The 136577-nt window shown below is 38.9% G+C and overlaps 1 protein-coding gene across 2 annotated transcripts; it reads right to left on the bottom strand.

Annotated features, from left to right (window-relative positions):
- Positions 1-25761: 25761 nt before the first annotated feature.
- On the bottom strand, positions 25762-102121 carry METTL15 (methyltransferase like 15). Of its 2 annotated transcripts, none has more exons than XM_041485112.1 (6): positions 101972-102121; positions 100772-101051; positions 70903-71039; positions 35647-35838; positions 32957-33135; positions 25762-26318 (listed from the first exon to the last, which is right to left on the bottom strand). In XM_041485112.1, exons 2-6 carry the CDS (start codon positions 101033-101035, stop codon positions 25873-25875), a joined length of 1218 nt encoding a protein of 405 aa, XP_041341046.1. In that variant the 5' UTR covers positions 101036-101051; positions 101972-102121; the 3' UTR covers positions 25762-25872. The 2 variants fall into 2 exon arrangements, with proteins under 2 accessions (XP_041341046.1, XP_041341037.1); XM_041485103.1 differs by lacking the exon at positions 101972-102121 and adding an exon at positions 101773-101960.
- Between the last annotated feature and the right edge of the window lie 34456 nt (positions 102122-136577).

Below are 136577 nucleotides of genomic sequence, written 5' to 3'. Positions count from 1 at the left end.
CCCCCCAATTTTTAAAATGTGTGTTTTTTGGTTTTTTTTTTGTGTTTTTTTTTTTTTTTTTTGTTTTGTTTTGTTTTTAATTATTGCAATTAAACCAATGGGCCCAGATGAAAATCAACACCCAGGAGACAGACACCACAGCTGTGACACCTCTGACTAACAGAACAGCCCAGGCAAAGAAACACATCCTGAAGGACACCAGGAGAAGTGAGCCCCCAAAACAGAGGGCTTAAGCTGCATTTTCCATAATCCTTCCTAACGAAACTAAAGGAGGAGAGATTTGCATTGGGTGTTAGGAAGAATTCCTTCACTGTGGGGGTGGTGGGGCTCTGGCCCAGGGTGCCCAGAGAAGCTGTGGCTGTCCCATCTCTGGAACAGCAAGCTGCTGTCCTGGGTGGCATCCCTGGCTCATCTTAAGGCTGCTTCTAACACAAACCTTTCTATGATTCTGTGATTTCTGGGCAGCAGAAGAGACTTCTGGTCAAAAGGAGTCCATTCTCTGCTCAGGCATTTTTCCCAGTGCAGAGCAGCAAGAGGTCAGGGAGAGGTGTTAAGATCCAGATGTTAAAATTGTCTCTGCCCAAATGAAGGTGCAAACAAAACCGATATGCTGAAGTCAATACTAAAGATTTATATCTAACAGTAAATGTGGGGTGGGGAGGGAGAGATAGAAAAAAAAAAGAGGGGGGAAGAGAAAGAAAGTGACAGAGGGATAGCCAGTGGGTGCTGACAGCATCCCACTGGAGCTTCCAGTCCTCTCAGTGTGAGGGTGGAGGGGATGGCCACAGTGATCCACCTGGGGTCAGGGAAGCCTGAAAACACAGAGTACCCCGGGTTTACACTCTCACAGGTTCCCATGGGAATGCCCAGCCACCTCCCCTGGAGAAGCAAGTTTTACCCTGGATGATTGAATACTTTGGATCAGGGGACTCTTGGGGAGCCTCTGATGGGATATGACACCATGTAAAACACTGCAGTTGCCTCTTACAGAAGAGGTAAAATAATCCAGTTTGCACACAAAATATTCCAAAGCCCTTAGCTGCCTTCCCCCTTTGTAGATCTTTTGGCTTTCATCTTTAGTTTCTTCCTCTTTCCATTTCTAGTTTTTCCTTCCTGCTTACAGTTTCTTTCCTTGCTTCTTACTACCAAACACTGTTCTCTCTCCAAGCCAACAGTTACCAAACTGTCACATTCATAGAAGAATTAACATTAAAGTTGGACTCCAAATTCTTGAGTTACCCCAGAAATTACTGCAAAGAACATCGAAGGAAGTACAGTCACATAACATACCCTAAAGACCTGAAGCAATCTGGCCTGGAGGAGACCCACTAAAGAATACTTGTTGGACCTTACTAAGCCTTGGCACAGCCCCTCTAGAGAGGTTGTTCTGACATGAATAGCACACATATATATGGACATACATATCAAGACCAAGTTGCAGCTGCAGGCAAGAAGGGTAACAGTGAGATCATTCTGCATTTCTGAAGGAGCAAAGACACCAGGGTTCACTTTGCTCACCAGCAACCGAAACAAGTATTCTGTGAAATGTGAAAGAATTTAAGGGCATTGAAGTGTGAAATGTGAAAGAACTTAAGGGCTATCTAGTGCATAGATGCACCTCCCTACTTACAATTTTGTTTGTCATTTCTCAGGACCAAGAAATCCTCAGAAGGGTAGGTACTCTGATGATTTCCTGTTGTGTAAGAAATAAGAATAACCATTTACAGAGGATGGCCATCGGAATGACTTTTTAGACTCCCTTGGCTCAGACAATGATATTTTAAAAATTTTCAGATCTTATTGCCCCAATGAGTCAGAAAAAGCGTTTGTGGGGTGGGTTAAGTTACTTTGTGTGTGTTGCAACTCAAGCACATCAACACCGGGACCTAGCTTAGAAAATTCTGGTGAGCTGCCATGTGCCTTTACCTCAGGTTCCTTGATTTCTACCTATTCCTTTGGGTTTTCTTTCTCAGCATTACACATATTATTCCCTTACACTACTTAAACTTGCTTACAAATTTAAACTCATGTCAGCAAAGTCCTTCCTTACAGTTTGCCAGAAGCTTTCCAGCTTTGTGTACTTACTATATTCACACCAATGATGTCCACTTGAACTGTCCATGGATCATGATTGCAGAGATCACTGGTTTGAATTTTCTAGAAAAATGAACACTACCCTCATCATAGCCCTTTAGTAAGTGATGTTCCATGGGTGTTTTCAGCAGTATACACATCCCAGAAAAATACTAGAACACAAAAGATGCCTATTTCTTTCTCACCTTGCATTCTACTTCTTTTTCATGGCATTTCCACAGTGCTGTAGAAAACAATATGCATTTTCCAGATTAAAAACTGTCTCTCAATTTTTGTCCCCAATGAATGTTCCACTGTGCCACATACAATCTTACAAGTGTCCCGAGAGAGAGAGTACGAGTGGGGAAATTCCACAGTACCTTTGTCTAGATTAGATTATTTGTAATGGTGACATCTGCATGCAAACTACCTTAGGAAATAATAAAAATTGATCCACTTTGTTAAATTACTAATAATGCTTTCATCTACATTTAATTAAAGAAAACTCTCATACATTGCTTGCCTGATAGGCAAGTAATAACCCCAACATCCTGACTTGGTTGTCATCTCCATTTTTCAGTTGCTGTAACCACTCCATTCTAAATGAATACAAATGCAAAAAGAACAAGGATTAGCCTGCCCTACAGTGCTTTGATTTACCCCTGCTTTGCCTTATTCTCCATTGCTGCCTAAACTACATAAAGCTCCTTAAACTGAAGGAAGAGCAGGTTCCTTTCCCTCCCTCTCCAGAAGGACAGCACAGAACTGTGATGAGGAAAGGACCATCATCATCACCACACAGGTCACCTGTAACTTCCTGTGAACCAGCTGAAGTGCCTGTGGAAGTTCCCTTGTATTTTTAAACAACTGGCTCTGGTATTTAACACTGTGGAAATTATTCACTAATAAATTTTTAAATTTATATATTTCTCAGAAAAAAAAAGTTAAACTGAAAACACTTCTTCCCACAGAAATTTTTTGGTAGACATTGTCATTGGTTCCTGGTTTTGTAGAAAATCGTGGTGCCAAAATAAATATATTAAATCTGCTATTAAGGAACTTTCACTAGGAATGCTGTGAATCTGTCAGTCCATAAGCTGTAAAGAACAAGCTCTAACAAAGATTTCCTAGAGCTGACCAGCAAAGAGGGATGTAATAACTCTGTGACAACACAAATTGTCTCCATCAGCATAAGTGCACCAACATATTAAAGATGCCTGAAACATCCCTGGTTTGCATCCATATTGACAAAATCTACGTGAAGTTATCAAGTTTTTACTTTTTCCCCTCAAAAGTATATTCCTAATTTTTTTTTTTTTTTTTTACATAGGAATAACATTTTAAAGAAATCAGATAGCAATATTTAAAACTGTAGGCTTCAGAAATCGGTATTACAAAACCAGCTCACAATGTGAATGGAGTTTTTAAGCACCTGATGAAAATTTCATAACTTGATTCTCTTTTGGAGGTGTTCCTACTATGTGCACAAATGAATATTCACAGTTTGATTAAAAAAATCAGAAAAACCTTTTCCAAAGCTTTCTGATCTTAGCAACAGTGAATATATTCCTTGGGAAGATGGTCAAAAAGCCACCTTCTTCCTTCCTTTCCACCCAAAATAAATGCAGCTTGTCCATTCGGAGTTTATTTTACTAATACACTGAACAAGAACACTGGTGTGGGGAGCAGAGGCAAGTTACTAGTGCTATTTCACACCAAGATACTACTGGTGGCTCTTTCAGATGGCCCCGTTGAGAGCTCCACACATCAGAGCATCTTTATCTGCTTGGCCTGCTAGAACAATGCTATTTTGGGGGGGAAGGTGGGGGGAGGAAGAAATCTATTTTTCAAGTAACAGATGGATAAACAGATGGGTGGAAAAGTCCACTGAATAGTGTGTTGGCTGCCTGTCACTGCCTGTAGGCCAGCCAATAAATATCATATGGATTAAACCTGTAAACGAACATGTCCCTGTTTAATGAGTTCTTGCAGAACAGTAGGTGTTTTCTTGCCAATACCCATAGAAATGAAATGCCACCCTGGATAAGGTGAATTTTTCCAAGGAGACCAAACACCTAGGCACAGTTTGTTCTAAGATGAATAATCAAAAGCAAACAGGGAAGGGAAGCCACGTGGTGAAGTGTGTGCATCTTTAGAGACTGGCTGTGAGGTGGCCCTTTTGCACATCTGGAATTTGCAGATTCCTGCAAATAACTTCACTTTCAGGATACAGTTTACACTTTGGATAATATTTTCATACTCCTTACACCTCTTGTGAGAATTTCACATTTTTTTTCTCAGGCTTGCATAAAGTGCTTAGTACAGCACCCAGCCACAGAGGCACCACCCCAGACCAACAACAGAACAGATCCTCTTCGGAGAGATTCTCTCTATTTTGGGCTAACACAAAATTAATGGAAAAAAATGCTGACATGACATGAAATTCCACATTTTCCGGCACTCAGGCTCCCCAGTGCCACTAGCACCTTGCATTGCAGATGATGACAATTTGCCTTTCTGCCAAGGACACCGTGGCTGTGAGGAAAGGGTGGCTCCCACTCACCTTAGAACGTTCCTCAGCACATGGATCATTACGTGTAAGAGCAGTGCCTTTGCTTTTCTTCCAGCCCACTGCTTAATATTCACTCAGTCATTTCTAGGTCCTCTAGAGAGAGAGTTGATATTTTTTTTTCCTCATTCAACAAACCATCACTGATTTTACCAAGAGAGGTAAAACTCTCCCAGGCTCAGCTCCACGGGCTGCAAAATGAGACTGAGAAGAAAACGCTGCACTGGAAAATCTGCCTGGAGAAGGAGTTCAGCTCTCCTGAGCAATGCTCCAGTGCCTCCCCCACACGGAAATCTGCTTCCTGAAGTTATTCAGAAAATACAAAACAAACATTCAGGTACAATAATTACATGTGGATTTAAGCGTTAACATCACTCTCAATAATTTTTCACAGGTAGTAGAAATCCATTTGCTGATTTTCAAAAAATTCCTTGGAGACAGTATTCCTGAAGGGAGACTGCAGGACTTGTTGATGCCACAAAACATAAAAATATTTATTTGTGCCTAGATGGAAAAATATAGAAAAAGAAAATGCAAAATATTCTTGTTATGAAAATACAATCTGTAAACTCACTACCAAGAGGTGGGGTGAATTTCATTAAAAATTTCTAAAAATGTGTAGACAGCTACAAAAAAGTTATTGTTGAGAACAATATTTTGCACCACTATCAGACATAAAACTCTGGATGCACCCAACAGAATGTTGCATGATAACAGGAAACTGATTATTACTGGAAAAGGGAATAAAAAATCCTGAATTGGTGAGAAAAAAGATTTGACCTAAGGTAGACATGGTGAATATTATCTTTGAAACTCAGTAGTACATTTTGCCATATGAAAGTGTCAACATGAAGGCTTCTTTGCCTTTACACATCACCTTTTCCTTGAGGAGCTCCAAATCCTGTGAAGAGGTTAACAGCTTCACAACATTAATTAGTTTACTATTACTCTATTTGTGTGAAATGTAATTAATGTGACATAAGGGGAAAGAAACCACCAGCACATTAAGACAATCATTTAAAAAACTTAAATTTTAAATTTTACTAAGATCTAAGAAAAATTATATTAAAATTTAATAATTTTTTAAAAAGCATAAAAGGACCTGATCAGTTTAGTGCCCTAAAGAGCTTGGAAAGCAGAACTGTGAAGAGCTCAGAGAAAGATTTGGGCTGCAGTGTTTGTCCTGCACCATCTGTTGGTGAGCCCAGAAAGTCAGGGGCTCAGGGGTGCAGCAGAAGACTAAAGACAAAACTGCTCCAAGGACAGCAGGTTCCTGTTGCCTACAGAACCTCAGGAGCACTGCCACAGGGTGCCCTGGACCCCTGCAAGGGTTAAAGGCCAGGCTGGATGGGGCTCTGAGCAACCTGGGGCTGTGGAACATGTCCCTGCCCATGGAGGGCTGGAACGAGGTGAGTTCTCAGCCAAGCCAGGCCATTCCATGGTTCTGTGTAAGAGAACACAAGGCACTGGAGTGATGCCGTGAGCAGGGATGCCAAGAAAAGTGATGCCGTGCCCGGGGATGCCGTGCCCAAGGGTGCTGTGAGAAAACACATGCGAGAGATTTCTGATCAGAATTTCCTGATTATTTCTTCTCTGCCACAGGAGCAGAGGCAGGGGACAGAAGAGGATTTGGCAGGCCGCTGGTGCAAGATGACACTCCCAGTGGTGCTGGGTCCTCAGCGTAACACAGGCAGCTGATGCCTGCTCTAAGAGGCTCAGAGAAGCCTGTGAATATCCCTTTTTAGCTCCAGAGCCTTGACAAGGCTCCAGCACAGCCAGCAAGGCCACAGCGCTGAGCAGCCCTCACTCCATCCACGAGGAGTGGAGGCACTGCTCCAGTGCACCCACAAACAGGCAACTCCAGCTTTTTAAAAAGCAGCTCTCATTTTTCTTGCCTCTTTGGCATGCACTCGTGCAGACATTCTTGGATCCAGTCTTGCCTAGGGCTGGACAGCTCCTGAGTAGCTGGTTAGATTTTCTTAGGCAATACAGCAGCCCTTAGAGTGACTGCACACCTTTAGGTCTGATTGAAGGGGTGAATTAAAAGTAGAATATTCTCTTTTAGTGTAATGTAGCACGTAACCATGCATCTTGCTGTACACTTAGTCATCCCTCTATGTGTGAATAAGCCCTCCTGTGAAAGAGCTGCTCTACTCTGGGCATTTTATTATGATTGACAGAATCTGTCAGAAACCATAGTGAGGTTTTTGGCCTCTTTTCGTTAACTTACATGTAGCAGAAAATGGTATTTTTTTTTTTTTAAGTAGTAGAAAAGTTAATAAAACCACTAGAAAGACAGCTGACATAAAGAAACACAGGCACTATATTTCTACCTCTCAGGACTGGAGAGTTTCAAATTTTGCCAAGCAAATCTTCGTCCAACTGTTTCTTTTTTAAACACAGAAGCCTTAGACACCTGAGATAACGAAATAATTCCATAGAAGCTTAGATTAAAATTAAATGAGGTTTAGATGTGTTTCTGAGCTAATTTTTTCTCCTTATCTGGTTAGTCTCTGGAGTCTTAGAAATGCCTATGTCCCAGCTCCTTAAGGCAATTCCAAGTCCTCAGAGCTTGACAGTGTCCAAGATTTCACAACACAATTATAGAGTGGGAATTTATTCTACTGAATAAGAGCAACATGAAACAATCCAGTGTTCTCAGCCTGCTGGATGCATACAGATTCAAAGCTATTTCTCTCTTGGTATCTTTGTGTCCCAGCAAGGATGGGTTATTCCAGAGAACACCAGCCAAATCAGGGCATGAAGTAATTGATCACACAAAAGTACACACAGTGAAGATTATTGCTAGCCTTTCCAGAGTCTCCTCTTTCTTTTTGATTGATTTTTTTTCCTCAAGATCTATGTCACAGGCAGACTTTGTTTTCTCAGCTATCAAGACAATTTTTGTCACTTGGCTACTTCAGGCTTACCTTTTCAGCACACGGTGCAGTTAGGTGCATCCAGCTTCTCCCCTCTGCAGCTTTCAGCCCAATGCCCAGCAACTCAGCTAACAGGTGATTAGATTGCTGTACAGGCTGATGCCATCTGCAGCTGAGCTCACCTGGGACATTATTTCACCAGTCATGTAAGGAGTCCCCAAAAATCTCAGCCATAGGACACACAGCTGCAGCACAATCCACAGAATATTCTGAGTTGGAAGGGACTCAAAGGGAGCCCAGCTCTGGGCCCTAGGCAGGACACTCCAGGAGTCACATCACGTGCCCAAACACTTTGCATTGTCCAAACACCTCCTGAGCTCTGCCAGGCTGGTGCTGAGCACTGCCCTGGGGAGCTGTTCAGTGCCCAGCCACCCTCTGGGTGAGGAACCTTTTCCTGATATCCAGCCTGAACCTCCCCTGACCCAGCTCCAGGCCATTCCCTGAGTCCTGTCCCTGTCACACAGAGCAGAGATCAGTGCCTGCCCCTCCACTGCCCCTGGTGAGGATGTTGAAGGCCACCTTGAGGTCTGACCTCAGTCTCCTCTTCTCCAGGCTGAACAGAGCCAGTGCCCTCAGCCACTCCTCACACGCCTTCCCCTCAGGGCCCTTCACCTTCCTCGTGGCCTCCTTGGATGTTCTCTAATGGCCTCATCTCTTTTTTACATGGTGGCACCCAGAACTGCCCCAGCACTCGAGGTGAGGCCACCCCAGCTCAGAGCAGAGCAGGACAATCCCTGCCTTGCCCAGCTGGCCGTGCTGTCCCTGATGTCCCCAGGGCAGGGCTGGCCCTCCTGGCTGCAGGGCACTGCTGGCCCAGCCAGCTTGCCATGGACCAGAGCCCCCAGGTCCCTTTCCACGAGCTGCACATCCAGCCAGGGCTGCCCCAGAGGTGCAGAAATTGGCACTGCCCTTGCTGAACTCCACATGGTTTGTGACTGCTCATCCCTTTAACACGCTGAGGTCTCTCTGCAGGGCCTCCCTGCTTTTGGGGGAGTCAGCAGCTCCTTCCCATTGCGTATCACCTGCAAACTTACCTGGTATCCCTCCAAGTCCCGTGTGCAGCTCTCCCCAACACTGCCAAGAGAGGGTCATGGCCAGGGCTTCCACACACACCATCAGTGCCCACGTGGATCCTCTTCCCACACACCTATCAACACCAGCCTAGAGCTGACTAGCTCTGGAAGTGGTCTGGAGGACTCCCAGCAGGATTTGTGTGTCTGTGGTCACCCAGCTGTCACACACAGCTCCAACCTGAGCCTGCCAGTAGTGTCCAGGAAGGACCTGGGCCAGCTCCTGTGCGGACACATCCAGGGAGGTTCCAAAGCAGCAGCTTGATCGGGCACAGCCCCATCACAGACGTGCTCCTGAAGTCAAAATACAGTCTGTTCACGTGTGTGACCCTGAAACATCAAAGCTGCATTGCTGCAGAGACCATCTGGACCAGAATCCATGTTGCCATACCTGGAATATTTGGTTTTTAAGGCCTACTTTAAACACAATATATGCTAGTGCTATCAGTGCCTTGCAAAGGTATGCAAGAGAGGCTTATAATTTGAATGATCATAACAAATACTTTCACAAGTGTGTGTTATCATTTAGGAAAATTTAAAAAAACCCAATAAAACAAGAAAGCCACAGAAGAATGTGGTTGTATGTATATTATTACTAAAGTTGCAACATTAATGTTGGGTTTAGACCCTGAACCTCTGAATCTCTTACCACTGGATAAAATAAAAAAACTGATCAGTATTCTTTGAAAAACACTTTGCTAAAAACTTTGGCATTTAAGTGACAGTAACCCCCAACATGGCTGGTTTTATTTCCTCCATGGTTTTTTTTGGGTTTTTCCCCTCTCCTTATGTTAAAGCCATTGCAAATTTGTAGGACAAGATGGGAAGAACCTGCAGGAAAATAGTTAGTAACATATGAGCAATGCAGGCAATGTAGGCTGATACACATTTCATGTATCTTATTTAAAAGTCTTAGTGATTCACATTAGATTACTTTCTAAATTTATTTGTTGATAGAAGAAAAGCTAAAAAATCTCCAGAAAACAGCCTGCCATTCAAAAACCTAAAAACGAAGATAACAGCAAGTGTGGATTATCAGGGTATTTAATTCTTAGTTTTTACCAAATTTTAGCCAATAAAATGTTCCAGCTCTTCCTTTATTTCACTTATTTCAGGTTATTTAATGCTGAAAAGTCATGAAGGGAAGGTTTCATATATAGTGTTGCTGAATTCAATCAAATCAGCTAATGAGGAAAACATCTCTTCTAATTCTAAAACTTATTTTTGGGTTACAAGAGGTTCAACAGAAGTGTTGAACTTCTGTGGTTCCTGAACCCCTGAACATTTCCAGATTATGTTTTTAATGCATCAATGACAAACATGTTTAAAGAAAAGTGCCAATTTAAGAATTTCACCTGAGATTACAAGTACAGTGTGGTCTCCTCAAGCATTGCCCCTGACACGTCCTTCCCTTTCCCACACCTTTTCTGAGTCCAAGCTGTGATTCAGAAAGAGAAGAGTTCAGGGGCAAAGGCAAGCCCTGAGTCATGCAGGCTCTGTGGAAAGAGTTGGTGTATCATTAAGCAACAGAGGAGGAAAGAATAATTGATACAGCCACGGAAGGACAGAGCCCACATCTGTGCTCTGTGACTCAGCAGCACTGCAGACAAACAGCTCCAAAAGAAGTGGGGTCTTTGCAGAGGAGAACACAGAACTTTGGCAATTTGATGCAGCCCAGGACATCTCTGCAGCATCACTCACATGTCAGTGGGAGTGATGCACTACATGAGAGAGTTTGGGAATACATAGGGCCTCCTTGTGACTTCTGCTGTGCCACACAGATGACAAACTTAGCACTCCATAAACGAAAATCGCCTCACAAAGGGGAAAGAAACATCTGAAGCACCACAGACGAAGAATCTGGAACTTAGCAATCATTTGCCACCTCAGTTCTGCCATTTTAGTTGCATTAGTTCCATTATTTTCTCCACACCCCTGTTCATACACAGCTCTTTCAAACCATGGCCCCATCACACTGTGCAGAAACACAGACATTGACTCACCTTGTTTTTAACTAAACATTAGCTGAACATGGACAGGAAACATAAGATAAACTCCTTGGCTCTCTGAGAAGAGCAGGTGACTCTACCAATATTTCCCATTTCCAGCTGCTGAGGTATCAAACATAAATACCGGGTCAGCGCAATCTAGTGACCTAAAATGAGAAATGGTGGTCTTTTATTTCATTCCCCTGTAGTTCAGAATAAATCTTTACATGATAGTTGCCATTTCTTCATCACATATGATTGGGAAAACCACCTATGCATCACCTTTGGAAAAACATGGGCAGTAACAAAGTTTTTCATAAAATTCACCCTTACATCTAGTTATTCTATTTTTTTGTTTTGTTTTGTTTTGCCTTCAAACCACCCCAGATTTTATTCCATCTCTCTCTTTTCACATTTTATTTATATCCCAACACCACAATTGGTGTCTGCAATGGCCATTTGTGAGCCAGCCTCTCAGCTGTCACACGGGTACAGGTGCAATATTGCAATAAACGCATTTACAAGTGCAGTTCATTACTGTTGGTCACATCTAAGGGCTTCAAGCCACTAACATAGGAACTTTCCTTCATTAGCCTGGCTTCTTCCTCTTGAACTAAGAGGCTTTATCTTCTCAAATACCCTCAGGATGGCCATGCTAATTAATGACAAAATATTTCTTTATGGTGTGTGTATATGTCTGTATGCATACCACACCTGCATACATGCCATTAGTTTGGTGAAAACATCACAGATACATGAACTCTGTGCTCAGGTAAACAAAAAGTGCAGAATTCGTCAAGAATCCTCCTCTCCTGTGAGATCTCTGATGCAAACAAATTCACAGGCTTCAGAAAGTACTTGCCATTGCAGCACTCTTTACAGTGCCACAATTACCTCTGTAAAATGGAAATTTGATATAAAGCACCTTCAGAGCTTCTCTGAAACTTAAAGAAAAACAGAGATGGAGGAATGCCCAAAACCTCCTCCACTTATTTTTCCTGTATATTCATTTTGGGCTACAGAAAAAGAGCAGAATTTTCTTTGCTTCTACTTGAACTCTGAAAAAACCCCTATGCTTGTTTTCAGATACACAGATAACTCTATTTCCTTCAGCATTCTGACTGAAAGTATTTTGCATTTTCCAATGGTCATCATTTGGAAGAGATGCAATATTTTCATTAGCAACAAGCTAAGATTTTCCAACAAGCTCTGCCTTATTTCAGTAACATGAAGAGAAGAAATAGGATTTATGCAGGGAAAAGGGAGAATTTGAGGAAAAAATGCCCTGGCTCTTGGGAAGCAGCAACTAAATGGTACCACCACGTGAAAGCTGCTCTGTGTAAGACAAAGTGTTTATCCCCTCAGTTTGCACCTAGACTTTAGCATCAATGAAGACTTGAAGAGTGGCAATTTGCTAATTTCAAACAAGTTACTTGAGCTTGCATTTCATTGCCTAAGCGATGCTTTACTCAACAGAAGGTGTTTGATACACACCGAAACCAGAATTTTATTAGAAATGTGGTGGATGTTTTATTTCATAGACAAAGTAACAAGCTAATAAAGCTAGAGTTGGAGCTATAATATGATTTTGAGACTGTGCTGGTGCCACGACACCCTTGCAGCAGAAACTATATTGTAACTACATTAATAACAGCCTTGCTGTCAGTTAGTTCTCTATATGCATGCCATTTGTAAATAGCTATAGAAATGTGTAAGCCTACCCATATTTATGATCACTATATATTTCTGCTATTTACCCTTTTTCCTCATCAGAAATGACTAAAAAGTTAAGGAGATAAAGTGAACCAGAAGTTTCCTCATCCCCTAACAAACACTGGAGGGTGAAGGAATTTAAAAATACTCTATTTGCTATTTCAGATAACTCCAGCCCTGTGCAATAATCAGCACCACTTTTAGCGATGCCTCTCCACAGATTTTTTTCCTCAATCTGACAACTTTACTTCCCCTGTGAGAGGAGGACGAGCCCCATTACAGAGCACTGGAAATATCTGCAGCAGATGGGTTGTTATTAATGGGAAGACCAGAATTTGTTTATACAGGCAGAGGTGCCACAACTCTATTTTTAAATACAAATTTAATTAATTTAAAATGAATACCTGAAAGTTTAAAGAACGTAGACTGCTGAAACAGGTGATAACACTGTTAGTTCTAAGACCTGGAAAAGTTTAAATAAAGAAAGATATAATTACTGAAACTCTGCCAAGATTATAAAAGAAAACAATAATAAATTTCTGCAAGAACATATTAAACCCACACATGAATTATATTTCAAGGAAAGGAATCTTTCCCAAACAACCACTTAGGTTAAATAGGAGGAAATTATGAAACTGAATCACAAAGCTGTTGGCCTCACGTTCATATTAAAAAGAAAAATAATAGGAACCAATCACCCACTCTTTGCCTTCCGTGATTGCTACTGCTTATTTATTTTTTTTTAAACCTAAGCAGGCAAAATTAAATTTTTCTGCTAATGAGTATGTATTGACTCCTGTGAAACACTGCTGAGGACTTCTCCACAAGTGTTCACCACAGCTATTTTTAATTTATTGCGTAGGCTCAAACATCCTGAATGACCCCTTGAATGACCAATGAAAACACTCATTCCAAAGATCCTTTTTAACAGTTTCAGCTTCTGTGCACCTTTAACTCTCAGATAAGTGAAGCTTGCTAATAAACCTCTTTTTTTTTCCAGTTTGCTCTTCACAAAATGCCTTGCTGTGGCTTGAGTGAATTACTGCCACATTAAAGCCACCTGCAGTGCTGGGCTGTACTTGAACAGCAGCACCTACTTACCCTGGCTGTTAATACCACTGAATATAATAATAATAACAACAACCATAATAATAATAATCTTGGAAATATCACTATTTAACATAATTGATCAATTTGTGCAGAGATAGAGATGAGGACCTTTTCACAAGTCCCTTTCAAAGACCCGTGCTCATCCCAGTGAAGTTTTTTAATTGATTCCCTGCAGATAATCCAAGTAAGGAACAGCCACAGAAGAAGCATTCAACAGGGTTCAACTTGCATTTTGTAAGCAGAACTGGTTACTTCTAGTAGAAAAGTTGGGTCAGCAAAGGTCCTGATGGACAAGGAGAAGCAGAGGATGCCTGGGTGAGCAAAACAGCCACAGGCAGCCTGCAGCCCAGAAAAGAGAGGTCATAAAAAGAAAACCTGGCAAAATGCATTAAATAATGTGTTAAAATATTAAGTAATATGCTTATTTCTGCATGCAGACACACATTTCAAAAACTGCTGGTTGAGTATCAGACAGAAACTCCCATGGGCATTGAATTAGATTCTGAATATTTTTTCCTACACATCCTGGTGATCTGGAACATTTCCAAAATATTTGGATTATTATTAAGTAGATATATGGATATTTGGATATTTTTGCAAACAGGATTTTCATCTCATGTTTTCTGCATGCTGGGCCTTGCCATGGGCCCACTGGTGGAGAGATATTCCCTCCATTTATTATTGCAACTTATGCAGCTCATTGTGACAATAAAAACCAGTAAAACAATAAAAACCAATAAAAACCTCAGCACAGCTGAGGGCTTTCCTCCCCCCATAACCCTGGGTGGAGCTCTCCAGGCCACTGGTTAATTTTTTTACTGAGACTTTGATACATCTTAAGGATCCGTACTTGTCCCTTAGAAACAGCTTTTTAATTAACTTGTTTATTTATTGATGAGTGCAGATGAGAGGAAAGGAGCAAGGGTAATAAGGGAAGCACACACTCCCAGCCTATTCTGCTGTTCAAAAATGCTCCAAAAGTCCCTTAACTTTCATCTTTTCTCTCTCTAGATAGAAAAAACCAATGTTTTACATTCAGTATGGAGGAGAACTAACATCTTTGCCAGCTAACATCTGCATAAAACGAACCCTAGATCAATAGGGTTTTCTGTTTACAGACATCTGCCCCACGTGACCGATCCTCCAGCAGATTCAACTCAGGAGAGATGAGAAATAGTTGCTGAGATGCTGGAGATGGGCTCCATTGCCATTTCACATGAAAAACTACAGGCTTCCAACAGTCTTTAACCTCCTTGGACCAAACAACCCACTACTGGACCAAAGCCCAAACAATTGCATCTGCCCAAACTGCCTGTCAACCTCTTTCTGATTTATTGTAACATGGTGTGCTCCTCCTCACACACTACTTTACTACTTTTAATCATTCTAAACAGAGGGATAGCTGCCATAATTGCTACAAAAAGACAATTGCAGGCATTGCAAAGAAAGCAGTTGAAGATAGAACATGAATTGGTATTTAATGACAGTTTGACATACTTGCAAATCAGCTCAGGAGCTATTTAATTAGAATATCACTGATGGAAACCCAAGCTGCCCCAGACAGGTTAGCCTGTTCAGGAAAAAAGTTGTGAGAGAGACATGGCTTCTTCGCCTCAATTGCAACATAGCCAAGCTAATAAATTTTTGTTGAACAAGGATTAATAGCTCTGCTTTACTAAATTGCTTTCATTTCCAGGAGTAACATTCATCTGCACAGTTTTTGCTAAATGACCTATTAAAACAAATTCACATCAAGTAATTACAGATTGTGTGTATTTAAGATCATTATTTTAAGTGAAATCACAGCTTTTTGTGTCACATTCAGGCATCTCAAAACCCTTCAGGCCTGCCTAAGCTTTACCTCTGCATTTTGCTACAATAAGGAAAATGTTATTTCTGTGCCATTGCCCCTTTCTGCCACGAAAAGCTGTCAGGGCTTTTCGTAGCAGAAAAGGGGCTGCAACTCCCTTCTCCTGGGATTTTGGAAAGGCAGCAGTGGCTGCAGTGAATGCAAATAGAGCTAATAATAATTATTAAAGCCAACTGGATACCAGTCACACACATTCCAACATTTCTTATCTTTTCTCCCAAGACCACTTGAAAACCTTAGAGCATTTCAAGCTGCTGGATTTAACACAGGGACAGATCCCATATAATTGCTAACTGCCCACCAGCCTAGCATAATTCGGGGAAAAACATGGCAGCATGACTCAGGCAATTTGAATTATATCTCGACTTTAATCACTGGAAGAGGTATTCCCAAAGAGCCATCTTTCAAATGAAACACTTCTCTCCACTGCAGAAGATGTATCCCTGCAATTTACCCTGCCCTGGAAAAGCCGTGTGCGTTACTCTTTCTGGGAATGATGAAATCCTCCTCATCCAAGAACAACCCTCAGTCTTTATGGCTACCCAAGGCACCTGTAAATTGCACTATCACCAATTCCACCACGTATTGCCAGAGGGATCCTGCAGCCCCTAACACCACTGAGCAGTCCCTGCAGGCTGCAGCTGGCAGCCAGAGCCACGCTCAGGCATTCCCTGCTTTGCCATGCAGGATTGCTTCAGGGACAGCATGAGGAGCTGCTAAGCTGCAGACCCCAAATCTCCAGCTCCCCCCAAAGCTGTCCCCAAAGTCAGTCTGGTTCTGGCAAAGCGCCTCCTGCCACTCAGCAGCCTCCTCTGGGAATGGATTGAACTGGCATTCAAGATTAAAGAAATTGCTCACAGGGAAAAACAGCGATTACAAAGCTGGATTGAAAAATATTTTCACGCAGCTGTTCAAATTCAACAAGAATCTTACTAGGATATTGTTGGAATCCAAAACGCAGGGAACTCTCAGGACTTCTGTTTGTAAGCCAAAGATTAGAATTAAACCCAGGATTTGACCTGAGACTTTGGAAAAGGCTCCCAAACTCAGGCGCTGGAAGGAAGAATGCGGATTTATAGTTTAAAGGACAGACACGTTAAGCTAAGTAAAGTTTAGAGTTTAAGATATAGAAACAAAGTAGTTACAAAGGTAAACAAGAAGTTTAGAAGGCAATACTGTAGGTTTGTGTCATAACATGATTGGCTAGGAAAGCTTACACTGCAACATGGGTCCATAAGACAAAATATTGAAGGATTGGGTCAAAAAGATAAATATGCTTGTTAACAGTGTTTTATTGGTCAATAAACCATTAAAAGGTCTTGTAACTGAGTGTCTTGTGACCTTCTGAGCCATGCAGTCAAGTTGAGCCTTCCTGCCTATGTAAGAGGAAAGAAAAATAAATCCCATCATCTAAAAAACTCAGAGGTCCTGTCTTGAATTCTTTCAAAATTCCTGAGGGTATAAAGAGTAAGAAATACTTTCAAGGATGCATTTGTAAAGGCTCATGTTAAAGAAAGGCTTTTATGCTTCAGAGAGCAAAAGTTGGTGTGTTGAAGATGAGCTGATCAGCTGGTAAGTCCCACATAAGCAGGACATAGCAACGAGCCTTTTTTCCTCCAGTTCAAACCTTTGCATACATCTCCTAGAGTGGCAACCAGAGGGCAGGGGAGGATGGAAAGAACTGCAGCTCCTAAAAATAAGAAGCAAGGGGTCAAAAAGGACCAGGCCATCCTGAGGGAAGCGAGAGGGGGTGGAGATGGGAAAGGAGTATGGTGAAACTTAAAGGAGGGAAAGAGAAAGGGGGAAAATGGAAAAGGGAAATACAGAAAGATTCTGCTTTACTATCATACATAGTTCTGGGAAAGATAAAGGGCTTCAATTAGCATGGTTTTCTCTGCTGCCATGAAGGCTGGAATTCAGCTTTAGTGTTTCAGGAGAATTGATACTCTCATGCCCAGGGGAAAACTTGGAGCACCATTAACCACAAAGGTAATGAGTGTTGTCAGCACTGAATGTGACATGGTGCCTTGAACACAGCAGCATCTCATAACTTGACATGCAAGAATAAGCAGAATTACAAGCGAGGGTTTTGCTTAGAGAAAATAAAACCCAAGTTCAGCACATTTACTGCACAGCATCACTACTGAATGAAGAGGAACAAACTGTGAATGCCTGCTGAGGAATGCCTGATATTCTCTAGGCTATAGGGAGTGCCAGGCAGTTATGCCAGGTCAGGTGGCACCCTGTGTGAGGGAGAATGACAGGCAGTAGTTCTGTTTAGCAGACAACATTAATTCTGTATCCCTTATGCAAATAATGAATTACTTCAATAGAGGAAACTACAGCAGAAATTCTGAGATCCTTATTTCATCATAAAAGTTAAGAAACTAACAAAAAACTCGAACAAACAAAAAACCGAAACCTAACCAAAAAACCCCCAAACACTAAACAAAAAGGTGCAAAGTTCTCTTTGCTCAAGACTGTATTTGAAAAAAAGAATGGATTGTCTTTTCTCTGGAAACCCAACCACTTGTAACATTTTTTTTTTCTGTACAAAGAGTGCTCAAATGAAACAGAAACCTGAAAACAGCTAAAACTTGATTAGGTCAAGTAAAATATTTGCCAACTGTAACTATGGGAGTGCATAAACTATGAAAGAGTATTTAAAATATGCTGCTGAATTACTGACCTATTAGGAAATGTGGTATTTACAGAGGGCTGTGCTCCCTTTGGTATACAACTGGATCTAATGGTCACTGCAATTACCTTCATTAATTGTTTTTGTCTCAGAGACAAATACTGACTGCAGTTGTTATTTCACTTAATTTTAAAAGAACAATAGCCAGCTTGCCTGGAGGAACAAAAGCTACCAAGTCCAAACAGCAACCAGAAAACGCCCTCTGCGCTGAGCCTGCGATGTGATCTTTCCCAAACAACTCGAGATTTGTTAATGCAGCCTTAACTCAGTGCTCTGCAAAGTAAGACACTGGCACACTTGAGGGGAGGCTGAGATTTTAATCTGCCTGTCAGTCAGTCAGTCAGTCAGACACTGCTGGCTCCAGCAGTGCTCCTGCCCAGGTGTGCAGGTGCAGCCCAGCTCTGCTGGGTTTATTTCACACCAGACATGAGCAACGGGCAGGCTCCTGGTGGAAAGGCTGCTGTGGCAAATCCCCAGGCATGCCTTCATCACCTTTGTTCAGAATACTCTCCAGTGCAGTACAAATACATGGCAGGGCATTTGCCTGCTCAGAGTATTTAAGCTCAGTAAATAATCTATTATTTTATGATTTCGCATCACCTATTAGTTTTTAATAGCCTGAGTAACAGTATTTTTTAATATATGTACTGAGCAACAGTATTTTTTTTAATATACTTTATGTAATTTTTAATAGCCTGAGTAACAGTGATAACTACAGGATGTGTGCTGTTGAGGTACAGAGCTCATGTTTTTTACAAGAGTGGAAACTTCTCCTATCTGTAAATAGGTGCAGCAACACTAGAGACTAAATACCCTTCTGTCTCAATTTTTTCTGCCATCCTCCTGCCCTTCCAAAGAGAGGCAGTTAAAAGAAATATACAAGCTTCAATTCCAAGGATTTTTAAAACGATAATTTCCCTAACTTTAGTTTTCTAAAACTCACAAAGGCATTCTGGAATGCACTATACTACACACCAGTGAACCTGCCTCCACTCAAGAACTGGTTTAATTCAGCATCATCACGTTCAGTCACTGTCACACACGTGCTGGCAGTCAGCCTGCACTGCCCCATTCTCAGTGAGCCTTGTTTTGCAGAGTTTCAAGTCTTTCCTGCTTCCAGAGAAGCCCACCACCAGCCTACCGACTTTAACCCCTGCTGTGCCAGCTCTCCTTGCTCACCAAGGTTTCAGTTTCCATTTGGGCCACTTTAGAAACAAGGCATACACACGATACTGTCAGGCACTGGAGCAGGCTGCCCAAAGGAGTGGCTGAGGCACCATCCCTGGAGGGATTCAGGGACATGTCATGCCTGCTGTGGCACTGGGGCACGTGGTTTGGGGATGGACTGGGCAGTGCTGGGATGACTGAAAGGTCTTTTCCAACCTCCACAATCCCACCATTCCACAGCAAGGCAGCACCCACAGCTGAAGGCTGTGCAGGTATTAACAGGCATGCATGTCTCATTTCTCCTGAGAGTGTGGCTTCTGCACTGTATTACCAAACAGTTTCATATCATCTCCATTTTCAGATACTTATCAGCCTGGACTGTCAATACTTCTCATTTCAGTTCTTAGCAACGTCTACAAAAGATGTTCTTCTGTGTGAAACTACTTGATTAAAAAAAAGGTATATCTATAATTTACAAGAAAGATGTGGAGGGATGAGCTTAAAATATTGTTCAAATTAAAAAATAATCTTTCCTGGCCCGGATTGTTGATGACTAAGTGATTACTAAGCTTCCACACATTTTAGTGTACAAGCTATCACGATGCTTTGAGGTTTTTTACAGTTACTAACTTGTGTTGTGACCTTGTTAATGCTATGTTAATATCATTAGTATAATTACAGCTAATATAAAGTTCTAATAACATGGTATGTCTAGCAGAAACCTATTCTGAGCTCCAGTATTCTTTCAATACAAATATAAATCACAGACAGTCTATATTTTCTCTGCCAGAATCACATCCACAGACTGGAACTGAAGAGATGACAATGGAGTACATAAACCCCAAGCTTTTGTTTAGGTATTCCAACATGTATAAATTTTCAAGTGTGATTTATGTAGTGTCATTCATTTTCATTCCAGCTTCTGTCATTCACTAATGTTTCACAGTTTGGGCATGTTTTTTAAATGAAGGGTCAAAAACATGAAGTGTATTTGCTGCTGTTAGATCTGCAAAAATTGTATGGGCACTAAAGAACAGACAGAACTTTTACACATACATATTTCATTCTAACAATAACCTACCAATTTTGAGACACTGCACAGGTTTGTTTTTCTGTATTTTGAATTAGGCACCTCCACTGAAGCATTTTCAGCTAAGAACACAACCTTTGCTCTTTTAAAATTCCAGTTAATGTAACTTAAAACAACTACTGACCTGTAAACCAAGTTATCCCCATGTTGTTTTCCTGTTGGCAATAAAGATGCTCCTCCTGTGATCATTTGCAGGTGCTCTCTAAAGACACCAGAGGCACCCCCAGGACAGACAGAGGGAGCTGTATCTCTAGTTTTCCCCTTTAAAAAGACATCTATACACAAGCTGTCAAGTTTAAACTTGCAACAATGAAAACAAATTAAAAAACACCCTCTGGCTTGGTTTTCACTATTACACCAATGAAATTGAACTTGTAAAAGCAACAGGAAGAATAAGATTTGTCTGAAGATCATGGTACAATGAAGAAATGTTTAGTTTTTATAAATATTGCTATGTCAGTAAGAATTTTAGACAGCTGACGACTTGCTCTGTTTTTTTTAGCTTTGATTCCCATGAACAAATATTTGCCCTTATTCCTGATTTAGTGATGTAATAGCAACACTGAAACACATGGCATGTCATCAGTGAAACATGTCAAGTAGGAAAGTATTATATAGCATCACTTTTAATATACTTCTAAGGACAGGTTTTACGGTTCACCAAAAAAAGAAAAGCCCTTCCCTCTCATTCACCTAAAATAAGCTTAAAGAGGATCCAGAAAGGTAAACACAACTGCAGAGCAGAGGGAAAACACAGAGATCATATTTAGAAGCATAAATGCCTTCCTACTCTCACCTCTCTTTATGCATGGGAAACCATGCTCTGCAGACACTGAGCTCTCCCACTGCTGCTGGCAAAACCAGGCAATGAACAGAAAGAGTAACACAATTCTGCAGATGTGACATTTTGTTAAAATTGGAGATCAACCTCATAAAGAAATTTCTCAACTTTACTACTGATATCTCTTAAATTGAATATATTCTTCTATTCTATCTTCTACAGGGTCTGGGTGAAGGGGAAGGGAAAAAGCTGTTCTACATTCATTTAAATTATTTGCAAGATTGACTCGTAGCAATGAAGTCCTAATTAATCCCCAAAATCCTGCTTTAATTGCAGTATAACTCCAGTGTAAAATGGCCTCTGCATTTAATTAAATTTCTGAAAGACTTACAAACTTTATTTCATATTATTTTAACTCACAGGTAAGTGCTTTATGAAAAAGGAAATGTATGGATAGAAAGACTGACTCCTATCCTCCACTGAATACTCTTCAGAACCCTGCTGTAAATGGTACTACAGCTACTGAAGGGCTCTTTCTTGAGAAGAGCACAAGGAAGCCAGGCCTGAGCCCCTTTTTGCTGTTGCTAAAGATGTTAAGTAAGGTAGACAGCAAAGAACTGACTCATGAGTTCATTACTTCTCTGTTTATTCCAATTTGTCTCATTTTTCACCAGTACTTTTGCACTAAAACCAGTGAGTCACGGCTCATTACTTAAAACAACTAAGTCATTTTAAAATTGAAATTAATCAAATCACCAACAATCCGTGTCTAAAGCTTCTTATTGCCACGCTCCCAGACCTGCACATCCCCTTTCCTGAGGGCACACACTGCCCAGGAGCATCAGCTCTCCAATTAACACCATGCCTTGCCCTGCACAAAAAGCAATCCTAGAGCAATTAGATGAATCATTAACAACCATGGACATGCTACTCTAGAAAGCAGAACGCAAAACATCTGGCGCAACACATGCTGCTGGAGGAGGCACTTGCTGAGAGTGCTCACTGAAGCCAGCATTTTCCCCTTTGTACCCCCACTAGGAATCCTTTCCCTCCAGCTTCCATCTCTCCAATGCCTCCACACTCCTTCACAGAAACTCACCTTCCAGACTGGGACTTGGTTCAAGTCAAGTGGCAACCTTGGCAGACACGACTGTGAAAGACTACAGATAAAATACTCAACTGCAAGGTTAAAAAAAAACCCCAAACAACCGAAACTGAAGAGACATTAATTCCTTATATTACCTGCATTATGAAACAATGAAACTCATTCTTTTTCTTCAGGAAGCAATAATTGTCAGTAGGCTGTAAATGCAGACAATTGTGTTTATACTGGTAAATGATGTTTTAAACATACGTTTTTTATTATAAAAATCATAGTCACAGAATAAGTTTGTCTACTTTTCAAATAATTATTCTATGCCAATTTCTTTACCAGGCAGGTACTTCTGACAGCATACCAACTTCTACAATAACTTGGATTAACTAATTACATCCTATTATCTAGTAAATTCAATAGAAAGCATGTTTGCAACACATACAAATAGTTTTATAGCTAGGTTTTACCCTTTTTTAATTTTTTCCCACTCTTCTAAAGTACTAACATGAAAAGATACACTCTTCAGCAACGTGCTCTGCATGCACACATTGTATGGCACCCAAGCTGCCACATGATGCTCTCCGCAACTATTTGAATATATATATAAATGCATATATATATATATAAATGCATATAAACTACTGCATGCACACATTGTATGGCACCCAAGCTGCCACATGATGCTCTCCACAACTATTGCATTTATAGCATGTTCCTGTCCTTCCCCGTGGGTACATTCTTGTCACATTCCCTGCAAATACAGCCCACAATCTTTTTTTCTTTCTTGACAGATAGATGACCTTGCATTTGGCTGTATTAAAAGGTGCAGTGCTTAGGTGGAATGGAAGTTTCCAGAAGTGATGACCTGTACCTTGACAGCAAGCCTTGGTTTCCAGCGAGACGTTTGCCACCAGATGCCATCTCCTCCTTAAAGATAATTTTCAACTGTGGCAAAAAAAACCAGTTAGTTTTAGTAACACGTCACATATACCACATCAGAAAAATTTAAGGTGCGCTCTGCTAGCAAGATGAATGTCCAATACCCGTCACATAATTTAGTGTGGCTCACTCAGTCACAGAATCACAGAGTGGTCTGGGTTGGAAGGGACCTTAAGGATCACCCATTCCCTGTCCCCTGCCATGGCAGGGACACCTCCCATTGTCTCAGGCTGCTCAGAGCCCATCCAGCCTGGCCTTGGGCACCTCCAGGGGTGGCACAGCCCCAGCTCCTCTGGGCAGCCTGTTGTAGAGCCTCACACTGCCTGAGTAAATTCCATGCCATGGCAGGGACACCTCCCATTGTCTCAGGCTGCTCAGAGCCCATCCAGCCTGGCCTTGGGCACCTCCGGGGTGGCACAGCCCCAGCTCCTCTGGGCAGCCTGTTAGAGCCTCACACCGCCTGAGTAAATTCCGGTTTAAATCTCTCCTCTTTTAACTGAAACCATTTCCCTTTTTCCCCATTGCTGCATATCTGTGGTAAAAGTCCCTATTTTTTAATGAAATGAAATTAAGTGAAATGCTTATAGATACAAGAAGGCTTTCACCAAATATAACCAGAGGTGTTTCTGGGAAACCAGAAGGCTTTTTTTCCAGGCAAGCAGAGGTTAAAATTCAAGGACTTGACATATGTCAGGTTTAAAGCTGAAAGTGAGGAGATGCTGAGAGGAGAGAAACAGACTCTCTAAAGGGAAAAAAAAAGTCAACAAATTACATCCTGTCCTGGCTGTGCAACTCCAACCTAAAGGCAAAGAAAAGCCTCTTTGCCTAAATGAGGGAGCGTATTTACACAACCCTGTATGCAGTAGTTCAATTATCCTAAGAAACTGCCTTTGAATTTAGGTGTGACAAGTGTGGATTTTCAACACTGTTTTAAGCATAAGGAATTTTAGTGCTCTCATGTAATTTCTGAGATACCAATTCTGCTGTAATAACTGGATGGTCTTTCCCTGAAGTGTGTCCTGAACAAGGCACAGCATGGCACCACAACTCTTCTGAGCCTATGCTGGAGGCACAATTTTTCAAATCTACCATTGAAATACACTCCAGTAGGAAATCTCAGCTAAAAATAACCTTAGCTATTTATATTTAATGTTTGCACAAAAAAAAAACCAAAACTATTTAGGGTACAGTGTGTTGTCTTAAAAATGACAAGGGTAAGCAATATTATTTGAAGTGGAATGTTTTATTTAAGCAGCATGTATAACGAAGCAAGTGGAAAAATATTGAAATTTCAAAAAAGAATGAAATGCCCATCATCTGTTATTTCAGGTTAGTGACAGATGCTATGATCTATACCAAAGAACACATTATATGACTTACCTTTACCAAGGAATTAAACAATATCCAGCTATTTCACTATTTTGCATGTTAGACAGTGAATCTAAATATCATCTTGTGTCAATACAACTCAAAAACCCAACAGGAAGTCATCATTTACATCAACACAAAGAGGATAAAAGTCAAGTTCAGAATGATCCAGTCAGTTGCTCAGAAGCCAGCACAGTAGTCATTTAGCTGAGTCAGAAATTGCATTTTCTTTATTCTACCAACCAAGTCTCAGACATCACAAATGAAATCCTGGTGCCAATTTGATTATCTAAACCAAGACTTTTTCCTGAAGAGATGAGTCAGAGGTCAAAGAAGTTGAAACTTGTCCTATTTTCCATTCATTTGTAGCAAGTAAAACTAGAAAACAAGTGGTCTCTTAAGAGAAAATATAAACCCAAAACTAAATTTAATTCACAGTAACTAAACAAATTATGTTAAATGCTCTACAGCCGAGTATAGCACCCAAACAGAAAGCTAGTGTTAAGAGTGTGCCTTTCCTAAAATAATTTAATACTTACCTCTTACTAAAGGATCACCAGCAAAGGAGAATACTTCATAAGACCCACAACACGGCTTTTTTGATGGGTTCATTATAGTTCCATTGACACCTAAAAGTTGTAGAGGATTTGTGCACAGAAGTTATGGTTGCAGGAAGAAATTCAACAGTCAAGTACAAATCTGACTGCTTTACTGTAGCGTCCCAGGGCCAACAGTGGATTTTTAATAACCCTTTTTCCCCCCAAGATACATGTATTATTTACAATTACTAATCATTAAACAACCAGGTGATCACTCTGACATAAATACTTACTTTTAAAAAGCTAAGAGTCTATTTACAAACTCCTGGGCAGAACACGGCATGCTGATGTCACTTTATTTCAGAATTACCTCTTGTCCCAGTGGCATTCATGCAACAAGTTAGCTGGGAGAGAGAGGCACAGATATCAAGAATTCTCAGGTTAGTTTAAACTTACTCTAGACTAAACCAGACATCTGAATTAGGTGTGTGAAATCCACCCCCATAAAAATATGTCTCAATTAGCTACTGAATTTAGACTGTTAATGTCAGGATTTTGAAATTAATCTATAGGGAATACTACAAATACATCAAACCTGCAATTTTTATAAACTTGGTGTTCGATGCTCTTTTAAAAAAACATGTATTTTTGATATAATTAGTGACACCCACTAATAGGCATTTAGTTTGCATTTTCACGCTCCATACTACTTCCTCACCAAAAAAAGAAGCACAAAGGTAATAAAGAAACGTTTTCTCACAGCCTTCATTTTATTTTTTCAGTTTGACAATATCTGTCAAGTTAGCATTCTGGAAAACAGAATTTCAGGAAATGATACAATCATGTAATCATACATTTTGGTTTAGAGTTTAATAGCAGCTCTTAGCTTGGCCGACCTTCCTCTTGGGTTTGTTTGAATATCCTTGGCCTGTGGTGTGAGAACTTTTTTCTGTATAGAAATCCACTTTGAGTTGGATTTTCCACAGGGAGATCCTTGTGTGTCCTGTCCTTTGGAGGCACTTTTCAGAGCCTGTCTGATCTTCTGCTTGGAGCCAAGGTTGTACTTCTCTGTCACATCAATGCCATGAAGGAAGCGTTTGATGATTCGATCTTCCAGGGAATGAAAGGACAGGGCCACGAGGCGACCTCCAGGCCTCAGGAACTTCTCAGCTGTCTTCAGCCCTATCAGGAGTTCATGGAGCTCATCATTCACAAATATTCTCAGGCCTTGGAAAGTTTTAGTGGCAACATGCACAGGTCTCTGAAGCAAGTCCTTCCGTGCGTAGAGCGCTGACACTGGAAAAGCACCTGCCACACATTTCAAAAGATGCAAGTTAATAACTTCATATTCCTGCATCCTGACATCCACTCATGCAAGGTGACTTTAAAGGAAAGCACAGTCAAAACTGAACCTTGAGTAGTGAGCTTCCTTCTTTGTAATGCATCTTTATTTTAAGTTTTGGATTCACATCTCTGAACGTAAAGCCTACTAAACTAAGATGCTTTGTGGTTGGGTTTTTTCCCTAGAATTTTTGGAGAAGTTCCTTCTCCAAAAGCATCACCAATTTAAACTAAAAAATAATGGCTGAAATCCAGATAAAGAAAAAAAGATAGGACAGACAAGTCCCACCTTACAGCTCAGTGTAATCGATGTCAGTTTTGGAATTTGTAGTTGTGTAACGCTTTTAAGGAAAAAAATTCATTTACAATGGACACAACCTTACCTGTGGCTTCCAGATAACTGCATTTCTTTACAGGCAGAGGTAACTGAAGACAATGTCTACCTGGCAATATCTATCTTTCAGTAATTGCCTGAGGGTTAAAAGAGGCATCCTTGTTTGGGAATAGCAATTGTTGAACACTATGCCTGTGTTTCTTCAAATGTTTACAAAAATCCCTTGAGAAATTTAGAAAATGCAGCGGACGCTGCTGTGTTTTCACGTGCCTACACAGCAGAATGTGTCAAGGTTTGTCAGACCTAAAATCACCAGATTAAGTATTTTTTTATTAGATGCACAAAACTCCCTCTTCCTTCCCCCAAAATTCTTATGAGTCAAACAAGTTTTTGCAGAGACGAAAATTTTGACAGAAATTTTAATATATCAATATTTAATGTATTTTAAGCTTGAACTTTCATTACATGGGTACAGAACAAAAAGCTAGAGAAGCCTAATTGATGGATCAGAGGGACTAAAGTGCAAGAATCCTGTAAGATCTGTAAAACCCAAGTAAATTTATAATCTATTACCTAAGTGACCACAGGAGTCTGGTAAAGATAAATTGAATAAATCATGTTAGCACATAAGTGGACAGTTATTTTTCTAAACAAGAGGCAATACAATTGCTATGTATGTATTAGAATGCCCTAATTTCATGTCAGTGCTAAGCTACAAGACAATGAAGCAAAGAGTTTGAAGTAAATGCAGCTCACAATCAAGTAACTAATATTCTACATAGTGAAGTGAAAAAGGGGAATACTGTACTTCTGAAACTAGTTGTCTAAATTCAAATTCCCACAGGTGATTGAAAAAAATTAATAGATATCACTACCCATAATATGCTCACACAGAAGAATTTATTAGTGTAATTCTTGAGAGTTTTAAAGGTAAGATTTTACTTATGTCAGAAAGCCTAAGTGTTCACAAAGCATATCACAACACAAAAGCAATCTCAGTGCTCAGTAAAGACAGAGGAAAATGATGGGATTTTAAAAGTCAATTATTATTAATAAAACTGTTATCAAATATGCTATGTTGCTATGATATGTTTCTGCATAATTGATTTTCCTACCTACCTTCCTCCTCTGATCTCCAAAGCTAACAGCTCCTAAATTCACTGAAGAGACCCCATTGGAGCTGTGGCTACTTCCAATCCTTATAGTCTGAATCCTTCAAGACAGAAAGTGGCACCAGGATTGACTTCTCCCAACCAACGAGGGCGTGTGAATTTGTGGCCTGAAGCTCTCTCACCAACCAGTAAACAGATGCAGCCCACAGGAGTGAGGCTTCTCCATCATTTACAAACTCCAGAAAAAGCTATACTAGCTAGTCAATGTAATTCTGTCCTTGAGAACATAACCTTCTGTGTTGGCCACGAATCATAAAAAGAATGTGTACTCTCATTGTAGAAATCACAAACCTTGTTTTGGTGAGAGACCTCAATTAAAAGGAGAGCTAAAAACCACAGAGCATGAGGAATCCCAAGAAACCAACACCAAGCTTGTCCCTGTTGGCAGGGCCTCTGTTTCCATGTCTCTTTGCACACCTATGAAGGAGTTTTTGAAGTGGAGCTCTTGGAACAGCCACTGAGTGCCAGCTGTGTGTGATGAGAGCTCAGGCTCTCAGTGCACAGCAGAAAGGAACATCACTCTAGGCAAAATAAACACAACTTTGTTTAAAGGTCAAGTGACAGCCACCAGCACTGGTAGGCTGCTCAGAACTATGGAATGAATCAGATCAGAAGAAATTATTTGCTTTGTGTGGGGGGAGGCACTGGAACAAGTTTCTCTGTAGATTCCCCATTCCTGCAAATGTCCAAGGCCAGGCTGGACAAGGCTTTGAGGAACCTGGTCTAGAGGACCGTGTCCCTGCCCATGGCAGGGCAGGTGGAAATGGATGGGCTTTAAGGCCCCTTCCAACCCAAACCATCCTATCCATCTAAATTCAACTTCAAAAGGCTTTGTAAAAGTGTAAATGGACATAGTATGCCAATATCTGGGCAGGTTTTCACCGGTCTGCTCATCAACACTGATATTTTACAACTGCAATACTGATTAGATAAATAAAGGAACAATGACACTGAGGCTTTTAGCATGATTAGGACACTCACAGGTCTTTGGAAGGTTCTTCCACTTATCCTGCCGTGGCTGTTGAGTGCAGTTTCCTCCTACAATAACCTTCTATGACAATTAACTCTGACGTTAATTTATTACTATGAATAATTTATCACACACTGAAGAAAAATTAATCAAAGCCCAGATATATTCTGTAAGTCTAACACAACCTTACAGGCCTCAGTTGAACACACACAAAGAGCACTGCAGCTCCTATAATAAAGCACAGGATACTAATATTCAGGAAATTGGTAAAGAACTGCAGCCACTTTGCAGTTTTATGCAAGCAAACCCTCCCAGACTAAAACCAAAATCCAACTGTTTACATGTTCTAAGACTTACTGGTCTACTGTCAAAGACTGGGATTAACTCATAAATGTAATCTCTGGTTATTCTAATCTGATTATTATTGTATCTAAAATGTAATTTCTGTCACACTGGCCTTCAGCTTTTTAGCCAATGTTATAGATTCTGGTCCATGTTCCATGGGTGAAAAATTCCCCTATCATTCTGACTCCTCTAGTTCAGGTAAATCAAAATCTATTAGTGCTTTCTGCTCAGGCACATCACTTCTCACCCAGGCCTCTCCAGTTACCAAGATGCTTAAAGAAAATCCTTCCTGGTAACTGGCTGTTCAATGCACAAAAACATTAAAAAAAGGGGAAAACAATCTGTATGGGAAGCTTGTAAAGTGAATTTCATTCATAAAAACACCGTGCTTCTGGCTAGATGACTGGTTTGGAATCCCAATGAGAGAAAGAACCATTTTTAGTTTTAGGATGCCCTGATGATACTTACACTTAAAAAAAAAAAATCTAACAGGTTCTCATGTTGAGACGTATTGAAATTTTACAAGCTTGTGAATGAAATTAGCAGTGTGCTGTGCCTGTCAATAGGAACTGTCCAAGTGCCCAGAGTGTGGGAGAGTGTAAGAAGGAATTCAGAGCGTGCACCTGTTGGCAGGAACTCGTCTGATCAATTAGCACTGCATTTAACAAGGTTCTGTGACGCAGACAATGTCCTTTTGTCTAGGCTCCCTCAGCACAGTGTTAGTTCTCACCCGTCTGAAATGCAGGCAACATTACAAATTCCAAACTGATAATTAAAGCCTATAAAAGTGAGCCAGTCTGAATGAAATTGACTTCACGGATTCAAGTTCTCTTTAAACTTTGAAAATTTCTTTAACATGTCATCATCACCTCCTTTCAGGTTAAGGCCAGTTGATCACATGATCTCAAAATTGTCTGTTAATAGATTATGTACCTAAATAACGCTCAGAAAAAAATAAATTTTGAACAAAAATTAATAGATAAAAAGGTATATTGCCCCCTGAAAAGAAATCAAAATAGACCATTAGCTGCACAGGAAAAACATATGAAAATTGAAATCTAAAAATTTCACCATTTTTAATGAGTTTTCCTGCACGTGCAGTCAGACCTAGTGTTTCCAAACTACTCAGTGAGGCACAACAAAAGGCATCAGGAAGGGCTTCTTAATCACCTTTCACACACCTATTCACAACCCTTCAACGGAGAACTACCGATTTTCAGTATTTATTTACAGAGCACTCAAGGCTGCAAATAGCTCTGTGAAAATTATGAACAGTGAGAAGAGTTCCACTGTGCTGCAGGAAAAGATGCTGTTTCCCAAACTCCTCCTACTGCAGATTCCACAGCTCCTAGAGGTCTTATTTAAACTGATCAGAAGCCTTTTGGATAATATTTATAAAAGCAAAGAGGAAGACAAAATTTTTAATGCTGTTTTGTTTCCTTGGGTTTTTTTTTAAACTACATCCTTCACTTTTATCTCCCAATGGATTAGGAACCGCTACACATGTTCTAACCTTTTGCGGGGTAGCAGGAAAGACCAGAAATCCAGCATTCTATCAAAAGAAATTAAATTTTCCAAGCTCAGGTTAGTCCAAGCCCAGATTCACTGTGATTCTGATGATCAGCTGGACCTTAAGATAAAACTTGGCAGCCCTGGAGCATCTGAAGCCACAGTAATCAATAAGAGGAGAAAGAAATACAAGCACTACACAGATTCTCAGATGCTGACACCCAGCTTCATTGGCTGGATTGTATTGCTTGTGTTCTGGTTCCCATACCAGGCAAAAATGATGACCCTGCTCTGGAAGGTAATCAGGCTTGCAGAGAATCTGCAAAATCTAAAACGCAAGAATTTATTATTCTAATTAATATTTTATTTTTTAAAGGACATAACATTTAACTAATAGGTCATAAATCTTACTCTGGTCAAGTCCTGAATTAGTCAGTGTTTTTTTGGGCTGTGCCATCAAGAGGTTCCTATAGCTGTGGTCTCTGGCACTGTAGCTCTGGCTTATCCTAGTAACTTCACCAATATAATTTCATGTAAGAATATGTGTTAAATACAGATGATAAATGAATCAAAATTTATCACAACTATGAAAAATTTCCTTAACATTTTCTTAATCAGCTTAAAAACTGGTAGCATCCACCAGAGTTCTTCCTTACTGGATGAACCAAATTAAAACTGGAGGAAGTTTGACGCAAACAGGGATCAGTGTAACAGCTCTAAAATTGGTACAATTACTTGGGTGCTCCCAAAAAAGCACACCAAACATGCACATTTAATGCCTTGGCAGATGTGTGCTGGACTCAATGCTTTTGGCATGCACACTACCTGATGCATACCTGACTTGTGGATCAAGGAGCTCTTCAAACGTAACAGGGAATTTAAAGTGAGGACAAAAAAATCCTCATGGTCACAGCAAGGGAACATCAACTCCTGACTCACATGCAGCACATGAAACATGAAGGGAGCTCCAACTGCTGTCTTGCACACACCTGTATTTTCATTCCCTTACCTTCAGCTATGGCACAAAATTATTTCAGAATTACTGAGTTGCTTGCCTGTAACATATCTTTAACACAGTGAGACAGTTCCTTCCAGCTCAGGAGTAGTACACTGTCTCGATCAACACTTTTTCAAAAAGCATGGAATATAGACGGCAAAGCTCAAAATTCTTATTTCAGGATGTTGCTAATGATGATATTAAAAATGTAAGGTTGATAAAAGCCTCGTAGTGCTTTATCTCTTTGATTTTTTTTTTTCTTTTTAAGATTAGTTATATTCATTATATTTACAGCAGGGACCTACAACAGCAAGCAGTGTCTTTAGGTCCTTTTATCACATCAGTTTAACTTTGAGCCTTGGTTGACTGGGCATTTTGCTAAAGTATCCTGGCTTCTACAAATCCAGACTTTTTAATTTCTCCATCATTAAATTTAAGTGCCTTAGACCTCCAGTTTAAGTAATGCAAATTTTTAAGAATGCTATGAAATTTTTAATACTCTTCAGGACACCAATAAAATATTTTACACTGTTCTTAGGAAAATGTTAAACTTGGATTAGAATTTTAAAGGTCTGTATTCAAAGTCAGCAGTTTAGACTTATTTGTGACAAGATGTAGTGACTTTCATAATTTGGTTAAAAAAATGAAAACATCCAGACGCTACATATTATGTTAATGTACAGGATTTATGTCTTACAGAAATTTTTACTTGAGAAAATAAAAGTAAAGGTTCTTGATGCAGGCACTGCTCCTGCCTAACTGGATTTTCTTCAAGCTGTTTACAGTGAAGAGCAAGGAAGGTGAAGTGTTTCAATAGTCTCTTCAGGCTCATCTAGTCAGCATGCACAAAGTGAAGCAAGCCATATTGCTTTGTGCTTCCTGATTCTTTAAAAAGACAGGAAATATCTGAAAATTAAACTTGGGGCTATTCATGGAAACTGCCATGGTACCTCCCTTTAAAATATTAAAACACAGAAATTTAAACTAAGACAGATATGACATATCTGATATTTGAAAGGATCAATAGCTAGGATAAAGAATACCCAAGGCTGCTGTCACTCTTTGGTCGATGAAATGATAAACCACTTCACGTTAAATCTATTATTGAACTAATTGTCAAACTACAATACAAAAAAAAAGGAAAAAAATAGAAGAGAGCTGAGATCACGCAGAAGGGGCAGGATTAGATCCTGCACCACTCCAAGTACAAATAGATCCCTCTGGGACTTGGCGGGGATTAATATTTCCTTCCCTCCTGTGCAGAATTAATGAGGGTACCTGCCACGATGCTTGCCAGCTGCCTGGTCCTGGTGATGGGGTAGATGCTGCGTGCCTGCACGATGGCAGAGGCGATTCTCCTGGCGTGCCTCTCCTCGCCGTACGCGCTGAGCACCGACGCCAGCGCCCGCTGCTCCAGGGCGTTCACCACGTCGGCAGCCGTGGCCATGGCAGGGCACCTACACACAGAGCAGCCAATTAGCCCAATTAGTCCTCTGACATCAGCTGCCATCCCACCAGAGGTGAGCTTCCACGGAGCCACAGGCACACACTGCACGCTGCCTGCGAGGTGTGCGGATTGGAGGTGGCAGGGCTGTGGAAAGAGCTCGCGCCTTTTACATCCCCTTTTCTCGCTGGTCTAGGGGGAGTTTGCTCCCTAACTTCAGTTAGAACAGTTTTAACTTCCAAATGCTGTTATAAACTATGCTTGTGCCTTTTACATCCCTTTCTCTCGCTGGTCTAGGTGGAGTTCATTCCCTAACTTCAGTTAGAACTGTTTTAACTTTCAAGTGTTGTTATCAACTATGCTTACACCTTTTAAATCCCCTTTTCTCACTGGTCTAAGTGGAGCTTGTTCCCTGACTTCAATTAGAACAGTTTTAACTTTCAAGTGTTGTTATAAACGATGCTTAATAGTTTAGGATGAAGAATTTATTAGGTAGCTTGTATGTTTTCTCTGATTAGTAAACCCATAGATGATGTTCATAAAATACCTTGAACCATTTCAGCAGCCCAGTGACAAAGATGTAGATACACAGGTTGGAGGTTTACACTGTTTAAATTGTAGTACGTCCTGGAGTTTATATGACTAGGTCATTTCTGTTACCTCATTTCTGTTAAATATAGGTTCTTATGCCTTTTAGTGAAAAGTATTGTTAAATTAAGAATAAATATATTCCAGTATCTTGGTAGGATGGAAATTATGCGTGACCTTTCTCTTTAGCCAGATTTAGAATATAAACGTGCCCCTTACAGGTTCATTTTAGCCACCTGGCATCACATGTTGTTTTCTAGCCAGAACTGATTTCAAGGATCTTTTCTTTCACACCTCCTGCTATGAAAACAATTGCTAGTGAAGATCATTAAACATGATTTTCACTACAAGCCATAAGAATCTATATAGAAATACTCTCCTGAGATAATAGAAATGGCATAGTCATATAAACTACAGGACTTATTACAACTTAAGCAGTGTAAGCCTTCAATCTATGTATCTACATCTCTGTCACTTGGCCACTGAAATAGTTCAGGATATTTTATGAACATCACCTGTGGGTTTACTAATCAGAGAAAACATACAAACTACCTAATAAATTCCCTTCTAAATTCTCTTCTTCACTTTCAGGCATTTTTTACTCCCCTGCAGTATCTTACAAAAGATAAAAAAACTTAGAGGCATGTAGTATCATAGCAACAACCACAGTGTAAGGCTTTTGTCATGCCTCAGGTACCCTTTGTTCTTATGCTCCTGCTCTGTGTTTGTTTTCTCATGATGCATCCAACTCACATGCAAAAGCCTGGAGTTCAGATTCCTGAAATCTGAGGGCTGAGTCCTAGGAGAACCATGGGAGCATTTTACACAAGACCAGCAAAAGCAAGTATCATGAAATTTGCTGTGTTGAGACTTAACATTAATATGGTAAGCTAATTCCTTAGAAACTGAGCCTTCCCATTGGCTCTTGTGGGCAATGACAGAACAAATGGCATTTCTTAAGACACCACGTTCATCAGAACACCAAGAAAAAAGTGCCATTCTCTGTCATGTGGTGTGTCATGCCATTACAGCCATCACCCAGACGAGACATGTCTTTGGTTGCTCATGCAAAAAGCAAAGTGCTGCAGAAATACATCAGGTTGTCTGAAGATGAAAAACGCTGCCTAAGTGGAAACTGTCACTCCACTACTGATTTTCATGCTCTTGAAAGTACTGACCACCAATCCAAATTCAAATGCAGGTGATTTACTCAGTAACCATTAATTTGACAATTAAGTAAGCCTGATGTGCCTCCTACACAAAGAGAAAGGAAGCTCATCATTTTGCAAAGCATAATTTGCAACAAGCACATAGGCATGCAAGACAACATCACACTAGCATGCTAAAAGCAGGGTAGCCATCTGATATAAGCTAGCAGATATAATGAATAGGATTTAATAAATTTATTTTTATTATGTTCCTTTCACAGAGAAGCAACTGGATCAGATGGTCACTGCAGAAGAGAGGGATGCTGCTCCTTTCCTGAGGGAGCAACTAGACCGGCTCAAGTGAAGTTTCCACAATTAGCAAATGTGGCAGAAAAGGAAAGGGACTGCAGCAAGAAGTTGTGTGCCTGCAGATCAAGTACAGGCAGAGAAACTGTGGAAATAACAGGCTTCTGAAAGAGAAATGTTCCTGTAGCTGTGCACCACACACTCCAAAAATGTTACCTTTAAAGGTGCAGCTAATAAAACATTACTGCTTTAATCATTCACCACAGGAACCTTCCTCTCATTTCCAAGAAGGCAAAGACAATAACCAGGGCTGAGCACCGAGACAGAAAAAAGCTCTTTGGCAAAAGAAAGGCAGGATACTCGTGCAGTACCAGATGTGGTTGAGGATAAGAATTCTCCATTTTAAGAGGAAAGGAAACACACAGGGGTTGCAGAGCAGACAGTTTTTGAGGTTCAACAAGAAATGCTCTACTACAAGGTACCTGTCATGATCCATCCTCATGTCCAAGGGCCCATCCTTCTGCAGGGAAAAGCCTCTTTCAGGTGTGTCTAACTGCATGGAGGAACAGCCAGCATCCAGGAGAACACCGTCCAGGGTCCCTGGCTCAACGCCAGATGAGATTAACAAAGCCTCTGACTGGCTGAACCGCCCCAGGAGAGGCTGAAGCTGCTTCCTGTAAGAAAGGAACAAAGGAATAGCCCCAAGTTTAGTTATAACAACGCCCTCTTCTCCCCCTGCACAGCAGGAATTAGATAACAGCACTCAACTTGTCTCAGAAGCAATAGGGCTACTCCCAAAGGAATGGTTTATGTCTTTTCCTATGTCAACATTGAAAACCAGTCCTGAACACCCCTCAGTGGCTACTTCAGCTTTAACTCTTTACTCACTTCCTGCTTTATCTCAAAAAAAGGGAAAACTGACTAAAATTTAATTGTTTTCAGTGTGAGGAACTCAAGAGGACACCTTCAGCAGGAATGTCCTGACTACTGAAGTACCTGCCCTGCTCAGCAGGGCCCTCAGTAAAGCAAGGCCAAGGTGCAGAAAAGAAAGAATATATCTTGGACCAAGAGAAACAGACAAAATGGATCAAGAGTGCACTACCTTGTGGTTAGTATTTACCCAGCAGGAAAACAATTCCAAGTTCCTGCCACGGAACCAAACACCTTTTCAGCGGCATTTGTCATTTTAAAAATAACTGGGAGAATGAGGTGCACTGAATCACAAGCAGGTAAAACCCTTAGTGCATTTTGGATTTAGGCACCTGATCACTGCAGAGATCAGTTTAACATGCACTTTTGTGCTTACTGCTCTTCCTTGGATTTAAAGTGGTTGTTCCTTAATATTGCCATGCTGACAAGGAAAAGAGGAACGGCAAGGGAGAAGAGAACACACCTTGGGCACACAGAGCTCAGCGAGTGCTGGGACAATGCTCTCAGGCACAGGATGGAATTCCTGGGGTGTCCTGCCAGGAGCTGGACTCAGTGACCCTGATGGGTCTGCCCCAGCTCAGGCTACCCTGTGATTCCATCATCTCTGAGGTTTCCAATGCTCTCTTGGGTATCTAATCTCAGACTTCTGGGGTTTGCCTATATATAAGGTGGCTTACAATTACACAATTTATTTTATCTGTCTCTCAAAATCTGAATGGATTTGACAGACTTAGAAAGATTAATCAACGTGTTGCTGCATTTTTAAGCAGTACCTGCAAAACAGAACACATTTCTGCCCACACCAGGAAGCCACTGCCTCCATGTGGAGAGAAAAACTCCATTAAAAAGGAAGACACTTATAAATCCAACCACATGGAAGAACACTCAGCTACACAAGGCTCTACTCATTAGAGCAGAACAAATCCACCCAGTAAGCAGAGCACAGAACCTGGGAAACAGTGTGAATGGACAATTTCCACCAGGGATATCATGATGGCACGTGCAATTTGGAATTGATTGCTGTCCAGCCCATAACTGAACACAGCTATTCAACATAACAAGAACTGACAGCTCCTGGAAAGCACAATGACCCACTTCAGACACTTAAACCAATTTAAGCTACATAGTTATACCGTTTAGAGATTGTATTTCCTCCCCAGTAAAATGAGGAGAATTTCCTTGAAAATGCATACTACTTTTTCCAACTGGGCAGTGTTTCTACCTTCATGACTCATGCAAATGAATCAACTTTAAAATTCCATATGTGGGAGATGAAAATAAATGAGACCTGGATAAAACTACAAATTGCCATTGTCCACTTCCCCAGCAGACAGTAATCCATGTCAGTGCCTCTGAAGTAGTGCTCTACCAAGCCATCTGAAAAACTACTCTGAACACTATTTAATTATTGCTAGAAATTTTCTTACATTTCTTTAAACAAGTCCTAAATATGTGGATAGCTAAGATGCTTGTGACAGCTTTTGATTTGTGATCTGCCAAACTTCTGAAAGGTTAATTTAAAAAAAGAAGTAAATTTAGAGTAAGTAGAAATTTACTCTTTGGTAGAGAGGTGCTTCAGCTGGAAAAAATTCTGGAGCTTGCAAATAAAAAAAAAATTGAAAAATTATTAGGTTGACATTTGATGTCAGTCATTCAGCTGTGTGGAGTTACAGCTTCTGTATATAACATGTTTGTTATGCAGTGCCTTGTGTGTAACAGGCATCCTGGTGATTACAAACTCTCACTAAAACCAGATGCTTTTTATGAGGTTATAATGACTATATATATATACACACACACACATATATATTATATATGTAATATATATATATGTCTTATTATATTATAATTATTTATACATAAAATATAAATATAATGTATTGCAAGGTTCAGGCTGCTCTACCAAGCCATCTGAAAAACTACTCTGAACACTATTTAATTATTGCTAGACATTTTCTTACATTTCTTTAAACAAGTCCTAAATATGTGGATAGCTAAGATGCTTGTGACAGCTTTTGATTTGTGATCTGCCAAACTTCTGAAAGGTTAATTAAAAAAAAAGTAAATTTTGAGTAAGTAGAAATTTACTCTTTGGTAGAGAGGTGCTTCAGCTGGAAAAAATTCTGGAGCTTGCAAATAAAAAAAAAATTGAAAAATTATTAGGTTGACATTTGATGTCAGTCATTCAGCTGTGTGGAGTTACAGCTTCTGTATATAACATGTTTGTTATGCAGTGCCTTGTGTGTAACAGGCATCCTGGTGATTACAAACTCTCACTAAAACCAGATGCTTTTTATGAGGTTATAATGACTATATATATATACACACACACACATATATATTATATACGTAATATATATATATATAACATGTCTTATTATATTATAATTATTTATACATAAAATATAAATATAATGTATTGCAAGGTTCAGGCCAGCTCTCTGAATTCCTGTTTCTCTGTGGAACAGATGACACAGTTTTAAGCATCTTGGCTATCTCATACACTTCAATTAATCAAGCCAAGTGCATAGCAATGAAAGATTTATCACCTCATGAAAGGAAACACAAATATCAACTCTTTTTTTGGTCAGATACTAATGATGATAGTGATGAAAAGGACTAATCTATTAGATTATAAGCATGATACATTTATTTGAAATAAAATATTTTACCAAGAGTTCAGAACATTTGTTAGAAGATAAGCAAACTCTCTTCTAGTTTACCATTCTTTTTGCCTATATTCAAATTAAAACTGCCTGTCACACACAGGATTTCTCAAAATATTCATTTCCCCTCAACTTCCTTTTGACTTCAGGTTTTTATTTAAGTGATCTGTGAATCCACTTTCCAGAAAAATCTCAAATAAATAATAAATCATGAACGGTTAAATAATAAACTATGTTAAAACCTTTATTTCCTACAGTCACATGCCTTCTGCTCTACCTAGGTATGCAGAATTCGTGCCACCGTCTTTTTCAGTCTTCCAATGTTTTCTTTGGTCAATAAAGGATTTATGTTCTAGGACATACTTACCTAGTGTGAAAATCTATTACCCTTTCTATCTTAATATATTGCAAAACCAGTGCTTAGTGGGCAAAGCAGGCAAGGTAAACAAGGGAACATCCATAAACACCAAGACAAACAGCCAAGCTCATAGTTGTGACAAGCCTGAGATGAGAGAGCACATGAAAACATCCCAGAGCAAGACTGAACAGGGATTTTCACCAGTGCTGACACCTTGGAAAGCTGCTAGGACTACACAGGGTCCCTGCAATAATTTTAGAAGGTTGAAATCATTTAGAAGGTTAAAATCTGACTAAACCAAGTTGCCTTGCTTAAGAGAAAATATTTCAACATAGCACCTGAGCAGCATTTTATATATTCAGAATATTTTAGAAACATAAAAAAAAAAAAACTACTAAGAGCTTTTAGCTCCTCTCTATAAATGGAGAAACATTTGTAGGGTTTAATATTTAATGACTTGAAGATACCACATAGAAAGCTAAGACAATTCAGAAACCATGGTCTGAGGATGTAAGAAAGCAGAAAATACCTGTCAGATCAGCTCTCATTTGTGGGGTAACAGCATGGCAATTGTTCAGCAAATTCCCAACTGCTACAGACAAGCAATCTCTGACTCCTCAAAATATCCAACATGCTCATTCCCTCTTTAGTAATCTCAACATTCTACTAGAAAAACACATGTAAGATTTCAGAAGAACACTGGGAATATGGATAATCCAGCCTACTTTAAAAAGAATAAAAAGTTGTTTACAATGACTAAGGTTGTAGGGCCTTAATAGATTTTCCTGTGCAACAACTTCACAACCTTGCAGAATTCATGGGAAATAACACAGTGGGAAAATAATACAGAACCTTGGGTTCAGGTCCTTTGTTCAGGTCAGAACACAGTATTTTATTCTATTATGACACATAGCATAGTAATTCTGCTAGACAGGACATGATCCACTCTTCTCAAGCACAGGAAAGAGCAGAAAGAGTTCAATGTCGCCTCAAGAATTTCAGGCTCTGCAGGTTTCAGTTAATCTCTGCTATTCTGCAATGCTTTATAAAAATATTTCTCATCTTACTCAGTTGAGGGGGATCTACACAGGGGAAAAAATTAAAGAATTAACACAGCTTCAACAAAATAAATGGAACCTTTTCTCTCATCTAACTTCTCTTGATTGCCACAGACACTGACATGACACCAATCATTCAATTAATTTCACAGAGATGTACAGTGATGATTTGATGGTGCTTAGCATTTCTTTATGTATACATAGTAATACTTGCTCCTGATGTTTCACTATTGCTCCACTTAAAAATTCTGTGTACAAACACACGGTGCTCCATCGTCAGCAGTGAAAACTACACTTCACCCAACCAGAACAAACGGCTCCTCCAGGAGAACAGAAAATCAAGTTTTTCAGCCAACTCTTGGCACTGCACATCAAACAAGGGGATGCAGTAACTCCCCTGGGACTGCCATCAGAGAGCCCAGCAGCACCAGCTGGAATGGGGACACTGGCAGAGACCTGGTGTGACCCTGCCTCACCTCGCTGAGGCCACCACAGCTGTCACACTGCTGCCGTTTTCACTCCTGGCTGCACTGCCCCAGGCACACCTGGAAGCAAACTATGAAGTATTCCAGCCATAAACCCCAGGAACTTCCAGCATCCTGCCTGGGAACTGTGGTGTGTTACTGCCTCAGTGCAACATCCCTCTCAAAAGGTGTACCTGAAAATTCTGCAAAAAATTGTCACGTGACCATTATCAAATGGAAATTTGGCATGGTTTTCATGCTTGCCAAGAGTATTGGTTTGCATAGCCTGGTTTTGGTGTTGGGGCACAGAGGTGGCTGCTGTGAGGAGCTGCTGGAAGCCTCCACCACGTCCAGCAGAGCCAGTCCCTGCTGGCTCAGAGGATGGAGCTGCTGCTGGCCAAGCTGGCACAGTGAGTGAGAGATGCTGGGAATGCCTCTGGGACAGCAGAGCTAAGCAGAAATCAAAGCTGGGGCCAGCTTTAATTCCAATCAGAGGAGAGGAGGAGGAGCCGAGAACACGTGAGGGAAAGAAGCTGGAGACACCAAGGGCAGAGGGGCAGGAGGTGCTCCAGGGGCAGAGCTGGGATTCCTCTGCAGCCCTGGGGATCCACAGGGGATGCAGAGATCCAGAGAGAGATGCAGGGATCCAGAGAGGGATGTAGGCATCCAGGGGGGGATGCAGGGAGCCACCCCCAGCCTGTGGCAGAGGTGCCCAGGTGACTTCCCCTGGTTCTTATGCCAATCCATGAACCCTTTGTTAAGTTTCCTCTCCTCTGTCCAGCTGCAGAGAGGTGTGAGTGACTTTTGTGGTGCCTGGCATCTGGCCGGGGTCAACCCTCAGCACCAAGAAAAAAAGTAAAGCCAAGAAGTGTGACATCTATTTCCTTATAAACCACGTGTGCTATTATGCTTCTAGTTTTATACAAAAATAAGTTACAGATCCAAGGAAAGCCCAAGTAGCTACTTGAGAACTAACAACTCAGACTAGGCTGTGTTTTGTGCAACAAAACTACAAACTGAAATCTCAGCCCCTGCTTAACAAAGGCCTGAAAACTGGAAGAAGCATACCTAGAAAGCAATTTCCATAGAACCAAGTTAAGATTTACACATCTGAGGGCTACAATAACAACTGTACTCTGTCTGAGGATCCATGAAATGCCATTTAAAGTATTTTTAAATTAGTAAACTTTTACTTACCATATATTCCCACTTAAGAGCAGAGAACATGTAAAAGGCATGCACACATTTGAAAAGTCAGCTATTCTCTCCATATAACCTGAAGACATCACACCAAAAAAAACCCAACAGAAAACACCCCCCCCCCCGACCACCCACCAAAAAAAACCCAACAAAAAACAACCCCCCCCCCCCCCCTTTCTGCACTGACTTGTAGGACAGTGAGCATCCCACACTGCCAGAAATGCTATCCCAGGAGTGCCCTTCCCTGCCTTCTCTGCCAACTGCATGTCCCTTTTACACAAGCCCTTATGGAATTGCTTATTTCGTGCCTCAGTGGTTCTCCTCCAGCTCCCAGGAAAATTCCCCTTCTCCTTTCTCTGCCGCATTCTGTGGCAATCCTTCACTCCTCCCCTGCCACTGACACCATGCCCCAAAACTGTTTCTATCAAACTCTCAAGCACACCTGCTCCAAACAGACTGCTCACTGTTTAAATGCTCATTTTCATTTCTATATCAAGTCTGTGCTCCACTATTCTGCCCACTATTCACACAATTTCAGCAAAAACTGCTGGAGAAGACACCGCTCCAACCAAAGGAAAAGATACAATTTGTAAACCAAAAGCACAAATATGAAAGATGGCTTCCATTAAATATAAATCCAAAATCTTGCCATATTTGACATCTTCCATAGCAGGTATACTCAATCTCATTAAAATAAGTAGGAAAATTTAAGTTCATAATGAACAAATGTGTCCTGCTAAATAACAGATTAAGGAGGCAATTTTATTCTTTTTCCTAAGGAAACAAAAGACTAAGGGAAAAAGGCAATTGAGGCAAATTTCAAAATTACACATCTCACCAAAATTTGAAAAAATGTATTTTTTAGTTTCCTCAGTAACACAAAGTTTTGCTGCATAATAAGAGCAAACTTTTTTTGCAATTGCATGTAGCCATTAAAGCCTTTGCTATGAAATATATAACATCATTATGAGTGACACCTTTACTAGAGAATATATGTAGCACACGTAATACACTGCCATCATTCAGGGGTGCAAAGAAAGCCAAGCTGTCAGAATGACCTGCTTGTCACTCACAGGACATAACAGCTCAGAACAGTCCTGGTTTCTCTCATTTCCACTGGGGATTTCCTTGGGAGGTAGATCTCATTTTGGCAGTGGCCATAAGCAGGAACAGCTGAGTTATCATCATCATCACCACCTCAGGTCTCCCAAACGCTCAGTGACCCCCCTCAGCTTTATTGGCAATTTTAACACAAACAGTGTGTGTGGACCACAAACCAGATTAATCTGCCTGCTAATTCACCTCTCCTCATAAACACCACTAGCACTTGAACAATTGCTGCAAGAAATTTTGTTGGACCTTTCTGCTGAGTTTGCACAAACACTTTTTAAAGGTGAACATCCAACTCATCACTCAAGTTCTAAGATCATTATTTCACTGCAAGAAAACACAGCAAAGCAAGTTTTCTTAGAGTTGATAGATCTTAATAATCATATTCTTTTCCTACTGGCATCTTAAAAGACAGCTTGATAAAAACTGCCTCTCCAGCGCACAACAACTCACATATAAATTCACGCTTTCGCTAGAGACACAATGGTACTTGGACTGAAAAGAAATGTCACCACTGGCCATAGAAGGAAGGAAAGTTCTGTTTAAATCAGTTGCCAAAAGCCAGCAGAAGACAGAAAAATTCTGGATGTACACCAGCAGGTTGAAAGGTACAAATTAACATCAGGAACACAAAAGCTGCGTATGAACATGTTTCAGTCCATGAATGTAAGAACACTAAAACCTGGAGCAACAAGCATTGTAGACAGAATTTATTTCCATGTGCAGGCAAGGGGCAGATCTCTTTTTTCCAGTGTTAACACACAGTCTCAGAGGAATCTGAAATTGTACTGAGTGTTGCAGACTGGAGACAAGGCACAAAACCAGATTTATCACCCAATCAGCCTGACTGATCAATTACTGATTAATTGTGATCAGGTATGTACAATGACCAAAATACCATATGTTACAGTCTAAAAAGACAAGAACTTGCCTCAGTTTTGTCTCATTTGTTAAATGAACAAAAAAAAAAAGTGTATTCCTCTAGTACCTGCTGTCCCCCACTGCAACATTTCAGTTTCTGAATATGTTTGTCTTACTTAAATTAGTGATTAACTATTCTTTGTTTGACAATCCATTTCCCTGTTTGAAACAGTACTTAGCCTTCAGAACACGGCGATAAATACATCCAGCATCAAGAAATTATTTCAGATGAAACAAGTACCTTTTTCTTCCTTCCTGTTCTTTTCTAAGCGAAGCCATAGAAGAACATCTACAATTTGAATTGACTCTCACCTCAAGCTTTAAACTCTCTGCCTGTCCCTTGGACAGCATCCCATGCTCCTCGTTGTGGGGAGGAGAAATCAGAGAAGCAGAACACAAGAGGAATGCAAATAAGGTCAGCAGGGAAATGGGGCATCACTCAGCCACAATTGCAGTTTGCTCTCCTGTGCCTGGGCTCGTACCAGGTCTTACCCTTGTCCAGACAAGGCAACACGAGCACTGCATAAAATTAAAAATTCAACCACAGCATGGGTTTAAAAGACAGATCAATGGCCAGTATTTTCTTCTCTAATTCTTTCCCGGTGGCTTTTAGCGTGCTCTTCTGCCCAGCATGAACACCACCACAATTCAGACTCCCAGAACAAGCCCAGTACTTCACCTTCTCTGGTCAGCTTACGAGAAAAACCTGATGTGTTTTGCCACACCACTTAACTCCATGTCCTTTCACCTGCTGCCTCGTGGGGTGCTGCAGTTCTCCAGGAAAAAAAAAAAAAAAAAAAATCTTAATTTTTGCCTCACCTGCTGCCTCGTGGGGTGCTGCAGCTCTCCCGAAAAAAAAAAAATCTTCATTTTTGCTGTATTAGGTAACATAGCCTAAAATCACCAATCAAAAATCAACAGCAATCATGCCACCCAGCAATTTCCTGGCTTATTTTGATAATTGATGAATAACTAAGTTGCATGCTGCACCCACATATCCTTGTGGCACTGCACTGGTGAGGTCATTTGAAGTGAGATCAGAGTGACCTCCATAACCAGGCAGAAAAACCACACCAGAAGATTGCTTTGCTTCCACTACTCACTCTCTACACAACTTTACCTTGTTCAATTCCACTTGTCACTCCTGTATTTACCAACTCTGAAAATTGCTCCAAATTATCCAACACTTAAAATCAAAATTAAATCTATATTTGTTTCTCAGAACATTGCAATCCAATCTTAGGAAGAAAGTAATGTGCTTAATCCTACTAAAGATTATAACATAATAGTATCATCCTACTATACATGATAACATGTATAATATCATCCCACTAAAGACAACATGTATAATAATATCATCCTACTAAAGATAACGTGTAAATGCTAAATACTATAACATGTATCATCCTACTAAATAGTAGGATAGTATCATAAATACTAGTAATAGTATCATCCTACTAAATATTATAACATGTACTACTAAATATTATAACATGTATAATATCATTCTACTAAAGGTGATAACATGTATAATAAAATTATCCTACTGAAGATAACATGTATAATATCCTACTAAAGATAACATGTATAATATCACATTAAAGATGATAACATGTATAATAATGTCATCCTACTAAAGATTATAACATGTATCTGCATAGTGAAAAGATAAATGTAAAATATTGTAAAATATTTTTTTACGATTCAAAAAAATTCGACTTGTTAATCAGATCAAAATCTCAAGAAAGTCATGATTTCCAAATCCTGCATAAATTTAGGTATAATCTCAGTTACAGCAGTAAGCATTACATTTTGGAAAACTACCCAGGGTACACAAAAGAATGCAACATTACCAACTCTAAGAATGCATTCGATTGAAAATGCTGTCTTACAACACAAGCTGGCAGCCATTCACTTCCCCAGTGACCCTGACCTTTTTTCTAGTTTAAAAATGTCAATTTCAGAAAGCAATTATAAAAACAAAACTGGGTTTTTCAGGAGCCATCAACACCTTGCTGCTCTTTAGACACTACCAGTTAGCATCCATGTAGAATTATCCAGACAATTCTATATTAAAGTCTCATTCTGTTACTTCATTTATCAAGCTGGGAAATTTAAATGCATGTCAGCAGTGACAAGCTATCCTGAAGTTCATTGTTTCCTGTACTGGCATTTCCACTTCATACAAGTCATGAAATGCTGCATTCAAATGAACTTCCCACCTATAAAATGAAGGTCCATAAATTGTGCACATTATCTTTTAAGTCAATATCAGAAATAATAAATTTTTTTACTGAAATATCCCAGTCTCAACAATGTTATTTTTTCTGCACAGAGACTACATGCAGTCTAATTACTTGCCACTGCAGATTACAACATGAAATCTCAAGCTGTAAGTATTTGGAGAAATAAGAGAACTTTCAACTGAATAATGTTTGCTCCTCAAAGTACACACACAATTTTAAATTACTGCTCTGTTTCTCTCTACGGGGAAAATATATTCAATTGAGATACACTGGGGAAAAAAACAAACAAACAAACAAACAAACAAAAAAAAAAACGCTGTGAGCTCTACCAAATATGCAAGTTAAGGAAACAGGCACAAAACCAACAGTTAAAAAGACACCATACAGAAGAAGTAACCTGGAAGTATAGTCTCAACAATGTTATTTTTTCTGCACAGAGACTACATGCAGTCTAATTACTTGCCACTGCAGATTACAACATGAAATCTCAAGCTGTAAGTATTTGGAGAAATAAGAGAACTTTCAACTGAATAATGTTTGCTCCTCAAAGTACACACACAATTTTAAATTACTGCTCTGTTTCTCTCTACTGGGAAAATATATTCAATTGAGATACACTGGAAAAAAAAAAGAATAAAAAAAACCCCATTTTTACAAATAAGATAACATCCTGAGATAAAAAAAAAATTAAAAAAAATAAGGAAACAGGCACAAAACCAACAGTTAAAAAGACACCATACAGAAGAAGTAACCTGGAAGTATAAAAGTGTAGCAGACCATGAGAACAGAAGCTATTGCATAACCCCACCTAAAGTATCACGAGACATGATCCTCACAACTCCACAAACAAAACAAAATATTTGCAGCAAGTTTCTAGCCTAGAAGGGGAAGTGTCAGCCCAGCTAAATTTGTTGCATGTAGCCCAGTAAAGGATGGCAAGGTTCCTAAAAGATTACCAAAGACAAATGTGATGAGTTCAGAGCACCATGTGTGAAAATATGTACGCAATATGTAAAAAAAACACTGAAAAACTGAAACCTGAACTGAAAGCTCATCACCTGGACATAACCATGAAGAAAAAGAGCAGCAAGCTTCATTTGGCCATCTAAACAGTAAACAGCTGTGAAAAGGGAAACAAAACCCCACAGTATGCAAGTCAGAAGCCTTAACTGGAATAGAAAAGTATTTAAAATAGAAAAGTAAGAGTTTGGTATGCCATCACAGGAGCCTTGTCTAAAAAAGAAGAACTCCAAATGGAACTGGCACAGAGGAGGTGGAACAGGATGAGCAGAAGGGAGAGATTACGAGAGGATAAAAAAATCCCAGACTTGTTTTGCATACAAAAAAGAAGGGCAAGAATAGATGTCAATACTCTACAGCCAGTATTTTAAATGCCAAGGAAAGAGCTAAGAGATATTAATAAACTATTAGTTAATTTTCCCCAATTAAAATTAAATTAGGTAACTGCTTTAACTGGAGATTTTAAAAAACGTTTCATATAATGAAAAATTAGACTCTGGAATAGCTGGAGCACTGCATATAGAAGTCCTAATTACTTTTAAGATAGAGCACAGTGGAGGAGATTAAATTATGCAGTGGCTTCTAATGCCATGCAATTGGATTCAGTGCTGTACAAGTCTCTTACAGCATGTTTATATTTGACAGCTATTGTAATTCTCTGCTGAAAAGTTCACCCTGAAAATGTTTATGTAAACTTATCAAGACATATACACATTACACATTTTACATGTGTATAAGCATACTCCACCTAAGAATAGCTTATCCCTTAGGTATAAATGGTTCCTTTTATTTTTAGAAACCCCTGAACTGAATGCATAAATACAACACTGGCACTGAAAAGGCTTCTTTCCCTTAATTTTTCCCAAAGCAGTTACTGGGGAACTTTTAACCAAACATAACATTGATATTGACTGGAAACTGCTGTTTTCTGATAGAAAACTCAAAAAATACACTGCTCTCAGATACAGATTTTTTTTAGCTTTTTTTTTTTTGATTCCTTAATTCAGAAGATGAGAAAAGAACTTCCAAACCCATTTGCTGCCACAAAAAGGATAATTATGATCCCAAGATCAACAACTTTTGATTGTTATTGAAGGAAAAGTTCAATAGTTCAAAAGCTGAGGTGTCTGCTTTTCCATAGGGTGCAATAAAATAGCTTAAAGGCAGTAACTTAATGTGATATAAAAGGAGATAAAAAAAAAAACTTCCAAACAAATCCCAACTTGCTTTAGTGCTATTTTTAACTATAATTCTACCCAAATAGAATAAAGAAGAAGGGCCACATCTAAGAACATTTTAACCCTCTGCTGCATGGCTTGGGACTTTGTAGGCTGGATTTATCCATGTTTATCGGCGGGTTTCCATCTGTTTTGTAAAGTAGCCGATCCCTCAATTAGACAGCACCTTTCCATTACGTTACTACAGGTTAAGATCCTGTAAGTAAAATAATTACAGGGAAGTTTCACATCCAGATGAACGCCCTTCCAGGCGCTAGAAAACACACAACGTGATCTTGACAGCCTTCAGAAAACAGCTACAGTCTACTTCAGCATTTATTCAGAGTTTTCCAAAACTGGAATTAAGCAAGAATCCATCTGATCCACAAACGCTCAGACTGTTACAGAGAATTTTCTTAGGTGCCATCTTTTACCTAGGAACCACAGAACCAGGTAACAACTTGCAAAAGAGACCTCCAGAGGTGTTCTAGCCCAAAGCTCAGTGCAGACCTGACCAGCTGGGCTCCCCAAGGCCAGGCCCAGTGGAACACCTCCAAAGATACTCCCCGGGAAACCTCTTCTGGCCATCTCCTTCACTGCCACCTCCAACTGGAATTTCCTGCCTTTTAACTCGTGTCTCAGAGCCTCCACCAGACTCCAGCTCTGGGGCAGCCCTTCAGGCAGGTGGAAAACTCCAGGGCAAATTGTTCACAAAGCTGGCAAAGGGTTTGCAATTATTTAAGTCTTCAAAAATACTACAGATCACTGATCCTGATTTTAATTCTTTTTCCTTAGAAATACCAAGACAAACTTGATATTAGGATGTAGCATCTGTGGATTTAATAAAAATTTAAAAATCAACTAATTTATTAAATTAATCAAATTAAATCAATTAAAAATCAAATTGATAAAAAATTAATCATATCAAATAAACCAAATCAGATTAATAAAAAACTATAAAACAAGAACAGTTTGACATTCCCGTGAAGATTCATTCTTAGCTGCATTTGTCACATAGAAAGCTAAACAGTTACTCCTGAATCATTTACGTATTCACTACAAGTGGACGAATTTTCCATATCAGGCCATAATTTATGACTTAAGAGGTTTTGATGTTGGATTTTTGGCAGGATATAAAATAATTGCTTATTGCTACCTGATGACATGAAAAATTTAAGAATGAAGCTCTAAACACAAGCCGGTTTACATCTCAATATTCCTGCATGTTCTTAAAATAGCTGATTTTCCAGTTCTATTATGGTTTTCTTTGGAAGTGCCAGTAAATTGAATTTCATTGCTCTCCATTTGCTACAATAGTTTTTAGTTAAAAAAAAAAAAAAAAAAAAAAACAAACCAAAACATGATTGAGTAGAATAACTCTCACTGGAAGAAAGTCTCATTTTTGTTACTATACAAATCCATTTCTGTTCCCATTCGCAAGCTGAACTACTGAAATCATTACAAATACCAATGCCAGCACTTCAAGTGGAAAAAAAAACCCTTTTATTTAGAATAAATGCCTCTTTGCCTATGCAAAACCATGGGTAATCCATTAAATTCTTCAGAGTACTGAAGATGGCTCCACTGATGTTCCCACAATGTGCCAAATTCACCCATGGGAGATCCTAAAGAAACACTTTACTATTTCATTGTGGCAGTACTTTAATGCCTTACCTGGAGTATCTCTTCCCTAGGGTGGCAGACCATGAGTAAGTATAACTCCATTGGAGAAACTCCTTTAAAAGAATTTCAAAGGACACCACGTTTCCAATCACAAAATGCCAAATGAAAATCAAGCAGAACTCAACAGAACCGTCCACTGGAAGTGGTTCATGGCAGCACAAGCAAACCTGTGGCTGCCTCCTGCAAAGCACTGCCACGAGCCTGCAGCAAATCCCATCCCCACACGCCACTGACGGTTGTGCCATATTCACAGAACGGCTGTGGGATTTGTTACCCAGTGTATGCCTCCACAGCATTTAGAAAAGCAACCCTCAAGTGACCCCAGAGCTCTTGTTCTGTCTCAAAAAAGAACCCAGAAATTGTGGCCCAGAAACCTTCCACTGTGGGTCTGACTGCTCAACACTCCTGCACCTGTGCTGACTTCTCCACCTACAGCAGCCCTGACATCACAGCCCATAAAATGGGTGAATTACCTGACACACAGATCATGAACACCTTGTGGGAGACACTGTCTGCCAAAAAGGCTGCCAGAGAGTGCTGGTGCCATCAGATGGGGGGCCAAAGGCATGTTCCCCTCGTTACAGCTGTCTGGCATCATCCATTCTCACAAAGGAGGAGCTGAGCCAAAGCTCAGGCAAAGGCTGAAATCATGGCACAGCCACACTGGGGGCTTCTCGAAACATGCAGATCACTCTGACAAACGTTAGGGTCTGTCTGAAATGAAGAAAAGAGTGGAATCATTCTGCACAATAAGGGTGTGGCGTGGCTTCTTTATAGATGCATCCACTAGGGAAAAATGCAAACACTTGAACAGTATAATTAGCTGAAGTCTGATAACCAAAATTAAGAGTCAAGTACCCAATGCGTCACAGGGCTAATCAGGTGTCACCTGAAGTACTGGGCCAAATTTTACAGCAAGTGCTTTCAACAAGGAGTGAGTAAGCTGAAAGAGATCCAGAGACCAGCAAAGAGGCAGTGGAAACACTGGAAGCTGGGCTTTGGTTTGTTTTTCTTGGTGAATAAGAAGGCTGGAGGGGATCTGATGGTTATCTCCGTACCAAGTTATTAAAAAGGCATCAGCATTCAGCCATTCTGTGTGCCAAGGCAGAGCAAGTTAAGGAATGCTTGACTGAAGTGGCAGAAAAGCAGCTCTGAGCTGGACATTGGGAAAATTTCTTCATGTATAAACCACAAGAAATATTATTTATGCAATTCCTGTTATTATGGAATGCTTCTAGGAAGAGGAAAGACAAACAGTGTTTAGGAATTCCAGAAGTACATCAGATTTTGTTTTAATTTTGCAATTTACTGACAGTGTTTAAACCCCTTGTTTCTAACATCCATGAATTATTTTATTTAAATTTTCTTTTGGAAAGCATTCGGGGTTCAAGTTCTTTCATTGCTAAGTTTGATCAGGAAATCTGCAGTCAAATTTCAAGTTGGCAAATTAAATTTCAAGTTGGTAACATCTGATTTCACATCTTTGGAAAAGTGACTGATGAAACTTTTGCCTGTGTTGCTCTGTTCTTTCTTCTGTCTTATCTCCTGATACTCCTGTAACTGCATCACGGGTTTCTTTATCTTACCAGTATTTTATTTCTTTGTATTACAACAAGGACATAGATAGTTGGCATCCTTGCCCATGGAGCAGGGGTTGGAACCAGACAATCTTGAAGGTTTTCTTCCAACCAAAACAATTTCTGAGTCATTATTTGGGATATTTTTAAAGAGGTATAACACACAGAACCCATATTTCTTTGCGAAATTGAAAATTTTAGCTCAAAGCTGAGCATATGAACATAGATGCTACAAAACAAACAAACAAACCAAAAGTGGGTCATTTCCAGTCAAGTCTGAAGGGAGCAGAGCACACTCAGAAGCATTTTCACTGCCTGATTTCACGCTGAAGCAGACACAGAGGTGCACAGCCACAGCACCTTCCATGGCAACTCTAAGACATGCCGTACAAGTTTCTTTACAGTAGAAGAAGCTAGGCTGAAATGCACAACCATGCATTCTGGTTTTTTTCCTCTCTAAACAAAAGACCAAAACCTGTGTTTCACTCAATACATCTCCCTGAACTGCATATCCCTAAGATGTACCCTGAAGCTCACATCAAGCTCTTTTTTGGCTATGCCTGACTTACCCCTCAATTTTAACTGCTGCTGTCGAATGGCCAACTGATATTTAATTTCTGTTCTTTGTGTTTTGCCTGTCACATTCCATATTTGCACCTCTCCCATTCATTTTATTTCTGTCTCATAGTATTCCCTTCAATCATGAATTATTCAAACCGCTCGTCTTCTTGGAATTTTTCTCATCACGACTTACACATAGCTCTTGTCCTCTAGACTTGCTTTTTACCCTTCAATTGCTGTATTTTCCCAATTCTCGACATGTTCATTCATTTCCTGCTCTCTTCCATATTCTTCCCCACTGCTTTTCTACATCTATCAAGGCAATCCCCTAGGTGTTCTTGCAACATAATAATTTCCATGGTCTGTGAACAATGAAGAGGTGTTTACCACTGAAAGCATCACATAGAAAACTTTTCCCACTTCCTAGGAATAAGAAATTTCGTCTTTTCTTAGGATGCTTACTTCTTGCTATTATATCTAATTTACCAATGTAAAACACAAGTAGTTATAAGCCAGGCTTCTCTAGTATGATACACATAACGATCAAATTGAGCATATTCACGTTCATCACAAATAAATCCCACCTAAAAGATATGAAATCACTGACCTTTTACAGTTCTGCACAAATGAAAATCAGCCTCCTTAGCTCATTACACTTAAACCAGGTTTTACCAACCAACCACTGGAGCTGGAGGGCTGAAACCCTGACTTGGAGGTATGATTCAGTTCTTCCCAAAAAGCTTTCCACTACAATAGCTCACAAACTGGACTGGAAATAATCACTTGTGAATCTTGCATGTCTAGTTCAATCTAATTTATCATGGAGCAGCAAATGTTAAGAAAATTAATCTGAAATTAATTTGTGTATTATCACTGTCATGTATTGCTCCCCTGTCAGATACTTTGTTCATTCCCGTGCCAATGGGAATACAGGGTGGCTGAATCACAGATATTCTCCTATAAAGGGCAATGCAGTGTATTGAAGGGGATTAATATTGTCAAGCAGATTAATCTCAGAAGCTGATTTGTGATAAAAGTACCTCTTTGGGAGTGGGGGGCAAGGGGTAAGGAATGAAGGAATGCTGAAAAAACCCCCAGCAATTAAAACTACAGTGAAACTGCACAACTACCACCTGTATTATAACATACAAGAACCTTAGCTCATGATTTAAAACATTTGCCTCTTAGGGATATCCACATGACAGCCATCTAGATTTTTTTACAGGTTGTGACAGCCTAAACACAAATTCATTTTGAACAGTTACTGCAGGACTTCACCAATCATTACTCTCATCTCCATTTTTACAGAATATTCTCCCCACAGATCTTTTCTTTAATTTCTGCATGTATAGTAGCAGGAGAAAGTCTACAATCACTATTCAGTTATCCAGAAATTACTGTTCCAAATATTGCCTGAATAACTGCAAGCACCCAGGAAAATGCAGCTGAAATACTGAATTGTAATTTTAAAGCTGGATTAACATTAGAGTGTAATTCTTAAATCTGAGATTTAAAGTAGTTTTTCATCTTCCAGAAGCAGTCAGCCTTGTATTCCCATTCCCAGTCAGGCACCACAAGCAAGTAGCCAACAGAGAGCTTCAAAAGGTGCCTGCTCCAAGAAGAAAAGGCTGTTCCTGATCTCCTTCATTAAACCCAGAAGCATAAACAAGGGGTCTCTGCACCAGAAAACCTCCTTAAAGAAAATATTGGAAGGATCATTCAGGAAGACAACTGAGTTTTTTGATGTGACAAACTTTCATTGCCAGGGCAATGACTGCACAGCTCTGAGAGGAGATTCAGAACAAATGTGCCCCCAGGAGGAACCAACAAGGCTTTCTGGAAGACTTAATGCCTCTTTCATAAAATTAATAGGCAATTAAATAATTTCTCCCTCTCTAACTGCCTTCCTGTTTTTCCCAAAGAAACTGGAAACACTTCCTGCAGTTTTCCTTCTCTTCTCCAACCTTTTCTCCTTTTTGCTTCAGTGGTCTCCAAATTCTGCCACCTCCTGGGCAGTCCCTCCATTCAAACTGCCCCTTCCTTCTCAGGCCTCACAACTACTTTTTCTCTACCTTCAACAAGTTTCTCAGCCACTGCTCTGCCAAAGGAAATGTTTGTCCCCATTAACTTGGTAAGGACACTAAAACAGGTTGGTAAAAGACAACAAAGTCAGGTAAAGAAAAAAAAAACCAAACCAGGTAAAAGTCTCTGATGTGCTGCGCCTGGAATATCCAAATTACAGGAGAGAGCAGTGAGGGATGGCAAAGGTTCCACACATGCAAAATACAAGAACCAGAAACAGAATATCCAAACAGTTTCCCTCTTGTGGCCGCTCAAAAAACAATTGTTTGCCTGGAAACCATATTACAGCTAAATTACACATAAATGCAGATAGCTGATACTTTAAGATCAAGCAGCTTCTATTTACTTGGAATATCAGGATGTAGCTGCCAAATTTAGACTTCAGCCACAACCTTTCACGCAACACTTTAAAGCCGCCCTGTTACAATAAAGATCAGAGCCTTGAAGAGAAGCATTTTTAGCAGGAAACAACCTATGACAAAAGCTGGTGACATTTTCACTATTGATACAAAGAACACAGTATCATTAATAAAGTGCAGGAATGGAATAATAACCTTATATAAAAGAGCATTCCCTTGCAAACACACCTACAGCACGCCAGCAGAGCAACAAGTACAAACAAGCATTTTGTAACTTTAGTCAACAGGCAGCCCTGAATTCATGCCTGAATCCACAGAGCAGATCACCAAGCCCTCAGGAGAACATCACTGAACATCACACAGAGGGAAAACACATCTGCTGCAGGTCCTGCTTGCAGACACTGGCATTTCTTATGGCCAGAATGCAGTGAACCAACAAGGAGGAATCACATTCCACAGCACCTTCTCAGGCAGCTGCTCCATCCCTCTTGGTGTGCAGGGTCTACAAATATGCTTAAAAAATACGTTACAAAAAAAAAAAAGCTTTAAAAATGTGCACAAAAACTCTTCATTGTTGCTAAAGTTTAGCTTTTTGAGGGAAAAGGCAGCACCAGAAACCTCCAGTGAAATTGCTCTCCATGTGTTTGTGACCAGCCCAGTGCCTCCACATCTCCCCAGTTCTCTCTACCTGGCCCCTCCAACACGCTGCTGAAGCTCCCAGACTGAGCTGAGAGGATGACTCAGCTGTAATGACATTAAATTCTAATAACTGTAATGCTCATGCCTCTGACAAGGCAGCCCAGCTGGACCCCTGCCTCCCAAACACGTGTGCAGCCAACAGGCGAGCCGAGGTGTAGCTCCACGGAACGTTTTGGGAGCTCTGAGTGCAATAATTCATATTTTTTTATTATGTTGTTTCTGGAAAGCTACATTTAGTAAGTCATAAAAAAGATCCCTTCCCTTATTTCTATCTTGAGAAAGAATCCTAATTGGCTAGAGCCAGTCATAAAAATTTAACCATGTTTCTGAAAACACGAGTGCCAAAGGGTAATGCATCGCTAATGGCTGCCAGTGGAATAAATAGCAGTTCTGACGTCAAAACTTTGTTACACTCCAATAACTGGCTCACTTGGGGCTTCAGGTACAGCAAGTTACATGTCAGTTTTAAATAAAGTTATAAAAATAGAACGCACAGTGAACCATATTGCCACTATGCAGCCTGAAACTACATGATTTATGTCTAATAAAATGTTAACAAAGGTGATAGAGGGTATAAAAATAGTATCTTCTACCTCATAATATCCTTTTACTTAGATTTGAGAGGGCACAACGGGGATAGATATAATTTTTCTTTTGTTTTTCAAAACATATGGCCAGAACCAGAGTAAGTAAATTTGAGTGAAAGTGACATTTAAAAAGCATTTATAGTACCTTTACCCAGAAGACAGTATAGTAAAACCCAAGTTGTAAAAATGTGCATTACAACACATCTCCGAGTCCCTCTTGAATAAATACAATAAGTAGTGAGGAGCTTTGCCTTTCCATTCTTTCTGCAGTGTAGCAATTAAACAAATGACCCTTTCACTGTGTAAGAGATGACACCTTGGGCTGTGCCTGTGCTACCAACAGTTCAATGGTTCGGGCATTCAGCCACCCAGCTGATGCACAAATGGTGCATGGATGGAGCTGAATATTTCAATTTAGGAACTTGAACACGTGGTGCTTAACAGTGGAATTTAGGGACATGGTGGAGCTGGCAGTGCTGGGTTAACAGTGGCACTTGGAGGTCTTTTCCAACCTAAGAAGCATATAATCCTTCCTCTACACACCAAAAAAAAAAAAAGTTTTAGATGGTCAAACATGGCTGCACTCACAGGGAAGGAAAGGACAATACTCTGAAGGTAACACAGAAGGGTAGAGAGAAGTCTGGAGAAGTCACAAGAACTCCGGTGCAGCGTAAGAATAGGGATAATTGTCATTTTTGAGCTGCAGGCTCTCCAAAGCTCAATTCAAGGACATGAAGACATTTATTCCATTCCATACAGCTCCCAAAGCAAAGGGAACTCCAGGAGCTCCCAGCACTGCAGATCAGAGCTCACACCCATGAAACCCCACCCTTGGAAAAGGCTACAGGTTACCTACACTGACTGAACTTGGAGCAGCAAAGACAGAAGAATTACAAGGGCCTGTAGAAGAAGGGGAGTGAAGTGTGGCACCAACTGCAACAATCTGTATTTGCAATCAAATTATCTAAGTATTAGAGTAGGAAATCTACGATGAAAATTTTGGAGTGAGAAAGGAAATTTTGCCACAAGTCTTATTCAAAAAAGCCCCAAGATTTACCTACATATAAGTGAGTGCAGTCAAGTACCCTGGAGGGGAGTATGGCCAAAAGGAGAGAAAAAAAAAATCCCCTTGTTTCACATACAACAAAACTTTCTCTCTTTCAAAGGCACTAGCTATAATTACTTGGATGTTTACTAAATATTTACCCTTACTTGAAAGGATCACGAGGTTTAAGAGAGAGAGATGAAAAGAAACCCTTTAGTCAGAAAGCTTCAATAGGTCCTGGAAACGGATGTGCTCTTCTAGCCCAGAAATATTTGAAATATTAAGTGCCTTCCTGCTGTAATGGTGATCTCCAGAGGGACTTAGAAGTAAGAGAAAAAAAGAGAAAAAATTACATAATACTGACATCCATTTGAGTGAATGTTCTTGAACAAAAGCAATGCAGCAACATCTGATAAATTGAATAATCATTGCACTAAATATAAAGAAGAAGGTTTAGGTTCTACATAAAACTACAACAAAAAAAAAATCTTTATTTGAATTGGTTCTTTGTATTCCTTACAAGAAAACAATTTTTTATAGTATTAAGTGCAACCAATAATACTTAGTTTCACTTCTATCATTTATTTTCTTTGTTCATCAGCATCAACTGCATCACAGGCTCCTGCTGCTTATTGTCCTGGTCAATTTGAAGCCCTTAGGTGACTTGTTAGCAAACGATTTGGAAATAAAAAGTGACACAAAGGCCATGTAAATCCTTATTAATTATTAACTCACTCAAACTCCAAACCATCTGCAGTACCTCCTAAAGCTGATTATGGGGCAGAAAGGCGTCAGACGGCCAAAACAATAAGAACATTCTGGTTCTAGTTAAAGGGTGCACATTTTTTTTTTCCATACAAACTCTTATTGAAATTGTCATCCAAGATTAAATTATTCCGAGATGAAAATGCCTTGGATACGTGTTACACTTGTAACAAGCTGTGACTGGGTTGAGCATTGCAGATGTTGACTTCGTGTACGAGCTAAACCAGTAAATTATAATTCCCTTTTCTCTTTAAATCCTTTACCTCTAGAATGAAGTCAAATGTAAGTATGGAATCCCCTCTTAGCTCAGGTGGGAGCACAGGCCAAGAGCACACGCTGCTTTCAGAGAGGAGCTTCACTCCCCCAGACAGCTGTGCCTACTAAGAACCCCTGAACCTTGAACCACAACTCTCTTTACCCAAACCTTACCACAGGCAGTAAAGAAACAAAGTTCTAAGACAGCATTCACTCCCTGCTTGCCTTTTACACAGGAACCTTCCAAAAATCCCCCCCAGTGATTCAGAGGAAAACAAATCTTATTTAAATCTCATAATCTTGTTTGAAAAAATGTCTTTCAACTTATCATCAAGTTGCTTATTATTTACAGTACAGGTTTTGCTTTTCATTGCTTTGTTGTTTTTCTTTAAAAGGCATATTGGAGGAGTTTCAGTTCAGTCATAATTATTAGAGGGTTTGCCAGCATTTATGTTCATAATGCAAACAATATTTTTAAAAGAAATAGAAGCTAAGTCCAACTTCATCTCTGACAAGCGTAATGCTCTCTGATGAGTTTAAACAAAGCTGTCAGTGACACAACTGACTTGAATTCACCTTAAGAGATCATTTTTGTACTTGATGAGCTACGCGAGTTATGTTTCTCCTCTGCACCATCTTTCAAAGATTTCAAAGACAAACAGATTACAATTTCTGTTTCTCAAAAGCAATTGAAACTTGACAGTACTAGGAGTATCAGAAACTATATTCATTTTATAACTTCTAACTAACAAATGGAATTGAACACTTCATGAAATTAATCAGTAAAAAAGTGCTAGGCCAGCTTAACATAGGGAACACTTGTAGTAAACTATACAACACCAAAAACAAGGAGATGGTAAAAACCTTCTGGTGTAAGAAACAAGTATGCCACAAATACCTGACCTCAGGTGTCACAGCTCCTGCCACAGCCTCAAACAGATGTTGGAGGAATAACACTGAAGGGTTAACAGATGATTAAGACATTAACAGATTATTTTTCATGGAAGTAATACAAGCATCTAATAATCCTTTTGACCATCGATCCTAGACACAGTGTCACCTGCAATCCAAGTCTTCCGACAAAACTGCAAAACTGGTGATGAGCAAAGAGACAACAAACTAGAAACCACAGGATCCAGGAGAGCTTAGCCTTTTTAGGGAACGTGTAAACAGGAGGCCCTCAGGACAACAGGTCAAACCCCATGAACAATTCCTGCCAAGTGCAAGGGAATCCATTTGAATGGATTTGAATGGACACACCCATATGAAAACAAAAAGGCACAGCAAGATGCCAGCTTGGTTGAACAGGGAAATACTGGCCATGTCAAAGAGAAGAGGGCCAAGAGGAGGAAGGAGGATAAAGTACCAGAGAAATCCTCAGCTGGATTTAAGAACACCTAAATCTGTCTGAAGCAGAAACTGGAAAGGGATATGCCATGAAGACATGGAACACTGAAGAGCGACACAGGTAATTGAGGTAATTACCTGTGTTACACTGAAGAGTAACACAGGTAAAAAAGGCTGAGGCAATTAAAGCCTTAGCCTAAGCATTTGCTAGGAAAATGTGCCCCAAGTGCCCCCTGTCCTAGCCCAGAGGGAAATGTGCTAACACCACAGCACAGGAGGACAGGTGAGGTGTCACACGGAGCAGCTGGACACGGACACGAGACCTGATGACATGGACCAGAATATGTCAGGAGCTCTGTCAGCTTTAAGGCAAATCCCCGATAACTGCGACAAAGCCAACGCCGTGATAGCTTAAAAAGAAAAAGTCAAGGATTTTCCAGAGAACCACAGGCTGGCAGACCTTCATCATTACACATGAAGTCTGCATGAAAACTATTACCCAGAACTCGAAGAGCAAGATGAGAACAGAAAACACAGAAATAAATGAGGTTGATCTGGGAGTGTTTTACCTTAAATAAATCTAAGACAAAGTACCTGGCTCTGTAGATAACAGGTAAGCAGTACAGTTTATTTCATTTTAATACAGCTTTTGGTTTTTCGCCTCTGTTACCTTGGCAGGCAACATTAGAGCCACAAACCATGTATGGGCAAAAAGCTGGATTCCAGGGCTGCTGGTGCAAGGGACCAAGGTGTGACTTGCACCTGAAAGTCTAGCAGGAGGAGAGAGCTTGCTTCCAGAGACAAGAACCTGCCTGACCTGCCAGGGCCATCCAGTTTTGAGTTGAAAACTCAGATTCAGTAATTAAAGGGTTTACACTGCATCTCTGAATGCAGAATTATTAATACATAAACATTTTGATGTACCATAATTTTATTACATATGGAGCTATTTGTATTAAATGTGCAACATGGAATCATTGAGAAGCTTCCAGATGGGCACCCAAATACTGACATTCCTTCCTGTAAGAAGAAGAGGAAGAAAATAGGGGATAACAAGACATTTTTAGCTCTACACACTTCTATTTTTCAATGTTTAATATCTTACTAATTATGATAATTAAAAGTGGAAACATATTCCTTTGAAACCAAGAAATTCCCCTGATTACACAATGAGATTCAGTTCTTGTTTTAAGCCGTGAAGTCATTGCACAAAAGGAGTATTGAATTTTAAGTTTTTAAAATTCAGTAACATTTTTTAGTCACAGTTCTTGCTACAACAGATCTGAATTTATAATAAACTAGTATCTCAACTAAAAAGCCATGAAAAAAAGACACCAAATTAACATCAAAAATCTACAGAGATTTCTTTTGCAGTCCATTTTTTTCATCTGCAAAATATCCAAGGAAACAGAACTCAAGGTTTCCTTCAGACATAGTTTTGGTGCCCTGTCCATTAATTATGTGACCATGCAAAACAAAGAAACAGATGAGACCAAGAAAACCAGTGTCTCCCATGCCTGCTGCTCTATTCTGCTAAATTCCCCATAAAACTGTAACAATCCAAATACCTGGGAAGAGCAAAATGGAAATAAGCAGTGGATATTGTCTGGCTGGACCTGAGCAAAGCTTTCAGCACTCTCTCACAAGCTCAGGGAGCTGGGCTGGGGGAGCAGACATTTCAGGGGGTGCACAAGTGGCTGCCCAGCAGATCCCAAGGGCTGGGGCACAGGGTCTGGCTGGAGGCTGGCACTGCTGGTGCCCCCAAGGTTCAATACTGGTCCCAGAATTGTTTAACTTACTCATCAGTGACAGATGCTATGGTTGTGTTTGAGGGTCCCAGGACGAGGGAAGAGATGAGAATCTTGACTCTGTGTTTTGGAAGGCTTATTTGTTATATTATGATATATATTATATTAAAAATGCTATGCTAAAAAGAATAGAGAGAAAAGATTTATCAGAAGCTAGAAAGGAATAGAAAGGAATGATTAACAAAATCCTGTGACTGCTCACAGCCTCGACACAGGTGGCTGTGATTGGTCATCAATTGAAAACAATCCACATGGACCAGTGGAAGATGCACCTGCTGCATTCCACAGCAGCAGAGAGTTATTGTTTGCATTTCTCTCCTGAGGCTCCTCAGCTTCCCAGGAGAAAATCTTGGCAAAAGGATTTTTCAGAAAACATCATGGCGACATGATGCCCCCTCACAAGTTTGCTGATGACACAAAGATGGAAGAAATGGCCCCAAAATGCTGCACATCCCTCCAGAGGGACCTCGACAGGCTGGAGAGATGGACAGAGCTGAACTGTGTCAAACTCAGAGGGAAATGCAGGGTCCTGCACCTGGGGAGGAACAGCCCCATGCACAGAACAGGCTGACCTGCTGGGAAACCTATCAGTGGGGTTCCCCTCATTACCATGTTAATTACCATGATAATTCCACCTCATTACCACACTAGCATCAACCTTTATATCCAGCCTTTCCTTAGCTGCTGGTATTGACACATATACCAGATTAACCTGAAAGACAAATTTCTGCATAGGACACTTTCACCTTACATACATAAATTTTGTTAGCTTGAAGTAAAAAGTTGCCCTTTATACTCTCAGAGCAGTACCCAATCTCACTCCAAGTGAAATGAGCTTTGTTGCAGCATAAAGCTCAACAAAGTGACACTACTGATTATTCAAAATGTTCACACAACATTCAATATTCAAATTTTTTGTCCTGCTATTTGAAAAAGTAACAAACTACACATTCAATTCTGCCGTGACACATAATTTTTACTTATCTACAGCAAATTAACTTTACTTATTTCTTTTTAGAACACTAAAATGTACTAGCATAATTTCATGCATCACCAGCTTTTGGCTTAAACACTACTAAATACCAGAAGGTATTTAATTTTAATATTGTACTCACTGGGTGCTAACATCCACCTAAAGGCAGACTGCAGAAGGGGTTGACTCCACTCACATGCTGGATGTCACACATGACTCCAACCTCAGTCCAGACTGCAGTGCAAGGAACCAAACTTATCCTAATACTCAGGTAAAGGGGATTTTAAATATTGAAATTGCAGCAGCCTCTAACTTCTGGTGACCACAGAGAGACTGACAATATAAACAGTACCAGTAACACAGATTGTTTGTGCTGGTGAGATAAGACACCTCTATTATTCCTGATCAACCTCTATGTGTCGAGACCACTTACTCAATATTGGTCTCAAACTCTTGCACCATTCAGTGGTGACAAGGCCACAGCCAACTTCCATTCCAAATTACTCATTTTGGAATTTTGCACAAAATTCTTTTGGAATTTCATACAGAAATTCTCTGGAATCTCTCTACCCAAATCTTTGCTTCTTGATCGAGCTAAGTTGATGTACTTTTCAGGCATCCAAACACAAAGCAGCAATTAACTGCCTGATTTTACTTCCAGCCCTTTCAATATTCTGTACAATACTTGGCACAGCTGAGTCACAAAGACTAAAATAAAATTAAAATGCAAATTATGTTTATTATCATGACAAGAAAAAACCTGAATTATGTAGTCAAATTAATTCATTTTTATGGTCTGTGTCACCTATATGCATAATCCTACTGCATCTAAGAATAATAGTATCTGAAGCTCAATGACTCAATCAGAAAAATAATCTGAATTGCTCTGTAAGTTTTTATATTTCATAGTTAAGTGTGAAGCTCAGATCTGATACAAAAATCTGTTTACAAATATTTAGTTACTTGTTTTCCTTTTTATCAAAGCAGAAGAAAAAAGGTTATGAATCAGAGACTATCAGCTTTTTTTTCTGGGGTTAATTTAGCCACTCAGTAAATCATGTTTATCTTAAATACCAGCATGTCTTGACCTTCTCTCAGTAAGTGACAAGCATCTTTTTGTCCACACATTGATATAATTTCCACCTTCACAGGAAACTGCTGCTGTCTTCCACCCCAACAATTATCATCTATCTACTGATGAAACCAACTTTTGTCTGTATTGTTTGATACAAGCAGGAGTATTTTAAATCAGTTCATGTCCTCTTGATTTGTGCAGAGTGCCTTAATGCCTCCTATTGTCAATGTGAGCAAAAATAAGCTAAATATGCAGCCTGGTACAAACCTGCTAAGGAATATGAAAATACTATCTTCTTATCATGACAAAATCATCTGTGGACAAGCAGCTACCACATACAAAACCTTCTGATTGGAAATTATTACCTGCCCCTCTCCCTTCTCATCAGAAAGGGTTTTGCTATTATGAAAAACTGAATTTTAGAAAATATGAAAGCAGTACTGTATCAGTGTCCTTTATGAAACAGTGATTATTTTTATAAGAATTGAACTGTAAACCATTGTTACTGTAACAAAAATATACCCAGAACTCAGCTGTTCATCTGGAAAAAAAAATGCTTAAGCTGTTTATAAGGTATGTCTAAATATTTTTGAAACATATAATATAAAAAGTTAATTATTAGAATTGAAGTTCTACAATCATTTACATGCATTTTATTAACAAGATGGCTACAAAAGCAATGTAAAAGCCCTTAAGTCATCCAAACACCTATAAGAAACTTCATCATCAAAACCAAGAGGAAGGAAAATTGGCTGAAAGAAAAAGCTGATGTCTCCTTTACAGATCAAAAAAGGTCAAAGATTATTTCAGTCTGGTAACGACTTACTTGACAGGCATTGAAAACACTTTTTTCCTTTTAGAAAAAAATCTACAACCCAAACTAAGCCTCAAAGAGCTGTTCTTAGAAATACTCCTCGTGTAAAAGCTGTACCAGTAAACTTGAAAGATTTTCTGAGCACTTTTATACCACACTGATACAGTTGAATTAAAGAATAAAAACATAACAAACTCAACAAAGGGAATTAACACTGATTAAAGTAACACTTGATACTGCATTCCATCAAGTCCAGCTAACAGGTCCTTAAAAATAAATTAAGGATCTGGACATTTGTATGAAAAAGGAACTCAGATCACCCACATTCATCTCCATCTCCTTAACCAAGACACAGAGAAGTTGGAAATCAGAAATACTCCTCGTGTAAAAGCTGTACCAGTAAACTTGAAAGATTTTCTGAGCACTTTTATACCACACTGATACAGTTGAATTAAAGAATAAAAACATAACGAACTCAACAAAGGGAATTAACACTGATTAAAGTAACACTTGATACTGCATTCCATCAAGTCCAGCTAACAGGTCCTTAAAAATAAATTAAGGATCTGGACATTTGTATGAAAAAGGAACTCAGATCACCCACATTCATCTCCATCTCCTTAACCAAGACACAGAGTTGGAAATAATTTCAGAAGCTTCTCACCCCTCTCTTGTGGCCGCAGCTCTCTTCACAGAGAGCAACAACTTCCCCAGAACTTTTCCTGGAGAGAAGAAAACAATCCTCATCTCTGTTCACTGCTCCTGTTGTTTGGCACACGTGGAATGTGCTATGGAGATTGTTCACCCAAAGGGATTTGTCAGTCGGATTCTGCTGAGCGTTGTTTGGGTTCCTTGGCCAGTTGGGTCAGAGCTGTGTCCTGGCTGTCTCAGACAGCCACAGGTTTTTCAATAGCATCTCTTTTAGTATAGTGTAGTATCTCCTTAGTATGTAATTTAATATAGCATTAGTGTAATATAATATAGCTTAATAAAGCAATTGTTCAGCCTCCTGGGGGGGAATAAATAAAGGGGCGGGGAAAAGCTACCATTTTCATTGCCTTTGGCAGGAAAAGGGGAGAGAGAATTCTCTCTCTGGGAGACAGAATGATGTCTCTCTCTGTTCAGTGAATGTGAATATCACACTCTCTATCAACTTACACAATGGTCCTCTCATTCTGTAAGTGTTGGAACCCTAAATACTGAGAATTTTGAGCTTTCTGTGCTGAGAGGCACAAACTCACAAGAGAACATCACATTTGACCTAAAGCTATAAAGGAGGTTTCCAAAGTTGATTAGTGGCACTAGGATTACAGGTGGTTGATTAGAAGTAGATAATATCACAAAGTAAAAAACTTAAAGTTTAGGGTTTTGAAGCAAAATAGAGGTTTTAAAATGGAATCAAATTATTCTTCTTTACTTGCTTCTTCTTCCTAAGTTTAAATAATATTTTATAATTAAACAAAAAAGTCCGCATTGCGGACTTCAAAAAATCAATGATTAAGTTAAAAAAATTAAATGTAATTTCTTAATTAAATAATTTAATAATTAAATAAGTAACAAAAAATAATTAACCATTTTATAGCTTACTAATAAAAAAACTACAGCACTTACTGCTGTAAAACTATAACACTAATAAAAAACACCTAAATCTAAACATAACCTATCATGTCAAATACCTTCAATCCTAACCCCAACAAAAATAAAATACAAAAAATAAACAAAAACGCACATGTAAGGAGTTCTCATTTCAGAGTATTCCTAGAAACACAAACTGTGATGGAAGAAAACCAACTCATCCTAGTGATGAGTGTTTCTGTTTTTCCTGAGTTACATCTGTGCTCTGAAAGGTGCAGCCTCTCCAGTCAGAAAGGAATGGAACTGCCTAACCTGTACCTCTGTTGTCTGAGGATGCCTAAAGCTGTCCCAGACAGTTCAGATCCATGAGCAAGTGGATCACACTGATGGGTCTGAAGCACAAGGCTGGACCAGACAGCATCCCGAGCTCTCCTCCTGTGGGAATGGTTTTGAGATTCTGTCACAGTTTGGGAATGGCACTCCCCGGTTTGGTGCTCCAAACCACACACTGCTGGCTTACTTCCCCTTCTGCTGATGCCTCAGGGCTTGGCTTTTATATTTTTGAGATTTCTGCCCAGCCTCTGCTCTGGGGCAGCCTGCACAAGGCATCACTGCCACCCCCTCCCCCTGCAGCGGGATGGAAAGGAGAACTGGAGGCACAACAGATGAAAATCACAGGTTGGGGTGAGAACAATTTACTGGGAGCAGCAAATGAAAAAAGGAAATGAGCAGCACTGGCAGCAATCCCAGTAACAGGGTGTGCAGGAAAGGGAAACAATTCATGCACACAAGCACCCACCACGTGGAACTCCACGGGCTCCCCACCACCCATCCACAACTGGGGGAGACCCCTTCCCTCCCCACCCCCTGCACACCATGAGGGGTTTTTGGGGAATGGCATCCAGGTCCTGGCCATGCCCCTCCTGGCTGCTCCAAAAGTTAACCTGGCTGGGACCAGGATGTATTGTAAGAGAAACTAAACCACAACTGATAAACATCACTTATCCACAAAACCAACCCTCACTTAATGTAAAACCTATCTCTTCTAAGATTTTCCCACCAAAATAATACAATTAAACAGCTTATTCAAGAGCACTCAGATCAAAATGACATGTTTTGGTACAGAAATATGTTTGGCTTTCCTACTCAAATCTTTTGGGAAACAAAATAAAAGCCAGTAAAGTAATATTTTAATATTGACAGCATTTGAGGATCTTTTTACTACCCTCAACTGAGTTTTCCCACATCATATTTAAGGTAACTCACTTTGTTGCCTGCATTTGAGAGACAGCCAGATGTTGACATACATGGAGAATTTTTTAGAAAGAAAAACCCTGTAACTAACTAATTAAGTATACTTATATGTAGTGAAGGCACCATTATAATAAATATGCCTTGACTGCAATTAGTTGCATCCCTTACACAACTACAATTAAGAGCTAAATAAAAATAATATACAGCAAGAAAAGCACCAATAAATAATACTCAGCTACAACGCAGAAGCACACAGAAATAGCTTATCAAAATTAAAAAAAAAAAAAAGCTGTTTTTTTCTACAACTGGGGAAAAACCCCTATTTTCCCTAGAGCATACAATACACAGCTATCTTTCACCTTTTTTTCTGCAAACTTGGTGCAATTCTGAACGCAAAATCCACAGGCACCCTCACACCTCAAAATCACTTTAAAACGACCTTAAAATGGCATTTAAATTGTATGAGGAATTCTATACTATTTATCCATACTTTTGGGGCACAATTCCTTATTCTGCTCAGAGAACTACAAAGCACACATTTTTTTCCCTCTTCACTGGCTTTGCATGAGTTTCTCACATTAAAAATTTTCCATGCTGTTGGTTAATTGCCAGATTTCAGCCACCTCTCCAGCCTCTTCCTTTCAGTGGGCGTGAAAGGGTTTATTTTCAATATCTGGTGCTACTGCCTGAGTTTTATCTCGTTTTCCTGCATCCTCAGCAGCAATTCCCAAGTTGGTGGCTTCCCCAGAAAGCACGTCAAAGGATTCCCACCCACACACTGAATATCTAACAGACCCTGACCCATTTTCGCCTTATTAAAGCAGCACTACATGTTTTAAAAAATAAAAATAATAAGCAGCAACACTAAATGAATGTGAAAGCTGCAGCTGGAATTCCTCTGCCCTCTTCAGATTTCAGCTCTGACAAAATCGCTATCAAAAAATAGTGACACATTTAAAGTGCAAACATCAAATGTATTTTCCCTCGGTTTTTTTCCTCCAGTGACTTATTACTCCAGCTGTCTTTCAGTTAAATACATGGAGGATTTAATTTATGAGTTCTGAATATAGAGAAACCCCTTAATTTAGCCATATTTATCTGCTCTTGCCACAATACCTTCGGGCATATTCCACAGAAGCACAAGAAATGCTGAGCTTGGAGGGACCTCTGGAGAGCACCCAGCCCTACTGCCCTGCCAAGACAGGGTCACCTGGAGCAGGTGTGCACCCTCAGTGTAAAGAACTTCTTCCTTATGTCCAGGTGGCACTTGTGTTTTAGTGTATGGCCATCAACAAACCAAGCCAGTTTACAGTGAGTAACAATGGGAACGATACGATTTCACTGAGATTATTGTCATCTAGCCAGAATAACCAATAGCACGTGCAGCATTTCTGGTTTGAGCAGGGAAAAAATGGCAACAGAAAACTCAGCTGAAGCATGGCTTGCAGTTTGCCCATTGCATTCACAGCTTCAGCCAGTGGGAATCAGGTTTTACTGGTGATGGTTACACAAGAGCCTCTTCCTTCCCCAGCTGGGTGCTGTCGCCTCCAAAGCACATGAGCCACTTCAGCAAGTCAAATAAGCTCTCCCTGAACAGGAATGCCCAACAGAGGAGGTGGAGGAAAGCCTGGAGCAGGCAAAGTGGAAGATGTTTCCGGCCCTGTGTTGCAGTTTGTCAGTGAGGTGCATCCAGGGCTGTGCCTCTCGCAGAGGGACAGCCCCACACTTCTGAGACTGCAGCTGCACGCTGCCATTGCTATCTCTGAGGTAGCACAACCATTCCTGTGGCTCCCTGGTGAGCCAGGCCACTCTTTAACCTGAGAACAGACCTGACCACATACAGATGTCACCTGGATGAACTCCCCAAGCTTCTGATGCCCGGATTGGAATTGCACTGATGCAAGGTTTGTTTCTAACATGGTGCAGAGAATAGACAATAAAATCCCATAATGTTAGACCAACTAGCTTTTAATGACTACTGAAAAAAATCCATTTATAAAAGCTCCATATCTCAGAAATAAATCCCTTATACTCAACCAATTTGTCAGCAAACACTGGCCTTACCTGTTTATAAATTACATCCTTCTACCTCCTTTCTCCTTTTAATTTGACAATGGTTTATGCAGCTGACTTCCCAGGGAATGCAGATTTATAGTTAGCACATGCAGAACATTCTTTTGCTATAGATTTTAACACAAACTATTATAAGGAAAGGTAATATTTACCTTATGAAAAAGGACTCACCTGTTCTTCCTAATAGAAAAGACAGAAAAAGAGGGAAAAACACCAGAGCAAATAAGATTACGCTCTGTATCCTACAACGCATATCCAGGCAGCATCCAGTCATCCCTCAATGATCAAGAGGTTTCACCAACACCACCATGCTATTTAAGGATCCACTTCATTCTAAGGATAACTTGCACTCATAAAGGTAGACACCAGCATCAAAAATAAGAACTAGGAGACCTCCTTTGTCATAATTTACATCATAATTTACATCACAATTTACATCATAATTTACATCAGCTGCTATACAAAGCTCATCTCTTCTAAGCAAGCAGAAAATGACTGATGTCAATTATTGGCAGAAGAGCACCCAACACTTGTAAAATCTCTTCATCAATCTGGAAAATGAACTTTTCACATCCAGGTTTGCATAGGATACTTTGAGATAAACTTATACTGTTCATTGCTGGTTTACCTTGCGGGAAGGTTTCTAAAAGACTCTTTTTTTCCATGACACAAAGAACAGAAGATTTTACAACTCCTATGACATTTGGTAAAACATGTTTGCAGGCTTAGTTTAGAAGAAAATGGACCTTCCTTGACAATACTCTCCACAGCATTCTGTCAAAAAGAGCTTTGTCTGGAGAAATAACAGAGGAGAGACATTCCACGAATTTGTAAATATACATTGTGTGTCACTTCAGCCCAAAGAGAACTAGAGATGTAAGTGGAATTAGAGAGCAGGATGGCTGGAAAATAATCTGTGCTGTCCTGGCACATGCTTACATTTCTCCCACTGGGTCTCTGTCAAACACACTTGAAAGGAATGCACAGTTTAGTCCTTTATCTTAGAAAATCTGAGGAACACCTTCTGCATTGCTTAAACATAACTGCTGCCCTAGAACTTCTATTATGTGGGGCAACATGACTCAAGAACCAGGTGGTTTTTTATCTGCCTCTTCCAGATTTCTTCTCACTGGAACTATTTGCTTTTCTTCATGTTAAAGCTCTTTTTGAAATAATGTTTTCAACCTGACAGTGAGTATTCTCTCCTTACTACCTCACCTAAATTTCTCAAGTCTTGACTGCTTCACATTATTTAATTTTGTATCTATGTATTTGTATTCTTGGTCAGATCAGAAAACGTCACTTTCTGAAAAGCTCACATCCAGCTCCATAGATTGCACACTTTTGCACCAATGCACTGATGTTCTGACTGGGTTCTCTCCTGAATTAAATACAGGAATGAGAACTTTGCATAACTAAAAAAGATGTGAAAATTTGCACTTAGCAATTGTTCATTTAGCAAATTCAGCACTCTTATTTAAAAAGAAAATTGAAGCATAAGCTATACACAGAAATTGTAGCTTATTAAATTGTTCAGTAGTTTCTGAAGCCAGTGGCAAAATACTTAGCAAACCCAATACTGAATTACAATTATTTTGGGGTTTTTCAAATTAAAATATTCATAATCCATAGCTAAATGACCTAATTATTTTAAAGCATATTATTCTATCATTTTTGTGAAATATGTACCACAAAGACACGTTTTTGTACTACTTTGCAATCAGAATCATCTCAAGGCAAGCAGAACACACAAATCTTTTTAAAATCCCTTTTTAAAGATAAAATTAGCTACTCCATGCCTGCTTAAAATTAAAACTACAAAACACACATTTAGCTTACACATGCCAAGACTCAAACAAATTGAATTGCATCTCCTGTTCAACAGGGTACACACATCGCAGAACACTATTCCACAACAAGCCATTAAAACTATAAAAATATGTTAAATTACTTATAAAATACCCAAGCACCAACCTCATCCCAACCATATTTATAAGAGAGGAGGAGACAACTCACGGGTAGGCTTCTGCAAGCTGCTGAGCCATGCTGTGAGCCGTGGGATCCCTGTCCAGGGCATACACAGTGATGTCTCTGGCTCTCTCTAGGAGAGCTGCTGTGTGACCTCCTGCTCCAAATGTCATGTCCAGGAAACGCTGGGGAGTGAAAACACAAACACCTTCACCTCAGAGCACTGACAAACTGATGGCTGCTTTACAACCTAGTTTGAAAATCCCTCTCATGTACTAGGGGAAAATATACTATTGCCTTTTTGGAAATGTTTTTTGCATTTTGTACAGAATTGCAATTATGTCAGAATTATCTTTCACCAAAACAAAACACAAAAAAGAAAACTAAACACCCACAAACAAACAAATAAAACACCAAACCCAACACCTCCAAAATCAAAAAAAACCCCATTAGTGGAACTCAATGCTGTGTTAAGCCTTCTTTTGCCTATAAAGGAGCAGCAGTGTTTCCAGAGGCTGCCCCATGCCCCTTCCTCCTCTGGCTGGTACCTGACTGATGACAAGGCAGGAACTATTTCTGGGGACAGAAATAACTGGCTCTTCCCTCAGGACTGCAACTCCACTTAGGAAGTATTTTCTTTTCAAATTTCCAATTCAGTAACTGTCTGTAATTCTACGGTCTAGGGAACACATGCAGCACAGAAAAAAAAAAAAGGATTTTTATTGGTTTTGTGACAATATATCTAAACCAAAGTAGAAATGTGACTTACTCTCTCTGCACCTTGATATTGCCCTAAGTCTTTTCTTTCACCTGACTGAACTGACCTCTCTTGACTGAGGCAAACTCTAGCTAAACTTGAAAAACAAATTCTCCATATACTTCAATATTAATATCTGCAGGTTTTTTCCTGCTTCTCAGATTATTTTTTATGTGAAACAGGTTTTGAAGACTATTTATCAGCCATAATCATATTAAATATAAATAAATATGAACGAAACTTATTCTCACAAATTACACAGGCCAAGGCTAAAAGCACCTTTTAAGTGAAATTTTCCCATCAAACTCCCGAAAGAGCTAAGATTCAACCACAAACTCCTTTGGACAAGAACAGAAATTCAAAGGCAATGAAGACCCAAACATTTTTCCGGAAACATTTTTCAAATGTATTAAAACGTAAAGACTTATATAAGAAATTCCCCCCCAAAAATAAATAACATACTTATAAGACTAATAATATAACTCCACTGTGGCTGAAAGTAAGGACAATTTATGATCTTTTAAGATCTTTAGGCTGCATTATTTAACACCATTTCTTCATGCTATACTATGACATTTCCTAAGCTTATGCTCTAGAAGCAGAAGTTTCCTACAATATTTTACAAAGTTAATGAAGAAAACAAAATTTAGCTGGGTGATCGCCCAATACTACATTGCATCACTCATATGAAGAAAAAGCACTGACCAGAATTTTTTTGTGAGCAGTAACTATAAGACAAAACCATGTTACAGGGGACATACCATCCATTCTACACAATCTATTGAAGCATTCTGATTTATCTCCTGCCATAACAAAACCAAAAGCATACTCCTTGCAACCAGTTTATAAACACAAAACTCAAACCGCTAAAAAATGTGGTTGTTTCTTCAACACAGGTGAACATAAGAATTTAGCCAGATTTTAAATATACTTGCATATGCTAAAAACTCCAAGCACGTTCTCTGGAAGTTGTCACATACCTGTAAGATTGACAGAAGCTTTCTTATTAAAGATTCCAATCACTTTGGGTTTTCTTTGCATTGTACTGTTACTTCTACTACACACATAAAAATCCAACACTGGCTTATTGAGTGGGATATTAAACTAATTAGCTACTTTTAAATTATCTTCCTTCAATGAAAATTATTAATATAAAAATGTAATTTTTCCCACTGCATTTGGCTTAGAAAATTGCAAAAATGAACATGAGTTCCAGAAAACATACAAATCCTCCTAAATTACTTCTAAAATTTCCAGGGTATATCTGTTATGCTTTGATTTCCATTCAAGTTATTTCCATTTAATCCTTACCAGAACTCATGTACATAAGCAATAAACAGACCTCTAGCTTTTATATTCTAGTTCTGTAGGGAAATCCATGTAGAAAATCCCTTTAGAAATACGTGGAGGAGCAACAGAAAATTAAAATTACCTTTTTATTTTTTTGCATAAGATTAACCCACTCAGAAATGCACTCAAAAAACTTAATCACAGGAGTCCCAAGTGTCACTTAGGATTGCACTTATTCTGCAGCAACACATTACAATCAAAACCAACCTAAACGACATCATGATTCTTCTTGGAAAAAAAACTTTAATCAGCATGAGTCACATCTTCATGGTTGGGTTTGGTTGTTTTTGTTTAAAACAACAAACAAATGCTCTTGTTCTTTATCATAGCTAGAAAACTAGGATGAAAATTTTTGAAAAAAATCAGTATTTTCTTTTCGAAAGCAGACCTACAGCGTTGGCAGGAAGAGTCATGGAAGGGATAGGAAGTGTCAGAAGAGCTACTTGTACATTTAAAATAAAATACTTTGAAATAATAATCTTATTCCACTTAAAGTCCCTAGCAAGGTGGCTCTCCAGAAAATAGTCTTTTCCCACTACTATGTTTAACTACTCGTTTATTTCTTGCACGGCTGTTTGTCTTCTAAACATCTGACTCTTCTTTGGTCATCTCTGCAAAGTACTGAACACACTGGATCCTTCTTTCACCACCACTTCTACCCAAGTCCCTTGTTCCATCTGTTTGAACAGCAGAACATGAAATAAATAAATTAGGGACCTTTTTGGCCAGACCTCCAGACAATTTTGCTTTTTGAAGCAATATGTAACACTGAGATTTTTACTTCCAGATGAATTTTTGAAGATGCTCTAGCTCATTCAAGAACACTTCTATTTTGTTTAACAGTCTCACCTTTCCTCACAGATAGCTGCTTCTGCTTTCACTCATTTTAAATTTGATACACTTTCAGCTTGACAAGCCCTTTATACAGGCTGCTTATTAAGGAACCACACGGAAGATGTTGAAAATAAAGCCAAAATAAACACTGGCAATGCAAGGCAGAGTAGAGAGAGGATGGGGTAGCTGTGCCATGGCACAATGACAAACTCCCAGTGCTGTGACAGCACTGGAAAGCTTCAGTGAAGAACCCATGCAAGCCCCTGCTGCCCATGAACACAATTCACCGAATTCCCCTCTCTGAAATGTGGTGTTTAACCTGAAAGCACCAAATTCAATCCACATCCACTCCCTCATAATCCAGCTGTTCCACTCAAAGGCTACACTCTGCATCTAGAACCTGAAAAAAATAACTACACCTTAAGTTATCAAATAGAATAATTATGACATTAACATGACCATTTTGGAGCATTGATTACATTAGAAATTAATCACTGTAATATCCTGCTTCATAATATGCTTCTTACATACTCCTTCCATCTTTCACGCCTGAAATAAAAGAGGCATCATTTTTTTCTCACTCTTTCTCTCTCGCCTACTAGTTTTTAATCAAATGAAATTAAATGACATTTTATCCTCCTGCTCCTATAAATACTGGAAAAGATTATTACATGAATTTCTCCTGCAGTGACTCACCATTCCATTGTTAAGTTATGATAGTCCCATCAGAGTCCCCCTGGGAATTTCATAATCAGTTTGTGACTGTAGGTTTTAGAAAGCATTTGGCTCTTCCATGACACACAGAGAGCAGCAAACTAAAATTTCACAGCTGTCATTTTACAGCTAGCTTTACTACAGTTAGAGAGACACAAAGAGCTGGAGTTCACCATTTTGGTATACAAGACTCTGTACTGAAAAGCTCTCACAATAAATACCTTGTAAGCATTTTGTTTTTCTATGGCTGATCTGGAATTCCTCTAATGATTATGTTCCACATGTAATAAAGTTGACTACACAACACGTAACAGCCTTTGTGATTATTTTTCCTTTGCTGTGTAACAAAATGAGACTGCAGAACTTAGACAAAATTGAGACTCAAGCGTGACACATAAATTGAAACATCATAATGCTTGTTTTTAAAAGCTCACAATTCCAGTATTTTTCACTCTCCTCTTTCTTTTTTTAAAGGCGAGGACTTCATATTCTTTTTTAAGTAATCCTTTAGATGTATGACTTCATTTTCCCTTAACTACTTCAAGCAGTCCATCAGATGCTCTTTCAAAAAATGGTTTTTCTTCCTTTTGCATTCCTGACATTGTCTGAAAGAGGACTTTGACATACTGGACAACATCTCCAAAAGACTTTGGCAAATTTACAAAACCCCTAAGACATGCTGAGTTAGGACACAGGGCATGCCAAACCACCTCCTGTGCTGGGCATCAGTGCCTCATGAGCAGCCTCTCCCCTCGCCATTCCACGGGACAAACTCCTGCCATTCACCTTTTTGTCCAGACCAACTCTCTCACCCTGCTCACACTTACAGGACACCAGAAGATCATTAACACATTGTGATAAACAAGCACAAATAAGGCATTTTCCATGGCTCCTTCCAATACATACAATTAATTTCTTCTAAAAACAGAAAGGCTGTCATTCCCCAAAAACTGACCTCGCACCGCATAATAATTCTATTAATTTATTTGATTTTATTAATTCCATTAATTATTTGATTATATTATTTAATTCTATTTATATTATTCAATCCCCAGCCCTGTTTATCCACTTTTTCTACTAAATAAAAATTAAAAATCCGTATTGACAGTGACCATCTTGGGTGCCTTCAGCAAGTGTAATGACATCTTACCTCCAAGTTCTATGATTAAAAATAAATCAGCCTGAAAACAACGTTCCCAGAAAATGCTGTTCCTTCCTCCAGTCCTGTTTTGCACTTCCTCCAATGATTTAATACACAACCCCACAATTACTCCCCTCTGAAACTGATGGTGGCATTTGTCCCCTTCTTGCCTAAAAGAAACCTTTCATGAACTGGCAGCCATTCAAGTATAGTGGGTAGAACATTTTGCAGAACTCCTCCCAAATTAAATGCCCATAAGAACCATCAAACAACATGAATGCCAAGTTGAAAATATGAGCAGAAGAAAAATTAGCTTGCAAGAATCACACCCTTAGCCAGCACCACACCAACAGCATATATAACATATATAACATTTAACAGTGACGGAGGACTTCCACCCAAAAGTGGGCTTCACAAGTGATAAACCAGAATCACTGAACTTTGCTGTGGGAGAAAGGAAATACAGCCACAAACCCTGCTGCAACAGCTGAGAACACAGCCCCAGCATCTCACCATTCACATTTCATCTTCCAGAAGAGTTACAAAGATCCACAGTTATGAAATTAGTGTCTTTTCAGTTTTAGCAATGATGAAATCAGTATAGTTTCAGTTGTATCAATGATGAAATTAGTATATTTTTAGTGTTAGCAATTATGAAATTAGCACAGTTTCAGTTGTATCAATGATAAAATAAGTATATTTTCAGTTGTATCAATGATGAAATTAGTATATTTTTAGTGTTAGCAATTATGAAATTAGCACAGTTTCAGTTGTATCAATGATAAAATAAGTATATTTTCAGTTGTATCAATGATGAAATTAGTATATTTTTAGTGTTAGCAATTATGAAATTAGCACAGTTTCAGTTGTATCAATGATAAAATAAGTATATTTTCAGTTGTATCAATGATGAAATTAATGTAGTTTCCCTGATGGTGGCATTTGTCCCCTTCTTGCCTAAAAGAAACCTTTCATGAACTGGCAGCCATTCAAGTATAGTGGGTAGAACATTTTGCAGAACTCCTCCCAAATTAAATGCCCATAAGAACCATCAAACAACATGAATGCCAAGTTGAAAATATGAGCAGAAGAAAAATTAGCTTGCAAGAATCACACCCTTAGCCAGCACCACACCAACAGCATATATAACATATATAACATTTAACAGTGACGGAGGACTTCCACCCAAAAGTGGGCTTCACAAGTGATAAACCAGAATCACTGAACTTTGCTGTGGGAGAAAGGAAATACAGCCACAAACCCTGCTGCAACAGCTGAGAACACAGCCCCAGCATCTCACCATTCACATTTCATCTTCCAGAAGAGTTACAAAGATCCACAATTATGAAATTAGTGTCTTTTCAGTTTTAGCAATGATGAAATCAGTATAGTTTCAGTTGTATCAATGATGAAATTAGTATATTTTTAGTGTTAGCAATTATGAAATTAGCACAGTTTCAGTTGTATCAATGATAAAATAAGTATATTTTCAGTTGTATCAATGATGAAATTAATGTAGTTTCACTTGTATCAGTGATGAAATAAGCATAGTTTCAGTTTTAGCAATGATGAAATTAGCATAGTTTCAGTTTTAGCAATGATGAAATGAGTATATTTTCAAGAAATTTGCAGAACATATTTGTTTTGAAAATGGCATTCTTTCCACTTTTTACAGGACTGGGAAAAAAAACCCCACAACCAGAACACTGATTTATTTAAAACAAACTACAAAGGAAAAACTGAAGAACAGCTAGCCAGCATCCAAGCTATGCTTGCAAACTTTTCAGCTCCCTAGAAGAAAACGAAACACCTGGAAACTGCTGCCTGCAGAAAGAAAAATAAAATGGAGACTCATGCAATTGACATTCACGCAAATGCCAAAGTAACAATCTTTTTTTCTTGGAGAATTATTATTATTATACTGAAGAGTCTAACAAAGGTAAGCACGCAAAAAGGAATGGTTACATTCCTTTTTGTGAAGGTGAGAGAAGGTTCTGTAGTATTTCTGTAATATTAAAGCCACCATCAACTTGTGTATTCTGAGCCAATCAAAGCTAGATCACAGTGCTCCTCTCTGTTTTTACTCATCTTTCTCTGTGGGATGATGAGCCAACATTTTTCACAATAATAGATTTTTCATACTTGAAATGAGAGCTAGTGATTGCTTGAAAATGCAAAGAAGGTCAAAATACTAGGATGTTTGTTAACGCTAACAATAAATATTTATTACTGCATTGCCAGCCACTGTTGGGCTGTATCAAAGTATTTATTCTTATTTTATTTGTATCCATTCCATCTCTTTGTGGGGAAAAAAAAAAAATCCTGAGAGCAGAAAAGCAATATAAACAAAATAATCAACACATTGCAAGATGCTTTTTGCTACTTCATTCTTCTGGTGTTCCTATGGTGAGTCATGTTCTCTAAACTCGCTGTCTGAATTTCCTTGTTATTCACAACAGAAATTGCTCATTGTCACAACACAACTTATTTTCCACTCTGCTTTATTTTCCAAATATCAACTCTAAGTGCAATAAAAGACATCTGACCTCTTGTTCAAACACCTTGGGTTTTCTACAGCTTACTATTTTAAGACAATCAACTATTTAATATACACTAGGCAGAACAAGCTGAATTGAAGTGGGGAGCAGTGACAACAAATTCGATAGGAACTTTTTCTAGCAGTGATTTTTTTTTTTCCAAGAAAGAGTTGATTTGCTTTATCCTTTTATTACCACATCTTTCACAACTAATCACTGCAAAGGTATGAATAGAGACTTTTTAAAAATAGTTACTGTTGTCAGTGTTTCTTGAATAAAGTACACAGACTATTGTTTGGGCACATATTAAAGTCCACTGTGAGAAAAAGCAATCTCTTCTCAGTCCCACAGGATTTTATTTTCCTTCTGCAAAGTTCAAAACTGAGAATTAATGTTTAGTGCTGGCCTTTGTCAAGACCAACCTCAGTGAACCTATAGTTTCGATAAACACAGAGGGAAAATTAATCAGAAGGATAGATGAAATCTATAATCTTTTCCTTCTAAGAATAAGGAAAAATACATCCAAACTTCAACCTATTTTCTCCCAATTTCAAGAGCAATTTCAGCTTCAGTGGATGAGCCAAGATTTTTCACCCTAAAACGCATCAGGTCCATATGGCAGCAGACAGGAACAAAAGTTCTGTTACTTAGAAATCCCTAATATTTACCCAAATTGAGTTACCAACATTTCATTCAGGCCTTTCTAACAGCTATTCTGGCATTCTTTGGGATACAGCCAAAAGGCACAAGGATTTGTTTATTGCTAAGGTTTCTCTTTAATTCCACTTCTTTATTACATCATCAAAGTGCTTTCAATTGACTCTGATGCACCTTAAAAAGCAGCAATCTATGGAGATATTCAAGTGTTTTAATTTTAAGATAATTGTCCAAGTGGACAGAGAAGCAAAAATTTTTTTCAGAAAAAACCTTCCATGTTGCAGCATGCAGCAACATCCTACATGACAACTCTAGGAGCAGAAAAATATTATTATTTTCTTTTTTAGTATTTGTAACGCACAAGGAGATGATATACATATAGAGAGAGAGAGAGTTCTGTTCAGTACATGCCTATCAACAAACACTAAAATCGTCCTGTTCAATAACTTTAAGTACCATGTAATGATACAATTACAAAATTTGTATATTTTCAAGAAACTTGCAGAACATATTTGTTCTGAAAATGGCATTCTTTCCACTTTTTACAGGATTGGAAAAAAAACCCCAACACATATTCTATATTTCTATATCAACAAAGAAAAAGCAGACAAAACCATTTTGTCCAAATTAATTCACAACCTCCAAAAACCCATGTGAATGCGTTTCACCAGCATTAAACTGCGCACATGTGCATCATATGCTGCACAATGAAAATTAATTCAGGCTGCAGGAGCTGGACAGCCAAGCACTACAGAGCTCTAAAACTTATCTCAGCCTTAACGTGGCAAGGTGAGGGTTCCACAGTGGAGGTCAGCATCCTCCCCAGTGCCTCCATCTGAAAGGACAGGGGGGCCCTGGAAGAGCAGCTGGGAGGGCTTTATGGCCACCAAGCCAAGCAGCTTGGCTGCAGGGGCCAGCACACTGAACTTGTGAGCTCTGGGGGAAAAGCACATGGGTTTAACATGAATATGATGAACTGAACGCCGCCAATATTAACTTCCCTGCCCAGGCTGGGCTGAAGGCTCGTTCTGGTGCTCGTGCAATGCAGGATGCGGATGGGGGGAAGCCAGGTGCTCAAGGGGCAATGTCAGGTGGGTGGTTTGGGAAGGCTGCACCTGCCCAGCCCCTCAGGCAGCAGGGAAAGGGGAGGGCAGCAGGCAGGCAGGAGCTCAGGATGAAAAGAGGCTGCATCCCCCAAAAGCTTGAGAGAGACCCCTCAGGGTTATGGCCTAGTGGACTCTCTTGCTTTACTCAAATAAATTGGATTCTTGCAGGGCTCCTCTGTGGACACTGCCCTTCCACAGTGTGATTCTCCACACACATGTAAGCCAGCCAAGCTGTTTCTGGGACCAACGTGATTGAAAGCATTCTCACGCCACCAAAACCACACACCTGCCACAGAAAATGCTTCTTAATTAACAGAAAGTATATTCTCAGAGGATGTAAGGCTCTAATGCAGGTGTTTTCACAAAAAAAATGAATGAAAGGAAAAAAACCTGTTCCATAGTAAGGTACTTTAAAAGAAGGCAAAAGTGTCAGGTTTCTGTATTTTCACCCGAATAGCTGATTTGAACCTCATTTGCTGCTGAAGTTGTTCACCAACAAAATAAACACTACATTTCTCCTACCCTCTTTCTCCATGCCACCTCCAAGGCATGCACAACCCAAGCCTACAATCAAGATTCCACAAACTGTTGGCTCTGAATCAACTGATGTCAGCATGGATAATCCCCAGGAGCTCTCTGACATGGCAAGCTTGTTAAAAGTGCTGTTTAGATACGCTGAAAACAGCAACTGAAGAGGCAAGATTTTTACATTAAAGAAAATGTTTTCTCCTAAACACCACGTATTACCATGTACATTTTGCATTTCTTACAGCACTACCTGTGCTCTACATATAATTCTATCCATTATTTCCCACTAAATCAGTCATCATTTCATGTTCTTTCCTCCATGGACTGTGAGCTTTTTCTAAGAAATCGCACTATCAGTTTCTGCAAAGCACAGCAAAAGATGCAAGGCTAAAATTATTATGTGAGCTATATGCAGAACACCTTGGTTCTGCAGCTCATCATTTTTGAAGCCACATGTCCCAGAGCAGTTTGGACAGATCATGGCCAAATATACCAGAAAAGAAAAAAAAAATTAGGACTGTCTTTTCTTAATACATGTTCTGAACAAGTCCAGAAAATTGTAATAACCAACAGAAAGCTAAATTTTTCTTGTGCCATAATTTTAAAGGCACTTTCAAGGTATAATTTTGTCAGACATAAAAAGGAAACCATTCCAAATCTCCTTACACAGAATCTATTTCAGGCATCATTTTTCATTTGAAGTTGTCACAATTATTTCTGCACACGCTGTGATGGTCATTGTGTGCAGCAAATAACAACGTGGCACAAAAGGAACTTTGAACCATTCCCCTTAGGTCACTGTCAAAATATTTATGTATGAATAAAAATAAAATAAAAAGCAATTCTTTAAAAACTTAGGTAAATGAACACTTACAAACCAAAACACCCCAAAGCTATTGATTGCAGTGCCAGTGCAAAGTCACTTAGAGCAGCTCAGTTACACAGAGCAATCCAGCAGCTCGGTGTGGGCTTTGGGACATCTTATTATGGGAACAAACAATCCATTGGAAAGAGGCTAATGGCAGTGGGATCACTTTTCCTCTGAAAGACACATGGAGTCTTTTTTCTGTCAACTGAAGTTCATGGCTGGACTCAGCTTACAGCTCTGAGCAGACCAGCATGCTTGAAACCCTGTGTGTGTAGAAACCTCACAAATATTCTCCTGCCAAAAGCTAAAAATTACCTTTATTCTAAATAATTATTATAAAAACAAATTTTATTATTATTTTAATCATTATTATTAGTTCTTCTAACAATGCTCAATTCATTTTGAATGTAACAGAGGAATAAAATAAAACCCAAACCAATTAAAAAATCACAAACACACAAAAAACCCAAGCAACACCCACGGGCCTCTCCAGAAGAATACAATCTCCTTGAAAAATTACGTATTTTTACTGTTCATCTTGGGCTAAAGTGGAAATCCAAGACCATAAGTTGTACAAAGTTACCAATTCAATTATACTGTGAAAGTTGCTGTTAAGAGTAATTTGCCCTCAACATCAAAAAATCTACTCATCCAAACATTTTAAACAGTTTTCTCTTAGTAATATTATTTCACTTAACATTCCCTACTGATCAAGTAATGGCTATAAAAAAACCCCAAAAAAACCATGAAACACAAAACCTCAACAGATTTTCAAATAAATTTCAAATACATTATTCTTCTCTAAGAGAAAGTCAAAAGGCAGACATTTGGGAATAATCTCCAGTTTGGTTTTATCATTTATGAAGTACATTTATTAACTGTTTTTCCAGAAACCAACTCAGCAAATTCTCTCTCATTTTCGTTCTGTAGCTCGTGCATTAACATGTTAAAAAAAGGCTTCTGAATTTCACCATCCAAAGGTGACAGTTTTCATTCGACCTGCAGAAATGGGACTCGTCATCTTTTTGGAAACATTAGTCCCAAACAAGGTGAAGTACATCACGTTTTCTTTGAAGTATGCAACAGAAGTCCCTTCCAATGAGAACGTCATCATGGAATTACATCTTTGTCATTGTATGAATTCCAAAAAGACAAGGATATTTTTCCTTGGCAAGATCAAATATAAAACGGCAAGGGAAGAAGAGACACTGCTACCAAGAATGCAGGCTGCATTAGCCCGCTGTTCAAAAAATTCATAGAATATTTTTGCACCACGGTAGAATTCAGCCATATATTTATGAAATACCAAAAATATTTTCAAAGGCTTTAGTTTATTTTACATTAAAATCTCAAAAAAATTTACAATGACTTTAATTTTTTTTTTTTTTTTTGCAATTTTGTAGTATATTTTACAGCAATTGTTTACTATATTGTAAAAAACACCATATAACCTTACTAATAAAGTAACTCTCTAACTGTAGCTGAACACAGTCACACTAAAACAAGTGGCAGCACAGCTCATTTTTCAGTATTTAGAAATGCAGTGCCACTAAACTTCATCCAGCAGGGAAGATTTAATGACCTCCAATACACTGTAACTAGAGATGCTCATATTCTCATCCAGCATGCAGATACTATACACTAATACATAATTAAAGAACAGGCAGTTACTGATTTATATTTATGTGAGATCAGCTTTACAAAAAGGAACATACTTCAGGCTCACAGGCAATTAAAACCAGATTAATTTCCTACCACAAACACGAGTTCAAACTCCTAGTGAGAACAGCGTGACTTGTAATGTACTTTTATACCCTTTATTACATTAATACAGCAATCAAAACAAAACCTGTCATTCACCCCTGACAAAAATACTGAGCACAAAAACCTTGTAGAACTATGCAGTTTTCATCGAATCTATTGATTAAGAAGCAATCTATTGATTACCTGGCCCTTCAGAGCATAAAATCAAATTCCCAGCCTCTTGTAGAAACTGCCCAGGTGGTTCAACAGTGGCATAAGAAGTCTTAGCAGGATGCAATTATAGTAATAAAATATCTTTTAAGTGTTGATGTAAGGCAGAACAGGCATGCACAATCTGCCATCTGAACAAGGGTCCCTTTACTTCCATTTTAAGGCAAAAACATTCTCAGTTCCACCAGCTGTGTACTTAAATACAGAATGCCATGGTGGAAATCACAGAATGCAATGGCATGACCAAATCACATACATTTTTGGAGTGGAGGTTTAGTTTTTTTAAAAAACAAGATGTTCAGCTGCGAGTTAGAAAAAGAATAAACAAGTGGATGAAGAACATAAATCACACTTTAGGCTGAAGCTGTTGAATTAATTGTCTGCATTTCCACGTGGCAGGAGAGATGCTATCATGAACCAAGAGGTGGGGAGAGGCAGCATAGCAAACTTCACTTTCTGATAACATGCTCTGCCTGCCACCAAAGCACTGCCTGTGGCAGCATGCTGCACAAGGAGGAGCTGCTTTGGCTCACAGCTGTTAGCTCTCAGCGGCTGAAACAAGAATTACATCTAATTACACAGATTAGATAGAGGCAGTATTTTAATCAGCTGGTTCTAACAGGCCCAATGACACTTAACGCCCTACTGCAAAAAACTGCTTTAAAAATCCCTACAAATACACAGAAAATAAGACAGCTCTTACCACAAGAAGAAAGAGTATAAATACAGTATTGCTTGCTCCCCTTTGTCTGTTATTTATGGCCTGCAAACAAGTTATTTTACTTCGTTTTTTATGGTGATGCTTGTATGCCATGATCCTTTATTAGAGAATAAAGGAATTACCATTAACAAAACTCACTTGCTTTGTGATCTGCACACACAGAATTGAGTTCTTTTCAAACAAACCTGTTATCTAACTCAAGATCAAACAAATGAACCTGACAGAGTAGGGAAGACCATGCAGATAACAGTACCAATTCCATGCAATACAGATAAGCAGCCATCTCCTTCAGCACAAAGCAATTAAATGTGTTTATTTAGCTGTCTTGGAATCAACATGCACAGCTAGATGGGCCTGTGAGTTTCGTAACTGTTAGCTTTACCCTGTACTTCCATCCAAAAGTTAGTTGCACAAGACAAGAAAAATTAAAAAGCAATTACAGTTTTAAATCATCTCTTCAACAAGCAGAACCTGAGCCACCAAGTGTGCTCTAATCCATGTTGGACATTTAATAGCTCAAACAGGACACAGGATTAAAAGTTTATCTTAGTGGGATACACTTTTTCCTACTGAACTTCACATCAATTCTTATGTTATTAAGCTTACTTTAAGATGGGAGCACTCTTCTGTTTTGAGCACACACCATCCTCATCCAGGGGGATGCACCCAGTCTCTCTGCCTCTACAAACACCACGCAAATGAGGGCACACACCAGGTGCTGCTGACCCATGTGAGCTGCCTTCCACCTTCTTTCTATGACTGGAACCACTCAAGAATAGTAATGTCTACTCTAAATACCACAGGTATGTCATCACCCTAAAAACCAGTGTATGGAAAAGTTTAATGCCTTAATGCAAAACCCAGCACCATTACTGTTCCCAAAAAACCAGTATGGGTACACACTGCTTATGGTAATGATCACTGTTTTATGCAACTTTTAATGTTTGCTTAAAAATCGTGTCGTTGTTTTTGATAACTTGTTTGTATTCCACTCTTTTGCTTTCAGCACGTATGTATTTTAATATACTACTCAACTAGAAAACCAGCAACCTGATGTGCTGAGCAAAAAGTATGACATTCCTAAACTGTACAGGAAAATGCTTTACAGAACCATAAAAAACACAGGACTACGTTTCCAAGTGTACTTACTGCACTGTTTGTTAAATTATTTTAACTATTACAGTCCTTGAAACTATTCTAAAGTTGGTACCTCAACTGTTTCACGCCCTAGTAGGCGTTAAAATTTATCTTCTGGATTTTCCAAATGCCAGCTCCATCAGGTTCTGAGCACTTATCCTTGCCCACTCAGAGACAGGTCAGCAAGACAGAATTTTTTATAACCTTTGCCGAAATGAAGTCTTGAGTCTCTAATTATTCTCTCTAGCAGCAGATAAAAGACTAATAAATATTTCCGAGACTGGTGCTACTGATACCATTTAGTGATTTTAATTTATTTTTTCCTTCCCTGCCTGGAAGAACAAACCAACCCACTAGAAATTTTGTGCAACATTTGTAAAAGCAATCCATCGTCCCCAGCAAGGCAAAAGCACTGGCTGTGACACACAATATGTCCATGTACACAGAACACAACCTCTGAACACTTAAGTGTTCTACTAAGTAGATCATCAGCATTAATTTGGTGGTGTTCTGAAGAAAGCATTGTCCCACCCAATTAAAAATCATGGTTTATTAATTAGTGTAAGTAAACACTCCTGAAAAGTTCCTCTACCTATAGCAAATGACAATCCCAGTACTGGTGAGATTTTCCAGACACTTGTACTGAGATGCAAAAACCCCATTAACAGGTGAGGAATCTCGTTTCTTGATCTTCAGTACTCCAGCTCAGAACAGACTGATTCTGCCAAGTAAATTCTGCTTAACCCAGCGAATTCTGAAGTCCTAAAACCCAAAAAATGTATGTGCTAATGGGGTGTGAGAAACGGGATGGGAACAAATAGGAAACTGCCACCACTTTTAACTCGCTAACAAGGATCACATGAGTAATATTTTATGAAGCAATCAACTTTATCACCAAAACTACTGCTGTAGCTTGTACTACCGTACAAACGACAACAGTTCCCAAATTACTAAATTCAAAAGCCAAGCTACAACTTTCCACAGAAATCTTCTCTCAAATCTCCTGCACAGAGCAAGAAAAAAAAAATCTATTTCAGCTACACTTATCTGATTTTACCTAGAAACAGAATGCTCCCAAGTAGAGTTTTATTCTCCTCAGTGACTGTAAGGCAGGTGAACTTGCTTTACATCTTTACTGCTTTCTTTCAAATTGAAAAAGATGCTTGGAAATATGCTGCATTTTGCTCTTCAAGAACTAATTCTATTGCTAGTCTCTAGGACAAATATGATTTTGGCGACCATATTCAAAACATCTAAGCTTCTTCACAACTGATGAAACACAAAAAATACCTACATGACAGAGTTACAGCCATAAACCTACTCCAAAATTTAGTTTTTAAAATGTGGATAACATGCAAAACCAAAATAATAAACACTTTGATAGAGAAAAAAACTAAATTGGGGAAACATAAAAACGTGTTAGAAAAGGAACAAAACCAGATAAAACCAAGCTAAAGACAACAAAGGAAAAATGCATGAAGGAGGAGACCCTTTAGAAAGGAAAGAGGCTGGAAAAGAACTGCATCAGTAAGGCTTGCACTCCTAGGAGAAAGTTGGTATGAGGGAAACCTCCAGTCCAGGGAAACAATAAAATCACATTCAAAGAACAAATTTCAGAGCCAACTGATCATTTCAGGAGAGAACAGAACACCTTCCATCACTGCTGCTTTATATGAAACCAGGCTTAGATGAGGACAAGAAAATAGGAAATGTGGAAAAGCATTCCCTTAGGACACATCTCTCTGGTCCAATAAACCACCCGAAGGCTCCAGCAGTTTTCTGTGGAGGACTATTAAAATTGTTTTTATACAGCTGCAGCAGATGGTATGATTCACTTATCTCAAAATAAAAGAGCTCAGGGAACTTGATGATATTATCAAGCATCAAGTTAGAACAAATAAAAAAGTGCCTTTCATGCAAATATTGAAACCATGAATAACGCAAGTAGAGGGGCAGCACGGAACACACTTTGTAGAGAGATGAAACTAGAAAAAACACCGTGGCAAGGATTGTCCCAGCACATGGCACAGCCCAGAGGGCCACCATGCACAGTGTCACCATCCAAGAGCAGAAAGCTCCAAGCCAGACAAAGCAACACCAGACAATTTCAGAAAATTTCTATCCATAAAAATAACACCTTACCTCTTCAGAAGGCCACAAGTACCTGCCCATGCAGTCACACCTCACCTCTTCAGGAGGCTGCAAGCATCTGCTCCTCCTGTCCTTCAGCCCCTTTTGTGCCCTGCTGTTGATGCAGTGCAGCTGTGTGCCCTCTGCTCCCTGTGGGATTGGGCAGCACCCCTGGGCACTCCATGGCTCCTCACCTTCAATAGCATTCACCTGTGCTGCACAGCTGGAGCCAATTAGGGATCAATGAGGGATCAGCCCCAATCACCACCAACTGTGTGTCTACAAGTGCATTCTAGTGAGTACACTAATAATTAACCAACACTAAACCCATACTGTGCAGACCTGCAATCTATTAAAGCATTAAAGTAAAAGAAATTTAAATACTTCCTTTTTATATACTCAGCCCCACTCCCAATCACCACAAACTGAGTGCCCACAAATGATATTCTACAAATACAACTCCCAACCTTCCCCTTCTGAGGAACTCCTTCCATTACTGTTGTCAGGTGACGGTACCACCAGGTAGAAAATAGTAATTTCTCTCCCTTCCCCTTCTTGCAGGCTTCCATTAGCACCTGCAGCCATGGAATTTCCCCATGCCAGGGACTGGACACCTGGCCAGGGGCACTCTGAAGTGAAGCAGTGCTGTGTCGCTGATGCTTTTGTGACTCAGCAGCGTCCTTCGATCTACAGAGCTTCAGGGAAGAAAAACTGTTCAAGAGAAAAAGAATACATAATCAAAGAATCTTCCGCCTCCTTCCATCTCCAAAGAGGCGTTTGTTCACTGTCCCAGCTTCAGCATTCATCACATACAGAAGTAGCACAGACCTTTCTTACAGTCCAAATTTACTGTCTCAGTAGCTTTTAGAAATAAACTCAGCTGCAACCATCCATGCACGTTCGCAGTCCTCCGCTCTCAGTGGCAACAAGCAGGAGTCCTGCACAAAGCCTGCAAGGTTTGTTTTCTCTAATAATGCAAATGAAAAAAAAAAAAATCAAACTTTGCTCTCCTCCCAATGCTTTCAGGTTGTCCTATTTTCCTTAATGAAAGAGACAGCTTCAAGACATGTCCTGTTGTCCCATGTGCCCATACAGCCCTTTGCCTCAAGCTGCATGCTGGTAAGAAACACACAAAGGAACTGAAGAACAGGAGAAAGAAATGCTCCAATGCTGCTGGAAAACACTGCTAATTACCTGGGGATGGTGGGCACACACGTGGACAAAAAAAAAAAAAAAAAAAAAAAAAAGCCATTTACTATTATAAAACAGGGCACAACACAAGATGAACATCAGATGTGAAAACTAGCAACATTGAAAATGTAATCTGCAAGACAACACAGAACATATATTTATTTTTAAGTTGGATTTTTAAAAAGCCTTGAATGATGCTTTAAAGAGTTTAGGAAAAGTGAAAAACATTAATCAGTACTAATAGGACAGTTCTTAATGACCGAAACTTTAAAAGGTCCTCAAAGGACTCTAAACATCTGTAAATGCACAGGCACAGTAAAAAGCATAATTACTGAATATGTGACCTAGCAGAGGAAAAACCCAAACTAAGTACTATAAAAATCAGAGAGGATGGTAAAATATAATGGCAACGGCAGGTCTATTCAACAGAACCATCTTAACACCACACAAACTTGAACAGCCAAGAACAATTAATCCAAGTTGCTAAAACCAAAATACTTCAGTGGGATGTCAGTCAGTACCACAGAGCTGACAACTGTGCTTTAATTACATTTGAGACTGTTACCAATTAGTTAGTCTGCAGCACTACAGGCTTCATGCTATGACTCAGTGCACTGACTCATTCAGGAAACTTTTCCTACACAACTACCCGGGCACCCACAAGGATGCAAGATCAAAAGGAAAGTACTTACATTGACCTTCTCAGCAAAAGTCTTGTTTTAAATTTAGATGACCAAAAGTGGATACTGCCACAAGCGCTCAAGTGGGCTTTTTGAAGGGGAAACTTTCAGGAGCACTGTTTTAACTCCATTTCAGATAAACATCTCAAAAAAATCAAAGTACAAATTATGCTTTGTACGGTTTGAAGCTGAGAAGCACATTCTAAATCTGTTTGGGTTTTTTTGTTTTGTTTTGTTTTTTTTTACAAGCTGCTCAAGTAGCATTATGTACTAATATAAATATCTACCATAAAAAAAAATCCTGGTTTCTGTCACTTAAGAGTCCTGGTTGATTTGAACAACTGAAGGCTGAAATTTTTTCTGTGTAAGAAGTAAAGTCCCCAGCTGATGGAACGGGGTGGCAAAGAGTGACAAAATGTCTTCAGCCATCTCCTTGTTTTGGAAATAAAAATCCCCTTTGGTTAGAATTTTGAATTATAACAATTCTACCACTGCACTAAGCAGCAATGGCATTTTCAAGTTTGGCAGTAAAAACAAACATCCAGGAATCCTGGATGAAACATTCTTCTATTGATATTCTCATGGACTTCCAAAAACACGTTAAGATTTCCAAGTAAGACTTCTGTGCCAGGCTATGATGCCAAAGCTGCAAGTGCAGGATCCTGGAACAGGAAAGCTGGGTTCATTGTTCTCAAGTTCTTTGCTCAGAGCAGAAGGTGAGAGTTTTATTTTAGACCTGGAGGAAATGGGAGGAACAGGTAAGTCTCTTGAGGGTTAAAATGAGCATGAATGTTGCAATTAAGAAATAATTTTAAAATAAAGCATGTTTTCTCGAGGCCTATACTAGAACCTACCAATTTCAGTATTTAACATGAGTTTTTAGCAGGTGAAAAAGCTGTAACTCAGAACAGCCACATGTCATCTTCTCACAGTGAAGACAAAGAGGGACAACGTACCTAAGATTGGTACTAGACCCATCAGTTAGGCTCCCAAGCTGCACAAGATGTTAAGTGGTAGGTGTAGGAGTAATTAGGCATTATTTTCTCATGTGTGTTTTCCCTCTTGCAGTTAGTTTCTCTCAGCACAGGTGTTGACTGTGTACTTCCACAAGCCAATTGAACATAGCAACATGGCCCAGAAAAGTGAAACAGAGGAAAAGCCACTTTTTTTTTTCTGATGTGTTAGGGTGTTTAGCTGATGTGCAGAGGTCAGGGAGGGACAGGAGCTCAGGGAGGTGGTGACACAGGGGGAACAGGGACACTGGACCTGTCCCCTTGTCCCCTTCAGTGGCATCACTCCACTGCCTTCGTGCTCAGCTTGGCTCCTCCAGCAAACCCTCAGGAACAATCCGTCACCTCCATTCCCATTTGCTTTCCCAAAGTGGAGTAGCACTGGAAATGGCAATATCCAAGCAGCAACTGAGGAATGCACCCAGCTGGCAGAGGGACACTGGCCTTTGGCCACCTCCTGTGACTCTCAGGAGGTCACCACACCAAGCAGGTAGGTCACACTGTTCCTCTTTTTTTCTGTCTGTAAAAGTCAAACTCTGGATGTGCTTCCCAGACACCCTGTGACCTCACCAGCTGCACGTGGATGTCCCTCCAATGTGCTGCAAAGCTCTCCACCAAAATGCTACCCTCTTGGGAAAACCAGGCAAAGAGGCATTTCTGCTCGGGCACCCAAAGCAGAATTTCAGCATTGCTGCCTCTAAATTCTGCCAAGCAGAAGTAACACTATTGTGCTACTTTACAAGAGAGCTGTAAACACTAATTCTGTGTAATGAATTTGAATTAATCAATCTATAAAGATAATCTGTGGATGATTCAAAGGTTGCAGGGATATAATTCAAGAGACAAAAGCCTAAATTCAAAGCAGAGTTTGAACAGTGAACAGCATGTAAGACATGTCCACGAACATAATAAATATTTAGTTTACTTCTGCAGCTCTGTCTGGCTGTATCTACCTGAACAGGCCAGTGGAAGGAAATTCTCAAAGGACAGAAGCACCATTTTGTCTGGGCCCCTGCACAAAGGCCAGCAGGTTTTACTCCAGATCATTTCCAAGGTCATTTTCTTTTTTTAATATCATCCCTAGAGTACAGTTTGCTTATAAATTCAATGCCAGCAGAGATCAGCATTCAATCCTGCTCAACAATTACCCATGTAAAAAATTCTTCATCAAAAAAGAGAGAAATCAAACAGTATATAAAAACAAAATATACACTATGTATGCTCACTCCCAAACTCATAATAGCAATATTGGTTGTTTTAAACAATGGCATCTATGGAAACTTAAACTGTTTAATCAGATCATGTTTCTAGAACTATTCTAAATCTAGAACTACTTCTGCTAAAGCAAAAATATTGACTAGAAGATGCAGCAATTGGAGATCTTTCTCCTTCTCAGCATGTCAGCCTCCAATGGGAGAAGACTGAGTTTCCTTGGAACCTTCTCCCCTTCTGCTCTGCCAGAAGTGCCCTCTGTTGAATGAACATGACTTCAGTGTAAGCTGAAATACCTGCAGCATCTCCAAGCCATTGAACAAGGACCGCAGACTAAATCTTACAAGTCAAAGCCTGCCTATCCCTGACCAAATCATGTGTCTACAAATTTCCATTACATTTCTCCGTCCTAAGCACTGTTTCTTTGGTTGACTCAAGATGTGACTTAAAATGGGTAAGCATCCTGTGTCCTCCCAATTTAGCTCCAAATTATTTATTGCATCTACCATTATGTCCTACCTAATGCGTGCATACATCAACCACACAGAGTAAAGTTGATATTTTAATTTTTGCATAACGACCTGAGAATTTATCCTCAATTCCCATTAAATACATGAGAATTAAAAGAGTATACTTGTTTTATTTGTCTGACAACAGGTGAGGTTTTAAAATTACATTAAATAAACCTCACCTGTTAAAAACCATTGGCATTGTGAGGCATGATACACAAGTCACTTGTGAAATACACACAAAGATTTGCTAGTAGAGAAATGTACTTTTAGAGAAATGCTGGAAGAGTTGTACTGTTTTTCTAAATGAACTAAGAAACTACGCACATTCAAGTCTCAGAACATTAAAACATACTTTGCTGCTATTCACACAAATAAGAAAAACTACCCTAGAACTAAGAAAATAAGAAGTCAATGAGAGGAAGTTATTCTTGCATTTTTATACTATTTTATTCAAATTTATTAAGAAGCAATATTTAGGCTTCAGCATGCTAATAACCTTTGCTTTCTCTTAGGAGAATTCAAAATATTTTGCAAATAAGTTCTGTAAAGTAAATCAGACATAGCTGTTTTTAAACTAGAGCATTTTGATTTTTAATCATCTGTTCAAAATCAGAAGGGAAAATAATATTACAAATCCAGTGAATCACACACAGTCCACAGACACCTTGCTATGCTGCACTCCCACCCTGAAAAGTTGCAATTTTCATTTGCATTCTGTTACTTCTGTAAGAACTCTGAAAATGAAAGGTGATGTTCTGACGTCATCTGAACGTCAGTCAGTAACAACACGCTGCCATGCTGCAACGTAAAATCCCTTACCAGTAAAAAGGAGTAAAAAAGGAACTTCTGGAAAATGAAAACATCTGCAGCCAGAAGTGGGTAAGGTTACCCTGTAGAGCAAAGCCTCACTACAGGTTTCCCTGCAGGAAACTGGAAAATATTTTAAAACAAATGCAAGGCAAACAAGCTTTATACAAATCTGTAGACCCAGAACCAATAACACACTATGGATGACACCACCATGAAAATTATGAGCAGCTACTGACCTACACAGGCATAATTCCCATCCAAAGCTTGCTCAAGTATAAGAGAGCTGAACTTGTCAGTGAAAATATTATAAAAGGATTAAAAGTATTCTGCAGGATGACATGGCCTACCAGAAAATAAAGTTGATTGAAAACGCGAAAACTTACAGTTCTATATTTTGGTTAATGGTAATATATTACATCAAAAAAACTGGGTTTTTTTCTAGCACCTACGAAAAGGAAAAGATCAAATTAAGTGCAAGCAAAGAAGAATTTTGGTTGCACTCAAAAGGTATCTCCTCTCAGTTCTATACAGTACATGTCTTTCTCCTACATAAAAAGTTATCACTTGTAATTTCAAAAAATAAGGACTGATAGGTAAAACATAACTGGACTAATTTTTCTCCACAAATACTTTTTGACAGACTATGAAATGATAAAAAATTTGTTTACACACCAAGTCTAACAACCTACATCACCAAGAGAATATAAATGAACAGTCGGCATTTTGCAGGAAAACAACCTTCTCAGATCACGTATTAAGTACAATATAAAATGATTTTCCAGCATTGGCCTAGTCAACAATTCAATGCAATGTAAGCATCATTTCCCATTTTTCCCATTCATCCCACTGGCATACTAACAGAGGAGGCTGCTAGATTATACTAGTGTACAGTTAAATAGCTGTACATCACTAAGCTGGCATATCCAAGAATTTCAGTAACTTGCACCATCAACCATCTCTTCATCATTTCACAGACAGGAGGAAAAAAGATTGCTATGAGCACATTTTGCAGCGCCCATCAATCATAACCACTTAATGCCTCAAAAGAATTCCCAATGTATTTTCTTCACAAGGGTTCCATTTTCTGATTACAGCTTAATACAAAACAACACATGAACAGAAGTGAACAGGTTTTGGATGAAAACAAATAAAAATGCATTTTACCTCTGCTCTGCTTTGCATTCCTTACTTATTTTCTAGAGCCCCTTCCCCCTTTCACAAGAGGAAAGAGAAGCAAACAAAAACCACCACCTGCCTCTGCCACCTGCTTTTAGACAGCACTGGCAGACCTTGCCTCACTATGCATTATTTACTTCACTCATTTTCCTAAGAGTAATGTTGTCTGGAATTAGATTTAATGACGTTATGACTCAAACACACCATTATTAACATTTCCATAGGAAATTAAAATTTCAGTGTCTGAATGACTTCAGCTAATCATCAGACTTGACAAGAAAAAGCTGACTTCCTCTGCCACCTCAGAAGAAACTTCTTTCCTCAGTTATATCCAAGGAGATATTTAAAGATGCAATGAAAATTTTACAAAGGCTCAAGTAAAAATCTAATTCTTTATCATTAATGGCTAGCTAACCCCAAAAAAGCCATGGACATGTTTTTGGTAAGCCTTGGCTGCCAGGTTTCTACAGCAATTTCACATTAAATAATTCCATTTTGATACAGAGTCAGCCTGAAACAATATCCATTTATTTCAGGGACATTATGAAAACAGAAAAATTTGTCATTTATTAAAACACAGTTATTAGAAAAGTATTTTCCCAAGATGCTGAGCATCAGCAAACATTGTTGGAATGAAGATAACATGCTCAGAAAGTCTGGGAAAAAGAAAAAATATTTTTAAAAAAAATCAGACCACACCTGTGCATGAACCTTCAGATACCTGTTTAAACAACAAATTTAGTAGCTTAACTTCTTAATCATCTCTTTACCCAGATTCTGTGCAAAACTACTCCCATCAGTATAAAACTCAAAATAAGAAAAAAAAAAACTGCTGATACCTCCCATACTCCACCTGTGATCTTCAATTGCTAGTAATATTCCATGTGACAGAAAAGAAGTCTGCATTTCTGTTTGCAAACTCAAATTCAAATATTTAATAAGAAAGCTTAGCCAAAAGGCTGACTAAAGACACACAGTACTAGATGAGGAGGAAATGAGTAGCTACATATATTAATTATCACCCTTTCTGAGAACACAGCCTCACTCAAGTTAAAATTTAAAGGGCTTAGATTACTTTCTGGTGAATTTTATTAGTTTTCCCCAAGAGGTGCAAAGACTAATGCTGTCACAACAGCAAAGGAGAGCACAGCACAGCGTCATTGCAAGCTGAGTCACCCCAAAGCACTGAATCTTGCTTTATTATAACACAGCATCTTAAACAGCCTCCTGAAGCGCTGCCATTCATTATGTGATAGAGCAGGAACAGCAAACCAACCCAGCACCACCATCAAACCACATCTGCAGAGCTGCTTGCAGCAGGCAGCCCCTGCTCCCTTGCTGGTCTCTGGATATAGCAGCTGCAGGCTTTCCTTCCTCTACTGCCAGAGAAAGATGCAGAACCAAACTGGTGAGAGGTCTTCTGCTTGTGGCTGCTGGTAACATTTAGGTGTGCCTCCAGAGAGCCACGATGCAGCTGGGAAGATGAGGAGGTCAGGCAGATGTGCAAGAACTACAACCTGAACATTCTTTCCTGTGCATCTGTAGCCATCAACTTATTCTTCCTCTCATCCAAGCATTCTAGTTAGTTTTCTCTCTGAAGACCTAATTCTTGAAGGATAAAAAAAAAGTAAAATGTGAAGGGACGTCTTCAGCATGCCTCATTCATATCCTGCCATCACTCAGATCCAAACCCACGGATATTTTTCATTTCCTGGTACCACAGTCTTATCCCTCAGCAGTACCAGCTTCGAAACAGTTATGCTGTGCTCTGAAATAAGTCACAGAGCTGTTTTCAGTCACCTGTCAATATGGAATTTAAGATCTCTGTACTTTTGGAGGGCCCACTACAGCAGTCAGTAAAACGAGCAGACAACTGAAGAGTGTGACCTTCTCTGCCTCCTCAGCTGGCAAGCTGTTCATGAGTATCACTCCTGTCCTGTTCTCTTCCCAGACCCCTTCTGTCCTCTCTCATCTTGGGATGGCACTCACACAGGTGCAGACCCTGTAAAACACATATGACATTTGCTGGCTGTTCAATAACACTCCTTCTCCCTTACCACATTTTATTTCGCCTGCACGTCACAGCAGAGAGCAATTGGTTGTAAGTCAAGGAACTTAAGCAAATGGAGTCTGCTTTTCCAAATGTGCATGTATACACTACCCTTACAAAACCAGACAATATTAGTATTTAAAATCATAATAAATACTTGAAGCAATATCTTTTGCATATCTTAGTCAAAACTATTTTGACTGTGTTTTCCATTTTCATGTACTAACTTCAAATGCTAACTTCACTAAAATCATCCCTCTTAAAGTACGATTTTAGCCAAGTATTTTAAACAGTGCTATCTGATGAGAATCCAGTTAACTAGTTTCCTAGTAGATACATCCAAAAATAAATATACTTTGCATATATATACATTCTATTGCATGGACATTTTGTTACACACTTCCATGCACGGCTGTGATCTGAAGCCTGGTTAGCCTCTTCTGTACATTTACAATATGGACAGGCAGGACATCCGGCAAGGTAAGAGTAACAAAAAATACACAGGAACTACATGATCAACTGAAACAACTCTCAATATGCCCCAGTAACATCCAAGTACCATGGGAAAAAAGTGTGGTTTGGAATTCCCTGAGTATTTTCAGAATTACTCTGTGTTAATTTATTGACTCACAAGTTTCTGTATCTTCCTTTTTTACAACAATCACTACAATGCTCACTGTGCTGCTGACAGAGAAAAATTAGCCATAAATTCTACATATGGAAAGATATTTTCAGCATGCTTCCCACAGAAAAAAAAGTTGTTTCTACAATAAAGAACATTATGCAAATTGATTGCTTTATGTCACCTTACTCATTTTACAAGTCCAGTGAAAAACAGGCTAAAACAATAAAAACTTCTACTATGCCCATGTCTGTAGTGCTTTTCCAAAACAAGTATTTCATCATTTACCTCATGATGCAACTAATATTCCCTTCCAGACTTGGTATTTTGGCTGCATTTTACCAAAAACACTCATACAACTTGAGAAGTCAGAATTAATTTTTCCAGATTCCTTTTTAATTCCTCTTTACTTTGGGCACCCTGCAAAAAGTTCCATTTTGAGCACCTCCAGCATAAAAGGGTCATTCCAGTTAGAAATGACTTGCAGATGGCTTTGGGGGTGCTGTGGTAAGAACCCTGGTCACCAGCAGCACCATGTAACTATTTATACACCACAACACTTGGAAAGCTTTGCCACACAACAGAAGTCCCCTCTGCAGGGTGCTGTACAGAGAAAGGTTATTTTTGCCTTACATTTATACTTGGTACAAGGCCGAAAGGGAATACTGATGTATGGACAAGAATACACAGAAAGTAAGACAACAATTCCAGAACTGACTCTGCTTTCTCCCACCAGCAGTCTCCCTCAGCTTCCTCCAAGTGTCTCCTATTACCTGACTAATTAGCTCTGCAGAAAAGGAGGAAACAACCACGTTCCAGATCAACGTCCAAGAGCAGCAACAGAACCTCCAGGAGGTGAAGCACTGCCTTCAAACCTGAACCCTAGAGCTTTGATGTTTGGATGTGTGAAAATAGTAATTATCCTGAAAACAAAGCAGTATGTACCTGAAAGAGTGAAAGGGGAGCTCATGGCAAAGCTGCATGTTCTCAGGAAATACTTGTCTTTAGAAACCAACACATGATTTCCAAGAAACAGTACATGGACTAACACATGATTTCCAAGACAAAGAGGATACCTCCTTCTTCAATGAATGCCAAGTAGCAAAACCAATCTGAGTAACATCATGGAGAATCAGAGGGCAAATACCCAAAATAAGTCCTGGCTAACTCAAGATGTCAGAAGAGATCTCTTTGGGGAAAATTACCTGCCTTCTTTTTTTATATACAAATAACATCATGAGGTAAAAAGTCATCTACTATTAATGGCTTCTGATAAACCACTTCAACACTGGAGAAAATGGAAAGGTATTCTCACCTCAAGTTTGACCACCTACCATTTAATTCTCAGATACTAAGAAATCCCAGCTTCAAGAACTACCATAAACCAAATAATACTAGCAGAGCTTATGGTATCTTTATTATAGTCACTTCTAGATCATACTCAAACATAGTTAAAATCACTGACATAAAACCAGATGTCATCAGGTTGCAGGCTTTCCCATATAATCTGAGTAGAGCATAATATTTGCTTCTCTTCTAGTTGGAGTTTAAAGTTCATATATAGGAGGATTTGTTTATGCTGGAGCACTATCATTTCCTAGAGCTTTGCAACTCAAAAACCTTTAAGATTCTCATAAGAACAGTTAAAATTTCAGTTTCATCCTCTGGCATTCATACTAGAACTCACTACTATTGAAATGATTTTGCTCAACATTATAGCCACAGTACATGAAAAAGATCCACATCTCTAGTTAAAAGAAATGTGAGCATTGCAAAGGAAAATAATAGGAAAAAGTCGGCTGAAAACTGGGGAAACATACTACTGGATGTCCAAACATTGATTCAAAATAGGTTTGGTTCTTTAAGAGAAAAGAGAATTGTCCAGACAACTGCAAAAACAGTGGTGAGGTATTTGCAAACAACACTCATGGACTGAGAAGATTAAAATGTAATCAATACAGTAAACTTAAAGAGGAAATTACTTATGTGTGGACTTACTGCAACAGACTTTTCATTGAGCAGTGAGGTAGATGGGTAAAATTTAATTGGCAGTCCTTGCTTCAAAGACAGGACTACTACAGGGACTGTGCGAAACAAGGCAATAAAAGAAGATTCAGAGGTAAATGGAAATATTATTGCTCCAACTCCTGACAAACAGACTCCCCAAAGGAGACAGTCAACAAGAATATTCAGTGGGAGGGCACTAACATCTTTATTTCAGTGGTGACTCACTCTTAAGTAACATTTCCTTTCATAAGAACCTCTAGAAAAATGAAAATCCCATTCAGTGACCATAACTATAAGGAGAACATCATCTTTCTAATTAGATTTTTTTTACATTGGTAGCTCCTTGTCTTAAGACACAAGAAGAAATAGAGGCCCAAATCAGCTGTTTTATAACAAAGAATATAACTCTATTAAAGCCGAGCAAAGGAGATCTTTACGTGTGAGGAGAGAATAAAGCAGAAAAAGTGAATTCAAGATCAGAGCACTGCCTTTCCCGCCCACAAAACAAAGTGTTCGTAGACTTACTATCATGACTACGTTCTTAAAAATGTATATTGATATGACACTCCCAGATGACATGCATGTCAGCACAAACTGATGACCACCACTCGGGTTAGTGAGGAGCTGTCTCAACCTGTGTTCATACTTGGACTCACACTAGCAACACTCAGTTGACACACTGCATCCTTTTGCACACTACTTATTTGTCAAGGCTTCAGAAAGTGCTGTGAATACAAAGAGAAAAACAGAAGTGCTGAACAGTTTGCAGCTTTACTCATGCTGAACAGGTTGGGAGTATATTATGAATTCTTTTGTTCGAGGTAAACACACTTGGGCTCTCTTAGAGCAGTCATCAGTGGTTCACGAGCAGCTTAGGAATCTGAAAATCCATGTATACACAGACCTGAAAAAAACCCCCACCCCAATAAGAAGCTATTTTACCACTGTAAATACTGAAATTAGAAAAAGTCTTCTGGGGCAGTAATAGCTACTTTTCACAGTGCATACCCCTGAATAGCTTCTTTTACAAGTTCTGTTGCCAAGTAAGATTTTTCTACATCAACAGACACTGACTTCATCAGGCTGTTCTTATCCAACTAAAAACTTAGCCAACTAGAAAAAATATTTCACATAGCGTATCACAGTTTGTATGTTCATTTAATGCATGAAAATGTCATCATAGTTCTGATATCAGAATAAAACTGAACTCCAAGTTCCTTACATATTTCTCTAATTTAGGTATCTTCAACAGTACAACACATGCAATTAGAGCAATTTGTATGCTAATGTGTATCAACAGTATTTGCATTTTCACATCTTTTTCAAAGACAAAATGATACACTAAACAACACAACAAGATTTGACTGCAAATTTTTGACCACTGAATCCACATCAAACCTGCTCTATCACTTGGCCACAGTTGGATCATGCTGTTCTCAAATAAAAATAAAAGCATACACATACTCTAACCTTTCTACTTTGCCTATTGTTTCAGTCTCTACAGTAAAACAACACACTGATAAGCCTAAACTAGTAAGAGTCTATGAAGCTAACATAAGCACTAAAATCACAGATGAAAGTACCTGAAATGTGAACATTATTTAAGAACTTACATTATTCAAAAAATTTTTTCAAATTCATACTAAAAACACCATTTCCCTGTGCGCCATTTTTTTCAGGACATGTGTAACCATTTACTACCAGAGACACCAAAAGCAAACCACTCCCAGTACCATACCCAAACCAGAAGGCTTGAACCATTCTCCATGCTAAAGAAACTAAATTTTTAAAACCTACATACTTACTATCTCTTATCCAAGAGGAAGAGGGCTCTTCAAAAACTGATGAGATAACCACACATAAGCACTCCCCTCTGAGTCATTAACAATCTTAACAATACACAAGTGCAACTCAGAAAGACAAGTACAAAAGCAACAGAATAGTCAAATACGACAGTTTTAATAAACACCACCTACCTGGGTGGTCTGGGGATTCAGACACACAGACACCAGAATTTTATTAGTTTGAATACAGAGTTTTAATTTGAACTTCAAAACAACTGAGAACCTTTGAAAGATACAGGTGACTGTTTAAGAGCATCCCTTTATTCCTCTAAACAAAAGTCATCCCTATGCTCCATTTTTCTGCTGCACTGTTAATGGATCACAAATGCCAATTACTTGTTTAACTCACCTGACCTGGCTGAGGGGATAAACAATTAACAACCTCCTCCAGCATCACTGGTACATGCAATCTTCCAGAATTACCATTTTCTGTATTTTGAGGCAGCTCTTCAGTTTCACATTTCAGGACAGTTTGTTCCTCTGACTCAGAGTCAGAAAGCTTTTCTGATGAAGAATGGATCCTTCTGACCAAACCAGCCACACTTACTGAGTTCAGTTTCAAGTTACGCAGAAACAAACATTTGCGAACTTGGCACAGATTTTGAGGTAACATTTTGGAGTTGATCAGCCTAGAAGAGCAGATGTTGGGAATTACTTTTAAACAAGTATCTCAAATAGTGTATTTGTTTAAATAACTTAGGAGAAACACTATAGGCAAAGCTATACACACTCCAAACTGGGCAGCTTTATAGATATGTCATGCCAGCAAAACGTTCTCAGAACTTTCAAGATTATCTACAAATCAACTGTGTTCCAGCAGTAAGCAGACTGTTTTCAGTATCAGATTTTAATATAGGCTTGTGTTGAATTTCCCTTGCCAGAGGCTACCAATATTTTGCCTGCATGAGGATATGCTGAGAAAGTTACTCTCCTGATCACTCAGGCTTCAACTGGGCTGTAATTCCCCCACATTAAATGTGCACGTGCCCATCCCTCTAACTCTGGGAGGTTGTTTTGCAGCACACCGCGGTGTGCCTGCAGAGAACGTGTGTATTACCGCGGTGTGCTCCGCACGTGGAGCTCATTTCCTTCCCAGGGCTGCTTTGGGGCTCCCTGGGCACAGCGGGGAGCACACACAGCTGGCCCAGGCGCCCCGAGGGACCCAAGGGAGCCCCAGCCCAGGGGACATCGCGCTCCAGACGGAAAGGGGGGAGAGCACGATTGGGGCACCGGTGTTCCCAGGGGACCATCGATTATCACCGGGGATGGCTCCTGCTCTCCCGGAGACGGGTGCTCCCACGGGAAGGCATTCCTCGTTTGCTCTGCTCGTGTGCACGGCTCCCGCCTCACCTGCTGAACTCTCTCCATCCCCGCCGGGTTCGTGCCCGTTCTCCCGCGCCCTCCCGTCCCGGCCCCTCTGCCGAGGGCGAGCAGCGGCCGAGCCCGGCAGTGCCCCCATCCCTGCCCTGCCCCGGGCAGCGCGAGGGGCTCCGCTCCCGGCCACCTCCTCCCGCACGCCTGCACATCTCCTTCTTCCCAGGGAGCTTACTTGGTGGTTTATTTCATTTATACCGCGCTCGCCTGAAGGGGCAGCGGGCACCGCTGCAGAACCGAAGGCAGCGAGGACAGAAATCCGCCCCGAGGCGCCTTTGGCCAGAGGCGGCCGGAGCAGCGCCCGCGGCCCGCTCCGCGCCAGGCCAGCCCGGTCAACAGGAGGAGAGTGACCCACCGGGACAGCTTTAACGTGATTGCACCCTTGCACATGAAGGCCTGAAAGGACCATCCAATTCCTTGCTCCTAAAAAGCTCCAAAAAGGCAGCTTGTGTAGGAGACAATCTACGTAACATGTAGTTCATTTTAAGGTTGTGCTGGAAAACTAAGATCTTAGGGGTTTTTTTTTGCTGTCTAAGAGCCAGTTTTATAGCCATAATGACAGGGGAAACAGTACTGTCAAATCAGAAATAACAAATGGAACATTTGGTATTTCTTGCCTTTACTATGAATTCTTTACATTCCAACAGCCTGAAAGTCACAGCCTGGCTTCAAATGTCTTCAAAACTACAGAAATACTTTTGTAAAACCCAACACATGAACTTGGTGTCGTCTTCTACATATTTTCAAGGCCTTTAATATATATCTCCTTTATATCCATCCAACTCCTTTTTTTCCAGAGGAAAAAGTTAATTTTTCTATTCACATGATCGAAGCCAACACTGTAAATTCAGGAATATAAGAGAAGCCATAACACAGAACTAAATAAATACAGACAGATTCTAAAATATAGAAAAATTATAAGGTGATAAAATACTATGACTTTTTCATTATAATGATGTAAATCTTTAGACAATGCAAAAAATCAAGTTGTAATTATCTTTCCATAGAAATCAGAATCACATAATTTGTTGAGGCTTCCAAACTCTTAAAGTTGCCTTATTTTACAAGAAGATGAATTTACCACATGGAAATTGCATTTAATGGAAATAGAGACTAACTTCTAATTGCCCATTGCAAGTGAGCACTAGAAACTTGTTTTTGCATATTGCAATCTAAATACTGTACTTCTGTGTTACTTTTGATATGATTTATTTTTATATATTATATATTCTTATATCGTTATCTATTTTTATATTATTGTTGTATATGTTCATATTTTTAATTAATTATATTTATTTTTCTGCTAAAAATATTTAGAAGGAAAGGGGAAGAATATATTTTTTCATACTATTTTAATAGCATTATACTAGTAATATTTCTGGTTTGTGTAGTCAAATAATGTTAGCATAATGTTTTAAATAAATACTGAAGCAAATAAAATTGTTTTCTCAAAGGAACTCCTAGCTCCATTAAATGAACATTCTATTCTCTATAAGTGAGCAGTTTTAAGTGCTCAGGAAGCTCCTAGTGATAAAAAGCTTTTACATGATATCAGTGAGTTTGAAAGTACACAGTGTTGACTTTGATTTTTAGCAACCCAGATAAATTTTGTTTTCATTGTCTAAGTTGAAAGGATGAGGAACAGATTTTGCTTCAGAAGTTTGCTAATATTCCTTTATACTGTTTCTAGTAGAAATAGAGAATTCCTACTACATTCTTCCTATTCTACAAGTCAAATATTCTTGTAGAACACAGCACATCTCATACTGGGCAAATAATTTTTTTTCCCTTTCTCTACTTACAGTCTCTCCTTATTCTTACTGACTTTTTCACAAACATGGTCCAAACCCTACAGACTGAGGTGCAGTCAGGTGCCTATGGTTTGCTCATGTCAGAGAGTGGGAGTGGATTTCACTCACTTATTTGGGACATGCTCCTGACAGTGGCAGCCTTGGATTTCTTATCCTTGCTTTCCTGTTTTCTGCAGTGACTCTGTGTGTGTGCAAAACGCATGCACAAACAGCAATCCACACTGCAGTCCGGGTTTGTGTCCTTCCACATGGGCAACTCGTCATCTTTGATCCTTGTGAGGATCCTCATGACTCTTTCTAAATAAAAACAATCATTCTGTCATGTCAAAGAAGCATCTTAGGAGGTAGGGAATATCTCACTTAGCAATTTTATTTCTAACAAGTAATAATAGTAATAGAATCCTTGTTTTTGAGGGAAGCATGGAAAGGATTGAAAAAGATAATGAAGAGTGTTTCTCAAAGCACAGCATCAAAGTATTTTTGCAAAATAAATCCACAAAGAGAACTGAAGAAAAGCACATAAGCAATGGGTTTAGACGTGGGCATCTAAATTCTCCTTTATATCCTAGACAGCTAGGACCCTTACCAAATTTGCCCTAAATACCTGGATAAAGTGTGTCAAGTTTGAATTTAACAGGGCTGGGAGACAGAGCAGAGGAAAACAAAAATTTATTCCAGAGTCAGGGTCAGGAAGCATCAGGGGCAGGGCAGACTGTGCCAAGAGCGTTCCTGATAAAACAAAAACCTACTGTATTCAAGCCAAAACATATGGAGCAAGGAAGAGGAGGTGCTTTTTGCAAGCAAACCGTAAAGAGGCACTGCTCCTGGATTTAAGAAGCAGCAGTAGATGGGATAAGAACTAAAATTACTTTTCCTCTGATAATTTAACAAATATTTGCGATGATCCTTCTCAGAGCAACAGCGTTTATTGGAAGAACACAGTGCTCAGTGTTTCTTAAGAATAATTCCTTTTTTCCCTAGTCTGACCACGTGCTTGATGCTATTCTGGCATAAAGGAAGGTACAGCTTGTGTTCAATCTGTAATTTCTGGTGAATAGAGTTGTGAATCTTGTGACAAGCAGCAGCAATCCAGCTGCTCCAATGAAAGTTACTATCACTTACTCAACATCCTTAATTTCCTACACTAGGGTCTGCAAACAGCACCACAGCACATGACTGAGCCTGAAGGTAAAAGATCCTAGGTCTACTCAGGAATTTGGCTGCTAACAGCCATACTACCTTCTCCAATCTGCTTTCTATTACATTTTATTGTGCTTCACCTTTCACCATATGGATTTGGCTGGCAGCCTAAGAAACACAGAATTATGTTTTTAGGTATGTGGTGAGGTAGCTTCATTATGATTGGATATTTTGAAATTAAGGTGGTCACAAAGATTTCCACAATTTGTTGTTTTTCTGGAATGTATAAAATTAAAACAGCCTTTACCTGAAATACCTTAATGATCTCCACATTGTGTTAAAAATGTTCACTTTATGAACAAAAATATAACCTCTTTATTTTCAGTACATCTAAATTAGCATATGAAGAAAAAAAGATGACTTACATGAAGTTTTGACTTATTTAACTGCACATTGCTGTGATGCCACGTGTCAAACAACATAAATTTAGAGAAAACATCTGCAAGCCACACACCTCAAAATTGCTGTGCCATTTCACTTGCTGATGCAGAATCATGAAGGAGCAGCACGCCAGGAAAATCACACCCCTCCTAGAAAGAACCAAACGCATTTTTAAGCCATTGTGGGCAAGTTTGCAATTCACTTTACTACCTTCCACACTCAACACAGGATTGACCTTCTGTTAAAGCTTTGCATTAACCTTGATCCATCACAGTCAATCCCTTCCTCATGCTCTCTCCTGTTACTCTCTTTGGTTTTTCTTCCAAAACAACATCAGCAGCAAATTGGATGTTACCATGACCTCAGGTATGATAAAGTTGTAGGAGTTGCTGAGTTGAGCCCCTGCCTGGTCACTTTTTGGCAGCAGGGGTTGTGACAGGAGTCAGCAGAGTTCGGCAGGAGCAAGGAGAGAGCAAAAAGTCCAGTTCCTTTGGAAGACTTTTTCCTGCAGCATCCCTTGGGAGAAGTCACACTTTTCATTTCCAGCTCTAATAAAACAGCCATGACTTGAGTGTCTGAAGAGAGAAAGCCCTGCAGTGATGCAGGCAGAGCACAGGAAGGGCAAAGAGCTCAGAGCCAGGGCTGGGAGAGGGTTATTGTGGAATTCACTGTGCAGCCAACTGTGCAGATATGGGGTCAAAAAAGCCAAGTTTACTCAAGTGCATACATGTGGGGAAACTCCCAGCTCCAAGAGTGGTGTATTAGAACAAATTCTGCAGGCACAATGGGGAGTAAAAGCCACAAGATACTGATTTCTGCCTCTTAATTTTTAGTGTACTATGTGGTTTTTTTCCTTCGCTTGAAGGGGTTTTTTTTATTACTGCATATGTGCTGAAATATGTGTGTACTATCTAATATGCTGTTTCTCTCAAAACAGTAATTTAAGATGAATCTCATTAAAGCCCTTCTTCCTGAGCAGATAAACAAAGTGCTAATGTATTTTTAATGAGGTAAGGTGATTTCTTGCTGTGAAAATGGGCCTAGACCTGTAAAAACACCATTTTCTTTCTACCCAATGAGGATAATGATGAGTTTTTATCAATGCATCATTGTCCTATTTGCTGCTTAGACTGACCTAGTGAGCTACATATAAGAACTAGGGACTCCTCTGCCAATAAAAAATTCATTATTGCCCTTCTGAAATTGAATTGTTTCATTGTTTGAATTGCTATGAAGCCATTATCATAAATTTCCACAATCTTGTTTGAATTACAGATTACAATTTTGTCATGTATCTTTTTTTTTTTTTTCATTTAGGTTTCCCAACAATTGTTGCTGATCCCATTCAAAGTGATGCCCACCAGAACTGGGGGGCATTTATTTTTAGGGGGTTTTCTGTGCTGTGAATAATTTCTTGTGCTTGGAACAAAATCTGACTTTTTCTTTTAAAGAAAAAAATTAATTTTGTCATGCTGAAGGAGCTTCTTAGGAAATATAGCATTTCTCACTTAGCAATTTTATTTCTAAAGGGTAATAATAAAATAATAAATTTAAAAATCCTTATTTTGGAGGAAATCCTTGGTTTTTTGTTCCCCCTTGAGGGAAGCATGGAAAGGATTGAACAAGAGCATGACGAAGGTTTCTCAAAGCACAGCATCACAGTATCTTTAGAAAATAAACCCAGAAATAAAACTGAAACAATATCTGAAATGCAACTTCTGAAATACAGAAATTTCCCCACAACTGATTAAAAACAAAAGAAACAAAAAACAAAAAGAGAAACTAAAAACAAAACAAACCAAAACCAACAAAAAAAAAAAAAAAAAAAAAAAAACCCAAAAAAAACAAAAAACAAAACAAAAAAAAAAAAAAAAAACAAAAAAAACAAAAAGAGAGGAAGTAAATCTTACCCTTTATCCAAACCCTTCAGAACCTCTTTGGTGCCACTTAACACAGAGCACTCTGGGTACCTTGGGAAATTTCAGTTATCTTTGTATATTTGACACTTCAGATTGTATTAAAATAAGATAAGAAAAAAAAAAAACAAACCAGAAAACATGATTTTGTGTATTTTTACATCATGCTGAGGTATTTCAAGTTTTATTCCCTGAACTGATTAAATTAATCTTTGACATTAGTATATTATTATTACAATAATGTTTTAGGTTTGGCTTTTATTTGTTTTTTACATTTTAGTCATGGTAACAGTTACAACAGACCTGTTGCAGATTTGTTTTAAATTTGTCTGTGGGGACTATATTGTCTTTTACATTAAATAAATTCCATGTGTTTATTATTGCCTCGCTAATTTTTAATTTGTGATAACCATTGGATTATTGCTGTACCTAAATCTAGCAAAGCTCTGAAGTACAGAGCTGTCTGATTTTATACAAGGCACTGGAGAAGTTCACATTTAGGTAAAATCTCTGCTTTTGGGTACAGCCATGATGCAAGCAGAAACTTCTGAGGAAAAGATAGACCTTTCCCAATAGACATTTAAATTCATGTCTAAATGGCTAATGTGTGTTGTAAAAAAAAAAAAAAAATTTACAAAAAGAAAAATATCTGAGACAACCTTGGAAACTATTTTCCTTTCATTTCCTATTTGTACAAAAACTGCATCCATAAAATAATTATTGACTCCAAACTGAACCTCAACAAGTGGCAAGAGCAATTTGTGAATTATTGGCACTTAGGTTTTTTCCACTTGGGATTTGTTGTGGAAAGAGATATTTTTAGAAATATCTGAAGCCAATTTATTACTTGCTTGGTAATAACAGATACTGATCTAAGCGTGCAGATTCTAGATGGACAAGGGAAATTTTTAGGAGCATTTAATATCACTGAATGGAGATGAGTTTTGAAGAAAATTGAGCAGTGCCATCTTTTGTTGGAAGAGAATAACTGCAGCACCCAAGTGACAGAATACTTGGGATCACTTTTGGTGTGTGCACACAAATCTCAGGCTTGTTTATCACTAACAAGACAGACTTCTTTTCTTGCTGAACGCAAGAAAGAACACTTGCTGCATTTGGTGAATTTCTGCTGGGAAGAATTCAAGAACAAACACTGCTACAAACAAAAGTCAGGACCTACCATTATGCTAGACAGGTATCCCTCTGTAACTGGAAACATTCAGGGGAAATCCATAAGAAGAGGTTCTCTCACTTCTGTACTAAAGACAATGCATTCGAGTTTGCTGCAGCTGATGTTTCTAAGAAAGGGAAATAAAATAAAAGCACCTACCTGTAACATTTCCTGCTGCTGAATCACACTTTTCTGAGAAGAGAGATCGAGGCGAGGGCTTGGTCAGAAGCTCAGGGAGGAAAGAGTAAAGTGAAAAATAGCAGGTGAAGAACACAAAAACAAATTTCTTTCTCTATCTCCGGTTTTACCCATTGTGTGTGGTGGTGGCTTAGCAGGGACTGGTGCTTTATGAGCAAAGCAGTTCTTAACAAGTAGCTCAGTGAAATTTCTTAATGCCTTTCAAAACTGACAGTTCTGGTTTTTTATCAATTCTATCAATTCTTCATTTCCCTAAGTGTAAAGACACATCAGGTCCATACCTATTACTTTTAATCTATTTTTCAGAATTTTTACTTTCTTATAATACTCCTGGGAGTTCTTTCTGTAACTTTGGTAGCTGGTCAAACCAGGACTCCTAAATCTGGTTGACTGTCAATCTCTTGCTGGAGATGAAGAGTAGATTACCTCCAGGCCTCTGCAGTTTGAAGTCAGTACCTCAGCAGGAGAATAATAGAAAAAGAAAAATATTCTTCAACAAGAAGAATAGAAGAAGAATATTCTTCAAAAAGATGAATAATATTCTTCAAAAACAAGAATAGAAGAATATTCTTCAACAAGAAGAATTGAAGAAGAATGTTCTTCAAAAAGAAGAATAACATGCATATTTATACCATATATTAAATAGATTTATAGTACATACACTGCACCACACCAGCTCTTCTTTCCCACCATACAGAAAATTCCCATATGGAAGTGCAAGATGATGGAAAATTCTGTGGGAGAGGGAAGGAAGTGCCAGAATAGGGGAAGAGCCCTCCTTAATGAAACCCTCCTCACAGCCTTAAACCATCCTTTCACGTCAGTATCCAATATTCCAATATATAAAGTGATTCCAGTATGTACATTGATTTTTCCTGAGCTGGTAGAAGTGCCACCAGCCACCACAAAGTGCAGCAGGAAGCGCAAGACTTGGATCATCCTCTGCATCTGTGGCTATAAAAACCTCTGTGTACTCTCCATCCAGGTGCCACCTGAGCTTGAGCACTGGACCTATCTAAAGTGACAGCCACAACACTCCTGCTCTACCCACACCCCAGAGAAAATCTAAAAAATTAGATCTCCTTCCCCTGGGAATATCCAAATCTTTACCAGAGATTTGTCACTTCTCTACAAACAAAATCTTTTCACAAACCACTATCAATATTTTAACATAAAATGTACGTTTCCCTTGGTGTCTCTAAATTTACTTTCCAACTTACAGTTCTTCACAAACACTGTTGAACCTGATTTCTTTTGTTCTTTAGAAATGGTCCACTTCCTTTGAAAGTGATAGAATCAAACTATTATTTTGCTTTATTTATATTTACACATATAAATATATGTACAGTATATATAATATAATAAACCGTGTATATGTATATACATATACACATATATGTTTATATATACATATAATTATATACACACAAATATAATATTTAGTATATATATGTATTTAGACATACATATGTATTATTTGTATGTAATTATCCATCATTATAAGGAAATTTATTCATCATTTATAAGACTAATAGCTAACACTATAAGACATTAATCTTTTTATCTGTCAAAGCCCCAAATTTAGTTACATTCCAGTAGCTTTCCAAAGTTCGAAGGAGCTTTGGAAAACGCATTGTTTTGGAAAATGCTGAGCCACACATCTCAGCTCATTGAAAAAAAAAAATCTTGTAAAAATATATATATATATCAGAGATATAATATTTAGATAAGACCTAGACATATTATTCTTGCTTATTTCAAAATCCAAAATGCAATTTGCAGAATAAATCTCTCCAACTCATTTTGATAAGAAATGATTTGATCCAATGTATTAATAAAGAATTAATGTATTAAGATGTTCAATCATTGAAATGATCATATCGATTTTATTCTTAGTTTTCCCAGCAGGCTTTGCTGATGACTGTTCCACAATCTCAAAGAATGAACTGCAGAAGATTTGATTTGGTTGTAAGAGTAAAACTTTACTCAAACAGCAAAATGTTGATGAGCACACCCCATCAATCTCTGTGTCTTTCGTGGACACAAATGGCTCACAAGATTTCACATGGAAATTATTCAGCAGTTTCATTCTATGTCCTTAGTTCCTAGGACATGTGAGCACTGAATTTGCAAAGACCTGAATGCCACTTATTAAAATCTTCTTTAAATAACATCTCTTACAGGTTTGGCCACATCAGTGCTTTCCTCAATATTGGTACAACTACATAGTAACAGAACGCCCTGATTATTTTTTTACCAAAATAAACTTATTGGAGGTAGATTTCAACGCATTCAGCAATTTCTGCATTAAATAGGGTGGTGGTATTGGTGGTCTTTAACCTAAGAGCATAAACACATGAGTGATAAAGGAAAAGTATTTTTGTTCACAGTCAGTTGTCAACTAAAAACAAAACAAGCAAGATAAAAACAAAAAAAAAAAAAAAAGCAAGTTTGGGCACTCAATGTTCCTTTGTAGAGCAGGAACAGTTATTTTCCTCTTCTATAAAAGAACAAAAGTTCTAGGGGGAGAAAAGACAAAAAAGAATGGTAAGAGCAAGGGCTCCCCAAAGGTTCTGCACAGTTTTGGGGTTAAAATGAGAATGGTGATGCCTTTCCTGCTGAGTGACAGTGGCACTGCCCTCTCTGCATTGCTGGCTCTCAGATCAGTTCTTCATGCAACAAAATTTACGTTACAGTTCCCAGCTGTAGCTTGTTAAAGGCTCCCAGAGTAATATCTTAGACTGAGGGAATGTTTTGGGCATTTTTTTTTCTTTTTTTGTAGAAGTAAAACCCCATGGTTTTTTGACACTGAATATGACGAGCTGTTCCTGCCCAATGCAAAACCCTCCTTCTAACAGCAGATAGATAAAAAGCAGTAAAATCAACCAAAAAAAAATAGCACAAATCTCTTTTTCAACATTTCTAATGCATTTCCTTTGTGGACTGGAATTTTCAAGCTATCCCTCCATATACACTGTTTCGAGAAGCCAAGCATGTCCTAGAGGGCTTCCAGATCATTCATGGTCTTGCTCTGCCCTCACTAAGTTCTTTTCCCCAGTAATTAGGTGGTACCTACTTAAATGCAGCAGACCAATCTCTGTCTCACACACCCATGCCTCATTTCCTCATTTACTGCTCTTTTCAGCCTTGTTATTTATTTTCTTTAATATTACACTTCCAGCTCTATAGCCAGATGAGTCACACTCGTTGCCATCAACAGCAGCACTCTCCAAGGCCTGGGAAACAATAAAGTCATTTATAAAAGCTTCTCCACCAAAGTTGTGTACAAAGAATCTAACTTTTATTTTAGTGGCACTTGTATTATGATGAAGCTCCATTCATAAAAGATTATTCATAATAAGAAATAGAAGAACATAATGTATGTTATACTATTAAAAAAAGAAATGAACACACAACACCACAATATAATGGTGTTAGACACAGAAGCTTACAATCATAACCAGAAAGAAATAGACTGAAAATTTCAGAGCATTTTCCTTCCTTGCCATAGAAAAGGGGAGATGTAATTCTTAGAAATTTCTTCACTAAATACAGAATGACTGACTTATTTTATTACACTACGAGAGCATTTTAAAATATTGTCTCTCTGTATGCTGTTCTCTGTTCAGCTATCATTACTCCACCTACATTTATTGCTTTTTGCAATTAGAATTTGGGATAAGAAAGTAATCGCAACCTTCCTGAAAGTGACATGAGCAAAAACAAAAAAATGTGTGTAGGATAAAAGAGAGGGGTTCTCTCCAATGTTGCTTCTAACACACAAAAAATGTTTCTAGCCAAGAATGAAGAGGCAGAACTCCAATAAAGAAGAACATATTAATATAAAGAAGAACATATTTACCTGTCAGAAAGGGGAAGTCCTGTACATTTTCCATGAAGGAAAGTAGCATTGTTTCAATATAGAACATGACTTGTGAAAGCACAGTCCATTCCTCCTTCTGTCATTTTAGCCCAAATTCCAGCACATTCATAATGAAAGGAATAGCGGAGATGGAAGAATTGTCATTTCTTTACATTCATTTATATTCATATTAATTGTGGCCTGGCATGTTTACCTCTCCAATCTATAAAACATAAGATGAACTTTCCTGGTTATATTTGCTTTTGTGAGAATGACACAAATGCTCAATAGCACTCCCATGTAAAGGAAGGTATCTCTTAACTTGCTATGAAAATAAAAATTAGTGAACAACAAAATAAAAATTACTTAACAATTCAGAATTCAGAGTCTAATGTTGTGTAGATCATGACTTCTGTTAATTTGGGTTTAAAATGCCAAATAAAAACCTGAACAGAGGAGTACTGCAGAAATGAAAAAAATACTAGTTTTCAGTTCAATTTTTTCTTAAAAACCAACCAAACAACTATATAAAATTTCCTTTACGCAGTATAAAAGAGGACAGCGAAATTCAGGAACTAGACTGCTACACTTGAATCTGAAGATGAGAACACGCATCAAGGGACAGTATTTTGTCAGAGCAAAATGACTAGTTAAGAAACACAAAACCACTAAGAATTACAAACTGCAGTTTTGTTCATGGGAAGATCATTCCATTCACATTTAAGAAATACTGTTTTTTTTTCAAAACTAAACCAGTGTTACATACAAAGTGAAATCACATAAATTTTCACTAGCTTAAGAAAAAACAACCCAAAGACAACAAAACATTAAAAGTATCTTTTTAGTACCACTGCAATGCTATCAAAAATCAGAGCACATTTCATGCTTGCAGAGGACGATGAAGAGGAACACAATTTAAACCACTTTAAAAATCTTACATAATCTTATAATCTGGTTATCTCATAAATTGTGCTATGAGAATTATATAAGAAATTATCAATTTTATTTTCATACCTGTATATTTCATGTATATTCATGACACATTACAGACCTGCGTAAATGTCACATAAACAATTTTCAGCCTTCCTGTATAGAAAATGGTAAATTCCTGTAGTACCCTAGAAGAAAGATAACTGTCTTGGGCTGTGCACTGACATTGTTAACAAAGTCCTTCACAACAATAGTCCACATTCTGTAATTTTCCCCAGAGCTGCAGACTCCACGAAAGGTTCATGAGTCAGGCAGCACTTTGGGGAAGGATGGTGTGAGGCTGCAAATGTTGGGGACATTCCCTGGGAGAGCCTCCTGGAGGGAGCTCAGCCAGGGTCAGGTGGAAGCTCACCTGGCTGAGGCACCTGTGGGATGGTGATGCATTTCAAGGACATCCTTCTATGTTGCCTTGAAGAGAAGCAGCTCTTTGGGAAATAAAACAAGGGCTGGAAAAACCACATAGGTGAAACAGATACTGTGAAGCCCAGACCCACACACTAAAGCAGCACAGAATGTGAGAAATAGAAATGCCAAACCTGAGGCATCAGTGGAAAAGTGATGTTGTCACCTTGCTGCAGTGATGTTTCCAAAGACACTGCTCTATGTTGCCTTGCCAGCTGTGGAGAAGCAGCTCTTTAGACTGGCAAATAAAACCAGGGTTGCAAAAACCACATAGATAAAACTGGTAGTGCCCCACTCAATGATTTAAACATGGATCTGGACCAAAGGCTTTTTTGTTCTTCTCCATCCAAGTTACTTTTCTATTAAATATTGGTTATATTGGTAATAATATTGGTATATTAAATATTCACAATCAAACACCAACCTGTTTACTGGAGAAGCACCAACAATAAATAGCTTTATTTCAACACTTGGATGATAGTTCTGCACCTCTTTAGGCTTAAAGACATGTACTCAGCTCTTCCAGGTTCTTTGAGGAGCCTGCACTGCTGTAATTGTACCCTGTGTTTGGAAACCTAACCATGTGACAGGACTCATGGCAACTTCAGTAATTAAACCCTTATCAGAAGCAGGAGAGAGAACAAGGTGGCAATAAAAAAACCTAAATAAACCTGAATTCGACATAAATCATTTACTTCTTTCTTCCAATATTATTGCCCTTCAGGGAAGGTTTCTTCATATTGATGGTTCTTCTTTCAGTTCAGGCTTCATTATTGGGGCAGATGCTGTCTCAGATTTCTGATGGTTTTGCTAATTTGCGTCAATATTGAACTTAGTTAAACAAAGAAAAAAGTTGTGCAGTAATATTTTCAAAATTCTCATGTTTGAAACAAGTATAAAGAATATTAAGAATATGAGTATTTCATAGAAAGAAACTTGAGCACACATGCAATGCTCACAGGAGGGGTGAAGATAAAGAGATGATTTTTTTGTAAGAAGCATACTATGGACTTGAAATAAAGCTGGTTTTTTCCAAAATTGTGTATGGTTACATTTTCAAAATCCCTTGTCCTGCATCTCCTTATGCTTTAGGTAGTGTTACAGTGAGTTAAATGAATGATACATGAAGGGTTGTTAGCAAGTTGTGCTGTAGGGAAAGACTCTTCTGAGTCATCAGCAGTGCTCAGCTGTAGACTCATTAATTTGATTAAAAGCACAGCTTGTTATAGGCTCCTGGTTATGCAATTTTAAACTATGACATAGTCTGAGATCGCATTAACTGAACTTTTATTTCTTTGATGACTTTTTGATTTAAACTGTCACATGTGCCACGGGTCAGGCATGTCGAACACCTGCACCTGGGCAAAATAATCCTTCTGATGCCTACGAGGAATTTAATTCGGTTTGCAGCTCTTTGGCAGGGTTTGGAACTAGGAACCATTCAACACATGCATATATTACATAGCTTTGGTGCTGGGCCCATGTCATAGTTTTGAAAAACTCTATTCTACTTTGAAAAACTCTGCATAGAGAGTTTTTCATAACAGTAACAAAAAAACCTTTTCTCCCTAAATAAACTAAAAAAAAATATTTAAAAAAATTAACTAACCAAAAATTCTACATTTCATTACATGATCAATAAAATCTTATTTTTAAAATTCTAAACATTTTACTTTAATTCTTACTACTTTTTATTGTGATTATAATTATTATTTATTATTAATGATTTATATAAATATATAATATAATAAAAATTATTAATTATTATTAAAGTTTTATTTATACCCTTTAGAAATTTTAAACCTACTTTACCTATCTCACAACAAAAAAATAAATACACTAGTAATTAACCAACACCAAACCCACCACACTCCTTGATACATTAACCAAAAAAATCTCAAAATTAACAAAATCTCAAATTAACAAACCAAAACCACTACAGCCCATCTCTGCATCCAGCTTGAAAAATATTTATCTAACCCAAAGGTACTGCTAATAAAGAAGCTTATAACAGGATTTAAACAATAATTTGAAATAAGCTTCATTTCTCTTTTTCGAAAAGTAAATTCAAATAAGACACAGGTAAAAAGACAGTCCGAAAAATGAGTTCCATAACTGCTTTCCTAAATGTACTTCTCTCCCTGATGGAAAAAGTTATTAAGGTCACAGTGATAAGATTATTCTTTCTATTAATTACTCTATTACAAACCACAGGGCAATCAGCAATAAATAAAATATTACTCTGAATCATCTCAAGAGATGCCAAGTCAGTAGGCAGCAGATAGGCCATTACAGCTGAAAAACCCCAAAAAACCTTAGCCCTGCAAAGCCAACTCGGTTCAAAGTTCCAGCCTGCGTTACTCCTAGCTCAGCTATGAACACCACTGGTAGAAGGAGTACGCAATGATTTGAGTCACATCCGATCCACTGTCTCTAGTGACCGCAGAAATTACTCTGTGGCACCCGAGCTGCAGCTAACACCCTGGATGTGACTCTGTGAGCAGAGTCATTCTGTCTGTAAGGAAACCCTTCCTTCCAGACCTGAGGTTGGTTTTATGGCACCCGAGCTGCAGCTAACACCCTGGATGTGACTCTGTGAGCAGAGTCATTCTGTCTGTAAGGAAACCCTTCCTTCCAGACCTGAGGTTGGTTTTATGGCACCCGAGCTGCAGCTAACACCCTGGATGTGACTCTGTGAGCAGAGTCATTCTGTCTGTAAGGAAACCCTTCCTTCCAGACCTGAGGTTGGTTTTGTGGAGCCCTTGCTGGCAGGGCTGTGTCTGACGTGCCTGGCACCGCCTGCCTCTCTCCTGCTGCACTCCAGTTCTGCAGGGAATGCTTCCCAGCTCCGAGTTCACTGGGAATGGAGTGCTTGCTAACCAGGAGGTGTGAATGACAGGCAAATTGTCAGCACTGGGGTGGGCTCCAGACCCTTTTTATCTGAGTTTCTCGTAGCTCTCTCTCATAGCCAAAAGCCCCTACTTCAGACACAGGAAATGCTCTTTCAAGGCTTGACATTTTTCCCAGTCACTGAAAAGTTGTATCCTGAAGGTAAAACACAAACAATTTTTCACTCACTGTATATATCTTTTAGACTAATTCTGAAAATTGAGAGACATGAACATTCCACTAGCGTTGAAAAGGAAAATATCAATTTGAAAAAATCCCATATTAACCAAGCTTAAATATAAATCAACTGTTGCTGGTAAGCTTTGATTCTGAACATTGAGTTTAGCTCATCTGAAATATGCCACATGGGACTTGACCAAAGGGAAATCACTTTTCTGGCAAGTGACTGTTACACCAGCTAAGAAGTTATCAGAGCTGCAAGCAGAAGGATTTACTTGGTTTTTTTTTTTTTTTTTTTTTTTTTTTTTGGTGTGTGTGAAATGTGATCAAGTCATGTTTTAAAACCTGGGCCATCCATCACCCATCAAGGTGATCAGCTCTCAGGAAAGAACACCACATGGAGGAGCCAGTGAATGCATCTTTCTGGAGCTGAGACATTTTACATTTTCTAGTGCACACACACATTCTTCTACCTGAGCACTGTTCAACTTACACCAAGAACAAGAGAAAGATCTATCACATAACGCATGAGAAATTTGGCAAATGCCACATTAAGGCGAAAACCTTACTGAGATGCATCTGAAAAAAAGAAGTACAGTCATACAGCAACAGAAATGTCTAAATCATGGGGCTGAAAGTCATTTTGAACAAAAGCTGCCACAGAAATTAACTAGTGTAATTCAACAGAGTGCTATTGCTCTTCTGTCCTGGCTCAGAACATGCTGTTGCACCTTCATCCAAATTAACTTTCTCCTTTTTCTGACTGTGATGGACCTTCCATCTGCAGCTTCCCTGCATTTCAACAAGACACAACCTTGTCTCTGAATGAGGATGAGTTGAGCAGGCAAGGTTTGAGAGATTCATCCTCATGGATCTCTGAGCTGAGCAGCATGCAAAGTCATGCACAAGGCTGATCAAGGAATCAGTATTTGAAAATGTTAGTGGTTTAGAAGTATTTTATCAGCTGCTTCAATATATAACTACATGGTTATAAAAACATGGGCAACTGGACCACAAGTGGATTGTTGAAGGTCTCTTCCAGCTGCAACTATTGGAGTCTACTCTCTCCAATCCTGTTTAAATAACTTACAGAGTTGTAAGAAGTAACTAACAGGTCCATATCTAAAAGATGACTTGTAAAATCTATCTAAAAATTATCTAAAAGCTGTCTTGGTCAGTTTCATTGATACTTAAATTAAAAAGTTTTCTTTACTTGGGGTCTTACCTGAATTTACCAGCTCCAAGTACGACACCTTTTAATTCCTCTTCATCACTGACGGCTTCCCATGCAGCCACACATAAATTGCCTTTGTGAACACACTGGATTTTCTGGAAGAACAGAATCCAAGTGAATGGAGAGCCTGTTGGGTTTACAGGACATCTAACAGCATAGCACTCCTATGAAATCCAAGGCCTGTAATTGTGCATTTTTACCCATCACTCAAATTGACAAAGGATTCACCCCACAAAAAAAATAAACAAACCCAAACCCAATAATTTCACAATAAATTCCCAATATTGCACAGGAAATAGCAGGAAGAGGAAGAGTTCATTGATTGGCAAAGAACTAGTCCTTTCAAAACCAGTTTCTTGAAGGCAGCAATTTTGTCATCAAAAGCTGAAGCAGTGAGTTAATGAACCCAAGAAAATGACTTTTCACTGGCTCTGACTACTCTATTGCACAAAAGAAGTTCAGATGACTTCTTTTTCCTGGAAAGCAGTGAAAATGGAAAGCAGAAATCAGAAAACAGAAATTTCAATTTTTAGGGGTTTGTTGTTGGTTTTTGGCTTTTTTTTGGTTTTTTTTTGTTTGTTTTTTGGTGTATTTTTTGTTTTGTTTGTTGCACAAAAGAAGTTCAGATGACTTCTTTTTCCTGGAAAGCAGTGGAAATGAAAAGCAGAAATCAGAAAATAGAAATTGCAATTTTTAGGGGTTTGTTGTTGGGTTTTTTTTTTTTTGGTTGTTTTTAGTTTGTTTGTTGTTTGGTGTCTTTTGGTTTTTTGTTTGTTTGTATTTTGTTTTGTTTTAGGTTTTTTTTTTTTTTTAATTTTTAGGGGTTTGTTGTTGGTTTTTGGCTTTTTTTTGGTTTTTTTTTGTTTGTTTTTTGGTGTATTTTTTGTTTTGTTTGTGTTTTGTTTGTTTTGGTTTTTTTTTTGTTTTCTTCAAGTGAAACATCAAAGTACCTGTCTGTGGAAAGAAAAACACTAATTGAACTCACTTTTTAGCAAAATTAGCATGCCAATGGGAAAAAAAGTACTCAGCTCATTTTGCATGAAAACTGGACCATCCAAGCAAAAAAAAAAATTGCCCAAAATGAAATTCTCACTAATGAAAAATACTTTAGGAAGACATTTATCTATTTCTGAGAAGAAAAAAAATCTTTTTTTAAGCTGGAGATGGCTGGACTTGGATGGAAAGACGTACAAAAGGAAAACTGTCTGGCACCAAAGAACCATGGCTCAGTAATTTTATTTACTTATATCTCATTAGAATGAGCTTTGGAGAGGCTGTGTTTAGCACAGTTACGTCTTTCTGAGCACATTGCTCTACAAAATGCATCTTGGAAGACAGAGATAATTATTTTTTAAAGACACAGATGACAGAACCTGAGTTCAAGAAGAGTTTGGACAATGCTCTCAGGCACAGAATTTGTCTCATGGTCTTTAAGCATAATTCTACCAATAATGTTGAACTTGTATAGAAGACATCAATTAATGAACCTCCAGAACTGTAAAGAAATAGTTATCTTTCCCTAAGAAATGAGAAATTAATTAATGTTCACATACTATTAAATGAGGAATACAAACTTTTGGGAAGAATATATGCTTTGGATAGCTTATCTACATAGAACAAACTAAGATCACAAAATGATGGAAACCATACAGATATTTGTTATCACTGTAGCACTGCTCCTTCCAGAGCATCTCCTATCTCAATATTCTAAGACTTTGGGTGAAAGAAGGAGCCTGTAACCAAAGACCCGAGAGAATTCTTGAATTCTTACTTTTTTGGTGCATGAAGAGCCTCTATTTAAAGTCTCACACAAAAGGTTTCTATAGAAACCTGAGGACTGAGCCAAATGGTGCTGAGAAGCTGGACCTGAGGCCGGCACAAAACCCACGTGAACATTTCTCTGCTCCACTGGCTCCTGAGGTCACTGATCTCTGCCATGCTTCAGCATCCACCCTCGGTGCACACCATTGTCCCTTACACTAGCATGCCCGATCTTTGGAAATAAAACATTCTGGTGGCTGTTAAAAACACGGCTTTGACTCAAATCCCAAATTGAAAGTGAGCTCTGATCTCCTTTCTGGCATGGACCATCTCCTAGGACAGGTACCATGAGTTTTACTTTTTCCAAGGAGCCTTTTGTCCCATGTAGAGTTGTGCTTTAAACTGTTACTCACTAAAAGAGCAAGTATTTTTGGTTGCCTCTGAAAGTCACATTTCCATAGTGATGCTGACAGAAATGTGCAATACATCATGGGAGGTGGAACTTAACTCACTAGCACAGACACAGCTCCCCAGCTACCATTTTAAACCCAGTCTGAAATATTATAAGTGCAAAACTTTTCTTTTTCATGAACCCCATTTTAAGTTTGTGTTCATTATAAAGCATTCACTCTTAGTTCTCAGGCTGCTCCCTGTTTCTGGTTGGTTTGTTGCAGTTAGCTGAAAGCAGTTAATGACTCATTTCAGGGTTCAGCTTACTGAGGCTGCACTGGGATTGCCTTCCTCTTTCCTGAGTGGGGAAATACTCTCCTAACACTGCTGCAGCCCTACAATTGTACTTTTAAAATGCTTCCTGCCCTAGCCTTGGCAGAATCTCTTTCCATCATGCTTGTTTTCATACTCCAGAACCACCAGGATCCTCGTTCCTGAGCAGTTTTTCCTGTGTTTCTCTCCTAGAGAGAATGCCTATAAAAGTGCACCCTGTGTTGGTTGTCAGAGCCACGTAGAAATCCAGAGATACACTTCTACTGGGTGGCCAAATCTGAAAACTTTCAGTGAGCAGAAGGGGCAGCACAAGAAAGAAGGAAAGTAACTCCCCTCTGTCACTTGGGGCAGCTTTTCAATGTGCTGGAGAGCACAAACCCCACATTTCTTGTACCTATTCAGTGGGAGATGACTCTTGCACAGAATCTTTTCTTTTTTCCTGGCAATATTCTCAGAACTGCAGATTCCTTCATTTCCCTAATTTCTAATATTTCATTATGTCTTGATTCCTGTTGAAAAACATTTCAACAAGAACTTCTTTCCTCTACACCCAGAAAAGCCTGCGAGAACTTCAGAGCTCAACAGCAATGGCAATGTTTAACAAAGAACCATCTTTCCAAGAGACATGGAGAACCCATTTCTCCCCGAGTTTGCAGAGCTACAATAAAAGGACACACCAGAGATCCAATCCAAAAGATTATTCATACCGTGGATGAACAGCTCTCACAAATGTTATGGAGTCTGGGGCAAGTTTATCTTTGTAAAGAATTCATGACATCCCTCCTTTCAATCATCTCAGGTCCACCCACACTGACATTTCACAACCCAAGCTTCTCTGTAATACCTCTCAGCACAAGGCATTTTCTACACATCTGTTCAGGTCAGCAGCAAATGTTCTTATTTTCTAGCCTGAAAAAAAACCCCACAACCCCCAAAAGGGAGAAGAAAAGAATCTAGTCCCTTATTCTTATAATAAAGGCTACTCAAGGTCAAGATCAAGAAAAAAGGTTTTTGTCCTCATCTTCTGTCCTCCCCTTAGCTTGTGCAGTGCCTTCTTTCACAGGGTGCATAATACATTTCCAATTGGAACTCTGCAACTCTTGCAAGTTCTTTTTCCCAGGAATAACCCAGATCAGACAGAAACAAAATGACAGATATTGAATATCTTTGTCTATTTCCCACTGCAAAAATAGGGAGCTACCACCATAGAATTTAACTCTAAATAATTTAGTTATAGACAACAAAACACAGTCTGATTATTACTTTAATTCTCACTGTAGCTTATTTACACCAAGAACTACGACATGAGCTCTTCTTTTGTGATTATTGCAGATAAATATTACATTGAGCTTTTTTGCTGTACCTTAATCACCTACTTTATTTAGACCAGGCTGGGTTTTTTCAACAATGCTGAACAGTCCTTCCTCCTGATTCTGAGGCAGCAGTTGTGCTTTTCACACAGATGGACTTCAGTGACATACTTCACTTCCCAAAAAGTGACAGGAGAGACAAGCAGAGAGTTGGAGTTGCCAAGGAGATCCATGTCTCTGCTGCAGACAAACTTCTATCTGTGATACTTGCTATATTTGATGAGCTGCCTTCAATGTTGGAAAACTACTCATAGAAACTACTGTGGCACTTATGCAAAATCATTAAACATGCACAAAGATCCGTATCACTATTTCTCTCTCCTTAGCATGACGCAATGCTAGTTCACAATTACTGGTTCACCAGGAAAATTATTTTACAAGATTTTTTAAGTGTTAAATGTATCATTCTCCAATTTACAGAGTTTTGGTTTGGAAGTAAAGTCATTTGCTTTCAGCTTGCTACTGTTTCATGGCATCAACTGTATTAAAATTAACTTACATTAAAATGAACTATTACCTTTAAAGTAAGAATCCATTACTGCAGTTGGATAAAATCCCTCATTAGCTTCTGAATTTTATTACTGTACCACTTGAGTGCTGTGCAAACTTATGAAAATTGCTTTCAAAAACCCATGTCAAAGAACGCTGAATAAGGATTCCAGAGCCTTTTAATTAATTTTTAATCTTTGTTCCTGATTATGGAGCTGATGTCAATAACATTTCCAGGAGGACTCTAATTTATTTTAAGAAAAAATGGTCAGGTTTATGCCAGTATTTGCTCCCGGGTATAGCTGAAATGTTTTATCTTAAACAGCCCAACAAAGCCAGCTCCAAGCAACTTGAGGTCTCAAGTTAAAAAAAACAGCTTGAGGAATGAAGTACAAAAAGCAAAGTTCAGGAGACAGGAAAGCAGGACTGAAACAATAGAAAAACCTGTGTTCAAGGTTCCACAATGCCAGTGTGATTTGTACATATTCTTTCAAAGCCCTTAAACACATGCACAATTAAGAACTTAATTCCACTGAAGGAAATAAGGCTGCTTTGTATGCACCACTCTTTGGAAGGAGTAAGATTTGAAGGAATAAGATGTTGAAAACGATCAGGAAAATTATAATTTTCCTGATTACATGGGATAAGAACTACCCCACCCCCGCAAAAACGACCTTCTCATAAATTTAAACCAAGAGACTTAAAATGCATTTTTTTTACAGCTTAAAACGTATTTAGGATGCAAATAAATTGAGCATATTTAGATCTCAGCCAGAGAAAGCAGTTAAATTGACTTGAAGAATCTAGTCAGAGTTTTTTTGATGCACTAAGAGATGCTTTGGGGAAAGGCTCTTTTCTGTATTCAGGGGAGGCATTGCTCATATTTCTCTGCTAAATACCAGCACATGTCCAACAGACTGCAGAGTGACTGGTGCTGCTGAAAAAAGATCTCAAAAAGGGGTCATGAAGGGAACAGGCATCAGGTTTGATTTAAGGACAAAATCTCCTAAAAATAACATGCCTGTGTACAATATCACTGCAGCAAAGGAGATAATTATAACAAACTAAAACTGAGGTCCCCAGAAAGGAATACAATATGGACAAGTTTGACATACTAGAAAAAGAAAAAGAAAAATAATCTCAAAATAACACACACCAGCAGTGCTTTAGACTTTTTTTTCTGAATATTCTGCTAGGGGTAGTAGTATTTTTTTATTTCGCCTTATGCAGGAATAAATGAATTGACTAATCACATTTTTTGAAATAAATGTTAAATGTCTTAACTTTTGAATTAATTTACCTGCTGAACAAAGGTTAAACAGAAATTAAAACCCTCTTAGTTTTTCAAAACAAAATAACTAAATTAAATTGAAAATAGATCAATTTATTCAATATAAATCTTATTCTGTGGTCAAAATACTCTGTCATAAAACTAATATAATCTTTTAAGTTGGATAAAATCGGATAGTCTGCCATCCAACGTTTTCATCTTTCTTATATTGAAAGAGAAGTCTTCTACTGAAGGTTGATGTAGACCAGAACCAGTATTTCCATCTCCTCCCTCTTGGAGAAGGAACTGAGCAGAACAGATTCTCAAGAAGGAAGAACAAGTCCAATAAAGCAGAATTTCCAGGGTGCCTTGCTGTACCAAAGTTACCATTCCTGACAAAGGAGCAGCAGATTGAAGGCTGTGACTAAGGACAACTAATTTTAATTGTGGAAAATTAACCTTGTAACTTTCTAATAGTCCTCTAGCAAAAGATCAAATACAATTTGAGAGCACTGCTAATAAGATGTTCTCAGTAAACATTTCAGGGAGATTCTGTTGTACAGGAGGATTAATGAAGGTGTCAGCTACAGGAAAACACAAAAGGAAATGCAATACACCATAGTGCATCTGGCCTTTGATACAAGAATGTAGGTGAAATTGAAAGATATTCATTTACATGTGAACACATTCCTCTAATGAGGAAACTAAAAGTAAGCCATGAAAGCAAGAAGGAAGTGAAGCTTTGGTGCTCCAAGCTGAAAAACATCGCACAAACAGCCAGAGCAAGGGCAGCCCTAGAGACTGATTCAGTTCCTAGCACTCAGCAGATGACAGAAATCCAGAATCTTGTCTAATCTCAGGCAATGCTCAAGAAAAAAACCCTCACCTGTCAATGGGTACAGCTTCAGCAGTAATAAAATTAAATGAACTAAATAAAACTACATAAAACTCCAGATGTTCGGTCCAGCTCAACAAACTCTTCCATGCCTTGCTTCTGTGTGCAGCAGCCAAATCCCATTTTATGGGTACCAGTCATGAGCAAACCCTGGGCACCCCGACACAGAAACCCTGCCTCAACTTCTTGCTGAACATCCAGTTTAATTATTCTACCGTTCTTTAATTATTTCATCAATTATTCTGTTTCCTTGCTCTGTTAAAGTCCTCCTTATTCATGATGGATAAAAGCCAGGAGTAGTCCAGGTCAGACTTTTTGTATCTTCTGAGAATCTCAGGTTTAAAATTCAACCAGTGCCCATCTGATAAAGATTTCCTACTTGTTTTCAGAGAGAGTAAAGATACCATCAGTGGATGCTTAGCAAATGAAAAGTCTGTTTTACAAACAATGACACTTAAGGTGGCATACATAATTATATCCTCTGAAACAGAGACCTTGCCTAAACTTCTTGCTGAACACCCAATTTAATGGAAGTCAAACTATTATTTACCCAATATACATCTTGCATAGCATCTACTTTTTCACAGAGCTAATTTCTAATAAAATTAGATAATTTTATTAGCTAATTGTCAATAAAATTAACACTTTCAAACCAATGTAACATCACACCCAGAATAACCATTTCCAAGCAATATTAACATTTTAGATGTGGGTTTCTGGACATGAGAGAAAGATTAGTCTAAAATAAATGAAACAAGCAAGACCTAGGTTATTTTATTCTGTTCCCCAAGAAAGTCACCTTATGCTTTTCTGTCACAGAGCTTTTGCTTCTCTTTTTTCCTTAAGAACCAAAGTGTCAGACTGTCTCCCAGGCAACCAACAATAGGACAAAGAGACCTTTAGGTGTGCCGGGGGGGGGGTTCAGGTTGGACACAAGGAAGAATTTCTTGCAGAAGGGGTGATTGATAGAGCATTGGAATGGGCTGCCCAGGGTGTCACTGTCCCTGCAGGGGTTTAAGGAAAGGATGGATGTGGCACTCAGTGCCATGGGCTGGGTGACAAGGTGCTGTTTGGTCACGAATCTCTAAGGTCTTTTCCAGCCTAATTAATTGTGTGATTTGGGCTAACAAAGCTGCCACAGGATGCAGATCTCAGGACCCAACCCTGTCCTGCTGAGTATGGGCCACATGGTGCCTGGCTCTGGAAGGCTGTGATGAGCAACCCTTGGGCTTCAGGCTCAGAGTGACATAACCCACAGAGTTCCTTCCTTCTCTTCTCCTTCCTGGCCCACAGCTGTACAACCTGTGCTGCCAGCCAGCTGGCACATTCCAGGCACACTGATATTCCTGACCAGTGAATCCTTTTGATTTAGCTTGGGTGATATCTGTTTTAGGGATTAAATGTAATTTTGTCTGACAGCAGAGGATATAATTATGTATGCCACCTTAAGTGGCATACATAAGTTATATAGCATAATTATATATCACTGCTTGCAAAAGCAGACCTTTCATTTGCTAAGCATCCACTGATAGCATCTTTACTCTCTCTGAAAACAAAGGAGTGGAGATCATTAATACCCATTCATGTGATATTTATTTTAGGGAGTAAAAGTAATTTTGTCTGACAGCAGAAGATATAATTATGTATGCCACCTTAAGTGGCATACATAAGTTATATAGCATAATTATATATCACTGCTTGCAAAAGCAGAACTTTCATTTGCTAAGCATCCACTGATGATATCTTTACTCTCTCTGAAAACAAGTAGTAAATCTTTATCAGATGGGCACTGGTTGAATTTTAAACCTGAGATTCTCAGAAGATACAAAAAGTCTGACCTGGACTACTCCTGGCTTTTATCCATCATGAATAAGGAGGACTTTAACAGAGCAAGGAAACAGAAGAATTGATAGAAAAATTAAAGGAAAAATTAGACCAAAGGGACTTAGTTCTCCAAGCAGAATAACAACTTTGGGAAGAGGGAGAAGCCAAGGAAAGAAATGAATTTGCTCCCTAGAAACATACCAGAGGAAGAAAGCAGTCAGGGCTTTGTGAAAGGTTAATGTGTCAACAGGGCAAATATAGAAGAGCTTCCATAAATAAGTTTAAAAGAAGGCTCCTGTGCATCAAAGAAGCCAGAGGAAGAAAGCAGTCAGGGCTTTGTGAAAGGTTAATGTGTCAACAGGGCAAATATAGAAGAGCTGTCCATAAATAAGTTTACAAGAAGGCTCCTATGCATCAAAGAAGTAAGGATCTGGAAAAGATCCTCAGTGGGAACAAACATATTTACTTCTGGATGGGGTTTCATTAATTTAATGGAGGCAGATTATGCAAGAATTGGCACTAAGAAGGGTTTTAATTTGGTGGTCCAGGTGTTTCAATACACTGTGTTCCAGTTCTGGCCTTGGCTCCATCACCTGCAGGTTACCTTGGTTTAGGTGAGAAGTTGGTGTCCACCACAAAGACATTTCATCACACACACACACGGCATCAAAGCCTGGGTTTAAATAAACAAATGTCAAGCTCTGACAGATTGGATTCAGGAAAGAATGAACTTCTCCAGTTCCAGACTGACAGGAGCTCATAGATTTTCATCATTTCCACTCACTTAGGAGGTGAAAGTGGGAAGAATAAATAGACGGTGAAGTTTCCTTTTGTGTCTGATTCATTTGAGCTGTATTTTCACCTCCCATCAGCAAAGAGCAGAGTAGGGAAGATCCCCAGACATCAGTTCCCTGAGTTATGGAATCCAGCTTCAATTTCTTGTAGAATCCTCTGTGCAAGGACAGGATGGAGATTACTCCTACCTCTGGAAATGTCAAATATGAGATCACAATATCAAAAGTTTCTTACATAAGGCACACCATACTGCTATCTGCACAGGATGATTACAAGCAGTTCCTTATCTCCAGTTTAATCTAAATTTATTTTGAAAACATTAGGACTGATGAAGTGAGCAAACCAGGTGAAGCACATTGAAACCCACCAAAATGAAATGTTTCTAGGAACAGCTAAAATAGAACCTGCTCACATGTGATAGAAAGAGAAGGCTAAGAAACAAATCCTTCTGATGCCCTGGGAGGAACAACAGCCTTTTTCATACACCAAGAAGAGAAACATTCTCAATGCAAGGAACAGCCAGGGCACTGACGAACACTGAAGAAGAGGAAAATTAACACCTGTGTTCTACAACTCTGAGGATGCAAACTCAATTTGTTCAGCAGTTTTTGTTTTTTAGTAACACAAGGATATGTTTAGGGGAAAACAGTGCCCTGTCTGTAAAGCCCACTTTACAGTGGAATTGCTAAATTAAATAAAAATTAGAGCAAACCTGAGTAAGACATCTCTACAACCAAATGATAAATATAATGGGATGTAAAATATAGGAGTAACTGGGAGGAGGGAAAAGCCCCAAATAATCAGAGAGCAATAGTTCCTTTTAGAACTGATAAAATACTCCAAACACAAATAAAGAGTTCAGTGTATAAAATATTCCAAACACAAAGAGTTCAATGTATTTGAATAGAACGCTTAACCTGCAGCCCTTCCCCAACTCACTAGGTAAATATTTTGCTTTACATCAAAGTTTGGGAAATTTCTATGGACTGAAAATGGAAAGAGGCCTTGCTGCATTATTTGTAGTCCTAACTTAAGATTCTGAGAATTTTAATAACTTGGCCAAATCTTATTTCTATTAATATAATTCTCCCATCTATGGGAGAATTATATTAATAGAAATGGAAATGGATATCTCCCAAAGGACATAGAGAGCCAAAAGATAAGAATCAAATCTACATTTCCATAACAAACACCTATATAATAAAATTTTCTCTATTTTTAATGTTGCGTAGTGAAATACAAACACGTACAAGTGTAGGTGGCTTACTTGGGTTTTGGGACATAGAACTGAACTTTGAAATATGAAAAACATTTAATGGGTTCAATTTCATCTTTTATTTGAGTGTTTCTCTACTTGGCCAGAAGAGGTGGTTAACCATTTAATCATATTTTTCATACATTTGTGTTCAAAATGCACTGGTTGATGCTTTTAAATTTTCTTTTATAACAATGAAAGCGACTTAAAATTAAATGTGGGAGGCATAACAAAAACCACCCTACCCAATGTCAAGAAGAATATCAAATTATTGATCTGTAGACAGGAGGAAATTAAATATGGTATCCCTTTCTCATTTAAAAGAAAATAACAGCAACAACTCTGAAAAACTTCACAGAAGAAATAGATTAAAAATGTTGGCATGAAATGAACTACTGCCTCGAATGTATCTTCTGCAGGAGTTTTATTTATTGGAGCACAGCAAGTGCAAGGGTTTGTCAGGAGTGCATGGACTTGACTTTCTTTGCTCATCCTTAGTGCATACACACTCACAGAGACATTTCATAGCTGTGACAGCCAAAATTGTTATTTTATCTGGGAGAACACAATTGTTTTCAGGGATGTATCATCTTAATATATATTGCTTCTGGAATTTCTTGAAAGCATCTCTGCATTTTGTTAGGAGTCAGTTTAATGGGTGGGCAAAAAACCATCCATGTTTTTTTCACAGACAGTTAAAAACAACTTTTTTTCAACTCTGACACCTGAACTGCATTAATCTGACAAATTTTCTTGCCATTAAATATTAATGAAGGGTCAACCCCTGCTCAGAGCAGGGTCAGCCATATGATGAGACACAACTGCTCCAGACTTGAAGCTGTAATGTCTTAAAAAACCTCTAAAGATGGAGAATATACAATTTTCTTGGGCAACCTGTTCTACTATTCCAGTCCCTAAGGTGAAAAGGGCTTCTTCCCCTAAGCCAAAGTTTGAATATCTCAAGTTTCAATTTGTACCTGCTGTTTCCTGCCTTCCCAGGTCATACATGCCTTCCTTCATGTTCAACAGTATAAATATAGAAGTAGGAGATTGTTCTCCAACACTGACACTACAGTTGTACTGAAGTTAACTACTTCCAGTGAAAGCACAAAAACCATGTTTTCCAATTTCTTATTTTCGCAAAATGGAGATTTTCGCAAGTAGTTTCATCAGCAGTCCATTTAACAAAACCAATAGAAATATTAGCTAACCAACTTCCCCTATTCACGCTCTCTACTTCCAGTGAAAGCACAAAAACCATGTTTTCCAATTTCTTATTTTTACAAAATGGGGATTTTTGCAAGTAGTTTCATCAGCAGTCCATTCAACAAAACCAAAACAAGTATTAGCTAACCAACTTTCTCTTTCACTGTTTCCATTCCCACCTCTCATAAATACTTTACAACCCTCTACTGAAAGAAAACAAAAATCAAATGGGGAGTGAAGAAAACTTAAAAACAAAAGTACATAGAAATATCTCAAAAGTTTAAAATTGCTATTTGAAAGATGAAAACTTCAGAACATCTTTTATATCTCCATTGTTTTTCAATGCCAATATAGCACAAACCTTCTTCATCACTATTCAACTTGCATAGGAGAAAAAGGTTTTAAGCTCTAGTCCACCATGTTTAGCCTTCCTCAGTCAAGAAATGTATTGCATCTGCAGAACTGCTTGGAACTCTTAGGACTTTGACTTATTCTTTTGACCAAGTGTATTGGAAAAAAAGAAGCTCTTGTACCTACCTCGATTATTGGGACATCCAGACCTGCCACAGCTGAGACGGCCACGACACCCAGAGTGTCCCCATAAAACAGCAGAAGGCTTCAGCCCATGCAGAGCAACACCATGACATTACAGAAGACTGCAAGCTCTGCCCTTTTTGTCCTTCAGCCCCCTTTGTGCCCTGCTGTTGATGCAGTGCAGCTGTGTGCCCTCTGCTCCCTGTGGGATTGGGCAGCACCCCTGGGCACTCCATGGCTCCTCACCTTCAATAGCATTCACCTGTGCTGCACAGCTGCACCCCATTACCACAAACTGCCTACAAAACACTAAAAAACTCACAAAATATTAGAAATAACTAGAATTTAAGACATAGCATCAATGCTGGTTCTGTTATCTGTGACAGATATTTGGACATAAAATTTCGTTAATTGAACAGATTTATCATGGAATAATTTCTATGCAAAGGCCAACATTTTCAAATGTCAGTACTCAAAAATCCATCTCCAGGCACACAATTAAGGCATAATTTTCAACTGTACATCTGTGTAATTTTAACTATTCTGTGAAAATCTCATGAGCTCCTAACAAGTCTATCTTCATACTGCATGTGTACGTAATGTCAAGATTTTGAGAGGATTTAGGTTTTGAGGGGAAGGATTCCAAGAAAACACTTCTACAGATAAATGCCCTGCTTGACCATGGACACTAAATAAATGTCACATATCTTCATAGTAGATTACATCCTTCTGTTCTTCAGAACAGAGGGGACAATAAATGGTTTAGAATTGCGGACAAAAAACATTTTAAAGAGACAGTCAGAAAGTTCACTTTTGTGGATGGTGACTAACATATTAGGGATAGTATGCTTAACTTATACAAAAAATGTTTCAAAAGATCTCTGCTTATACAAATTGCAAAGGGTTTGAAGAATTTTACTCTTCCTTAATTCTATAGAAAGCAGATATTCCTATTTTTCTCTTTTGTTTCCATCCATGTGGATCCATGGATGAAATATCACCCAGACAACTGGAAGCAATGCTCTCAATTTTTTATGTTAAACTCTTTCTTATATACAATTCTTTTTCTTATGGACAACAACATGAGAGCACATTTCAGCAGATGTGTGCAAGTCCCCAGTTTTGCAAAAGGGCAATTGAGATATTAAACATACATCGAAAATTTAGAAGAAAGCAGCTGGCTGAAAAATCTTTCCTCTGATGATTCCTGTCTTGTTAGCTTTTTTGTAAGTCTCCCAAGAGTTTCTCTAGCTGCACCATGTGACATTTCACTACTGCTGTTTTCTGCTCTTGCAGCAAAACCTACTATTTCATCGTAAACAAATAGTGTTAACACTTGTGATGCTTAATGTTTTGTCAGTTTGCTCAGCAAGTGTGAAGAAAATGCAAACACTTTCAAGCCTTTTTTTTTCATGCTGTCAGACTGCACTAAGTTGAGGAGATCTCCCAAATGGATGCTTTTGGAAGATGCATTTAGATCATTTGCTGAAAAATGAAGAGTTGACACTCATGTGATTCTTAAAAAACAGGCAGCACCTGGTTATTAACCCTTTTTTTTGTCTACTGGAACAAACATTTTTCTTCATGAAAAGCTATGGACGTATTTTTTAGCTATGTCAGGCTTGCTTCCCAGGTTGGCTTGCCTTACTTTCACTCCTGTGAATGGCCTCCCAGATATTCCCCTGCATAATTTCTGTACACATGCTTTATATTAGATTTTGATGTGCAAATCTGTGCATGATCTACCCAATTAGATATGCTTTTCAACACCTCAATTTCTCATAAATATTTATATCTTTCGTCGCTTCATGTAATTAGTCCTTTATCATGAGGGGAATCAGAAACTGCTTTGCAAAATATGGGTTTTCTTTTTTCTTCCATTGGTTCTATTCATACATCAATCTTAAAGCAAGGAAAGGTGGTGGTGCCCCATAAATCATTAACATATAAATAATGATATATTATCCAGTTGCAATAACTTATACCACCTTTAACAAATGAGGGAAGCCTTGGGAAAAGCTGATATACAGAATTTGTGCCACGCACAATGACACAATTTTAGGGCTCAAGGAAGTAATCCTGAAGTTAACTGTTCCCTCGGTTTCAGAAGATGCTTGAGGTGCATAAAAACACTGAAAACATGAAGTTCAATGTATCTAACAGATATCCAGTGCTTTTGGACAAGGCCTGTGATGTTCATGCTGCTAATCTAGAAGTTAGTTAAATGTTTCCAAGGGTCACAATCTCCAAACCCTATGCATCTGTCTCAGGTACTCCATTGCACCTCCAATGGCAAGAGATGCCTCTTATGAAGCAACTGCATTAAGCCAGTAATAATTCATTTAAAGCTGTAAATGAGATGCAAGGTACCACGTTGCTCTGTTTGGTGTGAGAGACAAAAGAAATTCTCAGTCTTGGGGCTGTCCCCCTGCGAAGGGCTGAGTGCAGTGTTTGGGCCTTGCATGGATGTGTGTGTGCTGCTGTTTGTTCTTTTCCACAAGTCTGTTTCTTTGGGAACTCTGTAGTTTAGAGGTTTGGTTTTGGTGCCCTTCCTCACTTCCCGTACTTTTATACTGTTGGGTTTGTCTGTTGAGAGAAGGAGGTCACTAAAAAGGTTTTACAAGAGAAACAACCAAAAGAATTAATGCACTGGCAAACTTAATTTCTTATATCATACTGGACTTCTGCTTTGTTTGGGTTTTTTTTCCTGCTTCAAGATGATTTTTAAACAGACTTGAACAACCCTTTACATAACATTGTCAGTTTGAACCAGATTTATTTGTCCAATGAAGTGTGTTTTATCAGAACATTCATTACCCTTTTTGAACATAGTGGAGTCAAGGATCAGAAAGCAATTTTCCTTCTTTCCTGTTCTCAAAACCATGATTTTTTTTAGCGAGGTTAAGCAGTGCTTTTTCAAATTCCCTGTGCTTGATGTGTCATCTATCGATGAGTCAAGCCTGTTATGCTGGAACTCTGAATACAAGAATTGTCCCTCACTTTGAAAACTTTTGAAAGGAATGCTTTATTTTTCCCATAGGTAAATTCGAAATAAGTTTTCTTTTTATTTGTAGATGTCATGGCCATACCCATTGATACAAGGTGTTTGTATACAGGCTGTTCAAATATTCATGTTTGCACCATGACTGCATTGCCAAACCAGCTCTTTTTTGAAACACTAAAGCTACTACATCAACATGAACAGACTGGAATTTCTTTGCATTTTTAGAAACATCTGCTCTACATATCACTGTGTAATATATCTATATATTTACTGTAAAAGAAATTAAGCTGTCACTTTGCTGCCAAAAATGTAAGCATGTGCAGGACAGCACTATTTTTGACACACTGCAGATGGAGTGCTTTAAAAAGGACAGTTCAGCCTTTGCAGCCACATAGAATGGATGTATACCCATCCTCCAGATAAAAACAACTGTGGGGAGTGAATGTTTAGTCTACCTTTCTGCTTTACACTGAATTTTGTTTGTAACAGCCGCTTTCTAGTTCACATGAAAGTGCTATTGATAACTGAGGGAAGAGCTTTGCATGTAAAACGTGACTCATGTTTTTCTTACCGACTAGTTTGGCCCCTTCTGTGAAATAAGGGAGTTTGAATTCACAGGCCCAAATTCCCAGGCTCATTCTCCTGTGAAACAATGACAGGCTGAATGGGGTATCCTTTAAGGCTCTTGCTGTGAAACTTTGCCAGTATGTAGAGCAAAATATCATATTCACAGGGAGAGACACAGCAAGCAGGACTGAGACCCTGCACAGGGGTTCCAACACATAGCTACAGCACCTGTAACATCAAAAAGCTCTTGCATCCTTCACCCTCCTCAGAGAATTAAAGCACAGTCAATGCTGGAAAGTTTGTGGGAAATATTCAAGGATTGGCTTGCATCAGGATGGAACAGAAGTGCAGGGAGGGGAAGATGTGTCAGTCTCCCAAGATACCCATTCCATCTCTACAGAAGGCACAGTGGTCAAAATGAGGTATTTTTGGTTTTGCCTGATCCATCTCTTAATTTCTCAAACTCTCCCTCTTCTCAGTGAATGTTCTTTGCTGGACATTTTTGGTTTTGGGGTGGTCCAGTTGCAAAAGGAGCTGATGGTCCCATCTAAATTTATGTTACTACTTTAAATTAGACTGTTAAATAAATTCTTTGTCAATTAAAATAACACATCATATAAAAAGTTGAATTTATTCAGGAGATGGTAAAAAATACCTAAAAAATAGATCAAAAAATCAAAGTTTCAGAGTATGTACATAACCATCCTTGTAAAGTAGATATTCCCATTTTTCTATTTTGTTTCCATTCGTGTGGATCCATGGATGAAATATCACCCAGACAACTGGAAGCAATGCTCTCAATTCTTATGTTCAACTCTTTTTCTTCTATGCAACGATGGTTTGGACAACAACGTGAGAGCAGATGTGTGCAAGTCCCCAGTTTTACAAAAGGGAAATTGAGATATTAAACATGCATCACAAATTTAGAAGTATATTAGAGTAAGCAGTTAAATATCTCAATGACTGTTGTTTGGAGAGGAATTTGTGAAAAGAAAAGGGTGATATCTCAGCTTGGATGTTCTTCTATGCTCTTTCACCCTCAAAGCTGTATGTAAGAGCCAAGATCAACTTCGGTTTAAACATTCTTCTCCTGAAATCTCCTTCTGCTCTGTCCAGGCACACACACTGTGTCCACACAGAGTGCAGTTAGTGTCCCAGCCCAGGCTGGAGCAGCCCTTCTGAGACCCTGCCCAGCCCCTTTTGCTGTGCTCAGGCTCACACCGAGGGCTGAGCTGGGTTTTGTCTGGGATAAACAAAATGGGATTTGGCTGCAGGGCAAAAATGGATTTTGTCCTGCGCCGCTCAGCTGCAGAGGGGCAGGCAGCAGGACTAGACTGGAGCTGCTGTGACAATGCCATCCCATTGCCAGTGGGGATGCCAGCTCCTCAGCACCAGGAATTTCTCTGCAGATCCCTCCTGAGCCTGCCAGAGCCGTGTGAGGCACCAGGAGCAGAATTTCCTGCGTGTGCTCCCTCCCTGTGCCTCTCTCCACAGCCAGGCACAGAGCTTGCTGCTGAGCAGAACAAGACAGTCTCACCCCTTGGTGCCTGGGCAATCTGTTCCTGTGGTCTTCCCAGCCTTTATGAGCCCAGGGATTTGGAAAATAAATAAATAAATAAACCACAACAAACTGAACCCAGCTAAATCGTATTGTACAGAGTAAAGAAGCAGAGGCAGCTCTGCTGGCCCTCACCATCCAGAGCACTGTGTTTATACCACCAATAATGCAGAAAAATAAATGCTTCTCACAACTGACAAGCTTTTACTTTCATTTTTCTTCCAATAAATGATATTGAGTTTGTGTAGATGCTTTTTAAGATGAAGACAAATGAAGCAAAATTAAGTGGTATTGAACATCAAAACCTCACTTTAGCTAAGCAGGAGGATGTTTAGATCTTTGCTGAAAGCCTGTCTGAGCTACTGGAAGCTCCTTGACTCTGCAAAATCATGCAAAACATTTAAAAGCAGGTCAAATATCAGGCACTTCAGCTGCCAGGAATTTCCCATCAGCAAAAAGGGGAGGAAAGAAGCTCTTCTATCATTCCAGAACGTAGGAAAGGCCAGTGCTACAGTCAGGTGACAATCTGGGGCTATTGGGTATTGTTTTATCTAAATCACCCTCCTAACAATTTAATTACATATCATTACTTTTTAATATAAACAGATTTTGTTCTTTTTAAGCAAGACCTGTGTCTAGATTCTAAAGTATTCTGCAAATGTAGCACCATGCATGCTTCTGAAAATCCTTATGGACAATTATGTGTATAGAATATTTAATTGCATGTGCACATATGGATCATTTCTGCCACTTTCATGGACACATCCCTAAGTGTTTGCACAAACAATCATAATATTTAGACATAACTTATTAGCTGGACAATTATACAAATTACATATTTGTATTTTAAATGAGTCCCATATTTTTATTACATTCTGTGTAATATTTGATCAACTCATTAAGAAACATGAGGATTAAAATTCAGGAGTGTCTGGATGCATGCCTGTTATACTTAATTAGTGATTGCTGGGAAAAGGATCTGAGAATTATCATACTGCATAATGACAAAGATCTACACAGCCATAAAAATATTCTGCACAGTATTTGAAAAAGATTCACTGCCTTTGGTAAGCTTAAACAGGTGAAGCAAAATCCAGCATTTTGCATCATGTCAGGGTTTAATTTCAGAGTTTTATTTATAAAGGTTGCAAGTCATTTAAAGGAAGGAGTAATTGTCGCAGTAGGAAGGTGTAATATAACAGATTTCTTACAGCCATGTTTTAATGGCTTCAGTGTATATTAAATATTTAAACACACATAACATACATTAAAGAATTGACAGAGCAGCAGAAGATA

Source organism: Pyrgilauda ruficollis, unplaced genomic scaffold (genome assembly GCF_017590135.1).
Source record: "Pyrgilauda ruficollis isolate IOZ18807 unplaced genomic scaffold, ASM1759013v1 scaffold118, whole genome shotgun sequence".
NCBI classification, from domain to species: domain Eukaryota; kingdom Metazoa; phylum Chordata; class Aves; order Passeriformes; family Passeridae; genus Pyrgilauda; species Pyrgilauda ruficollis.
Note: the sequence above shows the minus strand (reverse complement) of the source record. Positions and strands in the feature narration are given on the sequence as shown.

Excerpts from the sequence above, each read along its gene's own strand:
- METTL15 (XM_041485103.1), bottom strand. The coding sequence starts at position 101,948 with ATGTGCAGGCGTGCGGGAGGAGGTGGCCGGGAGCGGAGCCCCTCGCGC. Across the intron at positions 35,839-70,902 it reads CAGCTTGCAGAAGCCTACCC|GAAGCAGCTTCAGCCTCTCC; the intron begins GTGAGTTGTCTC and ends CCTTTCTTACAG. Across the intron at positions 26,319-32,956 it reads GCTGGCAAGCATCGTGGCAG|GTGCTTTTCCAGTGTCAGCG; the intron begins GTACCCTCATTA and ends AATGTGTGGCAG.